Raw genomic sequence first — 112,343 nt, 5'->3', positions numbered from 1 at the left:
GTTAGGGAGGTTGGCGATGAGTTAGGGGCCAGATCAGGCTATGGTGAGGTCAGGAGGCAGGTTAGGGGTCAGGGTGCCAGCGGAAGACTCCGCAGAGCTTTGAGCTGTACGTCGGCCACACTCAGATGCAGAGCAGGTGCAGTTGGATTTGAGCAAATTGGAGTTTTGTCCGAAAGTACGATGAAGGAAGAAGGGAGGGACCGTGGAGTCCAGGTGTGTGCCAGGGTGACTATGAGGCTGGGTGGGAAGTCTGAACTGGGGAGGAGAGGGAGGGAGGAGGAGGTGGAGGGGGTGGAAGGTAGACAGGATCGCTGGCCTTGGGGCCTGGGGGGCCTGCAAGGAGGTTTGGAGACCGGTCCCAGAGTGAGTGAGCTGGCCAGAGAGGGGCGCTTGGAGCTAGAACTGGGACTTCCCGGGACAGGTCTTTAAAGCGAAGGTGGCCCCTTCACCCTCTGCTTCCCTCTGCTGGCAAGCGCCATGGGAGTTGGAACAGAGGAAAGCAGCCTGGACTGCCGGCCGCAGCCTGTCTGTGTGGCCGAGGAGCCGTCTCTCTGTGTTGTTTGAAGGGGTTTCTGTGTCTAAAACCCAAACTGAGCGCCTGGCTTCAAGGCAGACCTGAGAGGCGGGTTCGTCGGGCAGTGTGGCTGCAGAGGCATATCTCTGTTGTTTTTTGTTGTTGTTAATCCTCACCCGAGGGTATTTTTCCCATTGATTTTTATTTTATTTTTTGATTTATTTAAAATATATTTTTATTGAAGGGAAAGGAGAGATAGAAACATCAACAATGAGAGAATCATTGATCGGCTGCCTCCTGCACGCCCCCCCCACCCACCCACTGGGGATGGAGCCCCCAACCCGGGCATGTGCCCTTGACCGGAATCGAACCCGACCCTTCAGTCCACAGGCTGATGCTCTGTCCACTCAGCCAACCCGGCCAGGGCTTCCCATTGATTTTCAGAGACAGTGGAAGGGATGGGGAGAGACAGAGAGAGAGAGAAACATCGATGTGAGAGAGACACATGGGTTGGTTGCCTCCCACAAGTGCCCTGACCAGGGCCAGGGATCAAGCAAACCTGCGACCGAGGTACATGCCCTTGACCGGGATCAAACCCGGGACCCTTCAGTCCGCAGGCGGACACTCTATCCACCGAGCCAAACCGGCCGGGGCCAGAAGAGTCCTTTTGTCAACATGTCAACATGGCTTTCGTTTTCAAATGAAAACTGTTTCAATTTCACTTCACGGTGTGAAAGTGAAGTGGTGTGCGCAGGGGAGCAGCCTGCCAAGGTGGGGTGGTCCCAGCCAGTGCTGCAGCTGTGACGGGCTCCCTTCACCCCTGGGACGCGGGGATGGCCTGGCGGGGGGGCTGCCGGGGAGGAGCTGGCGAAAAGAGGCTGCGCAGGCTCTGCGTCTGGCGGCAGCGTGCTCTTTCTAAAACACGGTAATGGAGTGGAACACCAAGTATAGCAACTGATCTCCTTCCCCCTGGAGGAGAGCGGGGTGCAGCCGTGCTGTCAGCACCCTGGACGGGCCCCCGTGGGCAGCGTTGGATTCCTGCTCCTGTTTGAAGCGATGCCGCGTTTGGGTTGTGGCTTCCCTCCCACAGCAGATGCGGGGAACTGGTTAGCGTGCCTCCACTCGGTCATCTTTGTATGAGCCCAACGGGATGTGGTGGGTTGTGTTATTTTTTATTTTTTTTTGTCTTTTGGGGGGTTTCTTTCCTTTTTTCTTTTTTTAATATTTTTATTGATTTCAGAGAGGAAAGGAGAGGGAGAAAGAGATAGAAACATCAATGATGAGAGAGAATCATGGATCGGCTGCCTCCTGCACGTCCCCCACTGGGGATTGAGCCCGCAACCCAGGCATGTGCCCTTGACCGGAATCGAACCTGGGACCGTTCAGTCCGGAGGCCAACGCTCTATCCACTGAGCCACACCAGCCAGGGCTCCTTTTTTTTTAAGTCTTTTTATTTTATTTTAGTAAATCATCACCCTGGGATACTTTTCCATTGATTTTATTTTATTTTTTTGAGAGAGTGGGAGGGAGGGGGAGAGTCGAGAAAGAGAGAAACATTGATGTGAGAGAGACACATAGATTGGTTGCCACCCGCACGCCCTGACCAGGGCCAGGGATTGAGCCTGTAACCGACGTACATGCCCTTGTCCGGATTCTAACCCGGGACCCTTCAGTCTGCAGGTCAATGCTCTATTCACTGGGCCAAACCGGCTAGGGCTCTTTCTAGTCTTTTTAAACCGTTTTCAGCTGATGCTCACGAAGAGCAGGGAGTGCCTGAACCAGGCCACCCACGAGAGGGAAACCCGTCTGAGAAGGAGCGGGGTCCTTGCACCCAGGGCCTCGCTGGGCCCCGTCTCAGCAATGCCTGCGCTGTGCCCTCGGGGTTCCAGACAGTGGCTGCCAGTGCTACGCCCGTGAAGGTAGCTTATATACCTGCTTTGTGATACACGGTAGTGGCCATGCTTTATCCCAGCTATTTTTATTTATTTATTTTTTATTTTTTTATTTTTTTAATATATCTTACTGATTTTTTACAGAGAGGAAGGGAGAGGGATAGAGTTAGAAACATCGGTCAGCTGCCTCCTGCACACCTCCCACTGGGGATGTGCCCACAACCAAGGTACATGCCCTTGACCGGAATCAAACCTGGGACCTTCAGTCCGCAAGCCGACGCTCTATCCACCGAGCCAAACCGGTTTCGGCTATCCCAGCTATTTTTAATGATGTTATTCTAGAATTATTTTCTTCCCAGATGATGATGGTGGAGAAGCTAATTTTTTATTTTTTTTTTAAATTCTCACCTGAGGATATTTTCCCATAGATTTTTTTTTTTTTTTTTTTTTTTTTTTTTTTTAGAGAGAGAGTAGAAGGGAGGGGCAGAGACAGACAGAGAGAGAGAGAGAGAGAAACACCGATGTGAGAGAGACACACCCTAACCAGGGCTGGAAGCCTACAACCGAGATTCATGACTGGAATCGAACCTGGGACCTTTCAGTCCGCAGGCAGACGCTCTAACCAATTAGCCAAACTGGCCAGGGCGAGAAGCTAATTGTTAAAAAATGGTGCCTGGCCCAATGGTGCTCACCCTCTAGGGAGCAGGCCTGGCCTTTCTCCTCGCCCCCCCCCGCCCCCCGCCACCCCAGATGCATTACCTCTGCCTTTCTCCTAGGCCCCAAGAGCCCTTCTGTGATGTTCTAAATAAACTTTCTCTTCGCATTTGCAAGAAATAATAAATGGTGCCAGGCCCCGGCCAGTGTGGCTCAGTGGATAGAGTATCAGCCCGTGGACTGAAGGGTCCCAGGTTCGATTCCGGTCAAGGGCACATACCTTGGTCGCTGGCTCGATCCCCGGCCCGTTCAGGGCATGTGCAGAGGCAGCTAATCAATGTTTCTCTTTCTCTGTCTCTCCCCCCGCCTTCCACTCTCTGAAAATCAATGGGAGAGTGTCCTTGGGTGAGGATTAACAAAACAAAACAAAAAGAGAGAGAGAGAGAGAGAAAAGGCCCCACAACAGTAATAGAACTTTGCTGTTTTCTGGGGATATTTTTCTTTTTGAAAAAAAAATTTTTTTACTGATTTGGGCCAGGGCATTAAGGCATTTTATTTTTATTTATTTACTTTTTTAATATATTTGTGTTGATTTCAGAGAAGAAGGCAGAAGGAGAGAGAGAGAGAAACATCAACGATGAGAGAGAATTGTTGAATGGCTGCCTCCTGCACGCCCCACACTGAGGAGTGAGCCTGCAACCTGGGAATCGGACCATGACCTCCTGGGTCACACATAGGTCGACACTCGATCACTGAGCCACGCCGGCGGGGCTGAAGGCATTTTCCTATGTTTTATTCCAGAAAAGCGATGGTCCTGTCATTTGCACTTAGGTTCATGATCATTTTGAGCTGCCATTTGTTGGTTGTCTATGCTGTGAGGCAGGTGTCAGGGATCACTCAGTGTAGTCGGAAGCCGTTTCCCATTATGTCCACACCCAGGTCGCAGTTCAATTCTGGTCAGTTGGGGCACATGCTTGGGGCGTGGACTGGGTCCACGGTGGGGGCCATGCAGGAGGCAGCCATCAGTGATTCTCTCTCATCATCGATGTTTCTATCTCTCTCTCCCTCTGCCTCCTTCTCTGAGATCAATACAAATATTAAAAAAATAGAAAAAGAAATACAGGAGGGAGGCAGAAGCGAGGACACGGAGCCACACCAGCCAGGCCGCCAGCTGCCTCTGGGAGCTGGACAAGGCAAGAGCGTGAACTCTGCCCGAGAGCCTCCAGAAGAGAACGCAGCCCGGGGAGACTCCGTGTCAGCCAGCCTGACCTGTGTCCTACTTCGGCCCCGCAGCGCTGGGAGGTGACAAGGCGGCAGCCTCTCCGTGTGGGAGGCTGTGTTCCAGAAGCAAGTAACTCAGATGCCCCCATGGAGCTGGAGAGGCCCTGGAGCTCTGTGGGGCAATCCTGCCGCTTGGCCTTGTTGTTTATACTCGAGCCAATCCCCAGGCTTCTCAGCACCGTAGCTTTATGATTGTCTTGATGCTGCTGCTGCTGCTGCTTCTTCGTCTTCTTCTTCTTCTTCTTCTTCACGTTTTTTGGGGAAGTTTCTGATGTTCTTTGATGAACAGATGTTCTTAATTCTAGTACAATTTGTCACTCTTTCCTTTGACAGCTGATGTGTTGTTGTTGTTTTTCTGCTGTCCTTTTAGAGAAATACTCCCTGGCCCAAGGTCAGAAGGGTATTCCTGCCCAGCCAGCGTGGCTCAGTGGTTGAGCGTCGACCTATGAACCAGGAGGTCACGGTTAGATTCCCGGACAGGGCACATGCCCAGGTTACAGGCTCGATCCCTAGTGTGGGGTGTGCAGGAGGCAGCCAGTCCATGACTCTCTCTCATCATTGATGTTTCTATCTCTCTCTCCCTCTCCCTTCCTCTCTGAAATCAATAAAAAAGAAAAAAAAAGAGAGAAGGGTATTCACTCATATCTTCTACAAAAAAGAGGGAAAGAGCCGAAACCGGTTTGGCTCAGTGGATAGAGCGTCGGCCTGCGGACTGAAGGGTCCCGGGTTCGATTCCGGTCAAGGGCATGTACCTTGGTTGCGGGCACATCCCCAGTGGGAGGTGTGCAGGAGGCAGCTGGTTGATGTTTCTCTCTCATCGATGTTTCTAGCTCTCTATCCCTCTCTCTTCCTCTCTGTAAAATATCAATAAAATGTATTTAAAAAAAAAAAAAGCGGGAAAGATTTTCTTTTACTGTTTAAGCCCTGTTCCATCCAGAGTTCCCAGGAGACTGGCAGGTCGTAGGAGGTACAGCCCAGCTTCAATTTTTCACCCGGTGCAAAGCCCAGCGCTTCCCAGGCCTCCACATTCAGGAGTCTTTCCTTCCCCAGTCTGTGCCTCTCTGTCGTGCACCGAAGTTCCATCATGTGTGAGTCTGGGCCTGGACTCTGTCTTCTCTTTCTTCGCTGTTCCCTGTATCAGTACCCACTCCCGGTCCCTCTGATCGGGGGCACAGGCTCCCTGAAGCTAGAGGTCCCTGCATGAGGCCCTGGCCAGTCAGTGGGTTCACATGGCCTTCTTTTGGGTGAGGTTTGCAAAGGTGGGATGTTCTGACTGTGATTGGTGAGGACCACCGTCTCCTTCCTCACTACTGGCCCCTCTGGTTCGCACCCACCAGGCTGAATCCTGCTGGGGCTCCCTGAACGTCTGGGTGTCTAAGTCAGCGTTTTTGTCAACTTTGGATAAACTCTGGCCATTATTTTGTTGATTTCAGAGAGGAAGGGAGAGGGAGAGAGAGATAGAAACATCAATGATGAGAGAGAATCATTGATTGGCTGCCTCCTGCATGCCCCCTACTGGGGACCGAGCATGCAACCCGGGCATATGCCTTTGACTGGAATCAAACCCAGGACCCTTCAGTCTGCAGGCTGACGCTCTATCCACTGAGCCAAACCGGCTAGGGCATGGCCATTATTTTGGCAAATATTTTTTTCCTGTCCGGTTCCTACCTTTCTTTCTCAGGCTTCAACACACGTTAACCCGTTAAATCTTGGCTGTCGGGTGCCTGAGACTATTACTTGGACATTTGCCTCATTGTAACCCCTGTTGGTAAGTTCATCAGCTCTTTCTCCTGTCACCTTCCATCTTCTTCCAAGCCCTTCCTCTGATGTTGTCATTTGTGTACTTTTCATTTCTAGAATTTTTATTTTATTCTTTTTTAAAAAAAGATATATATGTATATTTTTTATTGCCCTAGCCAGTTTGGCTCAGCGGATAGAGCGTCAGCCTGGGGACTGAAGGGTCCCAGGTTTGATTCCGGCCAAGGTCCAGTACCTCGGTTGCAAGCTCCTCCCTGCCCTGGCGGGGGGGCTCGTGCAGGAGGCGACCTGTTGATGTGTTTCTCTCACATCGATCTTTCTCTCTGTCTTTCCCTCTCTCTTCCACTCTCTAAAAATCAATGGAGAAATATCCTTCAGTGAGGGTTTTAAAAAACATACATATATATTATTGATTTCAGAGAGGAAGGCAGAGGGAGAGAGAGACAGAAACAACAGCGATGAGAGATTGGCTGCTTCCTACGCACCCCACCCAGGGAATTGAGCCTGCTACCCGGGCAACGTGCCCTGACGGGGAATCGAACCCTGACCTCCTGGTTCATAGGTCGATGCTTAACCCCTGAGCCACGCGGCCGGGCCGGGCCAGGTTTGCTTTTTAAAGGAGACCCGTCTGTACCTGTGGGGAATGGTGAGCCCTGGCCAAGCCTGGGACTGAGTTGGTGGCAATGGACCAGTGTACGTTTCTTAGTTTTGACACAGCCACTCTGGACGTGTGAAGAGCTGGCACGAGGGCAGACAGGTGGAGGGAACTCTGTGAGCTTTCAGTCTTTCCTGTGGATGTGAAATTATTCCAATGAAAAGGACGAAAAGGATCCATCTGGCTTGGGGAGTGAGTGGGGGAGGGAGGAGCAGAGGGCGGCTTCCTGTGCTGTGTGGCTGCTGCCAGGTCAGTCCCTGGCTGGGGTGACGAAGCTTGTCACCAGTACAGAGCGGAAGAGGTCCCCAGTGCTCCCCATGCTTACCAGGCTTCCAGCTTGCGGCTGGCCCAGGGCTCAGAAAGGACTGTTTTTGTAAAAGTATACATTTATTGATTTCAGAGAGGAAGGGAGAGATGGAAACATCAGTGATGAGAGAGCATGATTGATCCGCTGCCTCCTGCACCCCACCCCCCCCAACTAGGGATCAGCTGCAACCCAGGTATGTGCCCTCACTGGGAATGGAACCGTGACCTCCTGGTTCATAGGTCGATGCTCAACCACTGAGCCACGCCAACCGGGCAGGAAGGACTATTTTTTCTTTCTGCCTTCCTGGATTTTCATTTCCTGCAATTTTCATAATTGGAAAAGAAGTGTTACTTTAGCACAAAACAACGTTTCTTTAGCCAAAGCCTGAGTGCGTGGGCAGCGCTGGCCGCGAGCCCTGCCCTGGGTGGTCCCCGACCTGGGGCAGTCCCCGGAGGAAGGGTGGGGCGGCATGGCGGATGGCGCCCGTCTTCTCTGCCCTGGGTCCTCGGGCATCGCTTTCCTCCTTCGGAAGGAACCCGGAGGTCCCTGAGCCCCGCCGCCACGAGCGTGGAGTCGGGATGCAGGGAAAAGAGCGGCAGACCTGGGCGGGGCGGGGCCGGGAGGAGGGCGGGGCTTCGTGGCGCGTGGCCAATGAGGCGGAGGCCGTGGGCGGAGCTATGACAGGGGCGGGGCCAGGACGATGGGCGGGGCCAGGGCGGTGGGCGGGGCTCCGGGAGGTCGCTCACCCCGCGGCCCCAGTCGCCAGGCGGAGCCGCCACATCCTCCCCAGAACTCGCGAGCTCAACTGCCCCGGCCGCGCCGAGCTGCGTGGCTCCCGCAGCCGCCTTCCCTCGGGCTTCTCCGGCGCGTTCTGGAGGGAGCGCAGCTGGGCAGGTGCGAGCGCGCGCCCTCGGGAGGCGGGCTCCGACCCCACGCAGCTATCCCTTCCCCGCAGCTGGTGACATCATTTATCTTATAGACAGAGGCCTCGGCCCTACGCCTAGGAAGAGAGGTGTGGGTTGGGCTGCGTCTCCCGGGAGATATGTTCAAGTCCCAACTTCCTGCTTGTGAAGGTGACCTTATTTGCAAAGTGTCTTTGCAGGGGATCCACGGAGCGAGGTCAAGGTCGTTAGGTGGGCCCTAATCCCGTAACTGAGGCCGGTGATCGCACAGGGAGGAGGCCAGGTGAAGATGGAGCTGGGCCTGGAGTGATGCCGACACCAGGGACTGCCGTCCAGCCAGAGGCTGGGAAGAGGCGAGGGAAGAGCCTACCGAGGCAGGGAGGATGGCCCTACAGACACCACACTTAAAGGCATCTGGCCTCCGCCTGTGCGGGAACGGGGTCGTGTTGTTTTGTGGCACTTTAACAATGGCCCAAAGAATCAGCACAGGGGGAACCGGAGCTGGAAGCCTGGCAGACCAGCTCCAGGCAGCATCAGAGAGAAACACGGGCTGTGAGTACCACCCAGGGAACTCAGCCAGCCTGGGAGGGGGTCAAGGGAGAAAGTAACGTCACAGCTAAGGCCTGGCACGGGGAGGGGAGTCATGCAATTCAGCACCTGCCCGGGTGGGTGTGCGTGGCTCTCCGAAGGGTGAGGTCCGGTGGGGAGTCAGCTCTGGGGGGCCCAGCTGGGCTGGAGACAGCGCTGGACGTCCTCCCCACTCCTGGAAGTCCAACATGAGGCTGGCTGAGGAGTGGGATTTGTGTGAAGGGCACTGGGAGACCTAGCAGGTGGGTCACGTGGTCAATTCGTGCTTTAAAAAAATCCCCCTGGCCCAGCCAGCGTGGCTCAGTGGTTGAGTATCCACCTATGAACCAGGAGGTCACCGCACATGCCTGGGTTGCAGGCTCGATCCCCAGTACGGGGTGTGCAGGAGGCAGCTGGTCAATGATTCTCTCTCATCATCGATGCTTCTATTTCTCTCTCCATTTCTTTTCCTCTCTGAAATCAATAATAATAATAATTACACACACACACACATATATACATATACATATATATATATGTATATATATATATATATATATATATATATACATATATATATATGCGATCCCCTGGCCTATGGGGATCAGGCCGAAACCAGCTCTCCAACATCCCCTGAGGGGCCCCGGATTGCGAGAGGGTGCAGGCCAGGCCAAGGGACCCTGCCCTGCCCTTCTCGCCCAGTCCCCATTGGCCAGACCCCAGCAGCAAGCTAACCTACCGGTTGGAGCGTCTGCCCCCTGGTGGTCAGTGCATGTCATAGTGACTGGTTGAACGGTGGAATGAAGGTTTGGACACTTAGCATATTAGGCTTTTATTATATAGGATATATATGAATTTCCTTTAAAAAATCCCCCTGGCTGGGTGCAGAGAATGGACTGTAGGGGAAGAAAGTGGGGCAGGAGAACAGTGAGGAGAAAGCTGCCCCTAATTCCAAGGAGGAAGTTGAACTAAGGCCATGGTGGGGGAGAGGGGCGGGTGCAGGGCAGCAGGAGAGACAAAGAGAGGAGAGTTTGGCTTGCTGGTGTGGAATTGCCAGGAAGCAGACTTTGTGGGGAAGATGGGTCTGTAGTTGCCCCAGGACTGGACCCTGGTCCTGGGCTGTGCTTTGCTCCTGGAGGTGACCACTGAGCCTGATGACAGGCACCTAAGGGCCAGCCCCAAGGCAGGCGGAAAGGCTCAGAGGGCAGGGGGTGGGGAGCCATCCCTCCTGCTCAGGGCCCTCAGCCAGTACTTGGCGAGGGGCTAGCAGGGTTTTAGTCTGCACTAGAGCAGGGGTCCTCAAATTTTTTAAACAGGGGGCCAGTTCACTGTCCCTCAGACCGTTGGAGGGCCGGACTATAGTTTAAAAAAAAAAAACTATGAACAAATTCCTATGCGCACTGCGGGCCCGGGACGCGTCGGTTGCTAAGCAGGACAGGCAGCGGCACCCGGCAGGCCGGATAAATGTCCTCAGCGGGCCGCACATGGCCCGCGGGCTGTAGTTTGAGGACCCCTGCTCTAGAGTCAAGAGGGCCAACAAGAGGGGTGGCCCATGTGACCGGAGGGCCTTGCAATGCTGTTTGCTGGCTCCTGGGGGCCACCCCAGGGGACTGACGTGGTCCTTGAGCTGGGAGGGAGCTGAGGTAGGGCCTGGCCTTGGGAAAGGCCAGCTTCAAGCCTGGAGAGTGGTCAGGACTGGGAAGGGGCTGCGGGAAGGGCTGGGGCTGGGCGCCCCCCCCACCCCCCACTGCTGGGTCTGGGCTTGCCCTGGGCTGAAGGGAGGGCCCTCCTTTCCCTCCTCTCCTTGGAGGCAGGGCCACTGGGGGCATGGGAGGAGGGGCGGCTTGAGACTGCTGGTTTTCACTTGGAAGCCCTCTTTATTTGGCCAGGGATGGAGAAAGGCTGAGGTCAGAGTGCACGCATCCCCATGGAAACAGCAATGAGCCTGGCCCCTGGGGGACCCTGGCCCAGGTGGGGGATGGGGAGGCCAGGCTGGAGCTTGGGGGGCTCCTTCAGTGGAGGGGCCTGACCCTTGCCTTTGGCAGCAGCTCTTACAGGGGGGTCTGGGCCCTGAACTGCAGAACCTGTGGCAGAAAGGAGCAGGGAGACAGAACCGGCTCCAGCAGGACCACAGAGAGGAAGGGGGAACTCCCAGGGAGGGTGGCTGTGCCTCCCAGAGCTGTCGGCCCCCTGTGGGCGGTCAGTGGACAGTGGGCAGCTGGAGATGTGAGGCTGGCTCCAGAGCCGGTGAGCAGGTCTGGGGTACCCTGGTCCTGAAATGCCTTGCTCAGCTCAGCCTCAGCCTGAGAGGCTGGTTGCAGGGGGTGGGGGTGGGGGGCAGCAGATGGGAGCCAAGATGGAGGGCCACTGAACCCCAATGGTCAGAGCAGGGCAGCCCTCGCCCTCTGAAAGGCCTCCTGTCCGTCTGTGGTTGCTACTTCATGTCGAGACTGGATTCTTAGTCCCTCCAGTGGCTGCAATGCCCCCCCCCCCCCCCCCCCGAGCACGGAGTTTTCGTTTAGGGAAGTGATGAGTCTCAGAGACCAAAACCAGGTTCAGTCAGGCCCAGGTGCTGCCACCCTTGAGTGCCCCGCACACCTCTGGGCCAGCCGGGCTCGAAGCTCCGTCTTTCCTGGCCCTCCCCCACCTGCCTGAGGCCTGCTCTCCAAGAACCACTGTCCTCTCCGCCCACCCTGCAGCGGAGGCTACCCAGGCTCCCGGAACTTCCGAGCTGTGTGCCCACCTGCAGGGGCCTCACAGCTGGGCGCATCCGAGGGACCGGCACCTGCCTAGGACCTCCCTGTCCAGGAATCTACCTTCCGGCTTCCTGCGGTCCATCCAGCAAGGCCCTTGGGGTGTGTAGGGCTGGGGGCTGTCCTGCCTGCCAGACTTGCTGAAAAGACCTCAGAGCCTCCAGGAGACAGCCCGCTGGGTTCCGGGAGGCCCACGCCGGGCGGGAAAATAACCTTCTTCAAGAAAATACAAACACACACTTGCGTGTTTTGAATAAATTTACATGTTCAGCCCAACCAGCGTGGCTCAGTGTTGGAGTGTCGACCTATAAACCAGGAGGTCATGGTTTGATTGCTGGTCAAGGGCACATGTCTAGTTTGGGGGCTCGATCCCACGTGGAGCGTGCAGGAGGCAGCCAATCAATGATTCTCATCATTGATGTTTCTCTCTCTCCCTTCCTCTCTGAAATCAATAAAAATATATTTAAAAATTTACATGTTAAAAAAATTAAAATTAAAAAAATAATTTACATGTTGATTGCACTATTCTAAGATTTTTTTTTTTTCTGGGAAAGGAGCCTTTATTCCTAATCTGTGAAGTAAAATGAGATACCTTGGTGTTTATCTTGTACTGCAGGGACTTAAAAGGTGCTCTTGGGTGGCCATAAATTTTCTTGTGCTGCAGAGGGCACCTAGCCTCCCATGGCTGGAGGGATATGACAAGATGCAAATGCCCAGCTAGACGCCTTCCAGGGCGCCCAGTGGCGAGGGTGTCTCTTCTGGGGGCTCAGGACCCCCAGCACGCTGCAAGGTTGCACACACAGCAGGGCCTCACCATATAGTTTCCAGACAGAAGGGTGAACAATTCCATCATCCGGGTCAGCTGGGAGCCTGGGGCGGGAGGGCCCTGTCCTGGCCCTGGATCATCCCTGCTGGGGGGTGGGAGGGAAGCAGCTGAAGCTGGCAGCTGGCCAAGGGGGTAGTCTGAGCGCCAACTTCCCTTTGGTGAGTGCAGGGGCAGAGCTGACCAGGCCTTTGTACCCCAGCCCTCCCATCAGCGGATGTGGCTGGTCCACGGAAGGGCGAGCCTGGAGGGGAGACAGCGCTCTGCAGCGGAGGCAGACCCTGGAGAGCCGGCAGCTGGAGGCCGGGTAGGAAACCCAGGGGCGAATCTCCGTGTCCACCGTAACAAGTGACTGTCCTCACCAGTCAAAGCGATCTTTCCCAAGCTGGACTCTGACCAGAGGCTGACACTCCCGGGCCTGGGCCCCACCCCAGCCTCGTTAGGATGGCACCTCCCCCAGCAACGGCAGGGGCTGTGATCCCTGACTCCGAACGCGGTCCCCCGCTGCACCAGCTCCAGGCCAGCCCGGAGCCTGGGAGGCGGGAGGGCGGGCACGGCTGACCCCACGCCCTGCAGAGATTCCGCAGGAAGACGCATCGCCGCGGGGCCGGCCCGTCCCCCCATTCCTGTGGCTGGAGTGACCCTCACCACCGAGTCTATACTGCAGGGTTCAGGGGCGCAGGCGAGGGGGGCTCTGCACATCCTCTGCAGCCCCGGGAGCCCCACGCTGCCCGGCGAGGTCCCCGCGGGCGGAGGCAGAGGAGCCCTCCGCCTTCTTCCCGGCCGAGGTCGCACCGCCAGGGCCCGCGCCTTCTTCCCGCCCCGCGGCCCGGGCGCCTCCCGCGCGTGGCGGTGAGAGCACAGGGCGCGGGGCGGGCGGGGAGCGAGCGCCGCGGGCAGCGATTGGACGCGCGGCCGTGACGTCAGCACGCGCCGCTCGCGCCGCCGCAGCCTGAGGCGCCGAGCTCTCCGTTCCGCCGCCGCCTGGCGCGCGCCCGGCCGAGAAGCGGGAGCGGGGCGCGCTCGGCGCTGGTCTGAGGCGGCTCGCGGGGTCCCGCGGCCCCGGCCCCGGCCCCCCGGCCCCGCGCGACCCCGTCCGCGGCCGCCGCCCCGCCCCGCTCGCCCGGCGCGGATTTGAACCGCCCGGCCGCGGCCCGCGAGCGCGGCAGCCAATCAGCGGCGCGCACTTTCCCGCGGCTTCTGCGGCGGCGGCGGCCCGGCGGCGGCGGCGGCGGGCGGGAGGCGCGGGGGCGGGGTCGGCGCCGCGCGCGGAAAGCCTGGGCCTGGCCGGCCGCGCCCGCCGCCGCCCCCTGCCAGCCCGCGCCGCCCTCCCGCGCCCCCGGCCCGGCCCCCTCCCCGAGAGCTGCCGCCGAGCCGAGTGCCGCGCCCCGAGGGCCTTCGCCGCCGGAGGATGCGACGCACCACAGGTCACTGGGGCGGCCGCGGGCCGAGGGCGGGGCGGGGGCCGGGCCGGGGGCGCGGGCGGCGGTAACGGGGCGGCGGGCGCGGCCATGTTGGGCCTCCGGCGGCTGCACCTGTGCCGCCTGCGGGCCGGGCGGCCTTTGTTCGCGGCGGCGCCGAGCGGCCGGCCGGTCTTTGTGAGGCGCGGGCCGGGCCGGGGCCGGGCAGTGGGAGGGGCGCGCCGGGCGGCGGGAGGCGCTTTTTGTCTGTGGTGGGTCCCGGTGACGCTGGCGGGTGCCGGCCGGCCGTTGGTCCGCGCGGGCGCCCGGAACCGGACCGGGCCCGGCAGGTGGCGGCGGGGGCCGGCGTGGGGACCCGCTGGGCTGGGGGCGCGCGTCGCTCCCGGCCCCGCCCGGTGCTGCCGGTTCCCCCCCGGTCCTCGGGCGGACCAGGGGCCCTGAGGCCTCGGGACGCCAGAGACGTCCGGTCCGCACGCCGGCCGGCCCCGCTCGCGGAGGGCGGTGTAACGCGCCGGCATTTAAAACGCGCTGGTCCCGACGGTGGGAGAGAGGAAGGCGGGCCCGCGGCCGCCCGAGTCTCTCTCCCCGGGCCCTGGACGCCAGCAGCCGCAGGTTTGACATTTAAGTTGAAACTCAGTGTCACGGGCACGTACTTGGCGCCCGGGGGTTCACCGAGCCTGGCCCCGCGGCCGGCGAATCGGGCGCCTTCGGAGCCGGTTAGGGAAGTTCCGCGCTGACAGCCGCGCGCCGCAGGCGAAGGCCTTGACTTTTAAATGCGTTAAACGCCAAGATGTCTGTCCGTCCGCGATCGCTAACCCAGTTACAGACCTCCGGGGAGGCGTCTCTGTCAGGTATTTTGCATGAGGTTATCCAGATGGGGAGTGAGCCGCCCCGTTCCCGCGGCTGGGACTTTAACTCTTTTCTGTTCCAAAATGATTTAAATGGCCGGTTACGCCTTCCAGCGAGGGGAGCCGCCGTGTTAGAGAAGCCGGCGCTCCGAGCGCGAAGTGCGGGCCGCCGGCGGGGAGCAGCTGGCGGGGAGCAGGCGGCGGGGAGCGCAGCGGCCTTCCCCCTGCCCTGCCCACACCCGCGGTTCAAATCTAAACTGCCGGCTGGAGCGAGGAGGACTCATGCCGCAAGCACGATGCCTTTGAGTCATTTCCTTTCCTTTCCTTTCCTTCCATCTTCTCAGACGCCCGCCCTGCAGCCTTCGGTTGGGGGCCTGTGGTTGCTAACGACGGGGCTCCCGCCACATGGCTGTGAGTGTGTGCGGGACTCCCCTCTCCTGTGCAAACACCCACCCGCCCCTCCTGCCGCCCCTGCGCGAGGCGGCCCCGGCCCCAGTGGGCGAGCATCAGATGAGGCGCGTCACCAGTCCCGAAGAGCGGTGGGCCGTTGATCCTGTGTGCACGCGGGTGGCAGACTCCCGTGGGATGTGCAGGCCCACACAGGTGGAACTCGTGGAGCCATACGGGGTAAAACAAGGCGAACGGGACAGGTGTGGCTGCGAGGCCCAGGTGTTTTTTATGCACCGATTTACGGAGCTGGAGCCACGCCGCCAGGACGCAGGTGAAGAGGGGTCAGAATTTCTGGGTCCCAGGCCCTGCGGCTTGGCTCCAGGTGGGGCCAGCCTTCCGCCTAGCCGACCTCCTCTCCTCTTACCAGGAGCTCAGCCTCCAAAGGTTCGCTCGTATCGCAGAGTGTAAACTAGAACTGATTAGCTGCTTCCTCTTTTATGGTTTGATGCCTCGGTGTAAAACATGTGCAAGCAGGTGGCATCAGGTTTCTGGTGAGAAGACAGAAAACACCAATACACCGTGTGCGACGTGCGATGTAGGATTCTTGTACCCAGGCATGGAGAAAAGGGTGTGCTAAAATGACAGCCGCACGTCCCCTCACTGGAATTCGTGACCCACATTTCTGTTCCCTGCCCTTGTCGTCTGGACAAGTACTCTGCCCCAGTAACCGCTTTGATGGCAGGAGCGGAAGATACGGGCTTCATGCTCATGTTTGGTATAGGGGCTGTTGGCTTTTGTGTGGTGGACTGCTTGACTGTAGCATGCATGCAGGTTTTTTTGTTAATCCTCACCCGAGGATATTTTTCCATTGATTTTTAGAGGGAGTGGAAGTGAGGGGGAAGAGAGAGAAAAAAACATCTGTGTGAGAGAGACACATTGATTGGTCGCCTCGAGCACGCGCCCTGACCAGGGCCAGGAATGGAGCCTGCAGTCAAGGTGGGTGCCCTTGGCTGGAATCGAACCCAGGACCCTTCAGTCCATGGGCCGATGCCCTATCCACTGAGCGACACCGGCCAGGGCAAATGCACGCAGTTTTGAATAAGCATCTTAGTTGTCTGAGCCTCTCTCCTCCTGCGGGACTCCAGGAGGTGTGTCCTTGTCTGCACATGCTTGCTGCCCTGTCTGGACTCCAGGCCTATAGACTGTTGGTTGGGGACTGCTGCTTGTCCTCCCTTTCTGAGGACAGATACCCAGCCCCCCCTTTTTAAAATATATTTTTATTGATTTCAGAGGGGAAGGGAGAGGGAGAAAGAGAGAGAAACATCAGTGATGAAAGAGAATCATTGATCAGCTGTCTCCTGCACACCCCCTACTGGGGTCGAGCCCGCAACCTGGGCATGTGCCCTGACCGGAATCGAACCTGGGGCCCTTCAATCCACAGGCGATGCTCTAGCCACTGAGCCACACCCACGAGGGCCAGCCTTTCAGTGGCTGTCTGTGACCTCTCCCCGGCTTGGCTGCGCGCTTGGCAGTAGGAAGATGCCGAGTCCCTGCTGTGCCCTCGTGGCAGGCACTCAGTAGAGGCTGCATCCGTGGGCATGGGACACAGGATAAACAGACTGCCAGCATCTGGCCTGTTTGCCTCTCTTTCTCGTCAGCCATGTTGGAGCAGAAAGGGACTGGCCCTCCGGAAGAAGCGGGGTATGGACAGTAAGGAGCTGGCCCCAGGTCACCTCCTCTAATCGGGAAGCCAGGACCTGTTTGCCTCTTCCTTCTCCTCCTTTTCTCAGCGTAGCTAACAATTGTTAAGTAAAAGTTAATTACAAAACATACAACAGTAGACAGACCTCTAACTACCTAAGCCAGTGGTCGGCAAACTGCGGCTCGCGAGCCACATGCGGCTCTTTGGCCCCTTGAGTGTGGCTCTTCCACAAAATACCACGGCCTGGGCGAGTCTAATTTGAAGAAGTGGCGTTAGAAGAAGTTTAAGTTTAAAACATTTGGCTCTCCAAAGAAATTTCAGTTGTTGTCCTGTGGATATTTGGCTCTGTTGACTAATGAGTTTGCCGACCACTGAGCTAAGCTGAAGCAAGCAGTGATGTTTCCTCCGCTCCCCTAGGTCCCTGGGCAGGGAAAAGCGTAAAGTCTACCCAATACAAGAGCAAGAGGGACGAGGACGTTCCAGAGGATTCGGCTCATGCTTCCCAAACTGTCCGCACCATTTGTTAATTTCTTTTTCAGGAAAGGTTTTTTACAGTAAGCACTCTGGGGAGGAAAAGGCTTAAACTGGTTACCCCGGGACTCATTCACGTTTTGCCGTTGTCTATTGGTCGCAGCAGACAAAAAGCAGCTGATTGGTCCCGTGAATTTGGTTTGCTAGTTTTAAAACATCAAGACAGACCTCAGAGCAGTGTTGTTCTGAGTCTGCCTTCCCAAGAGCAAGCGGCCATCGATGAGTTTTCAAAGCATCTTAGTGTCTGTAGCACTTAATGGTTTCAACAGAAGACACAGGGTGGACATTGCCGTGTGGCTGAGCGGGGTGCTGGCCTCGCTAGGGCTGTGGAGTGTTTGTCCTGCCGGGAGAGCTGGGACCTCCGTGTTGCGTTGACCGGGATGTCGTGGGAAGTTAGTTAAGTGGTATGTTGATGTCTGTTTCTCACATGCTGACCAGTTTTCACACGTGTCTTTGCTGCTGGCGTCGGCGGCCATCAGGTCAGAAAGCGTGTGTCTGCCTCCAGGTGTCCTCTCCTCAGTGAGTGCTGTCACCTCCCTGGTCCTTCTCAAAGGCACCGGCGATCATGGGAAGCCACTCGTCAGGGCTTCCATTGCCCTTTGGGGTTCAAGACGAGGCTGTCACTGCGTGTCTTACTTCGCCCTCTCCTGGCCTCCCAGCTCACCTCTGGCTCCCATGCTCCGCTGGGGCCTTGGCATGGTCAGCTTGCTCCTCCCCCCAACCCCCTGCAAGTGTGGGCGTGGCTGGCTTTTCCTGTTAATTCCTTCTCATTGGTTCTCAGCTTGGACGCCACTCCTAGGGAGCACCCTGAGTCCCTGCCTGCTTGGGGAGGCTCCTGGGCGTCGCAGCCACCTTCAGCACGGTCCATGCTCACTCTGCCCGCAGCCACGTGGCCTCAGGCTGCTGGACTCTCCTGTGGACACTGCACCGCGTGCTCCTTGCTCAGACGGCTTCCTTGCCCGCCCCACTGCCTCTGGGCACGCAGCACTGCGTCAGCCCGCCCCCTGACACTGTCCTCTGACGTGCCGTGTGCTGGTTACTGTCCATCTCCCTGATGGCACGGAGGAGTCCGTGAGGGCTTCGTGACTGTCTTACCTCCAGGATCGCGTGGTGCCCGAGGGACTGTCACTCATAGTGACTCTGATTGAAGGGCCCCGGCCCCTGTGCCATGGTTCGTGTATAATATACCCCAGAAGGTGTGGGTGACACGAGTGGTGTGAGCATGCTTGCCCTGGTGTGAGGTTGGAAAGGTGTCACCTCCCCGGGGGCTGGCCAGAGGGGTGGCTCCTGGACCAGTGGCCTTCCCAAGCACAGGGGCTGGGGTAGGAGGAGTGGGCAGATGCAAGAGAGGGGTGGCATTGATGGGCTGGGGTCAGCGTAGGGTTCCAAATGGGGAGAGTGGGCCCCAGGGGTTCTGGGGTTCGCAGTCGGTGGGGTGGGAGTACAGGGTGCTGCTCTTGTCTCACTGTGGACCGTGGAAAGGGAAGGTGGGTCCAGCTGCTCATCCACTTCTGTTCTTTCCAAAGCTCTGCTCTCCCTGTGGGCCGAGCAGTGCTGCGCTGTTCCCCCGGGAGAGGAAGTCCTAGGCCGAGCTCCGTGTGTGGTCCCGGGTGCTGGTCCAGCTCCTTCCCTGACATTCATTGTTGTGCTGCTGCAGCCGGTGAGGAGCGTGCTCTGTCCCGGCTGTGCCTGTGGCGGGCGCTGCTGTATCCCTGTCCCAACCCAACCTGGTCTCTGTGATGCTGGCCCCGTGCGTGTGGGCTGCACTGGTGTCTGTGATGGTGGGCCCGTGTGTGGGCTGCACTGGTGTCTGTGATGGTGGGCCCGTGTGTGTGGGCTGCACTGGTGTCTGTGATGGTGGCCCCGTGTGTGGGCTGCACTGGTGTCTGTGATGGTGGGCCCGTGTGTGTGGGCTGCACTGGTGTCTGTGATGGTGGCCCCGTGTGTGGGCTGCACTGGTGTCTGTGATGGTGGCCCCGCGTGTGGGCTGCACTGGTGTCTGTGATGGTGGGCCCGTGTGTGTGGGCTGCACTGGGCTCTGTGATGGTGGCCCCGTGCGTGTGGGCTGCACTGGTGTCTGTGATGGTGGGCCCGTGCGTGTGGGCTGCACTGGTGTCTGTGATGCTGGCCCCGTGTGTGGGCTGCACTGGTGTCTGTGATGGTGGGCCCGTGTGTGTGGGCTGCACTGGTGTCTGTGATGGTGGCCCCGTGTGTGTGGGCTGCACTGGTGTCTGTGATGGTGGCCCCGTGTGTGGGCTGCACTGGGCTCTGTGATGGTGGGCCCGTGTGTGTGGGCTGCACTGGTGTCTGTGATGGTGGCCCCGTGTGTGTGGGCTGCACTGGTGTCTGTGATGGTGGCCCCGTGTGTGGGCTGCACTGGGCTCTGTGATGGTGGCCCCGTGTGTGGGCTGCACTGGTGTCTGTGATGGTGGATCTGTGAGGCTGCGTTGGGTGGATTCGCTAGGTGGTGTTTCCAGGTGGGGACCCGCTGACTGTCTCCTGGGCTCAGGCAGTGCCAGAGGCACTAAGTTAACAATGGAGGTAGCTTTTGAGTCTTCTGTTTTCCTAAAAGTTTTTATTTCATAAATAATGGTAATTCCTAGAATTCTAAGTTAAAAGTTACGTTAGAAGAAAGTGGCTTCTGTGTTGCTTCTCCCACAAGATGTGCAGTCAGGGCACCATCTGTGTGGCGCTGCTCCCCTTCAGCGGCTTTGAGCTGCGCCTCTTCCTCACCGCCTCGCCTTCCTCTCAGAGGAGACGGGATCCCGGACGTGGCCAGTGAGACCCCAGCCCTGGGCTGAGTGGCGAGAGCTCCCGCGGGCCTGGCCTCCTCTGACTCTGCACTCGGGGGCCATGTTCCCGGGAGGCTGTTCTGGAATAGGGGCCATTGTGTGTGTGCAGGGCAGTGCTGTCCAGCGGCCTCCCCTCACTGGCTGTCAGCGTGTGCCAGGGCGGAGCAGCTGTGCCCTGGTCCCGTGGGATTTACAGAACCAGCTGTGAGGGGACCACAGGGAGAGCCAGTGGACAAGACCACCGTTTTGAAAAACCTGTGAAACAGCCTTGCCAAGTAATTGAACCTGAATCTTATCGCCAACAACCCATTCACAGGACATTCGGGGAGAGGGGCCCGCTCACCGCTCGCTGCAGAATTGTCGCTGGCAGAGCAGGCGCGGGAACCGAGACCAGGCTCATCTCGTCACCGGGGAAAGGGGTTGTGGGTGAGAGATCCCGCTCAGCACCCACCAGGCGGCGGAGGCCCGGCTGTACGCCGCTTGGGTTCCACAGTTAGAAACGGGAACACTCACTAGGTTTGCAGTTCCGGAGTTCTCAGTTCCGTAGCCGCCATCGTGGGTGGTTGTTTAAGAAAAGAATTTGTTCCTTTCAGAGAAGCATACAGGTCTTTACCACCTGGGTTTGCTTCTGGGTCCGCGAGGAGAGCGGGCGTGTGGCTGGGTCCGGACTGGCCCGGGCCGATGGTGCACTAACTCGGGGCTCGGCCAAGGCTGCCGACCGTCCTGTGCACTCAGAACTCTGCAGAACAGAAGGAAGCCAGGAGGGAAGATGGGGCACCTAGTAGGTCTGCTGGGCAGTGTCACTCACTGGAGACTGATGGAGCCGGCAGTCCTGGCAGCCCTGGCGTGAGCGTTCCTCCCGAGGGAGCAGCTGTGCAGCGTCCCTGGGTGGGAGCGAGGGCGAGCACTGTGTGCAGACAGGCTGCAGGGCTGGGGGCTCCTCCAGGCTAGGTTAGGGTTTTCCTCCAGAGCAGAGGGAGGTCCTGCGGGGTGGGTGGGTGGGTGGGTGTGTGTGTGTGTGTGTGTGTGTGTGTGTGTGTGTGTGTGTCTGTGTCCTGTAGCTTTCAGTCCTGTGTGTGTGTGTGTGTGTGTGTATGTGTATGTGTGTGTGTGTGTGTGTGTGTGTGTGTCTGTGTCCTGTAGCTTTCAGTCCTGTGTGTGTGTGTGTGTATGTGTGTGTGTGTGTGTGTGTGTGTGTGTGTGTCTGTGTCCTGTAGCTTTCAGTCCTGTGGGTGTGTGTGTGTGTGTGTGTGTATGTGTATGTGTGTATGTGTGTGTGTGTGTGTGTGTGTCTGTGTCCTGTAGCTTTCAGTCCTGTGTGTGTGTGTGTGGGTGTGTGTGTGTGTGTGTGTGTGTGTGTGTGTGTGTCCTGTAGCTTTCAGTCCTGTGTGTGTGGGGGTGTGTGTGGGGGGGTGTGTGTGTGTGGGTGTGTGTGTGTGTGGGTGTCCTGTAGCTCTCAGTCCTGGTGAGCTGGCTGGTGATGGATCAGTGAAGAGGGCCCAGGAGACCAATCTGTGGACACTGTCTGTTCCAGTTGGAATCTCCCCGTTGTCCCTGCTTGGATGTTTGGTGTGGCCACGTGATTTGCTTGGGACCGTGAAAAGGGGCGCTGTCGCGCCTGACCGGAGGCTGGAAGAGGCACGTCCTTTATCACACTCCTTTGCTGTCGCATTGTGAAAACACACAGGCCTCCGAGCAAGACGGACACCTTGGGTTGAGCCAAGGAACACGTGATTGCTTTGGGGCTTGCTCCCATCACCTAGTGCAGTGGCTCTCCAAGTCTGGGCCACCTGGGAGCTGGTGGGGGTGCAGATCCGCAGGCCCGCCTCAGCCTGCGGAGCCATGGCCCCGGGTGGGCCGGGCAGGCTGCCGTGGCGAGCCCTTCACCTGGCTCCGATGCCTCAGCGCTGGGGACGGCTGCTGCCAGGAGCTGGTTGAGGAGCCGGGGGTGGGGACTGGTGTGAGCCCTGGAGAAAGGTGGTGGTGGCACCCGCAGTCGAGGGGGGGAGAGGAGTAGACAGACTGGGGCAGGAGGGTGCTGGAGCTCAGGGAAGCCCGTGGTTTGGGAAATGGAGATGCGGGAGGTGTCTGAGGCCCCTGAGGCGTGTTTCTGTCTCCGCGTCTCTCCACCCCTCCCCTTTGTCAGCCACTTGCTTATTCTCTGTATCTAAGGGTCTGTTTTGTTTATTCACAGTTCTTGTTTTTTTAGATTCCACTTATAAGTGAAATCATACGGTGTTTGTCTTTCCGTGTCTGACTTACTTCACTTAGCATAGTACCGTTCAGGGCCATTCATGTCTTTGCAGATGGCAGAATTTCATTTTTTTATTGCTGAGTACATTATATGCACTCCAGCTTTTTCATCCAGTCATCCGCTGAAGGATCCTTGGGCTGTTCCCATGTCTTGGTTATTGTAAACAATGCTGCAGTGAACATAGGGGTGCATGTGTCTTTTTTTAAATTGACTTTTCTAAGAGAGAGAGAGGAAAGTGGGGGAGAGAGAAAGAAACATCAGCTTGTTGCTCCACTTATATATGCATTCATTAGTTGATTCTTGTATGTGCCCTGACTGGGGATTGAACCCAAAACCTTGGGACGATGCTCTAACCAACTGAGCCATCTGGCCAGGGATATATATGTGTGTGTGTGTGTGTGTGTGTGTGTATAAAATATATATAAAGCCCGTGGCCCTAACACTGTAATGACCAAAGACTGGCGCGGGTGGGTGGGGCTGCATGATCTCACGTTGGGCTTCTAGTATATATATATTTTTAATTGATGTCAGAGAGGAAGGGAGAGGGTGAGAGAGAGAGAAACATCAATGATGAGAGAGAATCATGGATCGGCTGCCTCCCCCCCGCCCACACACACACACTGGGGATCAAGCCTGCAATCCGGGCATGTGTCCTGACCAGGAATCAAACTGTGACCTCCTGGTTTGTGGGTCGATGCTCAACCACTGAGCCACGCCGGCCTGGTGGAATTTTTTTTATTCTTTCAGATTTTCTGTATGTGTGAGTGATCCTGTCATCTATGAACAAAAGATAGTTTTATTTTGCCCTGACCATTGTGACTCAGTGGTTGGAGTGTCATCGGCTCATGAACTGAAGGGTCATGGGTTCGATTCCCGGTCGAGGGCACGTACCTGGGTTGCATGTTCGATCCCTGGCCCTGGTTGGGACACGTGGGGGCAACCAGCGATGTGTGTCTCTCACATCGATGTTTCTCTACCCCCCTCCCCTTCTCTCTCCCTTCACTCTCTAAATCAATGGAAAAAATATCCTCAGGTGAAGATTAACAACAACAAAAAAGATTTATTGCTTCCTATCCGTTTTGTATACCTTTCACTTCCTTTTCTTGTCTTATTGCATTACCTAGGACAGTGGTCAGCAAACTGCGGCTCGCGAGTGTCCATAGCTTGGCTATTGTTAATAACACTGCAGTGAACAGAGGGGTGCATATATTCTTCTAATTAGTGTTTTGGATTCCTTGGGATAAAATCCAGCAGTGGGATCGCTGGGTCATTAAGGAAGTTCCGTTTCACATTTTCTGAGGAACCGCCATACTGCTTCCCACAGGGGCTGCACCGTCCGCACTCCCACCGACAGGCACGAGCGTTCCCTTTCTCCCCGTCCTCGCCAGCACTGGTTGGTTGGGTGTTGATTTATTGGTGGCATCCACTCTGACAGGTGTGATACCTCGTTGTGCTTTTAATTTGCGTGTCTCTGGTGGTCAGTGATGTTGAGCATCATTTCATGTCCGGCCGCCTGTGTGTCCTCTGTCCTCTGTCGAGAAACATCTGTCACCTGAGGATATTCTTCCCATTGATTTCTAGTGAGAGTTGGAGGGAAAGAGGAGAGAGATGAGCGGAGGGAGGGCAGGGGAGAGAGAGAAACATTGGTGGGAGAGAGACACATCGATTGGGGGCCTCCCGCACGTGCCCCACTGGGGCCGGGAAACCTGCCACTGGGGTACACGCCCCTGACCGGAAATGGAACTGGGCTGATGCTCCTACCGCTGAGCCAGACCAGCTAGGGCTCTGCCCATCTTTTAATCGGATTGTTTGTCTTTGTGGGGCTCCCCTCCTGTGGCTCCCCCCCCCCCCCACACACACACACAGTTCTTTCCTGTTGGGAGTTCTGGTTCTCACACAGCTGTTGAAGTTGACCCAAACTTCTTAGGTCCACAGTAGAGGCAGGGCCTTTGCCAGCCCTGCCCTGTCCTCTGGAGCCGAGCCTCCGTCCCCTCTCCCGGCTCGCTTCCCGCCCTGGTGCGTGGGGGAGCTGTGCTTTATGCTTGTCCCGTGAGTCTGATGTGAGCTGGAATGGGAACCTGCTCTGACTTCCCTTTAAAAGGTGTGGTGTGCGTCAGGCAGCGTCTCCGGTGTCCCGATGCGAAAGGTGGTCTGCACGGGGAGCTCACCGACTGGGGCTGCGGCTCCTCCTCTGTGTCCGCGCCCAGCTGTCCACGCCCGCCTGTCGTTGCTGTGGAAACTGCAGGCTGCACACCCCCTACCTCCCTGTGGCCCACAGGGGTCTCCCCTCCACACGGTGGTCATTTCCGGCCAGACCGTCCTTCGTTGGAAGGGCTGCCGTGGGTGCCGGCTGTTCGGCAGCATCCTTGACCCTTGCCACTTGTCAGGAGCAGCCCCCAAGTGGTGACAGTCCAAACGGCACCTGAGGGCCCAGTCCCGTCACCAACTGCCGCGTGCACTGCGGCGTGTCCTGGCCTCCCTCGCACCCCTCAGCGTCCGGGGGGCCTCTCAGTGGCCGCCATAGGGCACTCCTGATGGGTGGCCTCCACTGGGATGGGTGCTGCCTGCACCTGGTCTAGCTGCCCTCTGGGGGTGGGTGCTGCGTGGTGAAGACCTGCCTTACGGGGGGGTCTCTGCGCCGGGATCCAAGCTAGGGCTCGCCGGTTGCCCCTGGACGTTCATCCTCGGGTGGTACCCTTGGCCACTCGCGTCGTGGCCTTTGGTCTGGGCCGGGCAGGGCTGTGCGGGGGGAGGGGTGTCGGCCAGGCCCACACCAGGACTGACCAGGCTGCGGGCTCACCTTCTGAGTCGCGGCGTTTCCTCATCAGCCTGGCACTAATGCTGTGCCAGGTGGGGAGAGTCTGGTTCTAGACTTGACGGACCAAGTGCCCTGGGCACGTGGCTGAAGCTCTGCCCGGGAGGCCGCCCCGCTGTGACAGGCCTGGCTCTGTCGGCCGCCGGGCCCCTGTACTGGGCAGGTGGTGGCCCTTCTGGGGTGGAGAAGCGCCGGTGGTGAGTGCACGGCCACACTGCTTGTGCGAGGCGGGGCCGGACTTGAGTCTCCTCACCTGACTTTTGCGTTCTCTTCCTTAAAGCTACTCTTTTTTTTCTTTTAGTTTTATCGTTTTGTGATTTTTGTGATCCTAGAACTGCCTCCTGTGACTTAGATCGTTATACAGCACATCACAAGCTGGCTACAAAACACACCGAGACAAACCCACACGGGTGCAGGCTGCGGGCCTGCTCAGCTTGGGTTTTAAATGTAAGCTGTCTTCTTTCTGTCTTCCTAACAGCGTAGTATTCCAAGGACGGAAGCATCTGGACTGAATGGAATTTAGCATCAAAAAAGGTCCTTTTTCCGCTCAGAAAGTGGTAAGGTACATAAGGATGAAGCAGGCGCCGGAGATCCTGGGCAGCGCCCCCGGGAAGCCTCCGGGCTGCGAGGTGAACCGCGAGTGCTCCGTGTTCCTGGGCAAGGCCCAGCTGTCGGCCACCCTGCAGGAGGGCGTCATGCAGAAGTTCAACGGCCACGACGCGCTGCCCTTCCTCCCGGCGGAGAAGCTGAAAGACCTGACCTCCCGCGTGTTTAACGGAGAACCTGGTGCCCACGACGCCAGACTGCGTTTTGAGCCCCAGGAGACGAAGGGGGCTGAGACCCCGCCGGACACCACCCCCATCAAAAACGGCTCTCCGGAAATCAAGCTGAAGATCACCAAGACCTACATGAACGGGAAGCCGCTCTTCGAGTCTTCCATCTGCGGAGACGGCGCTGCCGCCGCGGCCCAGTCGGAGGGGCACGGACGAGAGCCCGAGAGGAAGGCGAGAAGGAGCAGGAAGAGGAGCATCAAGTACGACTCGGTGCTGGAGCAGGGCCTCGTCGGGGCAGCCGTGGGGCCCGAGGTCGCCAGCCCCTCCGACAGGAAGGTATTCACGGCGGGGTCGGCGGCGCCGGGAACCCACGAGGCGCTGCCGTGTGCAGGGGCAGCGGGGGTGCTGGGGTGGTGGCGCAGGCCCTGGTCCCGGAGGCCCCAGCGCTGCCTCCTTCAGGCCGCACAGCCCTGCTGGGCCGGTGTGAGGCCGGGAGCGGTCAGCTGAGGATTCTAGGCTAAAGCGGCCAAAGAGGGCAGACCGGTTTCTGAGGCAGGCGAGTCCGTTCCCGGCCTCCGGCTGTCCTGCTTCCCGGGCCTCCGCAGAGGCCGCTGGGCCTGGCTCTGGTCGTTGGTCCCGTCGGAGGCGTGAGCTGTGCCGCAGAGGTGCGCCTGCCACCCACCCCCCGGTTCCCTCCCTCACCTGGCTCCTCCGCCAGGGGGCCCGGGCTGTGTCTCAGCGCAGAGGCTGGGGTGCGGAGCCCTAACATACCGCGAGAGAGCGCGGAACTTCATGTCATCACGTCTTAAAGTGACCCTCCAGGTAGCCCCCCACTTATATGAGTGTAAGCCCCATAAAACAGCCAGGAGCCTCACTGAGGCCGGAGGAAGGGCGAGGGTGCCGCAGCCCCCCCACACCCCGTCACAGGAGCTGGTGGTCTTGACGGGGTCCTCTTGGAGGCGTGAGGGAGGGGAGGGAGACCAGGAATATTTAGTTTAAAATCATAGTCAAGGGATTCTATTTACGGTTTCCACAGATAGGAGAGGAAGTGGCCAAATTCCTTGGAATTATTAAAATAAGAAGTTTGAGGGCTGAAACATGGTTTTTGAGTGCTCAGGGGCTGTCTGGGTCTCACTAATGTGATTATAATGGGATTGTAAGAGGCCTGGCTGGTGCGTGGTGCTGACGGAGCTCTGGCTGGTGACTCACAGGGGAAGAGGCTGGTGCAAGTGACTCCCAGCCCATCACTGGGTTTGTTAAGACGAGTAAACCCGATGGCTGACCTCCGTCTTTGGAGGGGGACGTTGACACTTGTCCTCATGGGCTGTCATAGACGGTGCTGAGGACTAGTCTGAGAGCCCCTTCCTGGAGGTGTGTAACATGGCAGCCTGTGCCAGCCCTCAGCACCCGCACTCGCTCTGTGAGGATGGCCAGCCCTCTGCCCAAGGCCGTGGCCTCCGGGGGCTCGGGAGCTCACACTCAGAAGGTCAGGCCGCCGGCTGCTGGTTCCCTGGAGGCCAGAGTGAGGGTGCGGGGGCGGAGGTGGCCTCCTAAACACCTGGGCTCCGTGATGGAGAGACAGGATCGGAGCCCAGGACTCAGGCCACAGGGCTGGAGCTGAGGCTTGCTGCCAGGCTCCTGGTGTTCGTGCCACCCTGGGTCCTGCCACGTGAGCCGAGGGCGGTTCCATGAGCATAAAGCGCCGCTCAGGCGGCAAGGAGAGAGGTCGCCCTCTGTGGCCGCGCAGTGCGGGCAGCCCCTTAGCTGAGGGCGCGAGAGGCACCATGCCGAGGGGATGCCAGGGCTGCGATTTGAAAGCAGTGTTGGGGGGCGGGCCCAGCTGGTTAACCCTCAGTGTTTTGTGGCTGGAAGGCTGGACTGAGGGTCAATGTCTTTTGTTCGTTTTCAGATTCCAGCTAAGAAAGAGCCGTGCCCCAGCATGGGCAGAGACAGAGACCACCTGCTGAGATACAGCATGGGCGACTTGGTGTGGGCCAAGGTGTCGGGCTACCCCTGGTGGCCCTGCATGGTGTCCGCCGACCCGCTCCTGCACAGCTACACCAAGCTCAAAGGTGCGCCTTCACCTGTTCCCCTCGCCTGCCGTGATCTTTCCCCTCTTCCATGACGAGCCCTCCGGTAGTGGTTCTTCCTGTGTGCAAGTGCACGTGACGTGAACTGTGCCATCTTAACTGCTGTCACTGCACGGAGCGTGGTATCAGGCTCATTCATGCTGTGCAGCTGGCACCACTGTCCCCAGGAAATACTCCTGCCCCGCCCCCTCCTGCCCCGCCCCGGGCACCAGCCTCTGCTCTGCTTCCTATGGCTTTTGTTTCTTGTTTTTAGTAATTTATTTTATTCTGGAATCACATACTTACTTTTTTTAAATCCTCACCCGAGGATATTTTTCCATTGATTTTAGAGAGTGGAAGAGAGAGGGAAGACTGAGAGAAACATCGATGTGAGAGAAACACATTGATGGGTTGCCTCCTGCACGAGCCCTGACCAGGGCCCAGGCTGGCAAGAAGCCTGCAACCGAGGTCTGAGCCTTTGACTGGAATCGAACCCGGGACCCCTCAGTCTGCAGGCCCACGCTCTCTCCGCTGAGCCACACCAGTGAGGGCTGCGTCCTGTGGTTCTGATGTGCATTTTCCTAGCGGTCAGTGATGTTGAACGTTTTCCACGTGCTCATGGACCACGAGGGCGTTTCCTTCAGGTCCGTCCGTGGAAGTCGGGCGTTTCTGCGCTGTAGAGCAACGGGACGCGTCCCGGCCGCGGCCTCCCGGGCGGGCGTCTGAGGGACCGCGCTTTTGTGTTGGAAAGAGCAGAGCAGCGTGTGCTTTCGGCTGTACACTGCGGCCAGGGGGTTCTGCTGCCTCCGGGGGTCACGTCTCCCTGGCACCGCGCGTCCTCACCGTCTTCTCTTTAGAAAACGCGTCTGGAATCAAGGAATTTTCTGTTGCGGAGGTTTTTGTCTGTTTTATGGAACGAGACCTTCATAGTCTTATTCCTGAATTCAACGTTTTAAGGAAATATGACCGGTCGTCTGGCCTGCAGCCTTGGGTTATTGGATGCTCGGTTTCCGTGCTGACTTTCTGTCTTTGCCGCTTCATCAGCTGCTAAGAGACGTGTGTGTGTTGCCCGCTCACTGTGCCAGGGGGTGTGCTTTTTGCTACGTGCAGTTTTGTCAGTTTCTGCTTTACCTGCCCTGGGCTGGTGCCCTCGGAGCCTGGCCTGCTCACCCGTGTTCTCCATGGGAGTCTGGCTGCACGTGCTGGGCGCTGTCCTTGCTTCTGTAGGCGCCTGGTGTCTATGTTCGGTGGCTTCCTTTCCTGCCCGCCCTTCAGCTCCGAGGCAGCTCGGGTCCCGTGTGCACACGTGACTGGCTGCCGTCCATTCAGAGGCTCCCAGTTCTGGAGAGAGCGGCTCGGGCTAGCCCAGAGGGTCAGGGGCCGTGATGAAGGAAAGCCCCTGTGCCAGTAGGTACCTGGGCCAGGTTCTCTTAGGAGGCGTGTGGGTTGGGGAGTCAGTGACACGTGGTCCCCAACAGCCATGATGGGCGAGTTTCGGGAATCGGCACAGAAAGGAAGATGACTCCTAAGCAGTGGCAGGACAACCGGCGAATCCTGTGGTGAAACAGAACAATGACTTGACCTTTCACCTTGGACTAAAATAGGTTTCATGGGGATTAAAGGGACCGTATAAATAGGAGATAATTGAGTTACATTGTTACCAAATTTCTAGGCAGACAAGAACTTAAAAATGTTACGTTTATTTTACAAACTTAAGACCCCATGCAGAACCCTCTTCGCTTTTTCTGCCTGATGTAAGGAGCGTGTTCTGTGTCTGTTTCCTCACACACATTGGCAGACTGCCTTCCTCCTGCACCCACACTCATTTCAGTGGCCACGGAAAGTTCTTCCAGAGCATTGAAGGGTAATGGAAGCCCTGGCCAGGTGGCTCGGTTGGTTGGAGCGTCGTCCGTACACCAAAAGGTTGTGGGTTCAATCCCTGGTCAGGGTGTGTAGGGGAGGCAACTGATTGATGTTTCTCACATCAGTCTCTCTCTCTCAAATCGATAAAAACATTTCCTCGGTGAGTATTTAAAAAAAAAGTGGGCCCGAGCCGGTTTGGCTCAGTGGATAGAGTGTCAGCCTGCGGACTGAAAGGTCCCAGGTTCGATTCCGGTCAAGGGCATGTAACTTGGTTGCGGGCACATCCCCAGTAGGAGGTGTGCAAGAGGCAGCTGATCGGTGTTTCTCTCTCATCGATGTTTCTGACTATCTATCCCTCTTCCTTCCTCTCTGTAAAAAATCAATAAAATATATTAAAAAAATAAAAAAAAAGTGGGCCCGAGCCGGTTTGGCTCAGTGGATAGAGCATCGGCCCAAGGACTGAAGCATCCTGGGCCCCTCGGCTACAGGCTCAATCCCTGGCCCTGATGGGGTGCATGTGGGGGGCAGCCATCGATGTGCCTCTCTCATCACGGAACAAAACCAAGTGTAATGGGAGAAGACGCATGGCGTCTGGCGTGTTTTTAAGCCTTAGCTGATTTAACATAAAAGCGCACACGGCCGGGCTGCTGTGGCCAGGGGTTGAGGGTCCATTTATGAACCAGGAGTGACAGTTCAGTTCCCAGCCAGGGCACACGCCTGGCATCCCCTCTCTCGGGTTTTGGGACCAGGTGCCTCTTCCTCGCCCAGGTCCCCCTGGCTATGCTGTAGGGTGTGGCTCATTCCTGTCTGCGGAGAGCCACCCCTGGGATGTTGTGGGGTCTCTGTGGCCTCCTGGCTGCCCTTTCCCCGCCCTCAGCTTTGGCCTGAGTGGCCGGCAAGGCTGCCAGCCGGTAGGAGGTAGTGGGCCTTGCACCCAGGCGGTCCGACACCAGCCGCTCCCTTCCCTGCTGTCTGGTCCCCTGTCAGAGGGCCCTTTTGGGATGTGCTCTCTTGTTTTGTTCGTTTGGTATCTTTTTAAAGTGGATATGGGGAAGGAGGAGGTGAAGGTGATGTAGTCAGCTCTCTTACCAGGCCACTCTGACCCTCCCTGGGGTCCCTCCCTGGCGGAGTGGGGGTGTGAGGGGTACTGTAGGCAACCCCAGCTCTGGGTCAGTGCCAGGACAGGCTGGTGCCCTAACGTCCCCCTGTCGGCCCTCGGGCGCTAACCTTTCATTTGAAACCCAGGTCAGAGAAAGAGCGCGCGCCAGTATCACGTCCAGTTCTTCGGCGATACCCCCGAGAGAGCGTGGATATTCGAGAAGAGCCTGGCAGCTTTCGAAGGAGAAGAGCAGTTTGAGAAGCTGTGCCAGGAGAGTGCCAGGCAGGCGCCCACGAAGGCGGAGAAAATCAAGGTGACGACAGGGCCAGTGCAGACCCAGAGCAGGGTCCCCGTGCTTAGTCTGGGTCTGGGGGTGAACTTGCAGTTGCTTGAAAGAGTGTGATGGCTCCTGTGTCCGTCACTGTTCACTGTTGCCCGAGGATGCTCTGTTCCAAACATCACACGATCCTTCTTACTCATTTGATGACTCCCAGAGGTCGTTTCTTTTGTAATTCGTATTTTCCTTTATGGGTATGTAATGTTACATATAACGTGCATATATGTGTATTTACAGTAGTAAAATGTGATTAAAACTTATTTCTAGTATAAAGAAGCAGTTGTTACATGGGGCTGACCTCTGTAACCCTTTCAAGTTAATTGGTTTTTATAATTTTTATTTCTAAATTTATCTGAAATTGTGGAAGTACCCTTTAAAGTGGGCTGTTTTTATAGTGAAACTTAGAGTGTCTCATGTTTTCTTTTCAGCTGCTGAAACCCATTTCAGGGAAGTTGAGGGCCCAGTGGGAGACGGGCCTCCTGCAAGCAGCCGCCGCAGCCGCCATGCCGGTCGAGGAGCGGAGAGCCAAGTTCACCTTCCTGTATGTGGGCGGCCAGCTGCACCTGAACCCGCACGCGGCCCGGGAGGCAGGCCTGGCTGTGGAGGTGCCCGGGGCTGCGCTGGGGCCCGCAGGAGTCCCCGGAGGAGCCGCTGGCGACCCAGGGTCCTGGAGAGAAGAGGGCGGCCCTGTCAAGAGAGGGCGGAGAGCCAGGCTGGGTCGTGCTGCCGAGAGCCAGGACGGTGGCCCTGGGGCAGGAACGATGACTCCTCCAAAGGTGGCTGAGGCCAGCTCCCAGAGAGGCCTGGGTTCTCCGCCCAGGAGGAGGAAGGCCGCGGCCTCCATGCTGCGCGGCAGGAAGGGCGACGCTGCGTCCCAGTTCCTGGTCTTCTGCCAGAGGCACCGGGACGAGGTGGGTACTGTGTCGGTGTGGTTCTCACTGGGCGTGTGCATGTGCGTGTGGGGGAGCACCTGCTTCTCGGCGTTTCCAGGGGCCCCCAGCCCTGTGCAGGCTCAGACCTGACAGGCAACCCGTGATATGAACATGTCCTCCTGTGGGTGAGCAGATGCGGGGCAGCGGGCTGTGGCTCTCGGGGGCTGCCCTGTGCTAGAACTTGGCCTAGCGCTCAGCTTGGCCCGGGGCCCGTCTCCCCCGGGGGCTGTGCTGCACCGGTGGGGTCCGCATCACAGACCCCGTGTACTCCCGAGCTCCGCGTCTGCTGAGCTCCTGTTTCCGTGAGAATCAAACCTGCAACCTCTTGGTGTGTGGGACGCACCCACCCCCGGAGCCACCGCCGGGCTCAGGGCTCATGGTGTCCCTGGAGCCCAGCTGTGGGTGGGGCAGGTGCAGGGCTGGGTCGCAGGGACCGCGGGGACGGCCTCCTCACGGAGAGCCTGGCGGGGCGCACAGCCTGGGCGGGGCAGGTGCCCAAGAGCCGCAGGGTCGCGGCAGGAGCGCTCACTCGGTTCCTGGACTTGGAGGGTCCTTTCACCTCCTGGTCCTGATGCTCCCAGGCCTGAGAGGTGGGCTGCGCCCTCTGCCTGTTTCATGTCTGCACTTGTGTGCGTTCCTTCTGGTCACGTAACAACTCACCTCTCAGCTCAGAGGCTTAAGCTGCCGCACGCCCTGCGTGTCTCACAGTGTCACGGGTCGGGAATGTGGGGGCACCTCTCGGGGTCTGCCTCAGGGCTTCCCGTGAGGTCACAGTCAGGGTGTTGGCGGGGCTGTGTCCCCGCAGGCCTGACCAAGGTGCTGCCCGCATGGCCTGAGGGAGGCCTGTGCCCTGCGGCCGGCGACCTATTCCTGCTCCTCGGGCTGCTCCGGGGGAGGCACAGCCGGGGCCTAGGCTGGCGCCTCTGCCGTGTCCTCGCCGGTCCTGGCGTCCTCAGCCGTGGGGGATGCAAGTGCCGGGCTTGGTGGTGCCCCGTGTGCCGGAGGTACTTCGTTAAGGAGGGAGAAGCAGCCACTAACGAGGGTGCCACGGGGCAGGTGCGCGGTGCTCATTCTCACAGCGCCCTGGAGGTCGGCGTGAGCCCTCCATCCTGCAGCCACAGCCGCAGCCGCAGCCCAGGGACCTGCATGAGGTCGCTCTTTCGCCAGACACACGGCACAGGCAGGGCGTAGAGCTGGGATCCCACCCTCACCGTGTGTGCGTGTGCATGTGCGTGGGCCTGGGCGGAGAGGTCACCGTGGCACTGCCCTGCTGCGGAATGTAGACTCCAGTGAGAGGCGTGGCTTCCTCGGCCAGGTAATGAGGAGGCGAGTGCCCTGTCCCCCGAGGACACCGAGGAGTGAGACGTGGACAGGTGAGCCCCAGAAGGGGGCCTGTGGGCTGGGTAGTGCTGCCCCTGAGTACACGCAGCAGAGCCTGGAGGCGGCTGGTGGAGAGAGTGTTCCAGGGGGCGTGGGACTGAGGAGGGAGGTCCAGCTGTGCCCGCTGCCTGCTGGGGACCGTTGTCATGTAGCGAGTGCGGATGGCTGGGGACGGACGGACGGGGAGGCAGGTGTGGCCAGGTGACAGGCCCGTGGGCGGCGTAGCTGCGGCAGGATCGTCCCTGCTGTGTCCCCAGCTGGTGGACAGGACGAGCCAGGAGACTGGTTGCTGAGCCCCTGGCAGAGGCAGGGTGGACACGAGGGTGCTCACCTGGAGCTGGCCCGCCTGGCCGGGGTTGGGGAGTCCTGCCTGGCTAAGCTGGGAACCCTGCTACGGGTCATTTCATTCAAGGGCATTGTCGTCTGGCGTGGTGACCATTTGGGGCTGCAGGTCCATGGCTGAGCGCACCACACGTGAGGACTCTGGTGGAGTGCCCAGGGCTTGGTGTCCAGGGGCTGCTGCCCAGGACTCTTGCTGGTGAAGGTCTGAGACCCTGGAGGCTGAAGTGTTGAGGGCGGCTGAGCTCACCCACCCCTCACGCAAGGTGGGCGGCCGGCAGGGCACAGTGCTGCTGGCCTGAGGGCTGCTGGGAACACAGGCTGAGGTGTCGATGTTGAGAGGCATGGTGACCTCTGAGGGACATGCGGACACAGTGGAGGCTGGAGGTGGGTGCACTGCCCGTTGCAGAAGGCGGCCAGGAAGGACACACAGGGTGAGGACACGCTGTCTGAGGTGACCGTGTCCAGAGGGGGGTTTGCACTTGGGGGCAGAGTTCCCAGTGTTGGCTGGCAGGTGCTAGGTGTCGGTGGTGCTAGGTCTCGGTGGCGCTGGTGAGCAGCCGGCATTAACGGTGGTGCCTGACCACTGCCAGGCGAAGCGTGACCCCCGTCACGGGAGTGGGGACACCCCTCTACTTGCCCCGCCCACAGAACTGCCCCTGGAGCAGCCCCTTTCAGCCAGGCTGGCTCCTTGGCGCTGCCCGCGCTCTGCACTGGTTGAAAGGGCCTTGGGCCGCGCGTCTCTGAGGCGGCCGCCAGCTGTGCTGCAGTGGGAGGGCACCCAGGAAGCGGGGCACCGGCCCTCGAACTCCCTGCAGCGTTTCTGTGTGGGAAGCAGTTTGGTGTTCCGGACCGTCTAAGAGAGGGAAACGCCTTCTTAGTTCACAGGCACCTGGCAGCAGCTGTTGGCCGGGTTTGGCCTGAGGGTCAGAGTTTGTTGACCTCCGCCCCCTGCTGTCGCTGGCTCTCAAACGCAGTGCCCACGAGAAACCCGTGGGGAACCTGCTACCAGCTGCTCCAGGCCCCGACTGAACTGGTCTTGGGAGGACTCGCACCTTCTAGACTGAGACTCCGGTTCTCAGGGAGCAGCCAGGCCAAGCCCCCCTGGGGGGAGGGGGGCGCCGGAGTCCCGGGAACCAGGGCCTGGCTGGCAGGCCTGTGGGCTGAGAGGCTGCGTCTAGGTGCCACCGAGGGGTGGGGTGCCGGTCGGGCTGGGACATGGGTGCCACCTGCACTGGGGTGCACGGGGCTGAGGGCGCTCCTCCGCACCCACCCTCACGCTGTCTGTCCGGAGCGGGTCCCTGAAGGTGCTGTGGGTGCTCCGGCCAGCAGGACGCCGGGCCCAGACCTCACTCACCCCTGCTCCAGGGCTGCGTTTCCATGACACTTGTCCTATAACGGACCGTTCAGCACACCTAGGAAACGGTAGCTCCCTAGGAATTTAACGGCCCTGGAAAAGCACATCTTCCCTTCCCGTTTACCGCCCCGAGTGCGTCGCAGTTGAACCTCTGCTCCAGCCTTGTTTTCAGGTGTGAGTGCCAGGAGTGTCGCCTCGCTGAGCAGGCTCCCGGGGCTTCTGCGGGGCAGTCGTGCGTGGGGAGGAAGGCGCCCGCTCCTTCTCAGGGACCCAGAGCACAGCCCAGTGAGCGTGCGGTGCACGGCCTCCTCACCACACCCTCCTCCGCTCACAGGTGATGGCTGAGCACCCAGACGCCTCCAGGGAGGAGATCGAGGAGCTGCTGGGGTCACAGTGGAACATGCTGAGCGAGAAGCAGAAAGCCCGCTACAACACCAAGTTTGCCGTCCGGGCAGCGTCCCCCTCCGAGGAAGACTCTGGTAAGCGCTTAGATGTGGTGTGTGCAGTGTGGCCAGTCTGGGGACCGCAGGGCGGCCCCCGCTCCCCAGCTCTGACCCGCGGTGCCGTGCTGGCCTGGCCCCAGAACGCGTGGTCACAGTGAGGCACCTCTGCCGTCGGCGTGGCCTCCCTCCGGGTCCTCAGAGCTGTTCCGTGCGGCCCAGCCGGCCTGCGGGCCCTCGTGCTTCTGCCCGCGTGGACGGGGCTTCCTTGGCCGTTTGCTGGGGAGCTCACAGGCAGGACGGTGACGTGGGCTGACCTTGCCTGGGGGTGTCCTGGTTCTTCCTCGGCCTCGGGTTAGAACACAGACAACGGCTCCTTCCCTTGAGGCAGCGAAGAGGAGAGAGCAGAGGTGCCACGCTGGCTGCCAAGGCAGGTGTCTGCAGCCTCGTGAACACCTGCTGACGGGTCGCTCGGACGGAGCTGTTCTCACCGGAGGGCTGAGCAGATACGCTGCCCACTGCTCCGCAGGCCTCTTCCGGGGTGGCCGTGAGCGGCCCTCGGGGCTGCGGGCTCCATGAAGTGGCTTGGAGGCTGGGCCTCACCGGCGTGAGGCCAGGGCTCGTCTCGGCCCTGGGCCCTGCTGGACGCCACGGACTGACCAGTGTGCTCTGTGCCACCTGGGAGTCGGGTTCGAGGGTGACACTGCCTCCCACGGGACAGTGGGCGAGTCCAGGCACAGACCCTGAAGTGGCCATGCACATGGGAAGGCCGGGTTTATGGTCCACACTAGTCGTCCCTCCCTCCGGAGCTGCCTCGTCCTCTGTCTGGGCCCGAGGTCTGGGTGGGAGGGAGCCCCGGCAGCCGTGGGCCTCAGCATGGAGCGTAGACAGCCCTGAACTTGCAGGTGCAAACGGAGTTGCTTCTTTAAGGAAACGGATAAAATGCAGCAAGTTGTAGGGTTTTTAACGTTCAACTTAAATTCTGCTAGTCTGAACGTTAGTAAGTAAAGGATTAAAATAATACTGGGTTATATTTAAATTTTTATTTACTCCCTCCCCCCATTCCCCACTCATGTCTGCGTCCAGTGGTTAGGCTTATGTGCACGCATACATACGTTTAAATTAAATGCTACGGTATGTCAAAATGTAATGGCAGCAAATGCCAACCTAATAACCCTAGATCAGATGAGGTTTTTTCAGAATTTGATGTACCGGAAACACAGTTCCCTGCAGGTCAAACGCAGAGGTTGGATCTGGAACACTCGGCCCTGGGGCCAGGACGGCAGGCAACCGCCCCGGCTGGGTTTGCACCCACGTGTCGGTGGTGCTCAGTGCAGCTGTGCGGCGGCTTTTTGTTTCATTGTAGCTTCCTAATACTTTATTGTTATTGATTTCAGAGAGGAAGGGAGAGGGAGAGAGAGTCATGGATTGGCCACCTCGTGCACGCCCCCTACTGGGGATCAAGCCCGCAACCTGGGCATGTGCCCTGACCGGGAATCGAACTGTGTATGACCTCCTGGTTCATACGTCGGTGCTCAGTGACTGAGCCACGCCGGCCGGCTGAGCAGCGTTTTTCATGTCCATTCCCCACCCCATTCCTAGGTCACTTCCATGGGAAGAGAAGAACCCACCCGAAGAGGACTCAGGACCCTGCAGGAGACGCTGAGGTGGAAGAGACGCCCAGGAAAAGACTCAGGACGGACAAGCAGGGTCTCCGGAAGGTAATGTCCAGGTCTGCCTGGCCCGAGGCCACGTGCTGTGTGACCCCAACTCCTGGCATCTTGTCCTCCCCTCCCTGTGGGCTGCTCTGGGCAGTCAACAAGCCTCTCTCGCGGCACCGTGGGGAGGCTGCTGCCAAGAGCAGCTCTGACCTGCCAGGGGCTTGAGCACAGCCCTGCTCTCAGCTGTCACAGGAAAGCACGCAGACCCTTTGAGCAACGCCGGGTGTTAGAGCCACGGGTACATGTAAAATGGCCCGTCTCTGGGCTTGCTGGCGGTGAGTCACAGCTCAGCCTCCGGGAGACCGTGGTCTGCTTCCGGGGCAGGGTGACAGCCGTACAGGCCCTGAGTGGCTTTCGTGAGCTCATGGGGTGTGTCCGGGGCTCGTGGTGTCTGTGGGAACCCCATGGCGCTGTGCCGCACGGATGCAGAGGCCAAGGCCCGCCCCTCACCTTCCTGCACAGTCCAGCTGCGTCAGGACAGCGCTCGCCCTGCCTGCGGGAGGGGCACCGGCCTGTCCACGTGGCCCAGGAAACGTGGCCAGTGCTGCCTGCGGTGCTCACCGGGGGAAGGCGAGCACCAGGCCCACAGGGGAGCGTCAGGCAGTCGCTCCGTTTCCTCTGCTCTCTGTCCGCGAACAGAAAGTAAATGTCACACGTGTTGCTAACGTGTGCACAGTTGGCACCGCTGCACATCTCATTTCTGTAAAGCCATCTTGGCAGCTCTGGGGCGGCCGGCCCTGCCCTGCTCCAGGCCCCCGGGCGGGTCTGGGCACTGTCCGATGTGTGAGTGACGCCTGCAGCGAGGCGCAGCAGCACTGCTCAGCCCCGGGCACGGCCAGCAGCTGTCCGCACGGCGCTCTGAAGTATTTGTGTAAATGACTTGCCAGAAACACGGCCCTGAACTAAAATCTCAGAGTTCGCATTGAGTGGCTGGGTGGACACGTCTTACGGACGCGCAGCTCAGGAAGCCGCACGTGACAGGCAGGGTGGTGTCTGCCTGGCTTGGCTTTCAGATCGTGTCACTCGCCAGCCGCCGGCTGCCATCACCCCGGGTGCAGGCCTTCACCACCTGGTCCACAGCCCTGGGGGGGGGGGCGGGGGGGGCGTGCTGCAGTGCAGGGTGGCCAGGAGGCCTTTGCCACAGCGCCCCGTGGCGTTGTGAATTTTCAGTGACGTGACTCCGTTCTGAGGCCTGGACAGATGCTCACGGTGCCTGCTTTTCCCGCCATGTGCTCGGCTGTGAAATGTGCTGTGTGTCGTGAGGTTTGTGTGGAGCTGGTCTGCGAGTGTGACATCCTTAGGAGAACGAGCTTGTGGGGCTGACTCAGCCCGGTGCCACTTTAGGGGCGGGGCAGCCTGGAGAGGGTCCTGTCCACTCCCCATGCCCTGGCACCCAGGGGAAGCACCCAGTTAGTCAGGCGTGCGAGGCCCCCGTGTGTGCACATATGGGGCGGGGCTGCTGGTGACCTGCCAGACGCTTCCCAGGAAGAAGGTTCAGTCACCATTTCTCAGCACCCTCTGTGAGTTCACGTTGGGAGATACTTTCCTTTTCTTCATTCCTTTTCTTTTTCTTTTAAATAACAGAGAGAGACCGTTGCAGACAAAGCACCCCGAACAGGCTCCTGCAAGGCCGCAGAGGCCGTGTCCTCCCTGAAGAGCCAGGCAGGTAATGTGGCGCAGCCGGCGGGCTCCGCAGGTGCCTGGGAGATTGGGGGCGGGGGTGGAGACAGGCCGACCTCTGTCCTGGCGGGTGGGCGGGAGGCTGGGCTGGGGAGGGCCGGAGCCTTCAGGGGTCAGAGCCACAGTCAGGCTGGACAGGGGCCAGGACGGCTCCGTGCACTTGAAGAGCAAACCCTCTCACGGTCAGTGTTTTGGCGACGCAGCGAGGTTTTGTTGAAGCCACGCCTGTGATGCCTGCGAGGTTGTGTTGTTCTCAAAATAAAACTGCTGGACAAGGGGCCCCGGTGGGGCTCTCACTGCCCGTGCTGGCCGGGCTGGCAGCTCCCGACTCCGGCGTGTGCTCCAGCATCGGCGATGCCTCCAAACGAGCTTAAAACGTTTGTGAACAGTCCCTGCCAGTCATCTTCTGACGGGTTTTCTGGGTGGGCCTGCCTGGTGGTTTGTTTGTTTAATTAAAGAAGTTTTTGATGGATTGATTATTTGAGAAAGAGAGAGATGGGTTTGTCGTCCACCTGTTTGCGCATTCATTGGTTGATTCTTGTCTGTGCCCTGACGGGGATGGAGCCTGCAACCATCTGAGCTACGCGGCCAGGGCTTGTCCGTTCGTTCATTTATTTTTTTATTTGGATATTTTTCCATTGGTTTTTTTAGAGGAAGTGGCAGGAAGGGGGAGAGACGGAGAGAAACATTGATGTGAGAGAGACACATCGATTGGTTGCCTCTGGCACATGCCCTGACCTGGGGCTGGGGATGGCGCCTGCAGCCCAGGTCCGTGCCCTTGACCAGAACTGAGCCCAAGACCCTTCAGTCCGCAGGCCGACGCGCTAACCTGTGAGCCGAACCGGCCAGGCTTGTTCGGTCATTGGTTAAAGAAAGCTTCCAGCTCCAACTCTTAGTAGGAAGGAACGGAGACAGGAGAAGTCATAGTGCAGGTTGCAGACGGTGCTGGCGCCCTCGCTCTCTGAGGTGCTGTCCTGGCTCTAAGTCAGCCCGTCAGCCCCCGAGAAGACTTGCGTGAGCAGGTGGGCACGAGTGGGCGTTTGATGATGAAGAGAGATGGCTCATTTAAGTGGGGTGTGGGGTGTGGTTGTGTTAGACCTTAGTTTCAGAGAGAGAGACTAACCTGCTGTGGGTGCGGTGGTGTGGGATTCGTCCAGAATGCCTGGCAGGGCTGTGGGCCAGGCTGCATGGAGCCAGGGCCCCGGGGACGGCTCGGGCGCAGGCAGGGGACAGTGCAGCTCACAGTGCGTGTCCGCCTCCCTTTGCCTGCAGAGGCTCCCACAATAGCAGCGTAGGCCCTGGCGCGGCAGAGCCGTGTGGTTCTCAGAGGCACTTCCTCAGCGGGAGCGGGATGGGCTCAGCCTCGAGCTTTACTTCATGGGCTCAATTGCTTTGCAGCAACGAAGCACCTGTCTGACGCATGCAAACCGCTGAAGAAGCGGAGCCGGACGCCTGCCGCCACGCCCTCTGCGCTCGCCTTTAGCAAGAGCTCCTCTCCCTCTGCCTCCTTAACCGAGAACGAGGTAAAACACCTTCCCACGAAGGCCGTTTCCTGAGCCCGCAGGCTCGTCGGCGTCCGGTGGCGCCTCCACGCTGTGGCGAGGCGGAGGCGCTCTGGACGTGTGAGAGCCGCGGAGTGGGAAGAAGTCGCGCTCTGCCTGTTAGTGCGCGCGGCGTCTGTATGAACGCATGTGGTCGTGCTGTAGGGCCGATGCATTTAATTCCCGAAATCTCTGTGCTTGGTGGGAAAGGAGGCTGCTTTGTCCTGCCGTGACGGCCGCTGGGTGATGCGGTCCCTGGGCACTCGTCCCGACAAGCCTGGGACGCCTCTCCGACTCCTGTGTCTTCTGGACCGAGGCTCGTGGAGGGACGTGGCTTTGTGTCTGTGCTCTGGTCCTGTCCGTTGTGGCCCATTCGTCAGTAGTTGAGCATCGAGGTGGAGTGGCGCCTGTTTTCTGGGCTTGCAGGGTGTATGCGGCGTGACCATCGCTGTCGTGTGACACGTAGACTGCATCACGGACTGGTCTTGCCGTTACGAGGAAAACAGAAGCCAGCCTCGGATGCAGCGACGACACACGCTCGTCCAGGGGGAGGTTGGGATTCAGACGTCCCAGATGCCCCAGGAGCTTCGTTCAGGTGGAACGTTGTCTCTGTTCCCTGCGGCTCCCCTTTCTCGTGGCAGACGGGAGCCCCGTTCCTAGAGTTCTAGTGAGGAGAGAGCCTTGAGCCTTTCGGCACAGGGCAGTGGGGCCGGGAGTGGACAGACCCTCACCCTGTTCTGTTGGAGGGTGGCACTGTCTCTGGCATGGTCCCCAGTGGGGCGGGCGTTCGGCTCTCCGCCAGCCTCAGTTGCTTCCTCCCATCAGACGAGGGGCAGGCCTCCCACGTGTGGGGTGTCTCCCAGTTCTAGGGTGCAGGGGCCCGAGCTCGCTGCCTGGTCCTCTGGCTCCCCCGTGGGCGGGACCAGGCTTCCTCGCCAGCGCTGTGTGCAGGAAGCTGGGCCTCCTTACACCTGGCGCCCCCGAGAGGCAGCAGAATTCCTCACGAACCCCAGGAGCCTGTGGAGACGTGAGAAGGCGGGTCCTGTACAAAACTGCTCCCCTTTCCTGTCCCCGTTCAGACCCGTGCCCTCGCGTTAACGGAGCGGGGCCTGCGGGGCTAAAGGAGGAGGCGAACAGAAGGTCCAGGTCACAGTCTGTGCTTGCCTGCTTCTGGGCGCGGGCTTCAGGCATCTTCCCGCGCCACGTCCTCGCGCTCCTGTCGGGCACAGGCCAGAGCAGACACGGAGCTGCTTTCCTCGCCTGTGTCCCTGCCCTGGGCCTGGCGTGGACGAGAGGAGCTGGCGTGGCGGGAGCAGAGGGCGCGCCGTTAGACAAGCCGGCGGTCCGACGCCCTTCTCCCAGGCTGAGCTGCAGCCTGGTGGCTTAGACGTGCGTGGAACTGGGGAAGCATGTTCTCATCACTGGCTTGGCTGACTGTCAGTTCTTTTAGTTCAGAAGTGGGTAGACTATCAGACACATTTGTATCGCGGGTCCCCTGCACCGCCCTGCCGTTTGGAGGGAGGCACAGAGCGGTGCCTGCTGTTCCTCATGTAGAACATGCAAATCACAGGCCTTCCACCGGCACATGTGTGGCTTACACAGATCTTCCCTCCGCTCGCGTCACAGAATGATAGTGTTCCCTGAACCGCTACAGGTGGGCAGGAAGGCTGGCTGTTAGGTGTCACGTTACTGACCCCACACGGCCCGCACCCCCAGCATGTGCCACGCTGAATGCCTGCAGCACGTGAGGCAGCCGCGGCCCCCCCCCTGCAGACCGCCGGTCGCCCTGCTGGGAGCCGAAACCGGGCCATGTGCTCGGGTTTCAGGCTGGCCCCTCGTTCGGGCCACGGGCCCTTTCCCTCGCCTTTGACCCAAGTAAAGGACCAAATAGGGTTGGTATTTCAAGACGTGTTAGGTCATGTTACGATTTAAGTCCCTCAGAAAGGGCGTGTGCGGTCCACCAAGTTTACCCAGGGCTGTTCCCGCAGTCCCCGTCACCCGCGGGACAGGATGGAGGTGACACTTGCATGACAGCCTGCAGGGCATGGATGGGAGTCACGTGTTGTAACTGCGTTTCTTATTCCCTTAGTAGAGCAAATGCTTACTGTTCTCGCCTTCACTGGTGACAGCTTTTGTGGGAGCCCACACCCGTCAAGTTGGACTGAGTCAGCTGCCCCGTGCTGCCGACACGGCGCGGTGTCCAGGACGCCGGCGGTGGGCTCTCGTCACGCACCCTGTGGCACTGCTGCCGCCCTGTGGAAGAGGAGGGGCAGTCTGTCTGTATGGCCATTAACAAACACACACAGTGAAGAGCACAGATAGCACACTTTAAGACCCAGGTAAGATACCGTTCGAGGCCTTCGACCAGACACATCATCCCGGAGAGACACACCCACAGCCCCGCGGTCACTTAGGGTCAGGCTGGAGGCTGCCCTCAGCCGGGTGTCCTGGGCCTGCGACACGGGCACACACAGGCTCGGTCCTGTCCTGAAGCTCATACTCCCCGGGTTCTCACTGACCAGCGTCGGCATCGGAGCCTCCGGGAACCGCACAGACAGCACGCTGAGTGGCGCCCTCGCCAGCCGCGTGCAGCCGCTGCTGTGGACACGGCTGGTTCCGGCGTATGAAGCGGAAGGTTTTGATCCTGTCTTTTCCACTAAACAGTTTTACGGTGACACTACACAGAGTGAGTTCATAGGAAGAAAGCACGGTTTGCAGGATTGTGAACAGTTCTCCTCCCAACGCACTGACGTCCCCCCAGGGCCGCGGGGTGTTGAGCCCCAGGGTCGCATGCCCGCATGGCGAGGACAGGGCCTCCATGTCCTGGCTCACGGTGGCGGCAGCACGCGCTGTTTGCTGCAGACTCCTCCAAAGCCTGTTACGTCTCGTGGCGATTTCTGACTACACGTGTGTCCTGAGCCGTTACTGATTGTCACGCATGCAAAGCCCTCGGGTGCCTGGCTCCTCGCAAGGACGCAGCGGTTCGCTTGTGACAAAGTGGTTATGACAATAAAATGATAAAATCCCCACCATGCCATCCTTACCCGAAGTGTGAGTGCTGTGTGGGCACGAGGCGTGTCCTCTTGGCTTTGTCCTGCACTGGGACCGACAGGCCTGGGCCTGGCGAGCTGGGCTCCCGGGCCCGCGTCAGAGGCGGGGCGGTGGTGAGGACGGGCGGTGGCTGTGCTCAGACGCAGGGGTGCGGCCTCCCGATGACCGGAGCTGTGCCTGCTCAGGGCATGAAGATCCCAGCAGTTACGTGTGCCCCCAGGAGCTGGCCACCGAGCTGCAGTGTCAGTCACGGGTGGCGTTCAAGCGCCTGAGTTCGAGGAACGATCACGGAGATAGACTCGCCTGAAAGGCTCTCCCTGAATCGTGGCTGTGACTTCCGACGGGCGAGCCAGCGGCCACAAAGTGACGGTGCTTCCTGCACGTCCAAAGAAGGGACCAGCCCTGAGTTAGCCTCAGCCGAGGACGTGGGCGCGCGGGGACACGAATGGGTGTGCACTGCTGCTGAGCTGGGGTATCCCCTGGGACGTGGGAGGTGAGTGGGCAGGCGGAGGCAGGTGTGGGCAGCATGCTGGCACGAGGGAGTCACCTCCCTGGCACAGCTGTCCCCGCCAGCGCTAGGGTAGCCTTGCTGAGGGACGCCCGTTAGGCCTGGTGGCCTCCAGAGGGGTGAATGGGCGCTGCCCTGAGCGTAGGGACAGAGCTGCGTGTCCTCTGCGGGTTTGGCACGGGCTCCCCTCGTGGCTAAGTCACTCCAGCGGCTGAGCTGCCTGTTGTCAAGACACCTGCGCTGCAGCGTCCGCACAGGGTCGTAGCGACACCATCCACGTGCTGAGGAGGCGGGTACAGGTCAGAGGCCTCAGCCAGGGTCTGAGGCAGCTGCTCTGAGCACAGGCCCCGTCCCTCGGCACAGTGTCCCGCCCCTGCATGCATCCACCCCGCCCCTGCATGTAGCGCCCCGCCCCTTCCCTCCCATCGCATCGCCCCGCCCCTGTGTGCAGCACCCCGTCCTGGCACGGAGGTAGGCTCTTTGGGAACCGAGTGCAAGTGGCGGTGGTTGGTTGTGGTTCTGCTGCCCACGTGCCTGTGTCCCGAGGCCTTGCTCCGAGGTGACACAGGTGGCCTGTGCAGTGTGGATTGAGGTGCAGGTGCACCAGGTGCTCTGGGGTGTCCTGTCTGTCACGTCCGCTCCTCCCAGCTGAAAAGAGCCAAGGGTGAGAGGGTGTTCGCAGAAGCCAATGGGACAGGCTCCTGCGGCCCAGCTTCCAGGCGCTCGGTTACAGCGGCCACAGCGGCACGGCCCCCGTTAAAGCTGAGCGCAGGGAAGGGGGAGGAAGCCCTGCAGGGGCGCGGCAGGACAAGGCGTGATGCGCGATGCGCCTCGGCCTCTGGCCCTGGCCTGCTCCCCCAAGATCGGTGACCAAAAGCAGCGAGAATGGCCAGGCTTGAGGGCAGAGCAGAGCCAGCAGGTCCTAATGGCGGGCAGCTCACACCTCCTGCGTCTCGTAGAAACGGCCTGAGAAGAGAAGACCAAGTTAGCAGGTAGCTCCAAACCGGAGGTGCCCTGTGTGTGAGGCAGGTGGTGAACGCCCTTGAGAGGTTCTGGGCCCAGAGCCTGGGGGTGTGCGCTGGGCCTGTGGCCGGCCGTGACGTGTCAGTCGTAGCGTCCGTGTGTGTAAGTGAAGGACGGACCCCACGCACTGGGCCCGTGTTCCTGGTGACGCCCCTCGATCGCCCGTCTGAAAGGACAGCTGGAAAACAGGCAGGAGGGAGCTCGGCAAGTGTACGGCTTTCTTTCTCGTGTGATTCCTGGCTTAGCACGCCTCTGAGACACAGGCGCCCCTCACTGCCAGGCTGGCCTTCCTCGGACTGGGGCAGCCTTTGACTTGGTGTGAAATCGGCACGTTGTGCTTTGAAAAGCGACGCCTGGAAATGTCGCTGTCTTACTAGAGAAGGGTCCTCAGCGGCCCCAAACCGCCATCGGCTTCTGCGGTGTGTGTGTGGGGTGCTGAGTCCGCTGTTCGGGTTTGGGTCGGTGAGGCTGGTTCTGATGCTGTGGCTGGAATTCTGGCGCTCACCTCGTGGGAAGTGGACTGTCCTCAGCAGGTGGAAGGCCACGCGTCTCGTCCCCGCTTGTCCCTGGTGCGCAGGGTCCCGGGCATCCTCCTCGCAGGCTCAGGGTCGGGCTGAGGCCCAGCGGCCGCATCTCTTGGGCACCTTTGCGCCTCGGTGGCTCCGTGTTGGGTCCACGTGCACGGTTTCTCTGGCCCGTATCTGGTTGCTGGGTTACTGCACGCCGTTTGCCAGCGTGTGTTGAAGCGAGCTGACTGTCGAGGCTGATGGGGGTGGCCCGGCCCCACCGTGGGGCTTGCTCAGCTGCGCGTGCTGACGGGCCTGAGGCGGGGCTTTGCTCTTGTACCCGGGCGCCCCCGGCTCACGCCTGCTGAGGGCACGCGGGGCTGGTAGGAATACTTGAGGGACTTGTGTTGTCTGACAAGGGCTGGCCCTGGCTCTGTGGCCAGGCCTCCACGTGGCTCTCGCTGCCACGCCCTGGGGCTGGGGCCACACAGCATCTGCCGGGGTCCCACGCACAGGGTGGGCCTCGACCCAGCCCTGGGGCCGGCAGCCGAGAGGGCCCCTGGCAGGAGTTGGCGTGCACCGTGGCACGCGGGTGGCGAAGGGCTCACTTAAACGCTGCGGTGACTCACTGCCATCTCGCCGTGGCCGTGAGCCCAGGCTCTGCCTTGAATGGACCAAACCTGTTGAGCACAGGTTCTCGCCACCTGTCGCCCCAGCGCTGTGTGACGGTGCTGGCCGCCTCTTCAGCAGCACAGGTGACGCGGCTCAGGAACGCCCTTGTTGAGGTCTGTACTTGTGCTTCAGAAAGGATGTGGTACCAGCCCGGGAAGGCATCGGTTGTCACGGTTACAGCTCACCCTGCGTGACGCCGTGTGGGGGCTGGGAGCTGCTCTCCAGGCCGGGCCCGGTCCGGTGGGGGACCTGCCTGGTCTGAGTGTCCCCCACACGCTGCACGGCTCCGAGAAGCTGGTTCGCACACGGTCACCAGGTCACAGCGTGCAGGGTACCACCTTGGGCCTGCGTGTGCGGAGGCTGCCTCCGTGTGCAGGAGCGCGTTGCCCAGGCCCGCAGGCGAGCTGACTCCCACGTGAGGCTTGTGCTGGGTCAGGACAGCTGCGTGGAGCCGCTCCCAGGGAGGCAGGGAAAGCCCACAGGCCGTCTGGTCAGCCTCGCCAGCTTCCGTGTCCACGTGCTTCCTCTCGGTGTGGAATAGACAGGAGGTGGCGCAGGCTGGGGTTGGCACTGTGTGGGACCATACAGGTGACGTGCTCTCACCAACGTGGCACCTGCCCGGGCTGGAGTGAGGGGTGCCGCCGGGCTGGGCCCCGACCGAGCTCGGGCTGGAGGCGGGCGGGCGGGCCGCATGGACTGTGACGTAAGGTCTGTGTTCTGTGTGCACTTAGCCGCCAGGACACAGCCTCTGTGGCTGAATGTGTGCCCGTGTTACCCCTCCACACGCTGTCCCTGGGAGCTCTGCACGTGGAAACGCTCCCTTCTCTGTAAACCAGAAATAAACGGTGCTGCTCCTTCCTCTGGCCCAGGACTGGTCTGTGTCTTCTGTCTCTCTCTCCTTGCCTTTTCCTTCCAGCCACGCTGAGGGGGACGCGGGCGGGGGGCAGGGAGGCCCCGGGCAGCACCTCCGTGTGGCCCTGCCCCTGCCGCCAGCCCTGCGCTCCCGGCCTCCAGGCCCGGCCCGCCGGGGACCGTATCTGAAGGGCGTGTGGGTGGAGCGTGCGCTCAGAGCATCTCTTCAGGTTGCCTTCTTTCGGGGTGTTGGTGCTGGAGAACGGGGCGCGGTGTCGGGGGGCTGTGGGCCCGGCCTCCCTCCAGGCAGCCACGGTGACCGGGCTCTCCCACACGAGACCGGGATTTCGTGTCACTCACGCTGCTGCTTCCGTCCTGGAAAACGAGGTCTCCGGTCAGAAGGTCACCGTCTCTCACAACTGAGGTTATGGGTGTCGGACAGGAGAGTGTCGAGGCTGGACAGTGGCCACACACCTGTCCCCCGCCCCACGCCAGTCTGCTGGGTCCCTCCGAGAGCCCGGCCCCTAAGCCAGCAAACGCCGTGTGTGGTGTTGTATTTCTCAGCTCGCTGGGTGCCAGCCTAGACAGGCCGGTGCTGAGGCCGAGGGCGGGGCTTGTCTGTGGGCTGAGCACTCGTTTCTGCGACTTTTCCAGAGTGGCCTCCTCCCCGCCCTCGCTCTGTCCCTGGGCGGACGGCACGCCGGGGACACGTCCGTGCCATGGCTTCTGGGGGCGGAAGTGCAGTTCGTGTGTTGGCTCAGTTGAAAATTCACTTCCCAGCATTTACTGGACACGAGATGCATTTCTCCGATGTCCAGTTGGGAACTGAATTTAAGAAAACCTCCCGTTGCTGTCTGAGAGAGTCTTAGTGGTTCCTATTTAAAGACGCAGGCTTGCTGGTCACGGGAGGGGAAGCTGAGTCCGAGGCAGGGGAGGGAGGGAAGCCCCGAGGAGGAGATCCCAGCACGGCCGGGCGCCCCACGTTGCCCCACCTCCAGGCCCCCTCCCAGCCCCACAGCTGACAGGCAGCTCACGGGGAGGCAGGCGGCGGGAGGAGGACGCGCAGGGACGGGCGTGACGAGCCCGGTCCTCGCTGGCGCGTGTCAGCTCGCTCGCTGTACGAGCGGCTCGCGGTGCCGAGGCCCCCGTTCTGACTGCGGTGGTCCTCTCAGGACCTCACTGGCACCCACGCTCCTCCGACTTAAAATAGCCGGACCGTGACCACGGGTACGAGAGGCAGGACCCCCGTCCCACAGCCTGCCTGCGGCCACCTGTGCAAGCACGTTGCGTCCCATGGACGTCACTTCACGTCTGAGGCCTGTCGGGGCATGTAACTCTCCCCCCTCCCACACACGTGTGTCCACGCCCTGCACGTCCACTGGGACGAAGCCCGTTTCTGACTTTCTGTCCAGCTTCTCTCCACGTTGTGTCACCAGAGAGCCAGTTGGTGACACGTCTGCTGGGAAGAGCTGGCCGTGCCGGCGAGTGGAGAGGCCGGTGTGCGTGCGCACCAGGCGTGTACCACGCGTGTGCACGTGGATCGAGCCCCGGCGGGCCTGTCCCGGAAGCTCCCTGCGACTAGTGATCCGTCGTCCGCCTCCTCCACCTGCAGGTCTCGGACGGCATGGGCGATGAGCCCTCGGAGTCCCCGGACGAAAGTGCAGACGAAACTCAGACCGAAGTGTCCGTCTCCTCAAAAAAGTCGGAGCGAGGCCTGACGGCCAGGAAGGAGCACGTGTGCCAGGTGAGGGCGCGGCCGCCTTCTCGCTGCCCGGCCGGCCGGGGCGGGTCTGGCTGCGCTCCCTCCTCCAGCCGCCAGCCACCTGCTGACCCTGGGCCAGGGTGTGAGCGATGCACACACGGACACGCGTGCTTTGGGGGTGGGGAGCCGTGGGAGGAGGCGGGAGCTGCCGGGATGTGTGACTCCCCCTTGGCACACACTGGCAGCAGGTCACCAAGTGCTGTGTGCCCACACCCTGAGCGCGTTGGGCACCGTGCGGCCAGCTCGGCCCTCCCAGCCGCCTCGGGGTGCGCTGGACTTTGGAGAGGGTGTGGGCGTGTCCAGCTTCCACCTGCCTCTTCCCTCGCGTCTCGGGGCAGCCCGCAGGCTTGCGCCCCTGTGGGTCCAGGGCTTTGCTGGGTCCTGCCCGGGGCTGGGTGAAGCGCACCTCCCTGTGCCCCGCTCCCGGGAGGAGCTGGGGGGCTGCAGGGGCTCACCCGCTCTCTGCCCCCAGCTGTGCGAGAAGCCCGGCCGCCTCCTGCTCTGTGAGGGTGCCTGCTGCGGCGCCTTCCACCTCTCCTGCCTCGGGCTGCCCCGGCCGCCGGAAGGCGGGTTCGTCTGCGGCGAGTGTGTCTCAGGCAAGTGCCGTCCCAGCCCCACCGGGCAGTGCCCGAGCCCCCGCCCTGCACACGGAGGGCCCCGTCGCTCCCTCGGTGCCGCCCTCGGTGCTTGGTGTGCCTGCTGTCCAGACAGCGTCCCTCAGCCCTCGTCTGGTCTGAGCCGACTGGCAGAGGCAGCCCGTGGGCGGTGTGAGCCGGCTCTGGAGGTGGCCATGGTGGGTGCCACGGCGGGTGCAGGCGACCTCGCCCGTCAAGGACACGGAAGGTCACAGGAGCCTGGAGTCCTGCCGGCTGCAGGCGGCTCAGTCCGCGCGGCCCCTGCTCGGGCTCCACCAGCTGTCGGGGCGGGTGGGACGTGGCAGCACAGTGGCCGCTGTTCCCCTCCTGTCCTCGTGGGGCCGACTCCTGGGAACAGGCCCTCGGTGGAGATGCCTGGTCTTCGGGGAGCCCCCCGCGTGGCATCCACTGGACGCCCCCCTTTGGGCGCCCGTGCTGTGTGTGGCTCTCACACGTGGTTGCTCAGCCCGCTCTGCGGGAGAGGGACGCCTTCCCCCGGGAACCCTCCCCCCCTCCTGCTTCTCGCTCACTTGAGTGGCGCCCGCCCGGCTGCTCCACATCCCTGTCCTGCAGGTGAGGTGGGACTTGCTGAAGCCGCGTGGCCGGCCCCGTGGCGGGAAGCAGCCTGGCGGCCCTCCGGCTCGGGGACTCCGGCTAATCCCTGTCCTGGCCCGTCTGCCCCTCTCACCGTCAGGGATCCACTCGTGCTTCGTGTGCAAGGAGAGCACGGCGGACGCCAGGCGCTGTGCCGTGCCGCAGTGCGGGAAGTTCTACCACGAGGCCTGCGTGAGGAAGTTCCCCCTGGCGGTGTTCGAGGGCCGGGGCTTCCGGTGCCCTCTGCACAGCTGTGTGAGCTGCCACGCCTCCCACCCCTCCAGCTCGCGCACCACGAAAGGTGGGCGGCGGTCAGCCCCGCGGGCGCGGGGGGGGGGGGGGGGGCTGGCCGGGCGGCGCTCCCGGGAGGAACTTTCTCTGTCACCGACAGGCCGGCCGGGAGGGTTTTCTTCACAAGGACCTGCCGGCCCTCCGCTCCCCCCTCTTGGCCCAGCTGCCGTCGTACAGACCTTCACCTGGGGGGGAGGGGCCCTTGGGAGCCTTCCGATAGGCTCTGTTGATTCTCATTGTAACGGTTTTTGTACAAGAAGCGGAGCCTGGAGTTAAGGCACAGCTGTGGCTTCATGTCGGGTGTGACTGCGGGGCTGGCACCGCGTGTCACCCAGGGCCACTTTGCCCCCAGGGACCTGGGCCGTGTCTGGCTCTTCGGGAACGTGCTGGCCTCTGGTGGGCAGACACCGCAAGGCTGCGGCCAGGAACCGGCCCTCAGTGCGGCCTCTTAGTTACTTTTTGGCTAATCCTCACCTGAGGGTGTTCTTTTCATCGATTTCTGGACGTGGGAGGGAGGGAGGGAGGGAGGGAGGGAACGGGGAGGGAACGGGGAGGAGAGATCATCAACGAGAGACACGTCGACTGGTTGCCATCCACACGTGGGCTGGGAATTGCACTGCATCCCAGGTACGTGCCCTTGGCCGGAATCGAACTTGTGACCTTCAGTCCTGGCCGACGCTCTAACCACGGAGCTCACCAGCCAGGGCTAAAGTGTAGCCTTGTAAGTGCTTGGCCCTTTCCTCAGGCGTTTTCCAGGACGTTTTTCTGCTACGTGTCCCCGCCCGCCCGCCCGTCCCCGTTACTGCCCGTCAGCCGTGGCCCCTCACAGCGGCCTTCCCGCCTCTGCCCCCAGGTAAAATGATGCGGTGCGTGCGCTGCCCCGTCGCCTACCACGGCGGGGACTCCTGCCTGGCGGCCGGCTGCCTGGTGGTCTCGTCCCACAGCATCATCTGCACGGCCCACTTCACCGCCCGGAAGGGGAAGCGGCACCACGCCCACGTCAACGTGAGCTGGTGCTTCGTGTGCTCCAAAGGTGAGGCTGCGGCGTCCACGCGGGAGGGCGTTCCCGTGCGCTGCGTGTGGCGGGCGCCGTGGCCACCTGGGTTAGCGCGAGCGCCTCAGGGCGGGTGCTCGCCACGGGGAGAGGCCGCGCGCTCCCGTGCCCGTGTGCAGCCGCGAGTTGGCGTGAGCGGGGCCGCGGCCCGCGCCAGGCTGAGCCGCCCCCTTTGCAGGAGGGAGCCTGCTGTGCTGCGAGTCCTGCCCCGCGGCCTTCCACCCCGACTGCCTCGGCATCGACATGCCCGACGGCAGCTGGTTCTGCAACGACTGCCGGGCGGGGAAGCGGCTGCACCACCAGGACATCGTGTGGGTCAAACTCGGCAACTACAGGTTGGGACCGGCCCCCCCCCCTCACCTGTGTTTGCCTTGCAGAGCTGACAGTGTGGAGCGATCGCCACTCTCGCTGAAGAGTCTGTGAACCCTGTTTTTAATATTTATAATAGATGGTGGCCCGCAGAAGTTTGCCATCCCAAAAATGTCCCCCCAAATATTCAGAAAATGAAGCACGAGATTGGAGAATTCCCTGTGTTTTTCTTTGGGTCTAAAGATTATTACTGGACGCATCAGGCTCGAGTGTTCCCGTACATGGAGGGGGACCGGGGCAGCCGCTACCAGGGGGTCAGCGGGATCGGCAGAGTCTTCAAAAACGGTACGGACGTGGCCGGGGCCGTGAAGCCCGGTCGCGGGCCAGCCCTGATTTCTGCTTTTGGAAGTGTGGTTTCCGTAGAAACCCTGGCCCGTGGGGCCCGGGGGGGGTGGACTGCCGGGACCTGGGGGTTCATTTCACCCGCGCGTTGGGCTGTCTTCGGGAAAGGGTCAGTGCCGGTTTGCAGGCGTTCCTCTCGCCGCTGTTCCTGAGACGGAGGCGTGGCGGAGCTTGCCTGCCGTCAGCCTCGAGCGCTGGACCCAGGGGTGGGCAGTGGACACGTCCACCCGCTTCCCTGCGGCGTGCGGCGTCGCCGGGCCCTGGGCCGCGGGAGGTGAACGTGAGCTCGAGGGGCAGGTGGCTCGTTTACCGAGCGCCCCCTCCCGCCGCGTTGACCTTTCAGCACTGCAAGAAGCAGAAGCTCGTTTCCGTGAAATCAAACTGCAGCGGGAAGCCAGAGAGACGCAGGAGAGCGAGCGGAAGCCCCCGCCCTACAAGCACATCAAGGTGAGCACACGCACGCGCGGCCGAGGCTTTGTGCGCGCAGATGCGGGATCACAGCAGGGGAGGGCAGACGTGTGGCCTCCGGCTGGTCCTGTGCACAGGATGGAGGGGCGGGGGCGGGGCCAGAGGCCGTGGCTGTGCCTGTGAGAGGGGCTCAGCGTCGTCCCGCCAGGCTGCCTGGAGCGGGGCGCCGAGGGCCGAGCCAGCATCCTGGGGACCGAAGGGTGTGCCCGCTCCGAGGGCGTGGCCAGCAGGGACAGCTGAACGTGGCCCTGCATCTGCTCCAGGCACCGGGAGCCCTGGTCCAGGCTCGTCTCTGCGTCTGGGCGCAGCGGGTCCTGGCGGAGGCAGCCCCATAGTCCTCTGCGCCGAGTCCGCCTGGCCAGTTCAGGAGCTCCTGTCGGAGGGCCTGCGCGGAGGCTGGAGGCCAGCTTGCCAGGCGCAGGCCCCTCCCTGGCCGCTCCTCGCTGCACTTTCCTCCTGCTGCTGCTGCTGCCCTGTCGGTGGCTCCTTCTCCGTTAACAGGGAACAGGCCCTGGCGGAGGCTGCACCCTGAGCCCACCCGTCCAGGTGGCGCTGCGGGTGCTCCTCGTGGGGGGAAGTGCCCGGGACGTGGGCAGTGAAGGGTGCACGCACCTCCTTGTCCCGGGCAGCCTGTGTGCCAGCTGTCCAGTAGACGGGGACTCGCGCTACCACAGAGCACGTTGGAGGGCGGGGGGGCGGGCCGGTGGCGGTTGCACATCAGCCCACCTGAAGCTCCAGGGCAGGTGGGCCGCTCCCTGCGCCAGGCGAGGGCCCTGTGACCGGTGGGGGCTGCACACCTCTGGCCAGCCCCTCCCTGGGCCTCGGCAGCTGACAGCCGGCAGGAGGCTGGTGGGTGGGGCAGGGTGTTGGGCCGGGTGCCGTTGTGTCAGGGCACCGGCTGAGGCAGCCGACCTGTCCCTGCAGGTGAACAAGCCTTACGGGAAAGTGCAGATCTACACGGCCGACCTCTCCGAGATCCCCAAGTGCAACTGCAAGCCCACGGACGAGAGCCCCTGCGGCCTGGACTCGGAGTGTCTGAACCGGATGCTCATGTTCGAGTGCCACCCGCAGGTGTGCCCCGCCGGGGAGGCCTGCCAGAACCAGAGCTTCAGTAAGCGCCAGTACCCTGAGACCAAGATCGTGCGCACCGACGGCAAGGGCTGGGGCCTGGTCGCCACGCGGGACATCCGCAAGGTCTGCCCCCCCCCCCCCGCCCCGCCCCGGGCCGCGGCTCTTGGAGCTGCACTGGGCACGCGTGTGGGCGTTGCAGGTGGGGGACTGAGTTACCACGGGGGATGCTGGGAGCGTGACCGGGAAGTTCCGAACAGAGGGAAGCCCAGGACGTCCCGTAAACGCGCCTCCTGGGCGGGGGGGGGGGGGGGGGGGGGGCTGTGCGGGTGGGGCAGTGGGCAGGGCAGCTGGACCCCGGGCGGCCTCCAGCCTGTGCTCCGCTCGCAGGGGGAGTTCGTGAACGAGTACGTGGGCGAGCTGATTGACGAGGAGGAGTGCATGGCCCGGATCAAGCACGCGCAGGAGAACGACATCACACACTTCTACATGCTCACCATCGACAAGGTAGCCAGCCTGCGGGGGCGGGGGGCGGGGGCGGGCAGGCGCCTGGCGGCGGCTTCGTGCAGCTCTGGCAGCTCCTGCCCGGCGGTGCAAGGCGTCTGGGGCCTCGTGTGCTCAGTGGTGTGAGGGGCGCTGGCCTCTTCCTGGGCGTCAGGGAGAAGCGGGGGGCCCGGGGGGGGGTGACACCCCGTCGCAGGGAGCTGACTTGGTCGGTCTTGGCTGAGCCCAGAGCAGTCAGCGGTTGGAAGAAAGCCTGCGGTGGGTCAGCGCGCTCGGGGCGGGGCGGGGGGGGGGGCGGGGGCGCAGTCACAGCCCTTTCCGGGGTGACTCCTTTCGTGACCCCACCACCCCAAAGGCAGCGAGCTCACACGTTCCTGTGCCACGCCCTCCTCCCAGGTGGGAGGGACCCGGCCGGCCTGGCCGGTTGTTGGAGCCTGAACTTAACCCGTGCCGTGCAGAGCGCCACGTCGCCTCTTTAACGCAGACTGGTTCCTGCGCTGGTGCCACCCGGGCAACGGCTGGGGTGCAGGCTCCGCCCGGTGGGGGCGGGGGATAAACAGTCACTCCTCAGTGTTTCTTATGGAAACAGCCCTGCCCCAGCGTTTGGGGGGCACGGGGGACGGGGGACCTGAGGGGACCCTCAGTAGAGGCTTAGGTTGGTGAGAGCCGAGATGAGGTGACCACGCTGAGAGAAACAGGGAGCACCTGTGTTAGAAATGGGGAGATCCAGACAGGCCCGGGGACCGGGCCCCTGAGCAGCCACCTAGGGCACCGGCTGGGACGCACCCGGGCGGGTTAAGGGCGTCAGACCGCTGTTAGCTGGTGAGGGCGAGCGCGCAGGGGAGAGGTGAGGGGCGGAGGTGCAGGAACGAGCACAGGCAAGCGAGAGATGAAACCGATCTCCCCGGGGAAGGTCACGGGGTTTCCACTGCCGCCTTAACAAGGGTTCAGGACCCGGCAGGACCCCACACCGTGGATGTGTCTCAGCAGTGACAGGGGGCGGGGTGGGGCGGGCAGGGCCCAGGCTGGGCTGGCGGATGGGGGAGACCTGGGAGGCTGCGGGCTACAGCCGGGGAGGGAGAGGTGGCTGCACAAGACCAGGGAGTTGTGAGTGAGGAGCCGTCTGTGCAGCTGACACGCCTGTGAGGAAGCCGGCACTTACTCAGGGCACAGAGACCGTCTGAACACGAGAGAAGCGGTGGGGACGGGGGGGTTGGGGTTGGGGCAGGCAGGTCGGGCCTGTGGGCTGGTCGCTGGCGGTGGCGGCAGCGCAGGGTCCAGGGCGGTGTGCACCCTGCACCTGGGTCAGGGACCATCCGTCACGACAACGTGGGTGAACCACGCAGGGTGAGGTGCGTCTGCCGTGCAGGCGTGGAGAGGGGGGTGCGTGCGGACAGCGTGGGGCGGGGAGCTGGCATTTCCGTGTCCCTCGCCAGGCCTGGTCCCGGACGTGGCTTACGCGCGGTGCCTGCCCGCCTGCCCGCCTTCCCGCCTTCCCTGCGGCTGGCCAGCTCTCGCCTCTGGGTTTTGCCTCGGACACGGCGTCGGGAGCTCGGGGGGGCTGCCGAGTGTGGGCGTCTTCCCTCCTATCAGAGCCGTGTTTGTGCCCTGTGCCCGTCCGTAGTGTTGGCTGCGCTCTGTGCGCCGGGGCTGTTGGTGCCGACCTTCGGTGCCCGCCAGCAAGGGGGCACCGGGCCGCGGCTCCCGCTGGGCTCCCAGGGCTGGTCCCATCCACGTGGTCCTGACCTGCCCTCCGGGAGCGACAGCAACGGGACTGGATTGGGGGTTCCTGTCCGAGTGGACGCAGGAGACCATGGTTGCCAGGGCAACAGTCCGCGAGTCTCGTCTCGTGAGGGGGCCTGCGAGACGCCGGCCGGCGCCAGTGCCCGGCTCGCACTTGAACCCTGCGTTGCGCCTCCAGGACCGCATCATCGACGCCGGCCCCAAAGGCAACTACTCCAGGTTCATGAACCACAGCTGCCAGCCCAACTGCGAGACCCTCAAGTGGACGGTGAACGGGGACACGCGTGTGGGCCTGTTTGCCGTGTGTGACATCCCTGCAGGTACGGCCTGAGCCCGCCGTCGGAGGGCCCTGGGGTGCGGCTGGTCGCTTGGAGGTTGTGTCCGGTGTGAGTGTCTGTTTTACGAGGCGGCATGCGCAGGCGTGGGGGCGAGGAGGCGTGGGGGTGGGGGCGCCGGCGGCCGGAGGCTCAGATGGTACATAGACGGGTGTTTCCATGCGGCCTGTCTGCCGTCACCAGGGACGGAGCTGACGTTTAACTACAACCTCGACTGTCTGGGCAACGAGAAGACGGTGTGCCGGTGTGGCGCCCCCAACTGCAGCGGCTTCCTCGGGGACAGACCGAAGGTAAAGGCCGCGTGCGCCAGCCCAGGGCTCCACGGCGGACCCGCCTCCCTCAGCTGCCGTCCTGGGCGGGTGGCCCCTCGTCACACGGCCTCCGTGTCAGTCTCCCCTCCTCTGCTAAGGACACTCACCGGTCAGGCTGGAGCAGGGCCCCTGCTCCCGTGTGACCTCCCCTCACCTAGCACATCTGCTTCGACCCTCTCCACACACAGCCACCCCCGAGGTGGCAGAAGGACACAATTTTGGGGGGACGCAAGGCGTCTGCTGCAGGAATCCCTGCTCCCTTTTTCTCACGTTCACCACGACTCTGGGTTGGGCAGAGCCCGTGTCCTCGGCCCCGCCCGCCAGCAGGTCTGGCCGCCCGGGCCTCAGCCGCTAAGGGCTCGTGCCTGTGTTGCTTCGTGTTCAACCTTCTTGCCCTGTGCGTGGTGTCAGGACGGGCGTGGGGAGCCGCTTGCCGTGTTGAACTCCCCGTTCTTTCGATGCCGGGACGGCCCCCGAGATTTCGGACGGCTTCAGCCCGCTGCCCTTTCCCACGGACCGTGCTTCACTCTTCACCCCAGACCTCCGCGGCGCCGTCCTCCGAGGAGAAGGGCAAGAAGACCAAGAAGAAAGGCCGGAGGCGCCGGACCAAAGGCGAAGGGAAGAAGGAGTCAGAGGACGAGTGTTTCCGCTGCGGCGATGGCGGGCAGCTGGTGCTGTGCGACCGCAAGTCCTGCACCAAGGCCTACCACCTGTCCTGCCTGGGCCTGGCCAAGCGGCCCTTCGGTGCGTCCGCCCCCCGCGGCTCAGGGCCCCGCAGTAGTGGGAGCAGGCTGTGACCCTGGAGGAGAACCAGGAGCCCCCAAAGGCAGAAAAGACCAGCGCTGTAACGTAAAAAACAAAACAGAACAGAAAAACACGTTTAGATGGGAAATGACAAAGCGGGTTGGCAGACAGACGTCGAGAGGCCTCAGCGGGTGACGCCTCCCAGCCTGGCCAGGCCCTTAGAGGGTTGTGCAGGACGCTAGCGCCCAGCGGAGCCCAGCGGGCTGCAGGGCGGGTCTGGGGAGAGCGGGGCAGCGGTAGGCACAGACAGGCGGGGGCAGGCCCTGGGCAGAGGCTCTGCGATGTGGGCGGGGGGTGGGGGGGCGGCGATGGGTGTGGTGACTGCCGTCTCTTGCAGGGAAGTGGGTGTGCCCGTGGCATCACTGCGACGTGTGCGGCAAGCCTTCGGCCTCCTTTTGCCACTTGTGCCCCAATTCGTTCTGCAAGGAGCACCAAGACGGGACCGCCTTGCGCTGCGCCGCGGACGGGCGCTCCTACTGCTGCGAGCACGACTCGGGGACAGAGTCAGCCGCAGGCGCTGAGGCCCAGGGCCCCTTCCCCGAGCCCAGGAGGCCCCAGGGCAGGCGGCGGCGGCGGCGGTGCTGGCGGAGGGTCACGGAGGGCAAATAGCACAGCCTGCCCGTGGTGGGCCGAGCTGGTGGGCTCGGGGCGGGGCACAGCCGCGACAGGAGCACAGGCCTCTCGGGAGGGAGCGCCCCCACCACTGAGCCATCGGCGGCCCCGCTGCGTCCGCACTGACCGGCTGAGCCGCGGGGCTCGGCGCGCCCAGGACCAACGCACAGGACTACGCAGCATTACAGCTACTTGAATCGCTAAGAATGTCGAGTCCCCTCCCACTGGTTTTAGTTCACGTGATTGACACGATTGTCATATGAAATGGTTTTACGCCCCCGAACCTGTAGAGTAGTTTTCCTGAAGGGTTGGGGCTCAGACCCCGGAGTCCTCGGAGACGTGATTTTGACCTTATTTGGCTTTGATGAACCAGCTGTTTCGTACTAATGTGAAATTTTCCTCCAAGTGCCCCTTTCTCACGGCAGCACACAGCTGGCTTCCCGAGTCATCTGCTCTCTGCGGACTTGTGTCACCACCCCGTCGGCCTTCAGAGAGCAGCCCCTCCTCCTCGAGCCGCTTCCTGGGGAGCACAGGTGGGCGGGGCAGCCGGGCCGCAGCTCACTGGCCTCTCGACTGCCCTGGGCTCTTACCAACACCTGGGGAAAAACTTTGTACATTTTTTTCATTTGACGTTTCTTTACCAGTTTCTGGCTTTTATCCTCAATATATTTTTGCTAAACTTGTTTCACGATTACCACCGACTGAACCGTGTATTTACTGACGCGACCCGGGTCCTCCCGGCCAAGGTGTGGCTTTGGCGGGGGCGGCCGCGTGGTGGCCTGGTGAGGACTCTCCGGGGAAGGTCTTTGCCTTGCGCTTGGCCCCGCGGCCCCAGACCCAGTGCCGCCAGGACACGTGCGTCTCTGCAGTGTTCTCTCCGGGGCCTGCGGCGAGGCGAGGCTAGAGCTGGCCATGCGGAGTCGTGGCTGCTTCCTCGCTCTGTGGGTCTGTTTGCAGAACACAGCTGTGCCAGTCAGACGTGCTCAGCCAGGGCACCGCCTGCCGACCCCGGAGAACCTCCTGGAAAGTATTGCGTTCTCTGTGCAGAACACGATTCTTCTTTCTGGAGTCCCTCTCCACACTGGGGCTCAGAACCCCCGAGAAGGGGGAGCACCCGTGAGGCACACGTGTGCGCCGGTGCCTGCTGTCCCAGGCGTGTGGGAGGGAACACGGCAGCGGGCACTTTTCTGACCGAGGCCCCTGCTCTGCAGGGTGCGCAGCTGGTCCTGAGTGGTTGGGGGGCCTCTCTCCCCCAGGTTGTGACTGGCGCTGGGGCGGGTCTGCCAGGCTGAGACCAGTGTGGCTCCCTGGGGCTATGGGGTACAGGCCTCCCAGGCTGACTGGTCGCCCGGCCCTTCTCTCATGACCCCGGGCAGTCACCACACAGAACCGGAAGGAAAGCCCAGAGCTTTGACCCCGACCACGTCTGCGTGTGGGTTTGGTTCTGATGGAAACGCACTTGCCTGACGGGCTGTGGAGGATTTCAGTTCCTAACTTTTCAGTTGTTGTAAGGAAATACTGGCTTTAGGGTTAGGCTCCTCGGGTCCTGGCAGCTTCGCACCGTGGGGTCTGGGCACAGTGGCTGCAGCCGCCGTGGCCATGGTTAGCCAGGGTCCAACGCAGGCGGAGGCCACCCGTCCTTCCCTCCTGCTGGGCGGCCACGTCAGGACACCCGACGTGGGCTGGCAGTGCACTTTGGGGAGCAGATGAACTTATTTTCATACTTGACAGCAGTCAGCTCTTGTGATTGTGTCACTTTGGTATTTCCAAATGTTAAATGATCTTGAAGGAAATACTAGAAACATTATTTTCAATATGGCTGCCCTTTCTCCCAAAGCAGTTACAGTGATGAGCAAATAACACTGCCTTTGAGTCTTTAGAAAACCATCGATGGGTCGGGACCGGCCGCTGGAGCAGTGCCCGAGCTTGAGGGCCTTCCCACTGGGGCCGCGGTGGGGTTTGTCTTTCCAAACACGTGTCAGCCTTTCTGTCATTAATGTGACGCAGAAACAAAGTGAAAATGGCCCAACCTCAGGATTCCTTGGCGTCAGAAACCTATGCCGTGTGGTCATGGCTGCCGGCCGGCACTGGCCTGGGAAGGTGGGCGCTTCACCAGCTTCAAGACCCAGGAGCGTGTCTGCCTCAGCAGCGACCACTGGGGAGGCCAGTCTGGCCTCCAGGCCCGTGGAGAGGTCTGTCCGCTCCCCCTCGCTCCTGGGCCTCACTCTCAGGTCTGTGCTCTGACGCCTTGGAAGTATTTATCTTGACGTAGAACCGTGGTCACGTGGACAGAGCCCATCTTCCAGGGACGACCTGCTGTCAGGAGCGGAGGGCAAGCCTGTTCCATGGAGTTCATGCCAAGTTCTCGGTCCCAGGAGTGCGGTGTCCATGACGGTGCCCACGTGCCATCGGGATGTGAAACTGTCAGAACTTAAACCTCAACCTCTGTGCCTCCTGGCGTCTAGGACCTGACCGACACGTGGCCAGGCTTCCTTAGGAACATGGTGCTATCGCGTTCTGACGGACTCAGAAACTTGAAGCTCACGTGGGGGGGGGGGGGGGGGTGGGATATACGGAAATGTAGACTTTGGAATTGCCAACATTGGGGAGAAATAGCATTTAAAGTGAAAGTTGTGTTTGGAAAATTGTGTATGAATATTTTTGTATTAAAAACTTTGAAAGGCTTTTTTCTTAAACGTGTTTTACATGGGAGGCAGCGTGAAGTTCTGGTCTGAATTGTCACTGTAAGGCACCTAGCGTGCCCTCCAACGCCCCACCCTCAGAAGAGGGGGGAGAGGCTGGTCTTGGGAGTCTAACGGACCTCAAAAACAGCAGGTGTAGATCTGATTGTGAGACAATGTGTGTTTTTTAATTTTAAAAATAAGTTGTTCCAAATCCCCATCAAAGGTGATGTGGTGGGAGGGGAAGAGCTGCTGGCTCTTCCCCCACCCCGAGGGGGCGCTACCCCAAAAACACGGCCCGGGGCTTCCTGTAGAAAAGCTAACTTTAATTCCTCCGGTAGTTTGTACAATGAACACGGGTGCCCGGAGCCCGTCTTCAACGCTCACAACTGTACAAAAGACAAGTAGAAAACGGTGGGCGGGGAGTGTGGCTCGCCTTCCCCAGCCTGTCTGTCCCCACCCTGTTCTCAGCCCGCTTGGCCCCCCTTTGGTCCCCTCAACCTCGAGGGCAATGGAATTTAAGAAAAATAAAAAAGTCTATAACAGGCAGAGCTGTCACTAAAATTAGGAAGTTATAACTTTTTTGGTTAACTTTAACATTCAAAAATGTAATATCGAATCCAAAAAAGTGACTTAGATCACACAAAAAGTAACCCATCTTAAAACTTAAAAAATAAGTCCAAAACACCCCGAGAACGAGGCTAAAGCTTGGGGGCGGGGGCCCGGCAACATGACGGAGGCCTGCCGCTCAGAAGCCGGAGCCTCGTCCTCGGAGCCCGAGTCGCTGGCGGAGGCGGGCGCCCTAGGACGCGTTGGCCATGGGCTTGTACTTCTTGAAGCGCGTCCACTGGCCCGTGGCGTAGTTCATCTCGAACACGGTGTCCACCAGCATGGTGGTGCTGCCCTGGCCGTCCGACTTGGGCAGGTCCTCCGTGTGCTCGCTGAGCTTGATCTGGATCACGTCCCCCTGCTCCTGGCACGGGTTCTCTGCGGAGGGTGCAGGCTGCTGGGAGGCTCTGGGGCCAAGGGGCCCGACCCCCACCCCGCAGAGCCCAGGGCCTCCCACGCCTGGGCCGGCCACACGAACCCACCTCGGGAGCCAGCCATGAAGCCCAGGATGAGGGCCTTCTCGGGCCGAGTGACCTTGTTGGCCGTCTTGAACATCTCCTGCGCAGCAAACATCTGCTCTCTCTGCGGTGCAGGCAGGGGGGTGAGTGCCTGGCCCGCAGCCCGGGTCCTGCTTCCCTCCACCTGCAGGCCCTGCCAGGCCCCGCTGGCACCCCCACTGCCGGGCACACCTACCGTGAGGGACAGATTCTTCTTGGGCTGCTGCTGGGCAGGGGGCTGAGTCTGTGGGGCCACCATGGCCACTGGAGGTGCCTGGGCAGCGGGGGTGACAGCCGGGGGTGTGGTGGGTGTCAGGGGCGAGGCGGGCGCTGCGGGCGTGGGCGTGGGCGTGGCTGGGCTCAGGCCGCTGTTGTACATGGGTGCCCTCTGCTTGAACTGAGCCGGCAGGGCAGGGCTCGGGGTGCTGGGCTCCTCGGGGGGCCGGCTGGCTTCCCGGGAAGGCGGGGCTGTAAGCACAGTGAGGCTGCTGAGGCACCGGGAGGCTGGGGACCCCTCCCCCAGGCCCAGTGCCGGCCCTGCCCCTCCTGCCCACACTGCCTGGCTTGTGCAACTGTCGGCCCTGAGACCTGGGCTCTCCAGGCTCCCGGACCCTCAGGAGCCTCTGGCCCGCAGCGGGGCAGGAGCCACGAGCAGCACCGCCAGCCCAGGGGTGGGCCCAGGCTGCAGAGAGCCCTGCCCTGGAGCCAACATGCGGGCTCTGGTCAGCGCCTGGCCTGGGCCCGGTTCCCAGCCTGGTCATTGGTGAGGAGGCAGGAAGGCAGCCTCCTGGAGCCCAGCTGGCTGGCAGACCCCAAGGCCGTCTTGACCGCCCTCGCCCTGGGACCGAGTTCCTGGCAGGCAACGCGGGGCCCGACCAAGCAAAACGGCAGGGCAGAGCCGCGAGCCTGTCCTCTTGGACCTTCTGGGCCTGGAAGGGACCCACAGGCCCGCGCTGCTGCCTGCTGCCCCGGGAAGGCCGGGCACATGCCAGCCAGCACAGCGGGCGGGAGGGCCGGGCAGGTGGGTGCAGTGGGCCTCGGGGGGCCGCCCCACCTGCTGCCACGGCCTACCTGGCGGAGTCTCGGAGCTGGGGATGTAGGACGAGGCCGGGACCACGCTGGGTGTGGCAGGCAGGTAGCTGGTGGAGGGCAGCGAAGGCTCGCTGTTCAGAGCCCCGAGTTTCTGGAAGACAGTGCGTGGTCTCTCTCAGAAGAGGCCTGGGTCTCAGTGCCCCCAGGAGCCTCACCCTGGAGCAGGGCACGCTGCGCCGTGGACTGGAAGGGCTTCCTGGGCCACCAGGCCTGTGCCCGCAGGGCTGCCCCGCTGGAGCGGCCCCAGCAGAGGGCTGGGCCCATGTGGTCGAGGAGCCACAAGCCAGCCCTCTTTGAGGAAAGGGAAGTCCGGCAATGGGTTTCTCGTCACGGAAACACAGCAGGAGGCACGTGCGCACAGTAGGAAGAGGAGGACAGCTGTGCGACGGGAGAAGCCACCGTTACCCAGAAGCTTCTCCAGGACACAGCTGCTCACGCAGTCTGCGCAGGGGGCTCCGAGCGGCGGGCACCGGTCTCCCGTGCAGGGACGGGGCCTGGCGAGGCGCCACATCTGGTGACCTCAGCTCGCCAGCACATGTGGCGTGGCATGCACAGGCCGGGGGCCCAGCCAGCGCTGCCTCATATGCGTGTCCATATACATCCACACTGCACGTGTACATATGCACAGATGTGCACACATGTGTTTTCTCCGACAACACGCTTCAGTGGCTGAGGATCGGGACGAGGGAGCACACTGGCCGCGGGAGGCTCGACTGGGAGCCCTACCTGTGTGGACACCAGGCCGGCTGCGTAGTCGGGGGTGGCGTTCTCGATGACCGTCTCCTCCTTGGCCGGCTTTTCCACTACTTCCGTGTCTGTGGACAGAGCCTCGTCAGTGCCCGGTGGCCCCCCTCCAGCAGGCTCAGCAAGGAGCCCCGAATGCTGCCCAAGCCTGCCCTTCACGCACGTCTCCGAGCAAAGAAAACGCACTCAGGAAAAGGGCTCCCCCTGCGGTTACCCTTCTGAGAGGTGGCCCCGCTGAGACCAGGCACCAGAGTGAGCCCCGGGCTCCTCGGGAAAGGAGACAGGACAGAGGTGCGGCCCTTGCCTGCCTGTGCCAGGAGGGCTCGGGCACCGTCCTGGCTGGGCCCCAGCCGGGGCAGGGCCCCCTCAGCTGACCCCAGGAGCCCCAGGTACGCACCCAGCGTCTTCCTTCTTCTCTTTGCCTCTCGGCCAGCACCGACCGTATCCAGCTCAGAAATGTGAAGCAGCTGCCAAGACAGACAGAAGGCCACCCTTAGCTCCAGTGTGGAGCGCGCCAAGGCTGGCCACGAGGGGCCGACACCGAAGGGGCGTGCCCACCTTCACACCCCTCTCCTTCCGCAGAGGTGTCCTCGAGGGGGGCATGGGGGTCCGGTTCCCGGCAGGGCTGAAGACACTGGGGGCCGTGGGGCTCCGGAAGGGCGCCTGCTTCGGGATGCCTTTGAGCGGGGCTGTGGGGAGGACGGTGCCGTCAATGGCCGTGGCCACAACCAGCGGAGGCCTGTCTGTGCCGCCTGTGCAAGCCGCGCTCTCTGGACCAGAGGCCGCTGCTGTGCCCTAGAGGAGGACGCTCCCCCGTGAGGCCCTGATCCTGGGAGCCTGCTGGTGCCGAGCAGCACGAGCCTGACCCCGCGGCCCTGAGCGCATGGCCCTGCTGTGTCCGAGACGGGGGGGGGGGGGGGGAGGGGGGGGCGGGGTCCTGCCCTCGCCAGTGAACAAGCACTCGGCACCAGGTCGCCTGCTCAGCAGAGAAGGCTGCAGCCAGCAGCGACATCACAGCCAACCTATGACATTTTTGCCAAAAACACCGAACACGAATGCCACGTGGGCAGCCGCATCCAGCACTTGGCCTTCCCTGCAGGCAGCACCTCACTCCCGTCTTTCCTGCCCTCCTGGTGAGCGGCTCTGTCACGGGCTCCATGCCTCCCGCCCCCCACGCCCGGCGGCATCTGTCAAAGGACAGACACACCAGGGCCAGTTCCCTCCCTGGGCAGCTGGCACCGGGCCCTTGGGCTGGAACAAGAGGCAGCCCAGGGCCACTGTGGGGGCGGCCTTACTGGTGGTGTCCATCTTCCGGAGCAGCCCCCGGCCCTTGGCGTGGAAGGGCACTCCCGCGCTCCTCTTCAGCTGCTGGGCGGTCTCAGTGGCTGCAGGGGAAGGGGTGCGTGTCAGCGTGCCCACGGGACAGTGCCCCTTCCCTTCATGTGAACTGTGCCTCCTCCACCTGCCGGCCCAGGAGGTGCACGGCGGGTCCCCCCACAGACACGCGGCCTGCTCCTCTGAACAAGCGCCCACGCCCTGGGGCCACATGCCGACAGGGCGCCGCGGGGCTGCGCTGGCCCAGGACACTGGCCCACGGCGGCTGCTGGGTTTCATTCCGATGCTCTGCGACAGGGCGTGTATGTATGTTATTAACAGCCATTAAATAACCACTCAAAACCAAACTGGACTGGAACCCGTGTTTTGCTATTTGGCTGAAGGAATGGAGTTCCCTGCTTCCCGGCCAGGACCTGCCACACCCCCTTCCTAAGCCGCTAGCTGGGGAACGTCAACGAAAATGCCGAACCGAGGCCGAGGCGAAGCGGCAGGAGCGGGACCAGCCTGGGCGAGGCCGCCCGTCTCGTCGCCCATGGGACTCGGCACAAATTTCATTTTTGCAACTAAGAGCATAGATCCTTCAACCTGAAGACTCTCAAGTTTCCAAAATAGATTTTAGAACATAGCTCAGCGTGGCGGTAAGATTTCTACGAACCCCAACACTTCATGCAGGACTCGGACTGAAAAGCCAGTTTAGAGCGTGACGTCTGAACGGAATCTAAGGATAAAGCCACAGACAGACCAGGCGCGGCCTGCTCACCGCCCCCCCCCCCCCCCCCCCCGCCAGACGTGGTCCCCCAGAAGCGGCCCGGGCAGCACTCACATTTCTGCAGGAGCTCGGCGCGCAGCGTGGCGCTCTTTGGTTTCCTCTTCAGCTGGAAGTGCTTCACCGGGGGCGTGAGGGGGCCGGCGAGGGTCGTCAGGGCGCTCTTATTCAAGTACCGGCACTCGAGAGGCAGCATGGCGGACGCCTCGCACTCGCTCACTGTCCGTCCGAGAAGCAGCACAGTTAGGAGGGGGGCTTCCCTACCGGCGAGGCTCGCAGGGCAAGTCAAACTGGAGCAAGTGCCCGCCAGACCAGCGCTCAGAAGCGGCACCCCGCCTGGCTCCGAGGCCCGTCTGTCCCCCGAGTGAGTGCACAGGTGCTGGCAGGCGGGCACCGCAGCGTCAGGCCGTGGCCCTCAGCGCAGGGACCGGCTCCATCGGTAGGGCTGCCGGCTGACGCTCCGCACGCAGACACTGCCCTTCCTGACAGTTCTTGGTTCGCGTTCTGAACCGAACTGCTACATTGCCAGCACCGCCTCTGAGCCCCTATCTGCTCTGTGCCAGGCACTGTTCCAGGCGCTGGCGACACTCCTGAACAGGCAGCGTGCACGCCTCTCAGGCTGAGGGGGAGGGCGCGTGAACGGGAAGAGAAGTAAGTAAATTTCAGAACAAGCGAGTGCGGGGCGGGAGGCTACGGGTGGTTGTAGGCCGGTGCGCGCACAGCGCTCTCCTGCGCAGGAAATGGCCTCGGAGACCAGATGCTTTGTTTTTACAAAGACGGTTCCTCTCGGGGAGCCCGCTTCCCTCCTCCCAGCACAAACCGGACGGCACATACCCTTCTCCCGAAGTTCTCCCAGAATATCCTGGACGTTGGGGTTCTGCTCTTCAAGACCCAGGTTAAGCGAGCCCGTGTCGGGGAAGGACTTGAGGATGTCGGCCACCATGAGCACCCAGGGGTCCGAGTCCAGGGCAGCCAGCTGGATGATCTCCGTCAGGGCGCCCTTCATCTGCCGGGACGAGAGGGCGTCCTCAGGGGGCCCTCCTGCCCTCAGGGCCCGCCACCCTGCCCGGAGCTGTGTGTGCAGGAGCAGAGCACCAGGTGCGGCCACCATCCTCTGTTGCTAAATACAGAGCCCCCTTCAAAACTCCCTGTAGCTCCTGGGGGGCCCCCCCTCGTGCCCCCCGCCTCCACCAGGCTGCAGTGCCCACTCAGACCTGGTGCTCCCACCGCCTGGTGGCCACTCTCCCGCGGGGCAGCCCCATCGCCCCAGCCTCCCACAGCAGCCCCAGGCTCTTCGTGCGCCGCCCCCCACGCCCCCCCCCCCCCCGCCCCGGAAACTGATGGGCGTCTACAAGGAGCTCACACATGTCTCCCGCCTCTGAGTGCGTGCTGCTGAGAATCACACCAGGCACCCACACCATTTGGAGCCTGCCGATGAGGCACGCTGGGTGTGGAGAGCTGAGCCCAGGCGGTGAGGACAGGAGCAGCAAGGCGGGCGGGCGGGCGGCCCTGACACATGCCCAGGCCCGGGGTCAGCCCGCCCCTCAGGCCGAGGGAAGGGGCACTCCTGGGAGGGCAGGGAAGGCATGTGGAGCTCTCACCCGGTTCTGTGACCCACACGCCCCGCCTTGGGGAGGCCTCCCCAGGGCACAGAGGGTCACTGTGGGCCTGGAGTCAGCCGGTGCTGGGTTCAGGACAGAGGTGCCCACGCTAGCAGGAGTCTCAGGAGACCTGGGAGGCAGGCCAGGCCCTGTACCGCCCTCAGACAGCACAAGGAGCTCCTGGAGGCGGCCAGCACGCCAGAGCCCCAGAGTGACTTGGGGCTGCGCCCGTGTCCCCTCAATGCCCGATAGGCTGCGTTCTCCCCCCCATGCCACTCTGCCCACCCGGAGCCCCGGCTCCCAGAGATCCCTGTGGCCAGTGGAGGCCCCTCCCCACCCAAGTGTCACACAAGCTCACACTTCCCCTGCAGGTGTGAGCAGTGACGATATGACCCGAGCAGTCCACCAGGTATATGTATAGCCGAGAACTGAAAACATCCGTCCACAGTGACGACAGAACCCACGTCCACAAAAACTTGTCCTGCGTTCCCACAGCAGCGTCTCTCACAGCAGACACGAGGAGGGAACAGCCCAGTGCTCAGCAGCTGGTGGGTGGCTGATGAACAGAGCGGTGGGTCAACAGAGCGGAAGACCCTCTGTCATAAAAAAGGAAGCAAGCACTGATCCACATGGATAAGCCTTGGAAATATTACGCTGAGTTACAGAAGCCAGTCTTCAAAGACCACACGTCACATGATTCCACGTGCATGAAATGTCCAGAACAGGGAAACCCACAGACACAGAGACTAGATCAGTGGTTGCCTAGGGCTGGGAGGTGGGGGGAGGGGGTAGCCTGCTAGTTGGCACAGAGCTTATTTATTTTGGGGCTGATGAAATGTTCTACAATTGATTAGGATGATATACTAAAACCCAACTCAACTGTACCTATAAGGGGTGAACTGTATGGTATGTGAGTTACACATCTCAACAGAGCTGTTAAAACTCATTCGTGATGACAATAAAAATTTCTAAGTTCTAGGGATAGAAAAAAATTTTCATAACAGATAAAAGGTATCTACAAAAAGCAACAGGAAACACTGTCTCACTATTGGCAGGAGTGGAAGTCCCCCACCCCCCGTGGTCAGGAGGAGACAGTACCCTGGCGGGTCCTGGTGACTGCGCGGAGGTGAGGAAGAGAAGCAAACGGCACCGGGAAGACAGACCATCACGGACAGGACACAGAAGACAAAGGTTCTTCAGGAGGGAATTGCAATCAGTGAGACTTTAGCACAGATGCCATCACAAACTCACCTTCAAACATGTCTGTGACATGTTTATAACACATGAAAAAGTATGAAATATCTAAAAAATAACCCAACAGAAGACGAAAGGCCTCCATGGAGAAAGCCATAAAGCTTCCTATCAAACATTAGAGATCTCGATAGAGACAGGACTGCATTCACAATCTGTAAGATGCGATATCGAGATGATTTAACCCCGAACAAACCGAAGTCAACTCAGTCTCCATCAAAACCCCAACCAGCTGCCTGTGGGTGTGGAGCCTGAGGTGACGGTCACAGAGCAGGGGGTGCGAAGGGCCAGGAGCAGCCAGGGACGCCCGAGGCATCGAGTGAGGGGGCTGCTGTCAGGTGAGGTGTCGAGGGGCAGGAACTGGACTATGGCTCCTACCACAGGGACTCGGAACCGGCCTAACGGAGCCGAGCGGAGCCAGAAACAGCCACAGCATTAGCGACCGTGCAGACCCACAGGTCCCACGTAGTCCAAGACAGTCGTTCCAACACACGGGGCTGGGCTGATCAGACCGCCACGTGGAAAGTAATCCAGTCAGACCCACTTCACACGAACTCCAAGTAGACGCCAACGTGCAAGGCAGCACGAGTGCACCCACACACCCTAACAGGACGAGCACGCCCCAAGTGCACGGGAAGACGGGGGCCCTCGGGGTCTCGTCCAGGCAGGAGCCAAGTCAGGCCACACGGACGCCATCTGTAGACATTCGGAAAAGGACTGCTACCCAACCTTTCTTTCTCTAAAAGTCTCACAAGCAATGAAAAGTCACAACAGGAGGTCTGAACAGACGGTTCCTGAGAGACCTTCAGTGACGATGCACGTGGGAAGATGCTGGCGCCCCACGGCGCATCGGCGGCCTGGTGACTGCGGTGACGCCGGGGCGCACGTTGGGAAGCGCCTCAGGAGAAAACCTCCCCAGTTCTCGTCACAGGAGAGCACCCTGCCTGGCTGGTGTGGCTCAGGGGGTGGAGCACTTCCTGTGCACAGTGGTCCCGGGTTCGATTCCAGTCAGGGCACATGCCCAGGTTGCAGGTTCCATCGGGCTGGTTGGGGTGCACACTGGAGGCGAGGATGTCTCCCCCACCTCCTCGCTCTAGACCAGTGGTTCCCAACGTGGGCACACCCACAGGGGGCAATTCGAGAATGAGTTATTAACAGAGAACTTTCTTAAAGCAACTTTCTCAATGTGGTTTTTATTTTTTAACATACTTTTATTGATTTCAGAAAGGAAGGGAGAGAGAGAAACATTAATGATGAGAGAGAATCATTGATTGGCTGCCTCCTGCACGCCCCCTACTGGGGATTGAGCCCACAACCTGAGCATGTGCCCTTGGCCCAAATCGAACCCGGGACTTTCCAGTCCACAGTCCAATGCTCTATCCCTGAGCCAAACCAGCTAGGGCAGTGGTCGGCAAACTGCGGCTCGTGGTTTGCCGCTCTGTTGACTGAGTTTGCCGACCACTGAGCTAGAGCAACAGAGAATTTTTTTGCATCATGGTTCTAGACCAGGGGTGGGCAAACTTTTTGACTCGAGGGCCACAATGGGTTCTTAACCTGGACCGGAGGGCCGGAACAAAAGCATGGATGGAGTGTTTGTGTGAACTAATATAAATTCAAAGTAAAGGAGCGGAGGGGAGAGCAAGAGAACCGGATAGAACAGCCGGATCCGGCCCGCGGGCCATAGTTTGCCCACAGCTGTTCTAGGGGCTTCATATGCAATCTAGCTATATCTGTATGTATAAAAGCCCATCGACCATTACAGCAGAACCGGCCGCAGGGGCCGCCACCAGCGCCGCTGCTCAGCCCGAGGACCCGGGGCCAGTTGCGTGGCAGCCGCCAAGGCGCCGGGAAGGAACGCGAAGGTGGCCAACGTGAGCGTACAGCTTGAGATGACGGCTCTGTGGGGCGAATTCGATCAGCTGGGCACCGAGATGATCGTCACCAAGGCTGCAGGTCAGGGCGCCCTTCTCCCTGCAGAGACCCTCCCCACGTGGTGCCAGTCTCAGGCAGCGGGCTTTAGCCCCATCCACGCGAGCGAAACCGAGAAGCAGGGTGGGCAGTGCGGCCTGGCCACCGGCGGCTCCAGCTCCTTCGCTCTCCGAGTCCTGGCTCTAGCCACAGCCGCCGGGCACGCCGGGAGGCCAGGAAGGCCGCGGAGAGAAACCCTGATCGGCAGCGCCAGAAACGCACCGGCTCGGAGCACACGGTGCAGCGGGAAGGCAGCCGCCTGGGAGGGGCCGCCACCAGCCGACTCCGGTGGATCCCACCTCAAAGGAAACTCGGTCTTTGGTTCTTAGTTCAGCCGATCCCGGCTAAAGAGCAGCAGCGGGGCACGTGTTAGGGGAGAATTAAGACTGAAACGGTGTGCTCTGTTCCGTGGAGATGGCTGCCCAGTGTCTGAGGCCTAAATTCCGGTGATGGCGGCGCCTGGCTCTGCTCTGGGGCCCGCGTCTTCCAATCGGCCCGCGTTTGCTGTCGGGGCCCCAAGAGAAGAAGGGGAACAAGTTTTTCGGTGCAGTGGGTTTGACCAACAGACAAAGGCGAGTGCCGGGCTGTGTCTCATGTACCGGAGACGCCAGCTCCGAGCCCGCCTGGCCGAAGGGGGCTCCGGGCGTTCGCAGAGCCTTCTGGGGGTTTCTGTTTCTTGCTGAGGCCGCCCTCCCGGGGCAGCTGGGGCCTGTGCTCAGCGCCAGCTCCGTGGGTCTTCTCCAGCCACCCCGCCCCAATCACCCCCGCACCCCCCCCCCCATGGGCCCCCATCCGGGCGGGCCAGCCGGACCCCACCCCTGCACCGGGCCGCTAGTAAATACATATTGTGACACATTGATGCACTTCAGTTTCCTATTATGTGTTTTGAAACTTTATCTGCTACTTTGCATGTCACTTCACATCGTTATTTTTAACAATTTCTTAGCGATGGCTTCCTCAGGACTTCAGCGGCCCTTGCGTCCTTCTATTTTCCTCCTTCATGGATGCCCTGCTCTTCGAAAGCTTGTTTGCCTCCGCCTGAACGGGCTGTTTTTGGATAATGAGAGGTCACGGGGGGGGGGGGGGGGGGGGGAGCCCGGGGGCATCGGGATTGAGAGGCGCTCAGGGGCGCGCCCAGACCAGGTGGGCGCCCAGCCCTGGAGCGCGGGGAACCCCCAGAGGGCTCACGGGAAGGCGGCTGTACCTGCGTGGTGGCCGCTCCAACACCCACAAATACCAGCCATTAAGGCTGCGCGCCTCCAACCAAAACAGCGCTGTGTCCTTTACATCTCAAAGGGGAAAGGAAAGAGGAGGGGAGGCTGGGGTGGCCCTCGACTCCCTGGTCGTGGGTGTCTCTCCCTCCCCCTTCCTCCCTGAGGTCGACAAAGACGGTATTTTATGGAGAGCCCGGCCGAGCAGAGCCCACGGGGCCAGGCCGAGCGGAGCCCTCGGAGCCCGGGGCCAGGCCGAGCGGAGCCCACGGAGCCCGGGGCCAGGCCGAGCGGAGCCCACGGAGCCCGGGGCCAGGCCGAGCGGAGCCCACGGAGCCCGGGGCCAGGCCGAGCGGAGCCCACGGAGCCCGGGGCCAGGCCGAGCGGAGCCCACGGAGCCCGGGGCCAGGCCGAGCGGCCCCGACGCGCGTCTTCTCCGTGTCCCTCCCTCCACGAGTCCACGAAACACTAAAAACGGACGCAGGTGTGAGCTCCGGGAGCACCAGGGACGCGACACGGCCGCCCGGGACCAGGCGGGCAGACAGGCCCACGCGCAGCGCCGCGGACACTCCCGCGAGGGGGCGGGACGGCGGTTGGGCGCTCGGCTCCGTTTGCGCGAAAACAACCTGACGCGCGTCACGGGGAAACCAACCCAAACCCCCAACTCGCGTGACGCAGACACGGGCGGGGAGAGGCCACGGCGTGCGCGGCCCCGCGCGGCGGCCGCTTCGTGAGGCGCAGCCGCTAGGCCGTCCTCCGAGAGGCTCCCCACCCGGGTCCGGGGCCCTCGCTCCCTCCGCCCACCGCGCACAGGTGCCCGCGTCCGCTCGCTGCCCGCGCCCCGCCTCCCCACGGCCGCCGGGCCCCGCGTGTCCGCGCCGGGAGCGGGGGGCAGGGAGAAGGCCGCGGGGGCGCCGGGGCCGGGCCCGCGTCCCGGAGGCCGCCGCGCGCCGCCGCCTCACCTCGTCCACCGTGCGGCGCGGGAGGTGCAGCGTCCCGAGCAGCAGCTTGAGCTTCACGGCCGACGAGAGGCCGTGGAAGCAGAGGCGGATGTTGTCGATGACCGCGGCCGTGAGCAGCGACGCGATGCTGGGCGGCGCCCACAGCTCGTCCGTGGCGCCCAGCTTGTTGTGCAGCCACAGGCCCGTGTCGCTCTCCCGCATGGACGCCATCTTGGGGGGGGAACGCCGGGCGCCGCCGCCGAGCCGGCATCTTATGAAGACACCTGCGCGCCCGCGACGAGGACCCCCGACATGGCGGCGCCCGCCTGGCGTCTGCGGTGACGTTGTCGTCGGGGCGGGGCCTCGGCGAGACGCTGCGTGGCGACGCCGGCTTAGGCTCGCCGTCCGCCGTAACGTAACATGGCGCCTCCCACGGTCCGCTCCAGGGACGGCGTGACGTCAGGGGAGGGGCGTGGCGCCGCTGGCGCGTGCACCTGCGCGGTGGTGGGAAGCTGCTCTGCTGCGGGGGCTCCGAGCCGACTGCGCGCGCCGCCGGCCTGGGCCTCGCCCGGCGCCTGGGGGGCTCCGAGGCCCCGCGACGCTCGGGAGCGCCTTTGCCGGAGGGAGGCAGGTACGGCCCCGCTCTCGTTCGCCCCTGCCCGTGCGCTGAGCACCTGTGTGCCCGCACCAGGCCGCGCCCGTGGAAGGCAAGCCCACGGAGCATCTTCCGGAGTTTATTTGCGCCGAGCCCGCGGGCGGACCTCGGCGGGTTGAGAAATGCTCCGGAGAACGGCGGCTGGGCGGTTCTTCCCTGCGCTTCGTGTCCCGGAGCGAACGAGGGGCCGCGGGAAGTCGTGGGGGAGGTGGGGGCGGGAGAGGCGCGCTTCTCCGCGGGCGGTGCTGGCCGCTCCCAGGGAGACGCGGGGGCGCGGGGAGACCTGGACACGGAGGGGACGCCCACAATTCGGAGGCGTGTTCTCCTGGAAGCCGTGCACACCCGCACCCACGCGTGGGCCACAAGCTGGAGTCCCCCTGCCGGAGGCGGGCAGCCGGCCTGTCCGGGTCGCGGACCGGACCCCTGTTACTCCTGGGCATTCCCTGTTGCACTCGGAGCCTTTGCACGTTCCTCCCACCGCAGGCTGAGGGTGCAGTGTGTTGTTTTAAGGCATTACACCCCGGCCCTGCCCGTTCGGCTCGGGACAGAGCGTCCACTGCGGGCTGAAGGGTCCCGGGTTTGATCCCAGGTCAGGGCACATGCCTGGTTGCGGGCTCGGTCCCCGTAGGCGGCGTGCAGGAGGCAGCCGATCAGCGATTCTCATCATGGATGTCTCTCTCTCCCTCTCCGTCTCCCTTCCTCTCTGAAATCAATAAAAATATATTTAAAATAATAATTAGGCCGAAACCGGTTTGGCTCAGTGGATAGAGCGTCGGCCTGCGGACTGAAGGGTCCCGGGTTCGATTCCGGTCAAGGGCATGTACCTGGGTTGCGGGCACATCCTCAGTGGGAGGTGTGCAGGAGGCAGCTGATCCATGTTTCTCTCTCATCGATGTTTCTGGCCCTCTATCCCTCTCCCTTCCTCTCTGTAAAACATCAATAAAATATATTTTAAAAAATAAAAAAATAATTAGGATTGTTGTTCATAGACACAGACGACAGTGTGGTGATGGGGGGGGGGGAGGAATACAGTAGTAGGTGATGTGTTGAATTGTACACCCGAAAGCTGTTTCATTTTGTTAGTCAGTGTCACCCCAATAAGTTCAATAAGAGAGAAAGTAATTAGAATCGTTTGAGGCTGAGAAACAGCTTTACTGTGATCCCAGGTCACGTTCCGTAACGATGTTTATTGGGAAAGAGCAGGGTGGGTGCAGCTCCGGGTGCCGAGGTGAGGCCTGCACTCGGACTGAAACTGGACCGCAGTGGGGCGGCTGCTGTCGCCACTTGAGCCCCTGAAGCCGCCGCGGAGGGGACCCCGATGTGAGCGTTTCTGTGGCCCGCCTGCTGACAGGGAGAGCAGCAGGTGTCCCCCAGGATGTGCAGCCCGTGGCTCCCTCGGGGGTCTTAGTCTCGCTGGCCAGCCAGTGGGTCTGCGGAGCTTCTTGCCGGGGGCAGTGAGGAACAGCAGCCTCCGCTGTGGCTGTGGGCGACCGCGGCATCGAAACACGGGACCGAACACACGAAACGCGGCGATTCCCAGGCCGCAGGCCACGGCCGCGCCCAGCGGGGTCCCTGAATGGAGAGCGACGGGTGAGTTCTGGGAGCCCAGGCCACCCTGGGAAGACAGGGAGGGGGACTCCTGGGCAGCACCCCGACTGAAAAGACAGAGCGTAGAACTTGGGGAGTCCACCGTGACTGGCATTTTTGGGGCCCAGTGTGCAGACTGCCCGAGGCTGGGAAAGGATGGGGGTGCCCCCGGGGCACAGGGCCAGGCGGGCGCCACACCAGCGCAGGGCACAGGGCACCGAGAGGAGGCCTGGAGGGTTCTTACCTGGGCCGTGGGGTCTGTTGCCTGAAGACTGAGCAGAACTGACAGACCCAGCAGCGCACTGCACTCCAGAGCACGCTCACAATTCCTAATCCCCGGGGCGCTGGCCTCCCATAAAAGGTGCCACAATGCAGCCTGGCCATGTGGCTCAGAGGTTAGAGCGTCGGCCTGCGGACAGAAGGGTCCCGGGTTCGATTCTGGTCAAGGGCACGGGCCTCGGTTGCAGGCTCCTCCCTGGCCTGAGCCCTGGTTGGGGCGCGTTGCTGGAGGCAACCAATGGATGTGTTTCTCTCACATCGATGTCTCTCCCTCTCTCTCCCACTCTCTCTAAAATCAATGAAAAATGTCCTGGGTGAGGATTAAAAAGTTACCAGCAATGCAAAGCAGCAGCAAGTACGGCCCGCGGGGGGGTGGGGAGGTGGCTCGATCCCAGCTGCCAGCCGCCACCCGCAGTCTCCCTGCTCCCGGTGGGAGGCCCTCCAGCTGTGCCACTGACCGTTCACCTTCGGGGCCACAGAGCCCAGCTCCCACTTCCCTCCCGGCCAGCTCCAAACTCTGCCTCTGGGACCCAGGCCCCCGTCTCCCCAAGCCCGACACCATCTTCGCCTGCTCCCCCCACCCCCATCCCGTGTCCATCAGCATCGCGTGGGCTCCACCCGCCCATCTCAGCCCCCCTTCCAGCAGGCGAATGCAGGGGGAGCAGAGGGTTAGTGGGGGCCCGATGCTGAGCGGCTGGGCGGTGGGCCTGGGGCGCACCTGCTCTGGGAAGAGGTCCCGGCAGAGCCCAAGCCGGCGGGAGGCGGCCGACCGTCCTCTTCAGGGGTCAGGAGCCCGGCCCGCCTGGTCCCTGAGCGGCTGCCCACCCCGTGGAGAGCGTGGGGAGGGTGGAGGGCTCCAGGTGTTGGGCTGGGGGTGGCAGAGGGGTTCATGTCCTGAGCTTCCTGGTGCCACTGGCAGTCACATTTGCCCTGCCAGCTCCCCCACTCCAACCTCCAGGCTCCCGGCTGAGCTGGGCCTGCAGGGCCTGCACCACCAACGCACCATTTCTGTCCGAACTCCCACCCTCCAGCGCCTGCTCCGCGCCACCTCTCCCCCCTCCTCCCGCCATCTTATCCAGCCCCGTGGCAGCAGCTCCTCCCAGGCCTGGCAGCCCCTGCGGCTGGCGCCTCTGCCCGGCAGGCTGGCTCCCCGCGCCCCTGGGTCCCTGCACGCACACGTCCTGGGCATCTGACCGCGTAGCCGTTCCCGATGCTGCAGACACGGGGAGCAGAGGTAGGGGCTCCTGCCTCTGGGGCTGGGGAGCACGGGGGTGCTGGGACAACGCGTCCCCCAAGGTCACATACTGAAGCCCTGACCCCCGTGCACTGACCGCCGACACTCCATCTACAGGCGGGCGGAGAAGCAGACGTCCGTCCACACAGCGGAGGGTTATTCAGCCTTAAAAAGGAAGGGAACCCGCCCGCCGGCGGGGCTCAGAGGTTGAGTGTTGACCTATGAACCAGGAGATCATGGTTCAACTCCCCACACGCCCGGGTTGCGGGCTGGATCCCCAGGGGGAGCGGATCAGTGATCCTCTCCCATCATCGATGTTTCCGTGTCTCTCTCCCCTGTCCTCTCTGAAATCAATCAAAATATATTTAAGGGGGGAAGAAGGAAGGACGTCCTTCCATAGGCTCCAAGCATGTCAAACTCAAAGGCCAACGCGGGCCCAATAAACCAGGTGTACGTGGATGTGGGCCGCAAAAAAACAAAAGCTTCAATTTTCATAGAAACGTAGGTTTATCTCGATAGAGACATACTGAATTCAGAGGGCTGAAATAAATGAGGCATCGTTCACATAAAATAGAACATTTTAATAAAAATTAATGTTTTTTCTTGAACACGAACTTAACCAGACACTGAATAACTGCACAAATTAAGCATCATAAGCCCTAACCTGTTTGGCTCAGTGGATAGAGCGTCGGCCTGCGGACTGAAGGGTCCCGGGTTCGATTCCGGTCAAGGGCATGGACCTTGGTTGCAGGCACATGCCCTGTGGGAGTGTGCAGGAGGCAGCTGATCGATGTTTCTAACTCTCTGTCCCTCTCCCTTCCTCTCTGTAAAAAAAATCAATAAAATATATTTTTAAAAAAGCATCACAAAAATAAACCTATTTTTCTTGTTCTCCGAAAGCAAAACATTTCATGTAGCGCACACCAAACAAGTCAGTACAAGTCTAACGATGTGGCCATGGGCTGCTAAAATACTCGCTGAGAGTATTAGTGGAGAGAAACGGTGCACCTGCGTGTAAGGCGCGTAAGGGAAATGAATGCATCACGATGATAGTCATCAGTCATTGGCGAACGTCGTAGTTCGTTATTAATAATAACTAGAGGCCTGGTGCACAGATTCGTGCATGGGTTGGGTCCCTCAGGGTGGCCTGTCCCCAGCCTCGCAGCCCTGCAGCCCAGCCTGGCACCCTGCCTTGGCCTGGCACCGCCCCCTCACCTGCTCCACCATGCCACCTGCGGGAGGATCTATTGGGCCACGCCCCCCACCGCACCTCAGTGCCTGAGAGCCGGAGGCCAGCCCCGCCCCCCACCTCCTCCGCTGGTCACAGTCTGCAGGCGATCAGCAGGGACATTGGGCTGCCTGCTCACCTCCACCATCCTGCTCTCGTCGGGGCCCATCGGGCAGGCAGCATCTCCAGTGCCCGCCATGTTCTGTGCTGCCCCCTGTGGCCAGCGCACGTCATAGCAAGTGGTCAAACAATTTGCCTGAGGGGACAATTTGCATATTAGGCTTTTATTATATAGGATTATGTCTAACAGGATAGTGTAAAAATTAAGTTACAAAATTTTTTTTTTTTTAATATATTTTATTGATTTTTTACAGAGAGGAAGGGAGAGGGATAGAGAGTTAGAAACATCGATGAGAGAGAAACATCGATCAGCTGCCTCCTGCACACCCCCTACTGGGGATGTGCCCGCAACCAAGGTACATGCCCTTGACTGGACCCGAACCTGGGACGCCCCAGTCCGCAGGCCGACGCTCTATCCACTGAGCCAGACCAGTTAGGGCAAGTTACAAAATTTTTATTAAAACGTTTCTTACATACCGTTATATTGGCTGGGCCACAGAAATATTCGTTGTGGGTCGCATTTGGCCCGCAGGCCGCGAGTTCGACGTGCTTGGCCGTGGATGAACCGTGAGGACCCTGTGAAGTGAAATAAGTCAGACACAGAGACAAACACTGTGGCCCCACTCCCATGAGATAGTAGGGGAGTCAGATTCAGAGACAGGAAGCGGATGGTGGGTGCCAGGGCTGGGGGAGGTGGGGGGGGTGGGGAGTTTAATGGGTCATGGAGCCTGGACTCTGGGGGGCAGCAAGTGGAGGGCAGTGAGATGACTGAGAGCCCAGGCCTGGGCAGCATGGGCCAGGGTCAGTGGGACTGTGGACCAGGGGTGGTGGGCAGCGTGGACTAGGGGTGGTGGGCAGCATGGACTAGGGGTGGTGGGCAGCGTGGACTAGGGGTGGTGGGCAGCATGGACTAGGGGTGGTGGGCAGCGTGGACTAGGGGTGGTGGGCAGCGTGGACTAGGGGTGGTGGGCAGCGTGGACTAGGGCCGGTGGGCGGCGCGGACCAGAGGCCATGAGCAGCATGGACTAGGGCCGTGGGCAGTGTGGACTAGGGCCGTGGGCAGCGTGGACTAGGGGCGGTAGGACTGTGGACCGGGGCCGTGGGCAGCACGGACCAGGGGCCGTGGGCAGCGTGGACTAGGGTGGTGGGCAGCGTGGGCAGTGTGGACCAGGGCCGTGGGCAGCGTGGGCGTGGGGACCTGGGCGGTGGGCGGGAGTGGCTGGTTCTGTGGCTCCCTGGGCTCTGGGATGGAGAGGGGGATCCCTAGGGCGGTGGTGGGCCTGGCCTGAGCCCGGCTTGGAGGGGGACATGTGCGGACAGAGCTGAGGTTTGTGGGGGGAGGTTGAAATCAGGTCAGTTTTGGGCTCGCTGACTTTGGAGGTCACTTCTCCGAGTGGAGCTACGTGGCCAGGGGAGAGCGGGCCCTGAGGACCTGGAGCCCCGGGGCTGGACGAGGCCACAGGATGGGGCGGAGTGGAGAGGCTGAGGACAGGGTCCTGGGGAGGACACAGGGGTGCGGGGCAAAGGACTGTCCAGCAGCGCCCGCAGGGGGCAACGATGGGGCGGGGAGGAAGCCTAGAGGCCGCTGGTGGCTGCGTGGGGAGGGCTGGCCCCTGGGCGCGGTAGGCGGGGCGGGGCAGGGGCGCAGGAGTGGCCAAGAGAGAAAGGGAGGGAAGGGACAGCAGGCAGAGGCGCTGGGGTGGGGGCGAGGGGTTCAGGAGGTCTGTGTTGTTCCAAGGGGATGAGAGCTGGGGAGGGGGTCCCCCATACTCAGGACCCGGCAGCCCCGAGGGCCCTGAGATTCGGCCGGACTGGCTGCGTGGTCCCCTGAGCAGGGGCGCGCAGGTGCAGGGAGGACTGGGGGGGTGGGTCCGCTGGGCCTCGGGATGAGGGGATGAGACGAGCTGGGAGGGGTTGGGGGCGGAGGGGGGGCGGGAGAAGGTGCGCGAGGGTCCAGCTGCCAGAGCCGCTTGCGGGTAGCTGCTGCCCTCGCTCTCGGGGGCGCGGGCGCGTGTGGGGGGGCGAGGGCGACAGGAGCGGCCAGCAGCTGGGGAGCCGGGGCTCGGGACAAAAAAGCGGAAACCACGGCCCTTCCCCGGCCCCGCTGGGCCTCCCGCGTTTCTGGGTGCCCCCAGGCCGGGCCGCAGCAAGACCTGGCCCCCTCTCAGCCGCGGCCGCCCCTTGGGCAGGAGCAGAGTGGAGGCCACGGCCGCGGACGTCCTCACCCCCCGGCGCTGCCCACCCCGGCGCAGCGGGACGGGGACCTGGGCGCCTTCTCCGGGTCGCGGCTTCGGCGCCCTGCTGGGCTTGGTAGCGACCAGTGGACGCCAAGTGGTCCCCCGAACTCCCAGGCCAGACCGTCTCCCCGAACGGGCAGGCCCGGCGGGGACCTGAGACGCGCTCATCGGCTTTCTCTTTACGCCAAGGACTTCGTGTTCAAGGGGAGCAAAGGGCACAGAGACCCCAGGACCCCTCCCTCCAAGGTCACACAGTTGGGGGGCCGCCAGGTTGGGGAGGGGCAGGGGAGTGGCAAAGAGGTGTCGGCACCGGGAGGTGGAAAGACGGTCCGACGGGTCGGGGCCAGGCCGTGGAGTCAGGACTGCTCCTGGACCGGACCTCCCTGGACAGCCACCCGGTTGGCCCCCACCAGCCGGGGTCCTCCCTCGGGGTCGGCCCAGGGACACCACGGCCCGGAACTGCCAGGCTCCGGCCACAGATTTCCCGCCGCCTCCGCTCTGCTCCTTTGGGCGATGGCTCTGACTGTCCCTCCCAGACGCCGCCTCCTCCAGGCAGCCCTCCTTACTTCACCCGGTGGACCAGCCGGAGCTCCAGGCTCAGCCCGGGCCGGGGTTGGGCACCCGGAATCCCTGAGCCACTCTGGTCCCTTTAAATCGCAGTTCCTTCGGCCTCCGGTTTCCATGACGACGACTTCGGAGCGGGGGGGGGGGGAGGGGGGGCCGGGAGCGGGGATCCCGGGCGGGGTCTGGGAGCGCATGCGTGGTGCGCGCCGAACGCAACGCGTCTCCCCCAGTCCCCCGCGCTGCGTTCACGGGGTCCCCGACCGCGGTAAGGGCGGGGGCCGTGGGGCGGGGTGGGGTGTCTGAGGGAGGGAGGTTCGGGGCTAGTGTTCGCAGGCTGAGGTCGGGGTGATGGGTCGCGGCCGGGGGGCGCGAGGTGGGGGTTCGCGGGACGGGGGGCTCGCGGGTCCTGGGAGGGGCGGGGGTCGCAGCGGAGCGGGGGCGAGGCGGGCGCACGGATCCTCCTGCGCGTTGCAGGGCCGCCGCCCCCTCCGCTCGGCCATGGCGCCCCCGTCACCGTGCCGTCCCCCGAGGCCGCTGCTGCTGCTGCTGCTGCTGAGCGTGGCGCTGCTGGGCGCCCAGGCCCGCGCCGAGCCCACCGGGAGCGCCGTCCCCGCGCAGAGTAGGTGCCGCCGGGGCCGTCTCCGTCCCGGTCCCAGTCGTGCCCCGTCCGGGTCCTGCGTGCGGGAGGCCGCGCCTCGCTTTGTTCCCGGCGTCCCCGTGCCCCGCCCGCAGCCCGCCTCCCGCCTCCCTGGCCGCCCCTTCGGTGGGGGGTGGGGGGCGGAGGCCAGCTGCTCGGGGATTGAGCAAGGGCCCCCCCCCCCCGCTGACCCGCACCCCCCGCAGGCCGCCCGTGCGTGGACTGCCACGCGTTCGAGTTCATGCAGCGCGCCCTGCAGGACCTGCGGAAGACGGCCTACAGCCTGGACGCACGGGTGAGGGGTCTCCCTGCCCCGCTCAGGGCACAGCGCCCTCATCCGGCTCCAGTCATCCCCGGGGCACAGGGGTCCCTGCCCCCCTCCCCCCCCCCCCAGCCCAGCCTTCCCCTTGCGGGTAGAGAGGAAACGGGGGGGCGGGGGGGAGCGCTGTGCTGGGTACGGTGGGATGTGGGTGTGCAGAGCCCCCAGGCAGGACGGGGCAGGGCAAACCTGCAGGGGGAGTGGGGAGGGCGGGAGGCCTTCAGGAGAGGGAGTGGGCCCGCAGCAGAGGGTCCCTGCAGTAAGTGGGGTGCAGGCCGTCAGAGGGACTCAGAGAGGAACTGCCAGTGGGTTTGGGAGGAGCCAGGAGGTGGCGCACCCCTGGGGCTGGGGGGGGGGGGTGACACACACCCTGACGGTCCCTGCTGCTTTTCAGACGGAGACCCTCCTGCTGCAGGCGGAGCGCCGGGCCCTGTGCGCCTGCTGGCCCGCGGGGCGCTGAGGACCCTCCCGCGCTGCCCCTCGTCAATAAACACCCAGCCCAGCTGCCCGCGTCCTGTCTCCCTGCTCCGGCCGCCGAGCCCGCCTGCGCCGTCCCCAGCAGGCCCTGCGTGGGCCTCTCTCTGGGCCTTGATTTGCCAGCTTTCCATGTGGGTCGAGGCTCTCCGGGCACTGTCCCATGACGTGCCAGTGCTGAGCGGGGACATGCACGTCCGGCCACTTGGGTGGCTCTGCACCCACTCAGCGAGTCCCCCTCCGGGCACCGCTTCCTGCCCGCCTGCCTGTGTTGGGGTCGGAGCAGCTGCCCCAGCCCGGTGCCAGGCAGAGCCCGTGTGGCCAAGGAGCCCTGGGACCTCCCACAGCCTCCCCCCGCCTGCTGGTCCCTTCAACAGCCCCAGTTCAGCCCCCCGGGCACCGGGCCTGAGGCGGGCATCACACCCCTGCAGCCGGCCCGCTCACGTCCGCACACCCGTACTTCGTGCCAGGCAGGGGGTCTCCAGGGGCAGCCAGTGACCCTCTTCATTTTATTTTATTTATTTATTTTTTAAAATATATTTTATTGATATTTTACAGAGAGGAAGGAAGAGGGATAGATAGTCAGAAACATCGATGAGAGAGAAACATCGATCAGCTGCCTCCTGCACGCCCCCCACTGGGGATGTGCCCACAACCAAGGTACATGCCCTTGACCGGAATCGAACCTGGGACCCTTCAGTCCGCAGGCCGACGCTCTATCCACTGAGCCACACCGGTTTTGGCAGACCCTCTTCATGTTAAAGTCTTTATCATGAAAGCGATGCTTTATGGCACCCAGGCACACAGTAGGGTGCTGATGGGGGCGGCCACTGTGGCCCCCCCCCCCCCCGCCGAGCTGGGGCTTCGGGTCCCTGGTTGTGGCCCCTCAGCAGGGCCTGCGTGCTGCTGTCGCTGCTGTCCGGCAGGGAGAGCGGACGTCCTGGTCGGCTGTCGGGGGACAGCCCGCTTTCGCCCACAAGTCCCCGCCTGTCGGCCTCCAGAAGTCACCCCAAGGACCTGCCCTGCCCTGCCCTCCCCTCCCCACCCCCATGGCCTCCCCTCACCCTGTGGCCTCCCACCCGGAACCTGTCCTGTTGTCAGAGCTTTGTGCCTGGAAGCGCTTTGGCACCGGAGCGAAGAAACCAGAGTCCCACCTGGGCTGTGACGCCGTGGCACTGAGCCTGGCGGCCCCTGCGTGGCCCTCGGGCCCGGCACGAGCGGTGTGGTGTAGGGACCGGGATGCCCCTGTCCTGGGCCCCAGAGAGGAGCAGAGGGCAGCGAGGCAGGTGCTCACGTCCGACTGGCTGGCCTCATCGCGCGCCGTTGCTGGCGCGGGCGAGGGACGTGGCCTGTGACCGGCGTGGCAGCCGACGGGGCAGCTGCACTGCGGCCCCAGGAATCGGCTGGTGCAGAACCGAAGTGCTGCAGGGACGAGCGCTTTTCAGAAGGAGCGTGTCCCTGGCACATTTTCTGGTTTCGTCTGAACTGGAACTCAGCTGGGCACCCTGTGATGGGGCAGCCACGAGCCCCCGGACGCGTTGGGGCTGCTGTTGATGGGGGGTGGGCAGAGGGTGCCTGTCACGGGGGTGAGTCCCGGAGCCTGGCGGGGTGTCCCTTGGGAGGCAGCAGGGGCCCCCCAGCTGCAGGGCAGGAGGGTGTCGGGGCGTGGGGAGGTCGTGCTGGGAGGGCCCCTCGGGAGCCGTGGGGGTTGGAGCAAGCAGGGGCGCCACGTGGCATCGGAACAGGACGCAGGGAGAGGAGGGACCCGGGTGGCCAGGACGGAATCGCCACGAGGGTGAGGCCGTGAGGAGCTGGCCAGGCTGGCGGCGGCAGGAGAAGCGCTTGTGCTCGGAAGGAGCCATCGGCCCGGCCGGCGCGGCTCAGGGGCTGAGCATCGACCTGGGAAACAGGAGGCCACGGTTCGCTTCCCGGTCAGGGCACAGGCCCGGTGTGGGGCGCCCAGGAGGCAGCCGGTCCGTGATTCTCATCATGGATGTTTCTAGCTCCTCCTCTCTAAAATCAATAAAAAAAATGTTTTTAAAGAAGGAGCCATTGGGGTTGGCCACGTGGTTGGTTTGAGAGGAAGGAAGGAGGGGGGGAGGGGAGGGGGATGGATTTGGGAGGAGGAGGGGAGGTTGGGATGGATTTGCTGGCTGAGCTGGGAAGGGGCTGGAGGGAGAAGGGTGGACAGCGCTGGCTGAGAGCCCTGAGTGGACAGAGAAGGGACCCCAGAGGAGCCAGGCAGCCAGGAGGCGGGGCGAGGCTTGTCACCGCTGGCCCTCGGGAGTAGGGGTGAGGTGGGGAGGCCCGGGGGGGGGTTTGTAGGGGCAGTAGTGCCGTGTCAGCAAAGAGCTTGGCCGGCTGTGGGCAAGGGCAGCGTGCCCAGGTCTGCCCTGAGCCGGGGTCTCCCCGACTGCCCCTTCTCAGCTCGGCCGGGCAGAGCCGGGAGTGCGAGTCCTCAGGGCGGTGCTGGGCTTCCTGGGCCCGATGCCCACGTTCTGTGCTTTATCCCACCCTCACGTCCTCCAGCCGCCGGGCCCCCGCCCCCCTCCCCCCTCCGCCAGCTGGGCACCCCTGTGTGGGAACCACTGTGTCCGGGGTCCCACCATCTCCCCTGCACGTGTTCAGGTAGCTTCAGCCCCTCGGCCACCTTCCCCTTCGCTGTTCCCCGAGGGCGGCTGGAGGGTACCTCTGCTCCAGTGGGCACGGTCAGTCCAGTTGGCCGAGGTGGTGGGGACGGCGCCAGGGTCAGCACCCTCGGCACTTGGGTTCTGGCTGGGAAAGAATTCGGAGCCAAGAGCTACACGGGGGGAGAACATTCATTGGGTAAATGGCAGAGGGAGGAAAAGTAATTCCTAGAAAAAATGGGCTTAGGAAGCAAGTCATGGAGGCAAAGGAAGGGCCCTGGAGCTTGGGGGTGAGGAAGACGATGGTAACATGCCTGGGGCAGGGAGGGGAAGGGGAGGGAAAGGCAGGGTGCTCTGGGGAGGGGAGAGCGCCTGGGCCCTCCGTCCTAAGGGGTCCAGGGTGGAGGTTTTAGGGGGGGCCCCAGGGGAAGATTTTTTTTTTTTAATTCTTTGTTTTGTTAATCCTCACCTGAGGATATTTTTCCCATTGATTTTTATTTTATTATTTTTTAAAATATATTTTATTGATATTTCACAGAGAGGAAGGGAGAGGGATAGAGAGCTAGAAACATCGATGAGAAACATCGATCAGCTGCCTCCTGCACACCTCCCACTGGGGATGTGCCCGCAACCAAGGTCCATGCCCTTGACCGGAATCAAACCCGGGACCCTTCAGTCCGCAGGCCGACGCTCTGTCCACTGAGCCAAACCGGTTTCGGCTCCCATTGATTTTTATTTTTTAAAAAATAAACTTTTACTGATTTCAGAGAGGAAGGGAGCGGGAGAGATAGAAACATCCATGATGAGAGGGAATCATTGATCGGCTGCCTCCTGCACGCCTCCCACTGGGGATCGAGCCTGCAACCCGGGCCTGTGCCCCTGACTGGAATCGAACCCGTGACTCTTCAGTCTGCAGGCCTATCCACTGAGACAAACCAGCTAGGGCTCTATCGATTTTTAGAGGGAGTGGGAGGGAAGCGGAGAAACAGAGAAACATCCGTGTGAGAGAGACACAACTGTTTGCTCCTAGCCACTGAGCCAAACCCACTAGGGCCTGGGGCCCGGGGATCTGAAGAGCAGGCTCAGTGGCGTGTCCGTCCAGGCGCGGTCTCCCTGATGGACTGGCGGCACGGGCAGGGGGTCATTCATGCCGCTGGTCCTGAGGCAGCTGTCAGCCCGGGGCTGGTTTTGTTGCTTCTCTGGGTCTGGAGTTGAACTACAACTTGAGGCCTAGAGGGGGTCTCAGGGAGGAAAGGTCAGGGGGTCCAGGATCTGGGAGGGGAGGAAAAGTCACCCCCGGGGGGGGGGAGGCCCCACTCCTTGCCCTGCTCCTGGCTAACACTGGCCTCCAGCACACTGGGCAGAGCAGGTGGCTGGCAGAGCTTCCTCCCGCAGCCCCGTGCGGCCTGGGCTGGGGGAGCCGGGCCTGTGGCTGAGGAAGGACCCACCAGGCCTCACCCTTGTTCCCTCCTCCCCTTTCTGGTCCCGTTTCCCTTCCCATCTCCTGGCCTTTGATTCACTTCCTCCAACGCTCCCCCTGGCCTGTTCCCAGTCCAGTCCCATCTCCCAGGCCCCCACCTGTGTCCCCGGGGAGCTGCACCCTGTCAGGTGTCGGGTGCCCCGAGGCCCCAGGCCTGCCTCTGGAGCCCGGGCGGGTGCGGCTGCTGTGCACACAACCCCATCCTGGGAATCCGGGGAGGCGGGGCTCTGGTGTGGGACGAGGGGACACCAGGTGGGATCTTGGTCGGGCCTGAGGCTTCGGGCGCTAGAGGACGAGGCAGCAGAAACGCAAGAGGGGGACGTGGGGTTCCGAGGGAGAGCGCCGGCAGAACGGACTGGCCCTGACTTGCCCAGCCTCGAGTTCTTCGTCTGTACGATGGGCTCCTGATGTGGGCTGAGGGCACGGCCTCCCTGGGACGGGTGGGGAACCCCCATGGCTCTGAGGCTGCGGAGCGGCCTGCCCTTCCCCCCTGCTGTCTGCACAGTCTTCCCCTTCAGGTCAACCCCAAGTCAAGGGCCCTTCCTTCGCCTCTAAGTGCGTTAAAACCCGGGCCTGAGGCCTCCAAGCCCTTCCAGGTGGCTGGCCAGCCGTCCCCTCCATCTCATCCTGGCTCTCGGCCCCTCTGGACCAAGGGGCTGGGCCAGGGGCTGCAGGTGAGGTCAGCCCCCTGGAGAAGGGCCTCTGCAGGTGCAGGCCGCTGAGGTCACGGCAAGGGAAGCCCAGGCCCCGCTGGCCTCCATTCCCGGCCGTCATCTGGCCCGCTCCCCTTCCTCTGAAGCCCCCTGACCCTCGGCCCCCAGCGCTGCTCTCTGACCCCAGGGTTTTCCTGCCTGGACCCCTCACGTGCTGTTGGCTTGGGGGGGACACTTCTTGCCTCCCTCTGGCCAACCTTAGGCCACTGGGGGCTGGTCTCACTGCGGGCCTGTCCCGCAGGCCTACACGCCAGCAGCAGGGGCCCTGAGCTGCGCTGAGATTCTCTGTGAATTCACTTCAGATCAGCTGGCACCTGGGGAGCATGGTGTGGGGGTGCCCCCCCGCCCCGCAGCCCTGGCCGAGGACTAGTTCAGCTCCTTGGTCCGGGCCGCCCCTCCCTGCATCCCTTAACGCCCCCTCCCCTCCCCCCTCCCCCCCCCCCCCCCCCCCGCAGCCCTGGCCTCGGGTGACCGCAGGTGCCTGGCTGGTCTCTGGGCCCAGGGTCCTCGGCCCAACTGCCACCAGCCACCCGCGGGGCGCCGGGAACTCAGCTGCAGGCCGCTTGTGAGGTCACCTCCGGGGGATGCGGGCGATAAGGAGAGGGTGCGGGGCATCGGGGCTGGGTTCAGGAAGTGCCAAGGGTTCTGGGACGACCGGTCCCCCCATCTCCACCCTCCCCGACTCGCAGCGCCGGCGGGTCGGGCTCTCGGGGGCGGGAGGATCCGGCGGAGGCCCCCCTGCACCTGCACCGAGATCGCAGGGCGCATGCGCGGGCTACGGAAGGCAGGGGCCGGGCTGGGAGGGGTCCTGCGGGCCCCGCACCCCCCTCCTCCCCGCCGCCCGGCACGGGTGTCCTGTTTCTAAACGCGGGTTGCGCGCGGCGCGGCGCGGACATTAGACCCGCTCCAGTCGCATCCCCTCGCCTCCAGCCCGTGCGGCTCCGGGCGCACGTTCCCAGGGGTGCCAGGCCGGGAAGCTGGGGTGCCCCTCCCAGGGCTCCGCGGAGTGCCGCGTTCAGACAATGGGACGGGAGATGGAGGTGCCTTCGTGACTGCGACCGGAGGCTGCAGAGGAAGAGGACGCGGCGCTGCGGGACCCGAGGCCCGGTCCCGGGTCCGCTGCTTCCCGGACGGCACAGCGGCGGCGCGGCGGTGCGGGGCCGGCGGGAGGCGCCCTGCCCGGGGCCCCCGGAGCGCCCCCTCCGGCCAGAACCCCGGTCGCGCTCGCAGGTCCCCGCCACTCCGCAAGGCGGCCGCCCCCACCCGGGCGCACTCCCTCCCGCTGCTTCCGGAGCCCGGCCGCGACGCGGCGCGCAAATGTGCCACCGGGCGGGCGCGGAGGCGGTGTCGGCCCCCACCCCCGCGGTCACATGGTGACCCCCGGCAGCCAATGCAGTGGACGCTAGGACCCTGCGGGACCCCGGGCGCCGCGGCCGCACCGGCGCCGCCGCATTATAAATCCTCCTCCAAGATGCGGCGCAGCTCCCCGCGCGCGCCCCGGCCGCCCGCCGCCTCCGCCCCGCGCCCCTGAGCCGCCGCCGCCGCCGCCGCCGCCGCCGCGGGTCCGAGGGCGCCGCGCCCTTGCCCTGGGCCCGGCTGCGCCCGCCCCAGCCCGGCCCGCCCGCCCGCGCCCCGCGCCCCGCGCCGCCCGCCGGGTGCATGCATTGTGAGCCCGACATGGTCTGCGAGACGAAGATCGTGGCCGCCGAGGACCATGAGGCGCTGCCGGGGGCCAAGAAGGACGCGCTGCTCGCCGCCGCCATGTGGCCCCCGCTGCCCGCCGCGCCCCCGCCCGAGCCGCAGCCCGAGCCGCAGCCGCAGCCCCAGCCCCTGGGCGGCGCGGGGGGCGCGGGGCCCCCGGAGGGGCGCGGCGTGCACATCCGCGAGTTCCGCGCGGCCGAGCAGGAGGCGGCGTGCCGCATCTTCTACGACGGCATCATGGAGCGCATCCCCAACACGGCCTTCCGCGGCCTGCGGCAGCACCCGCGCGCGCAGCTGCTCTGCGCCCTGCTGGCCGGTCAGTGCGGGCCCTGCCGCAGTCCGCGCCCCGGGGACACGCAGGACTACCCCGCCCGGATCCCCCACTTGGGGGTGGCCGGGATCCAGTCTCGGACCCCGCACGCGCACCCGCACCCGCGCGCCCCGCTCTCTGCGGCGGCTGGGCGAGGGGGCCTCCAGCTGCGGGGCTGGCCCGGCTCCCGACCGAGGCTACGGGGCGGGGGCGTGGGAACCAGCGCGGGCCAGGCGGGGCTGCGGGCGGAGAGAGCGGGGTCCCCGCCGCCCATCCCCTCTCGAGTCACCCGGGTGGGGGCGAGTGGCGGCCGGTAGCGCCGGGGCTGAGGCCGGGCGCCCGCCGCGTGTGACTATATATAACCCGCGGGGCGGGGGCGGCTGCCTCGCGGCTCCGAGTGTTAATTTATGAGGGAGGCAGCCAGCTCGCGGGTGCGGGTGCGGGTGCGGGTGCGGGAGGGTGTGCGCCCAGGACACAGAGCCGGGGACACGGGCCTTAGGGTGCGCAGCCCCGCAGGGGCGTTGAGGCCCCTCCTGAGAAGCTGCTCCCCATTTTGCAGATGAGGAGCCTGAGGCTCGGGCGGGTGCGACTCCCCCAAGGTCATGCGGCAGAGGCCGCTCTCCCCGCAGCCACCTGCCTGCTGGCCGCTCCTGCCCTCACCCCGGGGCGCCCTGGACGGGCCGTGGGAAGCGGGTCCTGAAGGTGGCCGCTTCCCAAGAGGGGGCAGGGGTGGGCGAAGGCCACTGCGGGGAGGCGCCCGTCCTGGGCACGGAGACACCCGCGACCTCGGGTTCAAGGGCCGGCGCCCTCCCCTCCGGTGGGAGGTGGCCGGGGCAGGGAGGAGTGGGAGGCAGCGAAGGCCCAGGCTCCTCCAGAGAGAACAGTCCTGGCGTCTTTGGGCTCCTCTCCTCCCTGCTCGTCCCTCACGGGCTTGTTTACCCCGCGGGGTGCCGTGGGGGCGCTTCCTGCCCATCTCCCCTCCGTGCCCTCACCGCGCCTCCTCCCGCCTCACCGCGCCCCTCTCCCGCAGTGCTCTGCTGGGCCCTCACCGGCTCGCTGCTGCTGACCTGCCTGGTGCCTGCGGGGCTGCTGGCGCTGCGCTACTACTACAGCCGCAAGGTGGTCCTCGCCTACCTGGACTGCGCCCTGCACACGGACATGGCCGACATCGAGCAGTACTACATGAAGCCGCCCGGTGAGCCCCCGCCCCAGCTCCTTCCTCTGCCCCTCCTGGCCTCTCCCACATCCGCAGTCCCAGGCCCCGCGACTAGGCTTCGGGATGACTGAGGGCTCTGGCTGGGAGTTGGGGGGCAGAGCTGGGCCTTTGGTGCTGACCGAGGTCTCTGAGTGGCCCTGGGCCGCTGAGTCCTCTGAGGCCAGGTGCTTGGGGCCTGGCGGGCCTGCTCTTCCCGTGGCAGGTGCCCTGCCCCTGGTGCCGAGGGGGGTGGTCTCTCCTCTCGCAGGTCCTGTCTGGCCGAGGTGCTCCTGGGGCCTCTGGGTCCTGGGCTGGGGGGAGGGCAGTGGCAGGCAGAGAGGGGCCTGCAGGGAGGGGGCTAGGCTGGGGGGAGGGCAGTGGCAGGCAGAGAGGGGCCTGCAGGGAGGGGCCTGGGCTGGGGGGAGGGCAGTGGCAGGCAGAGAGGGGCCTGCAGAGAGGGTCCTGGGCTGGGGGGAGGGCAGTGGCAGGCAGAGAGGGGCCTGGGCTGGGGGAGGGCAGTGGCAGGCAGAGAGGGGCCTGCAGAGAGGGTCCTGAGCTGGGGGAGGGCAGTGGCAGGCAGAGAGGGGCCTGGGCTGGGGGAGGGCAGTGGCAGGCAGAGAGGGGCCTGCAGAGAGGGTCCTGAGCTGGGGGAGGGCAGTGGCAGGCAGAGAGGGGCCTGCAGGGAGGGGCCTGGGCTGGGGGGAGGGGATCCTGGGAGCCAGAGCCTTAGGCTTTGGTCTCGGGCACTCTGAGCCAGAGGGTCTCGCCCTGGCCCCTGGCAAGGCTCCTGGAGAGGGAGGGCCCTGGGCCACTGTCTGTCCTCCAGGCTGGCCGGGGGCTGGGTCCTGGGAGGCAGGACCCTGGTCTCCATGCCCAGAACCAAGGGCCGTCCGTCATCTCGGCCCTCGGGGGTGAGTCCCCCCGGCGCGGAGGGTGCCGGTCTGAGGAGAGAGCACAGTCGGGCCTGGAGAGTTGTGGGGGTCTAGCGAGAGCCTGGTATCAGGGAAGGACGGGGGCGGAGAGCAAGTGCCCCAGAGCCAGGTGGCCCCCGGCACTGCCAGCCCCTGCGCCCCCCCGCCCCCCCGCTCCCCCGCCGCTGTGCAGCAGCCTCGGCACCTTCGGTTTCCCTTGACCCTTTCCCGGGCGCAGACCAAACATCTCGGCCTCGAGGAGCCCAGCCGCTGCCTGGCTCTGCCTGTGCCAGCTGTGCCGCCGGGCCAGACGGGCGAGACCGCAGGAGCTGGGTGGCTCCGGCTGGGGGCCGGCTGTGGCATGAGGACCCGGCACTCGGGTCTTCGCTCTCGGGGCTGCAGTGTCTCTGAGTGGACCTGGGGTGGGGCCCTGCGTGGCCCCCTGAGACATTGGGGGGTCTGCAGGAGACCCCACAGGGCCACGGGGCCGTGCTGGATTCATGGGGAAACCGAGGCTGGGGCGTGGCGAGGCTCCCAGCACTGTCCTGACCTTTCGGGGGGTGGGCAGGCCAGCAGGTGGGCAGTTGCTCAGCCATTCCCAGCTCGGCCACGTCAGGCCTCGGGCGGAAAAGGAGACGGGAGATGGGAGACCTCGTTGGCCGGAGCTGGTTGGCCGACGGGAGAGTTTGGCTGCTCGAGGAGGGGGTTGGGCGGGAGGACGCTGAGGAAGCTGAGTGGCGTGAGCAGGGCCTGCACAGGCCCCTCCCCTGGAGCACGCACCCCCGTCCCCAGCGGCCCTTTGCCTCCTGCAGCCCTGGGCCTCCGTCACAGCTGACAAGCTCTCCCGGTGGCCTGTGCCCTGCAGTCCGTCCTCTGGTCTCCATCTTCTCCCCCTCCTTGCTGAGGGCTCCCCGCCTTCCCGCCTGCATGGGGCTGTGGTGGGTTTGGGCTGGCTGCCCAGGAGAGGCCAGGCCATGGCCATCCCGGCTCCCCAGTGGGATTTCTTAAGTATCCACAGACCTCCCCCTGAGCCTCCCAGGGTCACGGGGCTCCCGGGCCCAGCGGCCCCTGACCCAGGAGAGGGAGGGCCACAGGGTTGGCACGGCCACAGGCCCCTGCGGTCCCCTGAGGCCCTGGGGGTGGTGGCCCTCGCTGGGAGCTGGCCGTGGTGCCTGGGCATCTGGCTGCCAGGCAGGGAAGGGGCCACTTGGCTGAGGCCTGCCCAGCTCTCGGGCAGCCGTGCCCCACGGCAGAGCCCGCCCTGACCGCCCTGTCCCCCACAGGCTCCTGCTTCTGGGTGGCCGTGCTGGACGGCAACGTGGTGGGCATCGTGGCGGCGCGGGCCCACGAGGCGGACAACACCGTGGAGCTGCTGCGCATGTCCGTGGACTCGCGCTTCCGCGGCAAGGGCATCGCCAAGGCGCTGGGCCGCAAGGTGCTAGAGTTCGCCGTGGTACACAACTACTCCGCCGTGGTGCTGGGGACGACGGCCGTCAAGGTGGCCGCGCACAAGCTCTACGAGTCGCTGGGCTTCAGACACATGGGCTGCAGTGACCACTACGTGCTGCCCGGCATGACCCTCTCGCTGGCCGAGCGCCTCTTCTTCCAGGTCCGCTACCACCGCTACCGCCTGCAGCTGCGCGAGGAGTGACCGCTGCCCGCCCGCCGCCCGCGCCCCGCCGCCTGCACCCGCCGCCCCCGCCCGGGCCTGCTTCCAGATGCGCGCCTTGGCGTTTTCGTTGGGTTTTTCCTTCAACATCACGTGGTTCTCTGGCTGGTTCTTGGGGGGGGGCGGGGCGGGGCTATTGCTCATCCATGACACTTCGGGGGGTGGGTCGTTTGCAGCCACGGCCCCTGCCTGCCCAGCCTGCTGGGACCACGCCCTGAAGAGTGACAGCATGGACCGCCACAGGCCCACAGCCGTCAGCCCAGGCCCAGCCTTGGCCACCAAGCACAGAACCTCTGTAGTGAGGCCCTTGCCCAGCAGATCGCTGGCCACGGGCCCGGCTCTGGCTCAGCCATGGGTCCCCAGGAGGCGTGGCCTGCTGGGCTGGCAGCCACTGCCCCTCGGGCCTCCGCTCTGTGCATGCTGAGCACGTGGCTGGCTGCAGCATGCTGCATGCCCACGGCTCCCGCCCGGCTGCCTGCCCATGGGGCCCAGACTGGGGAGCGTCCCTGCCCGCCCTGAGCCAGCCCGGGAGCCCCCTGCTTGCAGGAGGCCCGTCTCAAGAGCCCTCGCGTCACCTGGTTCCGCTTTGCTTTGACACCCAGTCGCCTTTCCCTTTGGTTCCCACCCCCCCTGCCCCTGCCCAGGCTTTGCTGATTGGCGTCATCACCTGGTGTGGTTCCCATAGCAACCTACTGCACAGCCTGGGTCAGAGCCCTGCAGGGGAGCAGGGTGGGGAGGCCTCCCCCTGCCCCCCTTCCCCCCACCGCCCCCTCCCGGACCTCCTGGCCTCAGCCTGCCCTGTGAATACTAGCCCAGCCGCTGCCACCACCACAGCCCACAGCTTCCCCTCGCCTGGAACCGACCTGCTTTTTAATACGTTACTTAGACAGAATAGCACTCTGCATGCCTGTAATTTTTGGGACAAACGGTAGTCGATGCCCTCGCACACGCACACCTGTGCGGTCTAGAACAGGCGTCATTTCTGCCCAGTTCGGTCCGGGTGGGTGGAGGGTTTCAAAATTTGGAATCTGGAGGGAGATCCTGATTTAGCATCATTTCCCCCAAAGAGCATTCCCAGTTTGTGAGGAGGCTGAGCCCCGCCCAGCTCGGATGTGCTGCTGCCTGCCTCTGGGAGGGGCCCGGGGTCCCCGGTCCAGCTTGGCGGGGGCTGACGCTGCTCAGCCTCCCGAGGTCGGGGTCTGGGGCCGCCGGGCAGGGTGGCCCGCGCGGGGGCGAGCAGGTGGTTGGCAGTGGCCGCACGTCCAGCTGCGAGCCTGGACCCGCCACCGAGACCCCTTCATCGGGGGCTTGGAGGAAGGGACTCACGTGTGGGGCCGCGGAGGGGACATTCTTAAAGGGGCTTTGGCAGTGAGCGAGCGAGCACGGTCCCGGTTTCCCCGGAGCCTGCGTGCTGTGGTGTGAGGCGTTCGCGGAGCACTGTACAGACCCCGCTCTCCCCTGTACATACCCCGGAGGCCGGCCCCGCTGGGGTGGGAGTTTTGTAGACTGTACAGAAATCGGCACCCTATTTTCTTGCAGCTCAGATTTTGTTAACCTGGATTATACAGACAGACGTAAAGTGTTTTAGCAAAACGGAAAAGCTGTGCCTTTCTCCTTTGTTTGGTGGGGTTCTGGCTCGGGGCAGCCTCCGTTGCCATGGGGCCCGGTGGACGCGAGGGCAGGTGGTAGCCTCGGGTCAGCGCGGTGGTTGAAGCGGTAGCTCCGGGGCCACCGGCTCTCTGACCCTGTGCCTTCTGAGCCTCTGTCCCTGGGGTGGGAGCTGCTGGTGCCCAGGGCTGGGAGGCGGGGCCTGGGCCGTCAGTACCTGGCTGGTGATGGCGCACCTCGCTGTCCGAGGGACCGGGTGGGCCCTGTCTTCCTGGTCAGATGGCCCACGGTGGGGGGACGCCCCGGGACTCTTGACTGTTATTGCCCTTTGGTGCTGCCGGGAGGCGGGCGAGATGCCAGGAGGGTGTGGGGGGGGGCCTGTGTCCGGAACCCCGGTGCCTAGCTGCTGTGGGCAGAGGCGTCTGCGCCCACCTGGCTGGGGTTGCCGCTTGGCAGATCCCGAGGTCCACAGGGGCAGACCCCCCAGCGCCCCCTGGTGGGAGCGGGACCCCCTGCAGGGGCTGCCGGCTGCTGCTTCCCGCCAGCCTGGGCGCTAACGGCTCCAGAACCTGGCCCCGAGATGGGATTTTACTCGTTCGTAGGAATTCTGACTTAACCTCTTCTACCTCTGAAGCGCCCTCCCCAGGCCGCTCTGTGATGGGTCTCTAGCTTCTCCGGGTTGGCGGCCTGGGCCCTCCTCCCTGTGGGGCCCCGGGTCCGCCCTGGGGGCACCCCGTGGGGCTTGGGAAGAGTGAGCCCGGGCCAGGGGTTGCTCAGGGGTCAGGGCTCGGGGACTCCCGTTGTCTGGAAACTGGGAGCAGAGAGCAGGAGGCGGCGTGTTCCGGAATGTTCGTTAGTTGGGCAGCTCCAGGCGGTGGGATCCAGGGCAGCTGAGGCTGCCTGGGCCTGGCCTGGTGCCCCAGGGTCTTGCATGTGGCTGGTGGCCATCCGGGGCCGCTCCACTGCCCAGCAGGCCCCGGGTCGGTGGCCTGCAGGTGCTGAGGCGCCATGTGGCAGGGCCATGAGGCCTCTCCCCCTTCACCCCTCCCTGCTTCGCGCCCACCGTGTGGGGCTTGGCCTCCCAGTGCTGCCGGGGTGGAGTGGGCGGAGGGCGGATGGCTGCCTGGTGGGCGAGGCCTGCCCCGCGGGAGGTGTAGGCTGGAGGCCCTGGCACAGGCGGCCTGAGGCCAGGGGTCCTTGGCCCCTCCAGCTCTGCGGGTCTTTCCTCCGAGAAGGCCCTTGGCGGGCAGGTGGGTGCTCCGGAGGCTCCCGCAGGCGCCGGGCCATACAGCTGGCTCTGCCTCTGGGCACGTTCGCCATCCGAGTGCCTGTGGGTGGCCGCCCTGGGCGGGCTGGTTGGGGGCTGGGGCCCCCTTCCTGTCCGTGTCCAGCCAGGTGGGTGGCATCGCTGCGTCCGTTTGAAGCGACCTCTGAGTCAGTTCTGGCCCCGGGCCGTGTTCTGTGCTGGGGCTTCCCAGGAGGCTTTGGGGTCCGGTCTGGGCTGGGAAGGGCAGTCCTGGGAGGTGGGCTCGACACCCAGCACACGCCCCGTGGTCTGGGGCCTGCGCTCAGGGTGCTGGCCTAGCACTGCCGGGTGATTTTTAAACAGCAGTACTTAGCCCTCTGGAGGGTGTGCCGCACGTGCACACGAGTGTGTGTGCCCGCTGCACACGGGCACGAGGGGGGCGACGGCGGGAGCCTGGGAAGGGAGGCCGGGAGGTGCTGTGCCGGGCCTGCGGGGCCGGGAACTGCGAATGGGGCGCTCCTTCCCAGCGGAGGGTGCTGGGCGGCTGGGCATGGGGGTGGCATGACCCAGACGAGGCTTTGCCTGGGTCTGGGCATGTGGGGAGGATGGCTGAGGTCAGACTTGGTGACACGGAGTCACCTGGCCAGGCTGTTGGCCATGCTGCTGCGTCTTCGGCCCGGAGCCTGTCGCAGTCCCGGGTTTACTGTGTGAGCCCACGACTGGGCGACTCCGGAGACCCCAGGACGTGCCACACCACCCGCAGGAGGGCCCAGGGCAGCGGCGAGCTGAGCTCCAGAGGGACAGGCTGCAGGGCCCGGGACAGGTCCCCTCCTGTGGGGATGTGAGCAGCAGCAGGAGGGGTGTGGGGTGGCCTTCCACCTGCGCGCCCCAATGCTGCTGTTTTTCAATAAAACCAGAGCTGACGGAATCGGCCTCCGTGCTTTCTTGAGGCGGCCCAGCCCGGCGCTGGCGGAAGGGCTGGTTTCGGGGGGGTGGGTGTCGGGCCTGTGGGCTGGACGCCCTGTCCCTGTCTGGCACCCTCCGCTGGGCACTCCCTGTAGGCCTGGGGTGGAGGGGGCCTGGTGTGGAAGGAAGACAGGAGGGGGCTGGGGGTCCATGTGGTCACGAGAGCGAGGAGAGGTTCAGGGTGGACCCTGGCTTTGTTGATGGGGACCTGGCCAGCCCCGCCCCAGACAGCTCCCCACCGGGCGTCTGCCCTCAGCCTGGGGCAACCAGGGCGCCCTTCCCCGGGAGCCTCTGTTACTCCGGTGTGGGGGGCCTGGAGCCTGCGGGCACACAGGCGGGGCTGCCGGGCCAGTGCCCAGGCTGCTCATTGGTTTGGGCCAGGTGTCCCCGTGAAGCCCCAGAGGGCGTGCTCTGAGGTGAGGGCGCAGTAAAGACGCTGGAGGCGCGGCCGCCACGCCCAGGCGCACGATGCTGGCTGCGGGCGGGGCCCAGGCTCAGCTGGGAACCAGAGAGGGCGGCTGGCCGGGAACGGTGACCAGGGCTCTCAGCACGTGGTGCGTCCCGCCCCAGGGCTCCGTGAAGGCAGCAGACCCCGGCCGCGTGTCAGCAGGAGCAGCGGGCCCAGTGGGCGCATCAACGTGCTCCCCTGCCCGGACAGGTGCCACGGGCCCAGTCGGAGCCCCGATCCACACACGGGAGCTGGTGGGAGGGGCTGGGGGACCTGAACGGGCCGGGCGCACTCCCAGGGCCGCCAGGAAGCAGCCGTGTGTGTGTGTGTGTGTGTGTGTGTGTGTGTGTGTGTGTGTGTGTTGCAGTGAGGCACCCTTCCAGGGCGTGGCTTCCCCACGGCGCGGGGGCACGCTGGTGCCTGCAAGGCTGCTGCGAGGCTTTGGGGTGCATGGCGGGGCCCTTCCCTGGGCACCGGGGTCTGTGAGAACGACCCGGGCAGGGAGCCAGCTTCTCCAGGGCTGGTCACCGGCGGCGGCTCCTGGGGCACTGAGCCCCGGCCCGGGCACTTCGCACCCACGGGGAGAAGTCACGAGGACAGGGACGAGGACAGCTTGGTGGACGGCGTTTATCAGGCGAGGACCCAGAAGGTGTGTTTGGCCGGGCCACCAGCCAGCACAGACGCCAGCCCTGACCTTGGGGAGGCCACCCAGGGGCTGGTAGCCAGTCCCGTCCCCCGCTGTTGCTGGGGCTACGGACGAAATGCAGGGGGAGAAGGCAGGTGCAGTCTGGCCAGGCGGTTGCGTGGAGACGTGGCAGGACGGGGGCGTGGCCGAGGCGGGGCCTGCTGCAGTGGCACCAGGTGGCCCCAGGAGCGGCCAGTGCTCAGGCTCACCTTCAGGGGCACCTGTGGGTGGCAGCCAGGGGTGAGTGCAGGTCTGGCCAGCTTGCCACCCCCTCCCAGGCCCCCACCCGGGGACAGCCACCATGCAAGGCAGACACGCCCACCACACCCACAGCAACACGGCTACGGGACGCACGATAACGCACACCGGGACAGGCAGGCGGGCTCACGCACACTCACACCCCGGGCAGAGCACCTCCACGTTGGCCAAGTCTGCCACCTGAGCTGCCAAGGCCTGTGCCAGGGAGCATGCTGGCAGGAGTGGGGCCAGGCCAGGTGCCCCCCCACCCCGTGCTGGCCACCTCGGGGCCCTGGGAGGTGCCAGGGGTCCAGGAGAGCCTTCCCGGGGCCTTGATGCCTGGGCCACAGCTCAATAGCCTCCCTGGATAGGGTGGGGAAAGGCCCCCCACAGCTGCAGCCCTGCCACCTGCTGGACTACTGGGGCTCCTGGCCTCCACGGAAGGGAAGCCCCATGTCTCCACGTGCTGCAGGAGCAAGCGTGGACACCCCGGACCCGGACCCTGGCTGTGCTCCTTGACCCATCTAGCACTGCCTGGGGGAGTGGGGGCCATGCAGGGCCCGCAGGGCACACAGTGTGGCCACCACCACAGGAGGAAGAGCGGAGGCTGTTGGGGACCTGGTGGCTGGAGACTCCCTCAGAGGGACAGGGACAGGGACAGGGACGGGCATGGCTCTGCCCACCAGGGCGACCTGCACAGGCTTCAGGGACTCCCACCCCTTCCTTATCCCTCCATTTTCCCCGACTTGGGGAGCCCTCTGAGGGGTGACCAGCAGGAGTGGGGCTGGGGCCAGGCTCAGCAGGCCCGGTGCTCCTGAGGCAGGTGGGGCCCCTGGGTGGAGGTCTGACCACACTCCTGCCACGCCGGACCCAGGCCCGATGCCCAAGGACACCCTGTGGCTCTCCCAGGCAGGGCCACACCTTGTCGCCAGGGGAGCGCTCCTCAGGGGGCAGCAGGGCCGGGCCTTGCCTGTCGGGGCGCTCCTGCCCCGGGCACTGTGCCCTCTCCCCGTGGGGGCCCTGGCAGCTGGGGCTGTGGCCCCGGTTCCCACTGCCCCTCACCTTCAGCTGCAGTTCCAATGCCCTCACATGCTGCAAGGCCTCCATGGCTCCCTGGACCAGAGCTAGGAGAGAGAGAAGGGGGGCTGGAGTCCCTGCCCCTCGGGCCACACCCACAGGTTCCCCAGCTGGGCCTCCCTCAGCCCTCAGGTGCTGGGCAGGGTCGGGCAGGGGTCAGGCCAGGCCTGCCGCTCCGTCCGAGGCTCTGGGGCCGGAGGAAGGAGGAGGAGCGGGGGAAGGAGCCGTGTGCCCGATTCCCTGTGGGGGTGCAGGCCCAGGTGGAGCCTGCAGGGCCGCTCTGGGCGCTGGTGGTGGCCCCCCATGGGGGGCCTGGTCATCGTGGGCATGCTCGGCCTGGAAGGGAGCAGCCAGCTTGGTTCTGGGGTCCCAGAGCGAGCTGCCTCTCTAGCAGTGAGGACCCATCCCACCCCCCAAGTCTGACGTGCCACACAGATCTGGGCAGACACGCCTGGGACAGGCGACGGGCCTGTCCTCTGTCCACCACAGCGAGGCCGGAGCGGGAGGAACCCGGGTCTCCCAGGACCCCCGAGGGTGCCTGGCAGTGAGCCCTCAGCACCCAGCCCGCTCCCCCAGCCTGGGAGGCCGATGCCCCATCTTTCCAGGGCCCATGGGGAGCAGGGCCCACGGGAGCAGGGGAGCAGGGCCCAGGGGAGCAGGGGCCACGGGGAGCAGGGCCCAGGGGAGCAGGGGAGCAGGGCCCAGGGGAGCACGGGGAGCAGGGCCCAGGGGAGCACGGGGAGCAGGGCCCAGGGGAGCAGGGCCCAGGGGAGCAGGGGAGCAGGGCCCAGGGGAGCAGGGGAGCAGGGCCCAGGGGAGCACGGGGAGCAGGGCCCAGGGGAGCACGGGGAGCAGGGCCCAGGGGAGCAGGGCCCAGGGGCCACGGGGAGCAGAGCCCAGGGGAGCAGGGCCCAGGGGAGCAGGGCCCAGGGGAGCACGTGTCCATGGGGCTGTGTCCATGGGGCTATGGCCAGGGTACAGGTGACACGCAGCATGAGGCGGGGGAGGGCCGACCCGGACGCGCCTTCCTTCCGGTCACCTCGCTCACCTGCGCACTCGGGCACCTGCGCATCTTCCACCTCAAACAGCAGCTCATCGTGGATCTGGGCCACCAGCCTGAAACACACAGCCCGGTGGGGAGGGGGTCAGCCTGTGAGGGCCCCACAGGGTCAGTCAGGACCCCACGCAGTCAGGGCACCGCTGTCGGCCCAGCGAGGGGGCGTCATCGGGGGCGTGTGAACAGGGCACGCTGTGGCACGGAGTGGGAGAGGCGGGGGCCCCGTGGCAGTGGGAGGACCCGCGGGCCCTGCTGCCTGGGTCACCTCGTGGTCACCGGATGGCCTCCGGGAGGAGGGGGCACAGCGGCGGGCGGTCCAGGCAGCTGCGGAAGAGCCCCTGAGCCCCTGGGGAGCCGGGCCCTGACGGGTTTACGTGCAGCCTCCGCTCGGCGTGGGCACTGCCTGACGGCCGCGTGGGTCCCGCCTTCTGATGAGCTTCGAGCCCACGGGCACTGCCGGCCACGGGCGGGAGCCGGGCACGGGCCCTCGTCTGAGAGCCGTGGTGCTCACCCTTCCAGGGGACACCGAGTCCTGACAGCCTAGGAGTCACGGGGCGGTTAGTGACCCCACAGCACTCGCACGCCGACGGGATTCCCGTGTTTCTAACGACGCTGGGACGCAGGAGAGCAGGAGGCGGCGTGTGGTTCCATCGGGACTGAGGCTCCGGAGGGGACACCCGAGGAGCCTTGTCCGCGCCTGTCCTCCGCGCCCGAGTCCCTCTGTGTGCGCCATGCTCAGGCTCTGCACCTGCTCCGAGTCCCCCTGCGTAGCCCCTGTCCCCCGCTGAGCGGCCAGAGCTGCTGCGGACTCGCGGCCCTTTGCCCTTTCCCCTGGGAGGGCCGGGCCCTGCCCCCGGCCTCCCCACCCCCCGCAGGCCTCAGAGGCACTCCTTACTGCCCCTCCTGGGCCCCAGGCACCGGCTCTGCCCCTTGGGGGCGGAGAGAGTGAGAGCCACAGGTGCCCGGGGCTGCAGCACAGGAGGCGCTGGAGGTGAGGGGCTGCCCTGGGCGAGCAGGGGAGCGTCTTCCGGGCGCCCCGCAGCCCTGCTGTCCTCGCGCTCAGGGCACTGAGGCCGCTATTGGGCCGGGATTCAGGTGGGGCGCCTGGTCCCTTCTCAGAGGCCCAGGGCTGGTCCAGCTGCGTGAACGTGGTCAAGCCTTCCCGCAGGCCTGTCCACAGGCCGCCAACATGACCACTGAGCCAGAGATGGGTGGACGCGCCCCGCCTTCGTGCTCCGGCCCGTGGCAGCGAGGGGGACTGTCCTAAGGTTGCAGCCCCCGGGGCACCCGGGGCGACGGAACGCCCACTTGGCTCCTGTGGCTTCAGGCAGATTCAGCGCACACGGAGCCACAGTCCCTCTAGACCTGGACCCTCCTCTGCTCTGGGAAGAACGTTCAGAACAGAGAATGAAACACCACCAATTCCACACCGTCTGCTTGGGTTTCTAAAACCACACGATGCGCTTGCTGTGAACAGCATTCCCTACGGACAGGGAGATGCCCAGCTGGCTGTCAGCTTCCTGGGTAAGACTGTCTATGCACACCTCAGCTCTGTCACCCCAAGGACCCCAAATCCTCACACGCCAGCTTCCTTATCCACCCCACAAAAACCAGAACAGGCCAGGCTTCTAGACGCACCTCACCCATGCAGAAGCACCTGCCGGGTGGTGAGCCAGCCCAGGCTGCCCTCCCCTCCCAACTGACCCCACAGAGGACAGTGAGCCAGACATGTGGACAGAGAACCGGGCGCGTGGACAGAGAGCCGGATGCGTGCACAGTGAGCCAGACAGATGGACAGAGAGCTGGGCGCATGGACAGAGAGCCGGACGTGTGGACAGAGAGCCGGACGCGTGGACAGAGAGCCGGACAGGGACAGAGAGCCGGACGCGTGGACAGAGAGCCAGACCTGTGGACAGTGAGCCAGCCAGGGACAGAGAGCCAGGTGCATGGACAGAGAGCCAGACGCGTGAACAGTGAGCCAGATGCATGGACAGAGAGCCGGACGCGTGGACAGTGAGCCAGACGCATGGACAGAGAGCCAGACAGGGACAGTGAGCTGGACAGGGACAGAGAGCCGGACGCGTGCATGAGGAGTCCAGCAGAAACCTGTGGGAAGCCTGGGCGTAGGCAGCGAGGCGCGGCTCCGAGCGGAGGCCCCTTACATCTGCGCTTGCCTCTGACCCCCAGTCCCTGCAGAAATGAGGGACCAGCCCCGCCTGCTGGGCGGGACCAGCAGGGTGACTGGGTCTTGGCCCCGCTCCCCCCGCCCGGCCTGGGCCTGGGCCCGGCGCACCCTGTACAAAGCTGCTGAACGTGCGGAAGGAACAGGCTCCAAGGCACCGTGAGCAGTGGGCGTGTGTGAAGACACCCAGGTGCTTCTGAGCGATGGGAGGGTTCAGACAAGGAGCAGCCGTGCCGGAGATGGTCACTAACGCCGCTGCTGCCCACCGCCCTGCCCTCCTCGGCGGCGGCCACGCTGACCAGCCACGAAGGGCCCTTCGGCATGGACAGGCCACTCTGGCGAGTGACCCTGGGACTGCAGAGGAGGGAGCCAGACCTCCCGGGCCCGACATGCTCACTTGTCTGGGAACTTCAGAGGAGGTGCGGGCACCAGGGCCGGGAGCTGGGAGCTGGGAGCTGGGAGGGGTGGTTCTGGGCCAGTCGAGGCTGGGCGAGGGTTCCTGTAACCAGCCACGGGGACACTCGGGAGGGTCACAGCGGGGGCCGGCGGTGGAGGCAGACCAGACAGAGCTGTGGCCGGGCAGCCCCGGTGGACCCCTCCTGGGAGGTGTGGGACGCTGGCCCTGGGGCGGGGACAGCAGCAGGAGCTGGGCCCCAGCACCCTCACTGAAGGGGTGGCGGCAGGGGGGCGGGAGCGCACAGTCTGGAGCCTGTGTCCAGAGAGCTACGGGTCCACCCGCCTCCGGGGCAGCTGCTGCACCTGAACGAGTTCAGAGGCTCTGAGAAGGGGCACCAGGGCCTGGGAGACACATTTCCGCACCAGGTGAACCTCAGCACCTCCTGGGGCCCCACGGTGAAGGGCCTGTGGTCACGGCTGCTGTGACAGGCCCCGGGGTGCTGGGCCCAGCCCAGGTGTGGGGGGAAGGGCCCTCCCAGGGGTGCTGAGAGGAGACTTGAGGGAGGCCCTTGGCTGGGGGGGTGACTCAGACGCAGGGGTGGACGGGAGCTGGTTGTGCTCTTGCCGGCCAGCCTGAGCGCAGTGCCCCCCGCCCCGCCCTGGGCACTGCAGGGGCTCGCGCTAGCCGGGTGGGGTGGGCCGCCGCTCGCTCACTGACCTGGCCGTCAGGGTGGGGGACGCGGCCACTGCAGCGAAGATGTGGATCATGGCCATCTTGCAGAGGTCTGCGGCCGAGCCTGCGGGCACAGAGGTTCTGCTGCACCAACCCCGTGAGGCCCAGGCCCGGGCCCCGGCGGGCTGCCCAGCACTGGGCCCACCACCTCCTGGCTCCTGCGTGTCAGGAGCCCCATGGGTGCCAGTCAAGCTGAGGCCAGTGAGACTCGGCCGTGCCCCCGTCTGGTTGCTGGGCGAGGGGAGACCCACGTCCACGGGACCTCAGGTGGTGGGAGAAATTCATGTCCCTGCAGCCGAGTGGCCGAGTCCCCGGTTCCATGCTGGCTGTTGGCCAAGGGCACTGGCCCCGGAGGCTGCCCTGGCTCACGGTGGGGGGCACCCGGCGCAGTTTGCTCCTTTAGGCCAGCAGGAAGGCACCGCGCCTGTCAGTCTCCAGCTCTGACCCCAAGTCCTTCTGTCTAGGGCAGGGGTGGGCAAACTTTTTGACTCGAGGGCCACAGTGGGTTCTTAAACTGGACCGGAGGGCCAGAACAAAAGCATGGATGGAGTGTTTGTGTGAACTAATATAAATTCAAAGTAAAGGAGCGGAGGGGAGAGCAAGAGAACCGGATAGAACAGCCGGATCCGGCCCGCGGGCCGTAGTTTGCCCAAGGCTGGTCTAGGGCCACCTGAGTAGGTCAGGCCCACGGGGAAATCCCCCTTCCCATGAACTCAGCTGGTGAGGGACCTTCCTCATGTCTGCAAACCCCCTTCCATGTAGCACGACCTGGTCGCAGGTGTGATGTCTCAGCGTGTGCACAGGTCCTGCGCACGTGGGCACAGAATCCCGTCTGTCACACCAGCTAACAGGGCCCTCACAGGGACTGCGCGGCGTGGCTCAACCCGTTCCCATGCCTGTCTCTCGTGTGGCTTCATGTTGGTGACCTCAGCTCTGCCGGGCAGAGAGCAAGCGGGTGTGGGTGGGGATGAGTCGCGTGGTCAGGCGAGCTTTCACTCAGCCAACACCACGTCCGGCCTGGCCAGGTCCTGCCAGCACAGGGGACAGGCTTCTCAGTGCCAGGCACACAGTGGGTGTCTAGTGAACACCCCTGCACACCCCTAGTGCACACCCCTGCCCACCCCTAGTGCACACACCTAGTGCACACACCTAGTGCACACCTCCACACACACCTAGTGCACACCTCCACACACACCTAGTGCACACACCTAGTGCACACCCCCGCACACACCTAGTGCACACACCTAGTGCACACACCTAGTGCACACCTCCACACACACCTAGTGCACACACCTAGTGCACACACCTAGTGCACACCCCCGCACACACCTAGTGCACACACCTAGTGCATACACCTAGTGCACACCCCCGCACACACCTAGTGCACACACCTAGTGCATACACCTAGTGCACACCCCTGCACACCCCTAGTGAACACACCCTGCACACCCTTAGTGCACACCCCTGCACACCCCTAGTGCACACCCCTGCGCACCCCTAGTGCACACACCCTGCACACCCTTAGTGCACACCCCTGCACACCCCTAGAACACACCCTGCACACATGTAGTGCACACCCCTGCGCACCCCTAGTGCACACCCCTGAACACCCCTAGTGCACACCCCTGCACACCCTTAGTGTACACCCCTGCCCACACCTAGTGCACACACCTTGTGCACACACCTAGTGCACACCCCTGCACACACCTAGTGCACACACCTAGTGCACACACCTAGTGCACACACCTGAACACCCCTAGTGCACACCCCTGAACACCCCTAGTGCATACCCCTGCACACCCTTAGTGCACACCCCTGCACACACCTAGTGCACACACCTAGTGCACACACCTAGTGCACACCTCCACACACACCTAGTGCACACACCTAGTGCACACACCTAGTGCACACCCCCGCACACACCTAGTGCACACACCTAGTGCATACACCTAGTGCACACCCCCGCACACACCTAGTGCACACCCCCGCACACACCTAGTGCACACACCTAGTGCACACACCTAGTGCACACCCCCGCACACACCTAGTGCACACACCTAGTGCACACCCCCGCACACACCTAGTGCACACCCCCGCACACACCTAGTGCACACACCTAGTGCACACCCCCGCACACACCTAGTGCACACACCTAGTGCACACCCCCGCACACACCTAGTGCACACCCCCGCACACACCTAGTGCACACACCTAGTGAACACACCCTGCCCACCCCTAGTGCACACCCCTGCACACCCCTAGTGCACACCCTGGCACACTCTTAGTGCACACCCCTGCAGACCCCTAGTGCACACCCCTGCACACCCTCAGTGCACACCCCTGCGCACCCTCAGTGCACACATGCTGCCCACCCCTAGTGCACACCCCCACACACACCTAGTGCACACCCCCACACACACCTAGTGCACACACCTAGTGAACACCCCCCACACACCTAGTGCATACACCTAGTGCACACACCCCTACACACCTAGTGCACACACATAGCATATACCGCCTGCACACACCTAGTTCACATACCTAGTGAATACCCCCTGCACACACCTAGTGAACATCCCCCACACACCCCTAATGCACACACCTAGTGCACACCCCCTGCACACACGTAGTACACACCCCAAGTGTACACACGTAGTGAACACACCCTGCCCACACCTAGTGCACACACAGTGCACACACCTAGTGAACACCCTGCACACACCTAGTGCACACACCTAGTGCACACACCTAGTGCACACACCTAGTGCACACCCCGTACACACCTAGTGCACACACCTAGTGAACACCCTGCACACACCTAGTGCACACACCTAGTGCACACACCTAGTGCACACCCCCACACACACCTAGTGCACACCCCACACACACCTAGTGCACACCCCTAGTGCACACCCCTAGTGCACACCCCCGCACACACCTAGTGCACACCCCACACACACACCTAGTGCACACCCCTAGTGCACACCCCCGCACACACCTAGTGCACACCCCACACACACCTAGTGCACACACCTAGTGCTCACACCTAGTGCACAGAGAAACGGGGTCATGACCACTGCCGCATACATGAGAACCTGCCTGGGAATCAGGGCTACCTCGGGATGGGGAGGCGTCAGCATCCTGGGCTCCTGCCGGGGGTCGGGCCAGGAGACAGGATGGGGAAGACCCTACATGAGCGCAGGCAGATCCTAGCTGCCCCCCAGCAGCTGCTGCCCCCTCTCCAGGGCTCTCTGCAGGGTGTGCTGGGCACTTGACCTCTCCTCCTCTGGGCCCCTCCTGTAGCTGCCGAACAGCCCTGGGGGGAGGGGAGCAGGCAGTGGGAGGGGCTGGAATCCACCCTCCAGGCTTCTTCTCTGGGTCGGGGCCTCCGCCTCTATCTGTGAGTCTGGAGTCCTAGGTGGGGATGGCCTGACTCCCAGGCTCCCTAAGGCCATGTCGGGACAGCACATGGCACGTGGGGTGCAGCCCCTGATCACGTCTCTCACTGACCTCCTGCCGAGACACGAGCTCTTCGCACGCTGTGGCTGAAGGTGACTAAGGAGTTTGCATAACCGGAGGCAAACAATGTGGTGTCACCCGGCCTGCCTCCTGCTCCAGGGGCTGGGGCTGTGGGTGCTGGGGCTGTGGAGGCTGGGGCTGTGGGTGCTGGGCTGTGGGTGGGTGCTGGGGCTGTGGGTGCTGGGGCTGTGGGTGGGTGCTGGGGCTGTGGGTGCTGGGCTGTGGGTGGGTGCTGGGGCTGTGGGTAGGTGCTCGGGCTATGGGTGAGTGCTGGGGCTGTGTGCTGGGGCTGTGGGTGGGTGCTGGGCTGTGGGTGCTGGGGCTGTGGGTGGGTGCTGGGCTGTGGGTGGGTGCTGGGCTGTGGGTGGGTGTTGGGGCTGTGGGTGGGTGCTGGGGCTGTGGGTGGGTGCTGGGCTGTGGGTGCTGGGCTTTGGGTGGGGGCTGGGCTGTGGGTGCTGGGGCTGTGGGTGCTGGGGCTGTGGGTGGGGGCTGGGCTGTGGGTGGGGGCTGGGCTGTGGGTGCTGGGGCTGTGGGTGGGTGCTGGGGCTGTGGGTGGGGGCTGGGCTGTGGGTGGGTGTTGGGGCTGTGGGTGGGTGCTGGGGCTGTGGGTGGGGGCTGGGCTGTGGGTGGGTGTTGGGGCTGTGGGTGGGGGCTGGGCTATGGGTGGGTGTTGGGGCTGTGGGTGGGGGCTGGGCTGTGGGTGGGGGCTGGGCTGTGGGTGGGTGTTGGGCTGTGGGTGGGTGTTGGGGCTGTGGGTGGGTGCTGGGGCTGTGGGTGGGTGCTGGGCTGTGGGTGCTGGGCTGTGGGTGGGGGCTGGGCTGTGGGTGCTGGGGCTGTGGGTGCTGGGGCTGTGGGTGGGGGCTGGGCTGTGGGTGGGGGCTGGGCTGTGGGTGCTGGGGCTGTGGGTGCTGGGCTGTGGGTGGGTGCTGGGGCTGTGGGTGGGGGCTGGGCTGTGGGTGGGTGTTGGGGCTGTGGGTGGGTGCTGGGGCTGTGGGTGGGGGCTGGGCTGTGGGTGGGTGTTGGGGCTGTGGGTGGGGGCTGGGCTATGGGTGGGTGTTGGGGCTGTGGGTGGGGGCTGGGCTGTGGGTGGGGGCTGGGCTGTGGGTGGGGGCTGGGCTGTGGGTGGGTGTTGGGGCTGTGGGTGGGGGCTGGTGCTGTGGGTGCTGGGCCTTTGGGTGCGGGGCTATGGGTGGGTGTTGGGGCTGTGGGTAAGTGCTGGGGCTGTGGGTGGGGGCTGGGCTGTGGGTGCTGGGCCTTTGGGTGCGGGGCTGTGGGTGGGGGCTGGGGCTGTGGGTGCTGGGGCTGTGGGTGGGGGCTGTGGGTGGGTGATCTGGTGGGTATCACTGGCCCGACAGCTGCTAAAAACCCGGGCAGCACATGGACCCAGCAGGCAAGCTGGGGGCTCCGGGTACCTTGCACCACAAAGTTCACCGCCTGCCGCTCTGCCTGTGCCCGGAGCTGCTGGTTCTGCGCATGGATCCTTGGCAGCGGCCTCCTCCTGCCCATGATGGATGCCACATAGCCTGGGTCACAGGGAGGAAGGAAGGGAGGGTGAGGGGCAGAAGCAGATAGGCAGTGTGGTGCCCTGGTGGGCACGGCCCCTCAGATTCGGGCCAGGGGCCCAGCGGGGCCCTCCAGGAACCCCTGAGCCAGAGCGGCTCTGGGAGGTTGGCCCCAAGGCCGCCCGGTCTGTCGCGAGGCCAGCGGGTTCGTGGTGGGGGCCAAGCCCAGGAGGGTGGCCGTCGCTCGCCGCCTGTCCAGTGACACATTTTTGCACACCCTCCCTCAGCGGATTCCCAAACTGGTGCAGTCGCTCCTGCGCCCCGGCCGGTCCGTGTCGGGCCGGTCCCATCGCCTCGGGAGAGCCAGGAGCGGGGTCCCTCCACCAGCACAGCCCACAGGGCGGGCCCTCGACAGGTGTGGGTGGAAGAATTTAATGACCCTTTTATTTCCTTACAGTGTCTGCCGGAAGTGTGATTTCTGGGTCAAAGGGCACAGGTACTTCCCATTTGGACCTGCTGCGTCCTGGCTCCGGCTCCAGCCAGCACCTGCAGCCGTGGGAGGCGACAGCGACACTCTCCCTCTGCAGTGAGCGCTCCAAGTGAATTCAGGGCCAGCCCCTGACGTCGCGCCTGGCCCCCAGGCCCCCGGGCCCCAGGCACCCAGCCCCCAGGCAGCCGGCCCCCAGGCCCCCGGCCCCCAGGCCCCCCGGCCCCCAGCCCCCAGGCACCCAGGCCCCCAGGCAGCCGGCCCCCAGGCACCCGGCCCCCAGGCAGCCGGCAGCCACGGTTCATATCGCACTTCCGTCTGCAGGGTCCTGTCTCCATACTCTCCCACACCGGCCTCCGTCCCCATTTCAGAATTCACAGTGCCCTGTCCTTCTCAAGTGGGGCTCCTGGGCCCAGGGGTGGGCAGGGCTTGTGGCCTCCGTGAGGACCAGCGGCTGCAGGCCTCGCTGGGACGCACCCCCAGGCCCAGGGAGCCCACGGCCAGCCCTGCTGGACGCACACGGAGGCTCCCGCACGGGCCAGTGTCTGGACAGGCAGTTAGGCCGGGAGGAGCCTGTGCTGGGGCTGCCTTGGCCCGAGGGGCTGGGCACAGGCTCAGAGAGACCCGTCCCAGCAGCCCCTGGGGGGCGGGGGCGGGAGAGCCCGGTGCCAAGGGAACAGGGAGCTGGGCGAGACCGCCTCACGCAGGTGCACGCTGAGCTGCTTCCTCCGCAGCCCCAGCCCCCCGCCCCCCGCCCCGCCTCCTCTGTTGTCCATGCCATGATTTCTGCCCTTGCATTTCCTCCCTCCTTTCTCCAATCCACTCGCTACTCTTTCCCAAACGTCTTGTGTTGGATACAAACCATTTGGGTTCGCACTTTCTTTGTTAAAAATACCCTTCCTAAGTATTTCTTCACCTCTGCGTGGCGCGCCACTGGGTCGTGCCTCCGTGTGCCCGTGAGACCCTTCCACCGCCGTTCGCTTCTGAAACGTGTCACTTGTGGGGGCTCCTTTGCTAGCCCTACTTCGTTTAGGGTGCAGTAAACGTCCAAATAAGCGGGCGGACAGGTGGCCACGCCGACAGGCCGGTATGAGACTACTTTTTATCCCACGTGACCCCTGAACGTGCTCTAGTGGACGTTCTTTGAAATCTGTGACCAGATCACGGTGAAATTTCATGGACGTACACGCATTTTTCGTAAGACAACGTTCCCCTCCATCTTTGGTGCAGGAGGTCACTCCCCTGTCTACCCGTGACCGTGTCTAGCTGAAGCTGGTTCATTCTGTGCCTTCAGCAGAGCCTGGCCCTGGACACTTGTCGGGCGGAGGCTTTTGGTCCCATTTATAGAGCAGTCCCCGTCGGCTCAGGCTCCACCCACCAGCCCCACCATCCTGTCTGTCCAGCCTCCCACCTGGGAGCAGGGCCAAGGGACCACCAGCTGCTGCAGGTCAGGCGAGGGAGGGCGAGGGGCTGGCCCAGGGCTCTGGCTGTGGCTGGCTCACCTGTCTGGTGACACTGGGCAATGGTGGCTTGGGCAAAGTCCTTGATTTTCCGAAACTTCTGCAAGAAACTCTCCAAAAACCGGGAGGCTTCTGGAACAGAAACTCCAAGGCAGGCGGCAAGCCGCTCCTTCCCTGTATGAGCAGAAATACCAGGATGAGAGGCAGCCACTCACATGAGGGACTGTCATGCGCGCAAGTGAGCCAACGGGAGGGCTCGTGGGAGACGCGAGTCGAGGTCCAGTTGGCACCACTGGTCTCTTCTTTTGTTTAAATACAAATGTTTTTATTGATGTCAGACAGGAAGGGAGAGGGAGAGAGAGAGAAACATCAGTGATGGGAGCGAATCATCCATCGGCTGCCTCCTGCACACCCCACACTGAGGGTCGAGCCCACAACCCGGGCCTGTGCCCTGACTGGGAACTGAACCATAGCTTCCCGGTTCATGGGTTGATGCTCGACCACGGAGCCATGCTGGCCGGGCACCACCGGTCTCTTCTGATTGGTCAGGATGGTGCTGGCTCTGGCCTTCCAGCTGAGTGTGAGGGCTGGTCCCATGACTGGGGCCTGATAAACATGCATTTACTCAGCAGTCCTGGCTGATGAGGCAGGTCAGGCCCTGCTCTGGGCCCAGTCCTGCCGGGGCACAGAGGAGGAGGAAGGAGGAGAGGAGGAAGAGGAGGAAGGGGAGGGGGAGGAGGAGGGGGAGGAAGCGGGGGAGGGGGGAGAGGTGGGGAAGGAGGAGGAGGAGGAGGGAGCTCCATGGCCAAGTTAGGAGGATATGGGCCCAGGAGACCCCAGACCCGCCACACTGGCAGGACCCCAGCGTCTCCCACGCCGCCACGGGGGTGGGACCCCAGACCCGCAGCACTGGCGAGACCCATCAAGGCACCTCCTGGTGACTGGTTGTTTGGTCGTTACGGCGTCATGGCCACGGGTTTTAGATAGATAGATAGATAGATAGATAGATAGATAGATAGATAATCCATCTGTAACTGTTTCTTTGACGTTCCAACCACTGCGCCTCGGCTACGGCTCTGTAATGGAAAACTGCACTGGCTTTCCGACGGGAATCGGATGGTGGCTAGATGCTTCGGGTGGGTCTGGCCAGGTGGGGCCTGGCGTCTGCCTCAGCCAAGACCTTCCTCATGTCTAATCTTCTGTTAAGCCCAGTCAGTGAATGTTTTTTTTTTTTTTAATATATTTTATTGATTTTTTACAGAGCGGAAGGGAGAGGAGGGATAGTTAGAAACATCGATGAGAGAGAAACATCGATCAGCTGCCTCTTGCACGCCCCCTACTGGGGATGTGCCCGCAACCAAGGTACATGCCCTTGACCGGAATCGAACCTGGGACCCTTGAGTCCGCAGGCCGACGCTCTATCCACTGAGTCAAACCGGTTTTGGCGAATGTTTTGTTTTTGATATTGCAGTTTTCAGTTTTAGAATTTCCACTTGGTTCTTTTGATTTTCTGAGATTTCCCAATTTTCATTCATTATGAGCATATTTTCCTTTACATCCTTGAGCACAGTTATAATAGTGGCTTTAAAATCCTTGTCTGCTGCCCTAACCGGTGTGGCTCAGTGGATAGAGCGTCGGCCTGCGGACTGAAGGGTCCCGGGTTCGATTCCAGTCGGGGGCATGTACCTTGGTTGCGGGCACATCCCCAGTGGGGGGTGTGCAGGAGGCAGCTGATTGGTGTTTCTAACTCTCTATCCCTCTCCCTTCCTCTCTGTAAAAAATCAATAAAATATATATATTAAAAAAATAAAATAAAATAAAATCCTTGTCTGCTAATTCCAACATCTGGATCATCTCAGGATCCGATTCCATGATTGCCTTTTCTCTTGAATATGGATCAAGTTATACCACTTTTTCACGTGTAGTGATTTTGGATTGTATCCTGGATATTGTGAATGATATGGTGTAGACACTCTGAATTCTATGTTTTTCTCAGGAGTACTGATTTTTTTTTAAAGGGGGGCAGTTAATTCGGCTAAAGTTAAACTTTAAACTTTGTCCCCTCTGCACTGGGCAGCAGCTGAAACCCCAGCCCATTCCTCCAGCCTTGGCTGGGCTGTCTGGTCTGAATGGTCAGGGGTCAGCTGGAGACCTGGGCAGAGTTCACACTCAGAACGTGGTGTTCTTCTTGGGCTTTCTCTGAGGGTTCC

General features: G+C 63.1%; 5 protein-coding genes and 1 long non-coding RNA gene across 7 annotated transcripts in view; 3 read left to right on the top strand and 3 right to left on the bottom strand.

Moving 5' to 3' along the window:
* The first annotated feature begins 13,369 nt into the window (after nucleotides 1–13,369).
* On the top strand, nucleotides 13,370–60,422 carry NSD2 (nuclear receptor binding SET domain protein 2). Of its 2 annotated transcripts, XM_080650900.1 has the most exons (22): nucleotides 13,370–13,533; nucleotides 25,338–25,968; nucleotides 27,542–27,704; nucleotides 30,810–30,976; nucleotides 31,429–31,911; nucleotides 35,343–35,487; nucleotides 37,051–37,169; nucleotides 38,754–38,835; nucleotides 40,248–40,372; nucleotides 48,615–48,746; nucleotides 49,237–49,360; nucleotides 50,094–50,294; nucleotides 51,138–51,317; nucleotides 51,517–51,673; nucleotides 51,787–51,992; nucleotides 52,393–52,496; nucleotides 53,442–53,711; nucleotides 53,976–54,092; nucleotides 56,011–56,152; nucleotides 56,351–56,457; nucleotides 57,018–57,222; nucleotides 57,620–60,422. In XM_080650900.1, exons 2-22 carry the CDS (start codon nucleotides 25,372–25,374, stop codon nucleotides 57,889–57,891), a joined length of 4,098 nt encoding a protein of 1,365 aa, XP_080507026.1. In that variant the 5' UTR covers nucleotides 13,370–13,533; nucleotides 25,338–25,371; the 3' UTR covers nucleotides 57,892–60,422. The 2 variants fall into 2 exon arrangements, with proteins under 2 accessions (XP_080507026.1, XP_080507027.1); XM_080650901.1 differs by lacking the exons at nucleotides 48,615–48,746; nucleotides 49,237–49,360; nucleotides 50,094–50,294; ... (8 more) ...; nucleotides 57,018–57,222; nucleotides 57,620–60,422 and adding an exon at nucleotides 42,520–47,008.
* Nucleotides 60,423–60,884: 462 nt separating this feature from the next.
* On the bottom strand, nucleotides 60,885–73,048 carry NELFA (negative elongation factor complex member A). The gene is made up of 11 exons (XM_080659039.1): nucleotides 72,612–73,048; nucleotides 66,453–66,624; nucleotides 65,676–65,837; nucleotides 64,813–64,902; nucleotides 64,076–64,206; nucleotides 63,915–63,984; nucleotides 63,500–63,588; nucleotides 62,753–62,864; nucleotides 61,878–62,149; nucleotides 61,667–61,766; nucleotides 60,885–61,562 (listed from the first exon to the last, which is right to left on the bottom strand). Exons 1-11 carry the CDS (start codon nucleotides 72,819–72,821, stop codon nucleotides 61,378–61,380), a joined length of 1,593 nt encoding a protein of 530 aa, XP_080515165.1. The 5' UTR covers nucleotides 72,822–73,048; the 3' UTR covers nucleotides 60,885–61,377.
* Nucleotides 73,049–76,907: 3,859 nt separating this feature from the next.
* LOC308238650 lies at nucleotides 76,908–80,629 on the bottom strand. Its single transcript, XR_013959595.1, has 4 exons — nucleotides 80,497–80,629; nucleotides 78,171–78,269; nucleotides 77,713–77,829; nucleotides 76,908–77,169 (listed from the first exon to the last, which is right to left on the bottom strand). It is a non-coding gene; the product is annotated as an uncharacterized lncRNA (long non-coding RNA).
* Nucleotides 80,630–80,668: 39 nt separating this feature from the next.
* NICOL1 (NELL2 interacting cell ontogeny regulator 1) lies at nucleotides 80,669–81,958 on the top strand. Its single transcript, XM_080672860.1, has 4 exons — nucleotides 80,669–80,759; nucleotides 80,969–81,113; nucleotides 81,338–81,426; nucleotides 81,845–81,958. Exons 2-4 carry the CDS (start codon nucleotides 80,993–80,995, stop codon nucleotides 81,908–81,910), a joined length of 276 nt encoding a protein of 91 aa, XP_080528986.1. The 5' UTR covers nucleotides 80,669–80,759; nucleotides 80,969–80,992; the 3' UTR covers nucleotides 81,911–81,958.
* Nucleotides 81,959–88,270: 6,312 nt separating this feature from the next.
* On the top strand, nucleotides 88,271–94,126 carry NAT8L (N-acetyltransferase 8 like). Its single transcript, XM_080650883.1, has 3 exons — nucleotides 88,271–88,761; nucleotides 89,786–89,950; nucleotides 92,145–94,126. The coding sequence occupies exons 1-3, from the start codon at nucleotides 88,404–88,406 to the stop codon at nucleotides 92,510–92,512; spliced, it is 891 nt and encodes a 296-aa protein (XP_080507009.1). The 5' UTR covers nucleotides 88,271–88,403; the 3' UTR covers nucleotides 92,513–94,126.
* Nucleotides 94,127–97,413: 3,287 nt separating this feature from the next.
* The window catches only part of POLN (DNA polymerase nu), a 100,255-nt gene continuing 85,325 nt past the window's right edge, over nucleotides 97,414–112,343 (bottom strand). The window contains exons 19-24 of the mRNA XM_080666475.1: nucleotides 110,176–110,307; nucleotides 108,097–108,207; nucleotides 103,151–103,229; nucleotides 99,846–99,913; nucleotides 98,783–98,844; nucleotides 97,414–97,704 (exon numbers count right to left, since the gene is read on the bottom strand). Of these exons, the coding sequence (XP_080522601.1) occupies nucleotides 97,549–97,704; nucleotides 98,783–98,844; nucleotides 99,846–99,913; nucleotides 103,151–103,229; nucleotides 108,097–108,207; nucleotides 110,176–110,307 (608 nt within the window). The 3' untranslated portion in view covers nucleotides 97,414–97,548. The remainder of the gene's footprint in view (nucleotides 97,705–98,782; nucleotides 98,845–99,845; nucleotides 99,914–103,150; nucleotides 103,230–108,096; nucleotides 108,208–110,175; nucleotides 110,308–112,343) is intronic.

Source organism: Plecotus auritus, assembly GCF_963455305.1.
Source record: "Plecotus auritus genome assembly, chromosome: 1".
Classification (NCBI taxonomy): Eukaryota; Metazoa; Chordata; class Mammalia; order Chiroptera; family Vespertilionidae; genus Plecotus; species Plecotus auritus.
The sequence above is the reverse complement of the archived record's forward strand: the minus strand, read 5'-3'. Positions and strand labels throughout refer to the sequence as shown.

Excerpts from the sequence above, each read along its gene's own strand:
- NELFA (XM_080659039.1), bottom strand. The coding sequence starts at position 72,821 with ATGGCGTCCATGCGGGAGAGCGACACGGGCCTGTGGCTGCACAACAAG. Across the intron at positions 66,625-72,611 it reads CGCGCCGCACGGTGGACGAG|ATGAAGGGCGCCCTGACGGA; the intron begins GTGAGGCGGCGG and ends TCGTCCCGGCAG. Across the intron at positions 61,767-61,877 it reads AGAAGAATCTGTCCCTCACG|AGAGAGCAGATGTTTGCTGC; the intron begins GTAGGTGTGCCC and ends CCTGCACCGCAG.
- NICOL1 (XM_080672860.1), top strand. The coding sequence starts at position 80,993 with ATGGCGCCCCCGTCACCGTGCCGTCCCCCGAGGCCGCTGCTGCTGCTG. Across the intron at positions 81,114-81,337 it reads GAGCGCCGTCCCCGCGCAGA|GCCGCCCGTGCGTGGACTGC; the intron begins GTAGGTGCCGCC and ends CACCCCCCGCAG. Across the intron at positions 81,427-81,844 it reads CCTACAGCCTGGACGCACGG|ACGGAGACCCTCCTGCTGCA; the intron begins GTGAGGGGTCTC and ends GCTGCTTTTCAG.
- NSD2 (XM_080650900.1), top strand. The coding sequence starts at position 25,372 with ATGGAATTTAGCATCAAAAAAGGTCCTTTTTCCGCTCAGAAAGTGGTA. Across the intron at positions 40,373-48,614 it reads CCTCCTTAACCGAGAACGAG|GTCTCGGACGGCATGGGCGA; the intron begins GTAAAACACCTT and ends CTCCACCTGCAG. Across the intron at positions 49,361-50,093 it reads CTGCGGCGAGTGTGTCTCAG|GGATCCACTCGTGCTTCGTG; the intron begins GCAAGTGCCGTC and ends TCTCACCGTCAG.
- NAT8L (XM_080650883.1), top strand. The coding sequence starts at position 88,404 with ATGCATTGTGAGCCCGACATGGTCTGCGAGACGAAGATCGTGGCCGCC. Across the intron at positions 88,762-89,785 it reads GCTCTGCGCCCTGCTGGCCG|TGCTCTGCTGGGCCCTCACC; the intron begins GTCAGTGCGGGC and ends CCTCTCCCGCAG. Across the intron at positions 89,951-92,144 it reads GTACTACATGAAGCCGCCCG|GCTCCTGCTTCTGGGTGGCC; the intron begins GTGAGCCCCCGC and ends TGTCCCCCACAG.